This window comes from Saimiri boliviensis, chromosome 9 (genome assembly GCF_048565385.1).
Source record: "Saimiri boliviensis isolate mSaiBol1 chromosome 9, mSaiBol1.pri, whole genome shotgun sequence".
Lineage (NCBI taxonomy): Eukaryota > Metazoa > Chordata > Mammalia > Primates > Cebidae > Saimiri > Saimiri boliviensis.
The window spans coordinates 112,588,394-112,717,514 of record NC_133457.1 but is presented as its reverse complement, the minus strand read 5'-3'; the positions used below and the strand labels follow the sequence as shown (position 1 = coordinate 112,717,514).

Sequence of the window (129,121 nt, the reverse complement as noted above, 5' to 3'; positions counted from 1 at the left end):
CACCATGTTGACCAGGATGGTCTCGATCTCTCGACCTCGTGATCCACCCGCCTCGGCCTCCCAAAGTGCTGGGATTACAGGCTTGAGCCACCGCGCCCGGCCTAAATTAAATTTTTTTAATTGGCTTCCTGAAATCCATTCAGTCACCCCGAGTGAAATCCCTTGGTCCAGTAATGGACAACAGAGGCTCTCTGTCCTTCTGTCCACTTGTCTTTGTCTCACTGCTACCAAGTCAAGTTGAGGTCACCATCTTCTCTCAAGTGGATGTGTGCAACAGCCTCCCACTGGTCTGATTCTTCTCTTATATCCTTTCAATTCGTTCTCCATACAACGGAGATGTCCTTTAAAAATCCAAATTAGCCAGGCATGGTGGCTGATGCCTGTAATTCCAGCACTTTGGGAGGCCGAGGCGGGCAGATCACCTGTGGTCGGGAACTTGAGATAAGTCTGACAAACATGGAGAAACCCTGTCTCTACTAAAAATACAAAATTAGCTGGGTGTGGTGGTGCATGCCTATAATCCCAGCTACTTGGGAGGCTAAGGCAGGAGAATCACTTGAACCAGGCAGAGGTTGCAGTGAGCCGAGATCACACCATTGCACTCCAGCCTGGTTAACAAGAGTGAAACCCTGCCTAAAAAAAAAAATCCAAATTAACCAGGTGCTGATCTAGTAATTTTCAGTTTAAAAAGAAAAAGAAAGAAAGAAAAAATAAACAAATTAATCAGGTACGATGGCTCACTCCTGTAAACCCAACATTCTGAGAGGCTGAGGTGGGTGCATCACTTGAGTCCAGGAGTTCAAGACCAGCCTGGGCAACATGGCAAAAACCCATCCTACAAAAAAATACAAAAATTGGCTGAGCATGGTGTTGTGTGCCTGTAGTCCCAGCAACTCAGGAGACTGAGGTCGGAGGATAGCCTGAACCCAGGAGGCTGAGACTGAAGTAAGCCATGTTCCCACCGCTGCACTCCAGCCTGGATGACAGAGCAAGACCCTGTCTCAAAAAAAAAAAGTCCAGATTAGTTGGACATGGTGGTGGACGCCCTGTAGTCCCAGCTCCTCAGGAGGCTGAGGCAGGAGGATACCTTGAGCCCAGGTCAAGGCTGCAGTGAGCTATTGCTGCAGATTGCGCCACTGCCGTCTAACTTGGGTGACAGAGTGAGACCTTGTCTGAAAAGAGAGACAGAGAAAGAAAAAGACTCACTTCAAAAAATAAAGAATGGGCCAGGCGCAGTGGCTCACGCCTGTAATCCTAGCACTTTGGGAGGCCGAGGTGGGTGGATTGCCTGAGCTCAGGCATTCAAGACCAGCCTGGGCAACATGGCAAAACCCCATCTTAAAAAAAAGAAAAAGAAAAAAAAAAAAACAAAGAATGAACGCATGTGTGTTGTTATTGAATAAACGAAGACCTCGCCACCACCCTGACTGCTGTCCTTCCTTTCTCAGTGGGCCACACGGGTCTTCCAGTCTTATCGCCTCCACTTCCTTCTCTTCGAAGCAGCCAGAACAAATTCTTTAAAAGGCAAAGAGTGCAGTGCCTAATGCCAATAATCCTAGCACTTAAGGAGGCCAAGGCAGGCGGATTGTCTGAGCTCAGGAGTTCAAGACCAGGCTGGGCAACATGGTAAAACCCCATCTCTACAAAAATACAAAAAAAAAAAAAAAAGAGAAAGTCAGATAAAACCACTCATGTATTTAAAACCTAGTTTAGGGATTACAGCATCAAAGACCAATGTAGAATCAGGGACATCAAAAAAAACAATTTTAATTCCTTTAAATCAGGAATTTCTCGGTCTTGGCTGGTGGGAGCTGCCCTGTGCACAGTAGGATGGTAAGCAGCATCCCTGGCCTGCACCCACTAAATGCCACGGTCACCCCCTCACCCACTGTGACAACCCAAATTGTCTCCTGATTATCATGGTTGAGAACCTGCTGCTTTAAGTGGACTCCACACTCCCAGCTCATCCTCTCATCCTAGATCGCTCTGCATCCTGGGAGCACCACATTCCTCACGCATTTGTACTGCCTGCGGGCCCTAGAAACATTTTTGTTTGTCTGAGTGGCTTAAACAATAGAACCGTATTTTCTCACAGTTCTGTAGTCAAGAAGTCTGAGATCAAGGTATCGGCAGGGTTGGTTTTCTTAGGCCTCCCTCTCCACTTGGAGATGGCCATCTTCCCTCTAAGTCTTCATGTGCTGTTTTCTCTGTGTGCATACGTCCTCATTTCTTTTCTTTTCTTTTCTTTTCTTTTTTTTTTTTTTTTTTTTTTTTCTTTTTTTTTGGTGACAGGGACTTGCTCTGTCACCTAGGCTGGAGTGCAATGGCACAATCACATCTCACTGCAGCCTTGATCTTCTAGATGGAAGCAACTCTCCCACCTCAGCTGCCCGAGCAGCTGGGATTACAGGTGCGTGACACCATGCCTAGCTAATTTTTGTAAAGTTTTTTGCAGAGATAGGGGTCTCACTATGTTGCTAAGGCTGCTCTCGAACTCCAGGGCTCAAGAGATCCTCCCATCTCAGCCTCTCAAAGTACTGGGATTTATAGCTGTGAGCCACCTCGCCAAACCCTGAGTTCTTCTCCTTTATCAACACACCAGCCATATTGGCTCAGTGCCACACTCATGACCTCATTTCAATTTACTTAACTCTTCAAAGGCTCTATTGCCACATAGTGTGACATTCAGAGGTGCCGGGAGTTAGGACTTCAACAGATGAGTTTTAAGGAGGAACAATTCAGTCCATATCAGCTTGCTACTCCTATGCATCAGACTCGCTGTATACTATTGAAAGGCTTACTTAAAGAGAAAAGCTAGGCCAGGTGCAGTGGCTCACACCTATAATCCCAGCCCTTTGGGAGGCCGAGGCAGACGGATCATGAGGTCAGGCGATCAAGACCATCTTGGCTAACACGATGAAACCCCATTTCTACTAAAAATACAAAAAAAAAAAAATTAGCTGGACGTGGTGGCACACATCTGTAATCTCAGCTACGTGGGAGGCTGAGGCAGGAGAATCGCTTGAACACAGGAGGTGGAGGTTGCAGTGAGCCGAGTTTGTGGCACTGCACTCCAGCCTGGCAACAGAGTGAGACTCCGTCTTAAAAAAAAAAAGAAGCAGGCCGGGCGTGGTGGCTCAAGCCTGTAATCCCAGCACTTTGGGAGGCCGAGGCGGGTGGATCACGAGGTCAAGAGATCAAGACCATCCTGGTCAACATGGTGAAACCCCGTCTCTACTAAAAATACAAAAAATTAGCTGGGCATGGTGGTGTGTGGCTGTAATCCCAGCTACTCAGGAGGCTGAGGCAGGAGAATTGCCTGAACCCGGGAGGCGGAGTTTGCGGTGAGCCGAGATCGCGCCATTGCACTCCAGCCTGGGTAACAAGAGCAAAACTCTGTGTCAAAAAAAAAAAAAAAAAAAAAAAAAAAGAAGCTGGGCGGGGTGGCTCAAGCCTGTAATCCCAGCACTTTGGGAGGCCGAAGCGGGTGGATCACGAGGTCGAGAGATCGAGACCATCCTGGTCAATGTGGTGAAACCCCGTCTCTACTAAAAATACAAAAAATTAGCTGGGCATGGTGGCGCGTGCCTGTAGTCCCAGCTACTCAGGAGGGAGGCAGGAGAATTGCTTGAACCCAGGAGGCAGAGGTTGCGGTGAGCCGAGATTGCGCCATTGCACTCCAGCCTGGGTAACAAGAGGGACACTCTGTCTCAAAAAAAAAAAGAAAAGAAAAGAAAAAAAAAGCTTTAGGCAAGGCATGGTGGCTCACACCTGTAACCCCAGCACTTTGAGAGGCCGAGGTGGGCAGATGACTTCAGGTCAGGAGTTCAAGACCAGCCTGGCCAACATGGTGAAACCCCATCTCTTTAAAAATACAAAAATTAGCCAGGTGTGGTGGCAGGTGCCTATAATCCCAGCTACTCAGGAGGCTGAGGCATGATAATCGCTTGAACCTGAAAAGCAGAGCAGAGGTTGCCATGAGCCAATATCACACCACTGCACTCCAACCTGGTGACATCTCAAATAAATTAAAAAAAAAAAAAAAGCTTTATCCGGATATAATTTATGTATCATACAGTTCACTGATTTAAAGTGGACAATTTCATAGTTTTTAGCATATTCACAGAGTTGTGCAGCCATCATCACAGTATAATTTGAAAACATTTTCATCCTGAGTTGGGAGGATCACTTGAGGCCAGAAGTTTGAGACCAGTCCAAGCAACACAGTCAGACCCCATCTCTTAAAAAGAAAAAAATCAGCCAGACATGGTGGCTCATGCCTGTAGTCCCAGCTACTCCGGAGGCTGAAGGAGGATTGTGTGAGGCTTGAACTCAGGAGTTCAAGATTGCAGTGAGCTATGATCGCGCCATTGCACTCCAGCCTGGGCAACAGAATGAGACCCTGTTTCTAAATAAATAAATCTAATGTCCATTAACAGGAGAGTAGATAAATAAAATGTGGTTAATACTAGAATGTGAACAACAGTTTACATGGTAGAACTGAAACTATAGTTCTACCAGGATCGCTTAAACCTGGGAGGTGAAGGTTATGGTAAGCTGAGATCATGCCATTGCACTCCAGGTTGGGCAACAGAGTGAAACTCCGTCTCAAAACTATATATATATTTTTATCTTGTTTATTTATTTGTTTATTTATTTTTGAGACAGGGTCTCACTCTGTTGCCCAGGTGAGAGTGCAGTGGCATTATCTAGGCTCACTGCAGCCTTCGCCTCCTGGGTTCAAGTGATTCTCCTGCCTCAGCCTCCCAAGTAGCTGGGATTATAGGCATGGGCCACCACACCTGGCTGATTTTTGTATTTTTAGTAGAGATGGGGTTTTGTCATGTTGACCAGGCTGGTCTTGAACTTCTGACCTCAAGCGATCCACCCACCTTAGCCTCCCAAAGTGCTGGGATTACAGGTGTGAGCCACCACGCCTGGCCTAAATATATATATATAATTTTTTTTTTTTAAAGAAAAAAAAAAAGGATGGGCTTTGGAATCACATAGCCTTAGTTCAAATCCTGCTTCTGCTTCTCACTATGTGGCCTTGGGTAACTTCCTAGCTTCTTTCTCTGTGCCAGTTTGCTTATTTATAAGATAAGGACACTGTTAGGAAGGATATACAACACCTTAAAGAAAAAACTGGATACAAAGCATGCAAAATGGTATTGGGGAACACAAGTTTTTGTTCTTTGGTTCTTTGTGTAGTTTCATCTAATAGTTTGCAAATTAATAAGCTGTGCCCGTTATTAAGGTACCATCAGCTTCAAACTAACCCTTCTCTGGCTCATGTGCCTGAGTGGGACAGGACCCCGGTGTCCATCCATGTTTGTACTTTGCCATCAACTTCCTTGTTAGGGTCTGCCAGCAGGGGGCGCCTGTGAGAGACCGGAGCGAGGGAGGAGGAAGCGGGAACTTGGTCTGTTTCACATTCCAGTGTTACTCCAGCAGCACTTCTCCCTGGAAGCAGCAATTCATTCCAGTTGGCAGGGAGGGGTTTGTTTTCTTTCTTTCTTTCTTTCTTTCTTTTTTTTTTTTTTTAACACTCACAGAACCAGTTTTTCTGTGCCCAGTCAGAGCACCAGCAACACCTGAGCAGCGCCTCATTCTCCAGGGTTTGGGTCCCAGCCCCATGGGAACCTCTGGGCTCGGAGACATTAGTACCATTTCTTTGGATATCTGAGCTTCTTCCACATAGGATCCTTTCTCAGAACTACTTAGTTTTTATTTTAATTTAATTTTTCGAGACGTAGTCTCACTCTGTTGCCCAGGCTGGAGCGTAGTGGCGTGATCTTGGTCCACTGCAACCTCCGCCTTTCGGGTTCAAGCGATTCTCCTGCTTCAGCCTCCCAAGTAGCTGGGACTACAGGGGCCCACCACCACACCCGGCTAATTGTTGTTTTTTAGTGGAGATGTGGTTTCACTGTGTTGGCACTCCAGCCCCGGCAACTGAGCCATCAGACAGACACTGTCTCATAAATAAATAAATAAAATAAAGGTAGAGTTTAATTCTCATCTTGAGTATATGTGACTTGCTTCTAAAGATTACGGCAAGAGTTTGAATTCTGTGGGTAGATCATAAAAAAAACTGGCTTTTACTTTGCTCTGTTTCTTGAATCGCCTGTTCTGGGAGAAGTTAGCTGCCGTGTCTTTTCTTTTCTTTTTTTTTTTTTTTGAGACGGAGTTTCGCTCTTGTTACCCAGGCTGGAGTGCAATGGCGCGATCTCGGCTCACCGCAACCTCCGCCTCCTGAGTTCAAGCAATTCTCCTGCCTCAGCCTCCTGAGTAGCTGGGATTACAGGCACGCGCCACCATGCCCAGCTAATGTTTTGTATTTTTAGTAGAGACGGGGTTTCACCATGTTGACCAGGATGGTCTCGATCTCTTGACCTTGTGATCCACCCGCCTCGGCCTCCCAAAGTGCTGGGATTACAGGCTTGAGCCACCGCGCCCGGCCTTCTTTTTTCTTTTTTGAAGACGGGGTATCACTCTGTTACCCAGGCTGCTGGAGTGCAATGGCTTGATCTTGGCTCACTGCAACCTCTACCTCCCAGGTTCAAGCAATTCTCCTGCCTCAGCCTCCTGAGTAGCTGGGATTACAAGCACACACCACCACACCTGGCTAATTTTTGTATTTTTAGTAGAGGCAGGGTTTCCCAATGTTGGTCAGGCTGGTCTCGAACTCCTGACCTTGTGATCTGCCAGCCTCGACCTCCCAAAGTGCTGGGATTACAGGTGTGAGTCATCATGCCCAGACCCAAAGTAATGACATTGTTTTTGTTTTGTTTTTGTTTTTGTTTTGAGATGGAGTCTCACTCTGTCACCCAGGCTGGAGTACAGTGTCCGGATCTCGGCTTGCTGCAACTTCCACCTCCTGAGTTCAGGCTATTCTTCTGCCTCAGCCTCCCAAGTAGCTGAAATTACAGGTGTGCGCCACCACACCCAGCTAATTTTTTTGTATTTTTAACAGAGATGGAGTTCCACAGTGTTAGCCATCTGTCTGCCTTGGCCTCCTAAAGTGCTGCAATTACAGGCGTGAACCACACACCTGGCACTGCTGAGTCTTAAGGACATGCAAACAACATATGACAGGCCTATGTTATGAGGAATTGGGGGCCCCTGCTGACAGCCAGTGGGAAACTCAGGCCTCTGCTAACAGCCTTGTGAGGAAGCCACCTTGAAAGGGAATCCCTCAGCCCCAGTCACACCTTCAGATGACGGCAGCCCATGCCACCCTCTTAGCCACAACCTGATGAGACCCTGAGTAGAACCCTGCATGCAGCTCCACTGTTACTGAATTCCTCACCCACAGAAACAGATGATAAGTATTTGTTTTCTTTTAACATGTTTATTTTACTGGGTGTGGTGGCTCACACCTATAATCCCAACACTCTGGGAGGCCAAGGTGGGTGGATAGTTTGAGCCAAGGCATGTGAGCCTAGCCTAGGCAAGATGGTGAAACCCCATTTCTTTTTTTTTTTTCTTTTTTTTTTTTTTTTTGAGACGGAGTCTCTCTCTTGTTACCCAGGCTGGAGTGCAATGGCGCGATCTCAGCTCACCACAACCTCCGCCTCCTGGGTTCAGGCAATTCTCCTGCCTCAGCCTCCTGAGTAGCTGGGATTATAGGCACGCACCACCATGCCCAGCTACTTTTTTGTATTTTTAGTAGAGACGGGGTTTCATCATGTTGACCAGGTAGGTCTCGATCTCTCGACCTCGTGATCCACCCGCCTCGGCCTCCCAAAGTGCTGGGATTACAGGCTTGAGCCACCGCACCCGGCAGTGAAACCCCATTTCTACACAAAATAAATAAGTAAGTTAGCCAGGTGTGGTGGTCTCCGCCTATGGTCCCAGCTACTTGGGAGGCTAAAGTGTGAAGATCACTTGAGCCCAGGAGGTCAAGGCTGCATTGAACTATGGTAGTGCCGCTGCATTCCAGCCAAGGTGACAGAGTGAGACCCGGTCTCAGTAATAATAATAATAATAAAATGTTTATTTGAAGTCACTAAGCTTTGCATAATTGTTATATAGAAATAAATAGGGCAAATTCACCCGATTAACAATTCTTCACACCTAAAAGGCATTATTGACCTTGTGCAGTGACCCACACCTGTCATCCCAGCGCTTTGGGAGGCCAAGGCAGGAGGATCACTTGAGAGCCTAGGAGTTTGAGACCAGCCTAGGCAACACAGTGAGATCCCATCTCCAGCAAAAATAAAATTTTGAAAAATAGCCAGGCATGGTGGTGCATGCCCGTAGTCCCAGCTACTTGGGAGGCTAAGGTGGGAGAACCACTTGAGCTGAAGAGGTCGAGGCTGCTATGAGCTATGATTGGGCCATTGTACTCCAGCTTGGGTGAAAGAGTGATACCCTGTCTCAGAAAATAAGAATAAAGTAAAAATAAAAAGGCATTGTCACTCCAATTGAGGAGGAAAACACAATGTGAATAAAAGACATAATATTTTTTCTGGGTCTTTTTAGTCAGTTAAAAAAAAAAAATAAAGACATAGGCCGGGCATGGTGGCTCACGCCTGTAATCCAAGCACTTTGGAGTCCAAGGCAGGGTGATCACCTGAGATCGGGAGTTCAAGACCAGCCTGACCAACATGGTGAAACCCTGTCTTTAAAAAAAAAAAAAAAAAAGAACACAATAAAAAGATGTATTGGCTGGGCACACTGGCTCTTGCTTATAATCCCAGCACTTTTGGAGGCCAAGGCAGGTGGATCACCTGAGGTCAGGAGTTCAAGACCAGCCTGGTTAACATGGTGAAACCCCATCTCTACTGAAAATACAAAAATTTGTCCAGGCGCAGTAGCTCATGCCTGTAATCCCTGCACTTTTAGAGGCCTAGGCAGGTGGATCACCTGAGATAGGGAGTTCGAGACCAGCCTGACCAACATGGAGAAACACAGTCTCTACTAAAAATACAAAATTAGCCAGGCATGGTGGCACATGCCTGTAATCCCAGCTACTCAGGAAGCTGATGCAGGTTTCTTGGACCCAGGAGGTGGAGGTTGCAGTGAGCTGAGATCACGCCATTGCTTTCCAGTCTGTGCAACAAGAGCGAAACTCCATCTCAAACACACACACACACACACACACACACATATTAGCGGGGCATGGTGGTGGGCACCTGTAATCCCAGCTATTCGGGAGGCTAAGGCAGGAGAATCACTTCAGCCTAGGAACTGGAAGTTGCAGTGAGCCAAGGTTATGCCACCATACTCCAACCTGAGCAACAAGAGCAAAATTTCATCTCAGAAAAAACCCAAAAAGATGTATCAAAAGCCAAGGTAATTTCTTTTTTTTTTTTTTTTTTTGAGACGGAGTTCCGCTCTTGTTACCCAGGCTGGAGTGCAATGGCGCGATCTCGGCTCACTGCAACCTCCGCCTCCTGGGTTCAGGCAATTCTCCTGCCTCAGCCTCCTGAGTAGCTGGGATTACAGGCACGCGCCACCATGCCCAGCTAATTTTTTGTATTTTTGGTAGAGACGGGGTTTCACCATGTTGACCAGGATGGTCTCGATCTCTCGACCTCGTGATCCACCCGCCTCGGCCTCCCAAAGTGCTGGGATTACAGGCTTGAGCCACCGCGCCCGGCCTAAGCCAAGGTAATTTCTAAACAAAGATATCTGCTCTCGTGGGCCGGGCACGGTGGCTCAAGCCTGTAATCCCAACACTTTGGGAGGCCGAGGCAGGTGGATCACGAGGTCGAGAGATCAAGACCATCCTGGTCAACATGGTGAAACCCTGTCTCTACTAAAAATACAAAAAAAATTAGCTGGGCATGGTGGCACGTGCCTGTAATCCCAGCTACTCAGGAGGCTGAGGCAAGAGAATTGCTTGAACTCAGGAGGTGGAGGTTGCGGTGAGCTGAGATCACGCCATTGCACTCCAGCCTGGGTAACAAGAGCGAAACTCCGTCTCAAAAAAAAAAAAAAAAAAAAAAACAAAGACTTCTGCTCTCATGAGGGTTTTGTGCAATGTTGCTAAGAAAATAAAACTTCCCTGGAGATGCCACTTCCTTAGCAATCCTATCATGGCTCTCTCCACCTGTAGGTGAGATCTCATCCTTCCCAGAATTGCCATGATGACCTGTTTGTATTTGTCATGGCATGAGGCATGTTTTGCATTGACTTAAGTGTACTTGACTCAATGCTGGTGCCACCAGCCTGTGTTCCAGAAACACTGTGCATCTCCCTGCACTACCATGCTGCCTGTGGGTTGCAGCCTCATTACCTATTTATTTGATAGGGCCAAATCCTGGCTGCCTTCACATCCTAATTCCCCAGAATGATTTGTAATGGCTGAGATAGGCAGATGTGAAGATCTTGAAAGTCTTGGCCAAGAATGAGCAAGTCTTCTGAGATCCTTGAAGGTCAAAGATGTTCAGAGCTTCGGAGATCTGCTTGACCTTCCTCTGAAATTGATCTCAACTTTCAGCTCCAGCCTGCTTGCCTGCCACCTCCATGTGATTCTTTTTGTTTTTCTTTCAAACCCAAGTCTAAAAGGAACAGATTGGGAAAAAGAAAAAAAGGCCGGGAGTGGTGGCTCACGCCTGTAATCCAAGCACTTTGGAGGCCAAGGCGGGCGGATCACCTGAGGTCGAGGGTTCAAGACCAGCCTGACCAACATGGTGAAACCCTGTCTTAAAAAAAAAAAAAGAAAAAAAAAGATTTCTTATTTTTCTCTTTGGGGGTTTTATATCAGTTCCAGAACATTAACTATGCTCAGGAGAACTAAGTTTTCTCCCCTCAATTCATTTTTTTTGAGGGCTTAAAATTTTAATTAATTTATTTAGAGATGGAATTTCGCTCTTATTGCCCAGGCTGGAGTGCAATGGCATGATCTCAGCTCACTGAAACCTCTGCCTCCCAGGTTCAAGTGATTCTCCTGCCTCAGCCTCCTGAGTAGCTGGGTTACAGGTGCCTGCCACCACACCTGGCAAATTTTTGTATTTTTAGTAGAGACGGTGTTTCACTATGTGGGCTAGGCTGGTCTTGAACTCCTGACCTCGTAATCTGCCTGCCTCGGCCTCCCAAAGTGGTAGGATTACAGGTGTGAGCCACCACACCTGGCCTCCTTTACTTTCTTAATAAACTTGCCTTCATTAAAAAAAAAAAAAAAGAGGCCATGTGTGGTGGCTCACACGTGTAATCCTAGCACTTTTTGAGAGGCCGAGGTGGGTGGATCATGAGGTCAGGAAATCAAGACCATCCTGGCCAACATGGTGAAACCCCGTCTCTACTAAAAATACAAAAAATTAGCTGGATGTGGTGGCGCAGCCTACAGTCCCAGGTATTCAGGAGGCTGAGGCATGAGAATTGCTTGAACCCAGGAGGTGGAGGTTTTAGTGAGCTGAGATCATGCCACTGCACTCCAGCCTGGTAACACAGTGAGATTTCATCTAAAAAAAAAAAAAAGAAAGAAAGAAAGACTAGATACAGCCAGGCCCCGTGGCTTACACCTGTAATCCCAGGACTTTGGGAGGTCGAGGCGGGCAGATCAGAAGGTCAAGAGATTGAGACCATCCTGGCCAACATGGTGAAACCCTGTCTCTACTAAAAATACAAAAATTAGGGCCGGGCGCAGTGGCTCACGCCTGTAATCCCAGCACTTTGGGAGGCCGAGGCAGGGGGATCACAAGGTCAAGAGATAGAGACCACCCTGGTCAACATGGTGAAACCCCGTCTCTACTAAAAAAAATTTAAAAATTAGCTGGGCATGGTGGCTTGTGCCTGTAATCCCAGCTACTCAAGAGTCTGAGGCAGGAGAATTGCCTGAACTCAGGAGGCGGAGGTTTCGGTGAGCCAAGATCACGCCATTGCACTCCAGCCTGGGTAACAAGAGCGAAACTCCGTCTCAAAAAAAAAAAAATTAAAAGCAGCCAGGCATGTAGGTTACACCTATAATCCCAGCACTTTGGGAGGCAGAGGTGGGTGGACCACTTGAGGTCAGGAATTTGAGGACCAGCTTGGCCAACATGGTGAAACCCCGTCTCTACTAAAAATACAAAAAATTAGCTGGGTGTGGTGGCAGGCACCTGTAATCCCAGCTACTCAGTGAGCTGAGATTGAGCCATTGCACTCCAACCTGGGCAACAAAAGTAAAAATCCATCTCAAAAAAAAAATTTTTAAGGAAAGTTTAAAAGAAAAACCCGCTGGGTGTGGTGGCTTATGCCTGTAATCCAAGCATTTTGGAGGCCAAGGCGGGCGGATCACCTGAGGTCGGGAGTTCAAGACCAGCCTGACCAACATGGTGAAACCCAGTCTTTTAAAACAAACAAACAAACAAACAAACAAACAAACAAACAAACAAACAAATAAATAAAAACTCTGTAGCTCCTTTTCTTTCCTTTGTCTTCTGTTTTGCATCTCACTTTGCTTCCCTTCTTGTACAACCACCTGTAAAGCAAGACGTGGGCAGGGAAAGGCAGGTGTTGATGTCAGTGGACACTGATGGCCCAGGGAGGGAGCAGGGTGAGGAGAGCATCCCCATGGGGAAGGCTTATGCCTGGAGAGAGAGAGCCTGAGCAGGGGCAGAGGTGTCCACATAGCCAGTGGCCTGGAATAAGTGTTGGAGTGTGTTAAACCAAGTTTAACCTAAAGCTGCCTCCTTACGTATTTAAGTTCGGCCTAAAGGTTTTTCTGTACATCGTGAACATAACAAGGAGAGGTGTAAACTGATGGTAGCCCACACCTGTGCCAATCACTGAGTTTTGACCAATCAAATGTAGCCAACTGTTCAAGCTGTGTTCAAATAAGGCAAACGCCAAGCCATAACCAATGGAGTTGTTTCTGTATCTCACTTCTGTTTTCTGTACATCACTTTCCTTTTGCTGTCCGTAAATCTTCCACCACGTGGCTGTGATGGAGTCTCTGAATCTGCTGTGATTCTAGAGTTTGCCTGATTTTCGACTTGTGAATTGCTCAATTAATCTCCCCTAAATTTAATTCAACTGAAGAAGTTTTTCTTTTCTTTTGAGACACAGTCTCGCTTTGTCATCCAATCTAGAGTGCAATGGTGTGATCTCGGCTCACTGAAACCTCCCCCTCTCAGGCTCAAGTGATTCTTCTGCCTCAGCCTCCTGAGTAGCTGGGATTATAGGCATGTGCCACCACACCTGGCTAATTTCTGTCTTTTTAGTAGAGATAGGGTTTCACCATGTTAGCCAGGCTGGTCTTGAACTCCTGACCTCAAGTGATCCACCTGCCTTGACCTCCCGAAATGTTGAAATTACAGGTGTGAGCCACTGTGCCCAGCCAGTTTTTCTTTTAAGAAGTGTAAACAGTGTGAGGACATCTGCATGGGTTGGGGGTGGTAGAGTCTGGCAAAGGGTGTGGGAGCCCAAGCAGAGTGAGGAAGTGCCCAGATGGTGGGGCAGCCAATGCAAGATGTCGAAACTTGGAGGTGGACTGAAGAGGCACCCAGCATGGCACTAGATCAGTTCACATGGAGGATTGGTCAAATAGGTATGTATTTTAAGGATAATGGAAAGTATCTCACTGTCAGAGAAGAGAGTTAAAGATATGAAAAAGGCCGGGCACGGTGGCTCAAGCCTGTAATCCCAGCACTTTGGGAGGCTGAGGCGGGTGGATCACGAGGTCAAGAGATCGAGACCATCCTGGTCAACATGGTGAAACCCCGTCTCTACTAAAAATACAAAACATTAGCTGGGCATGGTGGCGCGTGCCTGTAATCCCAGCTACTCAGGAGGCTGAGGCAGGAGAATTGCCTGCACCCAGGAGGCAGAGGTTGTGGTGAGCCGAGATCGCGCCATTGCACTCCAGCCTGGGTAATGAGCAAAACTCCATCTCAAAAAAAAAAAAGATATGAAAAAGAAGCCAGGCGCAGTGGCTCACGCCTATAATCCCAGCACTTGGGGGCCAAGGTCGGCGAATCACGAGGTCAGGAGTTCGAGATCAGCCTGGCCAACATAGTGAAACCCCCGTCTCTACTAAAAATACAAAAATTAGCTGGATGTGATGGTACGCACCTGTGGTTCCAGCTACTCGGGAGGCTGAGGCAGGAGAATCGCTTGAACTCAGGAGGTGGAGATTACAGTGAACCAAGATCACTCCATTGCACTCCAACCTGGGAGACAGTGTGAGACTCCATCTCAGAAAAAAGAAAAAAAAAAGATATGAAAAGGCTACTTTATTATCAGCCAGGGGCACCCCTATGAAAGATTATTTACTAATCTAAAATATCAAATTTAGCCCGGGCACAGTAGCTCATGCCTGTAATCCTAGCACTTACTTTGGGAGGCTGAGTTGGGCAGATCACTTGAGGTCAGGAGTGGAAGACAAGCCTGGCCAACATGGTAAAACCTGGTGTCTACTAAAAATACAAAAGTTAGCTGGGCGTTATGGTGGGAGCCTATAGCCCCAGCTACTCGGGAGGCTGAGGCAGGAGAATTGCTTGAACCTGGGCAGTGGAGGTTCCATTGAGCTGAGATCACACCAGTACACTCCAGCCTGGGCAACAGAGCAAGACTCTGTCTCAATAAATAAATAAATCAGTAAAATTTCAAATAAAGATAATAAAAGAAAACATTTTTTAAAATATATGAAAAGGGAGAAAACTAGAACGAATCTTGTGCTGTTGGGTTGGGATTGGGGTATTGCTGCTGACTCATGGCTTTCAGTGTATAGGGAAATAAGTATAGATGCAAATTCGTATGTACGAGCGTGCACGTGTGTGTGTGTGTGTGTGTGTGTGTGTGCGTGTGTGTGTAATACATTCAGTGGTGTGCTGGAATCAGATCGTACTGCTCAAGAGAGTCATTGAGGGAGTGTCTCCCCAATGTCATGTTTAGTGACATCATGCTGGTAGTCTGAACCATAATGCAAGTATTTATACCATAGAAATCAGCAAACATTACCAAACACTAAAAATTCTCCCTGCCCATTTCCCTGATAAATCACATTTATCAGCACATCACTGCCTCACTTCCCTAGCTCTGGGTCTACATAGAGGATCTGGAAATAGTGACTCACAGTAGCAATGAAGCTGTCTGGTGTCTAGATCTTGGCTTTTAAAATACCACTGTACACTAACAGGAACCAGAGTTACTTGGAGAAATGACTAATTCCAGGGTTGGGACAGGAAAAGTGCATGATTATTCCGGAACATCTTCTTGGGCCAGAATGCAAGGAAGTGCTCAAAGTATGATGGGATATGCAAAACAAAACTAAACTAGAACCTCTGTCTCGTTCCTGATCTTAGATTTCCTCCGAGAAATCTAAGATCCTTAGGGGAACTTTTTAGAGGAAATCTGAGATCCATAGAGGACATTTTTAGAGGAAACCCTTAGAGGAAATCTAAGATCAGGAATAAGACAAAGATGTTTGCTTTTGCTACTTCTCTTCAATGCAGTACTGGAAGTCCTAGCCAGAGCAATTAGGCATGAAAGAGAAATAAGGCCAGGCACGCATGGTGGCTCACTCATGTAATCTCAGCACTTTGGGAGGCTGAGGTGGGCAGATCATATGAGGCCAGTAGTTCGAGACCAGCCTGGCCAATATGGTGAAACCTGGTCTTTACTAAAAATAAAAGCAACTGGCTGGGCACAGTATCTCACACCTATAATCCCAACACTTTGGGAGGCTGAAGCAGGCAGATCATGAGTTCAGGAGTTCAAGACCAGCCTGCCAAAATGGTGAAACCCTGTCTCTACTAAAAATACAAAAAAATTAGCTGAGCATGGTGGCGCACACCTGTACTCCCAGCTACTCGAGAGGCTGAGGCAGAAAAATTGCTTGAACTGGAACCCAGGAGGCAGAGGTTGCAGTGAGCTAAGATCATGCCCCTGCACTCCAGCCTGGGCTACAGAGCGAGACTCTGTCTCAAAATAAATAAATTAATTAATTAATTAAATTAATTAGCCAGGCATGGTAGTATACATCTGTAATCCCAGCTACTTGGGAGGCTGAGGCACAAGACTCACTTGAACCCAGGAAGTAGAAGTTGCAGTGAGCCAAGATCGTGCCACTGCACTCCAGCAAAATAAAAAAGAAAGAGAAAGAATAGAAAAGGCATTAAAATTGGAAAGAAAGAAGTATAACTAGGCCAGGCACAGTTGCTCATGCCTGTAATCTTAGCAATTTGGGAGGCCTAGGTAGGAGGATCAGTTGAGCTCAGGAGTTTGAGACCAGCCTGGGGAACATATGAGACCCCATCTCCACAAAAAATTAAAAATTATCTGGGTGTGGTGGTGAGTGCCTGTACTTCCAGCTACTCAGGAGGCTGAGGTGGAGGATTGCTTGAGCCCAGGAGGTTGAGGCTGCAGTGAGCCATGATTGTGCCACTGCACTCCAGCCTAGGGAACAGAGTGAAGACCTTTCTCAAAAGAAAAGAAAAAAAAGCTGGGCGTGGTGGCTCACACCTGTAATCCCAGCACTTTGGGAGGCTGAGGTGGGTGGATCACGAGGTCAAGAGATCGAGACCAACCTGGTCAACATGGTGAAACCCCGTCTCTACTAAAAATACAAAAAATTGGCCGGGCGCGGTGGCTCAAGCCTGTAATCCCAGCACTTTGGGAGGCCGAGGCGGGTGGATCACGAGGTCGAGAGATCGAGACCATCCTGGTCAACATGGTGAAACCCCGTCTCTACTAAGGATACGGAAAACTGGCTGGGCGTGGTGGCGCGTGCCTGTAATCCCAGCTGCTTAGGAGGCTGAGGCAGGAGAATTGCCTGAACCCAGAAGGCGGAGGTTGCGGTGAGCCGAGGTCGCGCCATTGCACTCCAGCCTGGGTAACAAGAGCGAAACTCCGTCTCAAAAAAAAAAAAAAAAAAAAAAAAAAAAAAAAAAAATACAAAAAATTAGCTGGGCATGGTGGCACGTGTGTGTAATCCCAGCTACTCAGGAGGCTGAGGCAGGAGAATTGCCTGAACCCAGGAGGCGGAGGTTGCGGTGAGCCGAGATCGTGCCATTGCACTGCAGTCTGGGTAACAAGAGCGAAACTCCGTCTCAGAAAAAAAAAAAAAAAGAGAGAAAGAAAAAAAAAAAAAAAAACAGAAGTAAAATTATCTCTCTTCACAGATTACATGATTAGATATGTAGAAAACCCTAAGATTCCACGAAAAAACAAACAAACAAACAAACAACACCCTGTTAGGGAGGTGGGAGGGGGGAACACCCTGTCAGAACTAATAAATGAATTTAGTAAAGTTGCAGGATACCAGATAAACTCACATATATCAGCTGCATTTTTGTACACTGACAAGGAACAACCTGCAAAGGGAATTCCATTTATTTGTTTTGTTTTGCTTTTTTGAGACGGAGTCTCACTCTGTCACCCAGCTGGAGTGCATCAGTGCAGTCTTGGCTCACTGCAACCTCTGTCTCCTGGGTTCAAGCAATTCTCCTGCCTCAGCCTCCTGAGGAGCTGGGACTACAGGTTGCTGCCACCACACCTGGATAATTTTTGTATTTTTAGAAGAGACAAGGTTTCACCATCTTGGCCAGGCTGGTCTCGAACTCATGACCTCAGGAGATCCACTCTCTTCAGCCTCCTAAAGTGCTGGGATTATAGGCATGAGGCACTGAAGCCAGCTGGGAATTCCATTTACAATAGCATCAACAAAACAAAAAAAACCTTAGGACTAAATGTTACCAAGGAAGAAAGAGAGTTGTACAATTAAAATTACAAAATGTTCTTGAAAGAATTTTTTTTTTGGTGGGGGACAGAGTCTCTTTCTGTTGCTCAGGCTGGAGTGCAGTGGTGTGATCTTGGCTCACTGCGACCTCCACCTCTTGGTTCAGGGGAGTACATCCTATTAATTTTTGTATTTTTAGTAGAGATGGGGTTTCACTATGTTGGCCAGGCTGGCTCGAACTCCTAAACTCAAGTGATCTGTCCCACTTGGCCTCCCAAAGTGCTAGGATTACAGGCATGAGCCACCATGCCCACTCCCCAGCCTTGAAAGAAATTTTGAAAGACATAAATAAACAGAAAAACATTTCATGTTCATGGATTGGAACAATTAATATTGTTAAGATGTCTATATTACCGTCTCCTTGAAGTCTGGGTATTTCGGGAGGAAAAAAAGATATCTTTACTACCAAAAGAGATTTACAGATTCAATGCAATTTCTCTCAAAATTCCAGTGATATTTTTTCCTAGAAAAAAAAAATCCTAAAATTCAAGGAAACCCCAAACAAACAAAATAATCTTGGAAAAAAAGAAGGAACAAAATCGGAGGTCTCATACTTCCTGATTTCAAAACATACAACAATGATAATCGTGATTCAAACTGTGTGGGACTGGCGTACAAACAGACATGTAGACCAATGAAACAGAATAGAGAGTGCAGACGTTAACCTTCATGTATATATACGGTCAACTGATTTTCAACAAGGGTTCTAAGACCATTCAACAGGGAAAGAGCAGTCTTCTCAACAAATGGTGTTGGGAAAACTGGATATCCACATGCAAAAAAAAAAAAAAAATTGAAGTTGGATGCCTACTTTATTTATATTTTATTTTATTTTGTTTTCTTTTATTTTTGAGACAGAGTCTCCCTCTGTCTCCCAGGCTGGAGTACAGTGGCATGATCTCGACTCACTGCAATCCCTGCTCCAGGGTTCAAGTGATTCTCCTGCCTCAACCTCTTGAGTAGCTGGCACTACAGGAGTGTGCCTCCATGCCCAGCTGATTTTTGTGTTTTTTTTTTTTTTTTTTTTTGAGATGGAGTTTCGCTCTTGTTACCCAGGCTGGAGTGCAATGGCGCAATCTCGGCTCACCGCAACCTCCGCCTCCTGGGTTTTCAGGCAATTCTCCTGCCTCAGTCTCCTGAGTAGCTGGGATTGCAGGCACGCGCCACCATGCCCAGCTAATGTTTTGTATTTTTAGTAGAGACGGGGTTTCACCATGTTGACCAGGATGGTCTCGATCTCTTGACCTCATGATCCACCCGCCTCGGCCTCCCAAAGTGCTGGGATTACAGGCTTGAGCCACCGCCCCCGGCCTAGTCATGTTTTTAAATTTTTTTCGGCGCAAGACGCAGCAACTCATTTCTCTAATCTCACACTTTGGGAGGCCGAGCAGGGAGTATCATTTGAGGTCAGGAGTTCAAGACTAGCCTGGACAACATAGTGAAAACTCACCTGTACAAAAAAAATTTTTTAATGAGCTGGGCGTGGTGGTGCATGCCTGCAGTCCTAACTACTTGGGAAGCAGAAGCAATAGGATCACTTGAGCTCAGAAGTTGGAGGCTGTAGTGAGCCAAGATCATACCACTGCACTCTAGCCTGGATAACAGTATGAAACCTTATCTCAAAAAAAAAAAAAAAAAAAAAAAAAAATCTGTTTTTATGATGTTTTGCCATCCCCAAGTTAACCGCAGTAAGAGTGGCTCAGGCTTTCCCCCTTACTCCAAAACAATTTTAGGCTGGGCATGGTGGCTCATGCCTGTAACTCTAGCACTTTGGGATGCCAAGGCAGGTGGATCATTTGAAGTCAAGAGTTCAAAACTAGCCTGGCCAACATGGTGAAACCCTGTCTCTACTAAAAAAAAAAAAAAAAAAAAAAAAAAAAAAGAATGCAAAAATTACACAGGCATGGTGATGGATGCCTGTAGTCCCAGCTATTCAGGAGGCTGAAGCTATCACTTGAACCCAAGAGATTGCAGTGAGCTGAAATCATGCCTCTGCACTCCAGCCTGGGCGACAGTAGGAGACTCTGTCTAAAAAAAAAGGTTTTTTTTTTGTTTTTTTTTTTTGAAGCAGAGTCTCCTACTGTTGCCCAGGCTGGAGTGCAGAGGTACGATCTTGGCTCACTGCAACCTCTGCCTCCTGGGTTCAAGCAATTCTCTTGTCTCAGCTTCCTGAGTAGCTGGGATTACAGGAGACCACCACCATGCCCAGATAATTTTTTGTATTTTTAGTAGAGACAGGGTTTCACTATGTTGGCCAGACTGGTCTCGATCTCCTGACCTCGTGATCCACCTGTCTTGGCCTCCCAAAGTGCTGGGATTATAGGCATGAGCAGCCTTACCTGGCCAAAATTTTTTTTTTAATTAAAAAAAAAAAAAAGAACAGGTGTTACGAATTGATTTTTTTCTTTTTCTCTCCTTTTTTTTTGAGGGGGTGGGTTTGAGACAAGGTCTTGCTCTGTTGTCCAGGGTGGTTTCAAACTCGTACTCCTGGGCTCAAGCTATCCTCCTCCCACCTCAGCCTCCCAAATAGCTGGGATTTCAGGCATCAGCCACTGTACCTGGCCCAGATTAGAAACCTGACTGGAGTTCTAATGGGCTAGAAGAAGGGTCTTAGTGAGTCATAGAATGTGGAAGGATTGGGCCTACAACTGAATGGTCGGGTCTTGAATTGGTTGTCGGTGTGAATGTTGAGGTCACCAGGATGATGGGTAGAGGGGAATTATGTGAGCCAGATGCCAAAATCCATGAAGGCAGTGGGGAGAGGACAGCAGGGACAGAGCGGAATGGTGCCTCTCCTGAACTCCTGTCATCTCACATTTCCAGCTGTCTAAGCACTATCTGTCCACTTGGATGTCTAGCAGATATAATCAACTTACCAATGTGGCTAACTCTGCAAGCAGAGGGGCTAGAAATGTAGCTTTTTGCCAGTTGCAGTGGCTCACACCTGTAATCCCAGCACTTTGGGATGCCAAGGCAGGTGGATCACTTAAGATCAGGAGTTTGAGACCAGCCTGGTCAATATGGTGAAACCCCGTCTCTACTAAAAATACAAAAATTAGCCGAGCATTGTGGCGGGCACCTGTAATCCCAGCTACTCAAGTGGATGAGGCAGGAGAATCGCTTGAACCTGGGAGGCTGAGGTTGCAGTGAACTGAGATCGTGCCACTGCACTCCAGCCTGGGCAACAGAGGTAGACTCTGTCTCAAAAAAAAAAAAAAAAAAGAAAGAAAAGAAACGAAATGTAGCTTTTTTTCTGAACACATAATTTTAAGTTTTTAAAAAATTATTATTATTTGTATATATTTATTTTGTTTTATTTCATTTCATTTAGGTTTTTAGTTTCGCTCTTGTTACGCAGGCTGGAGTGCAATGGCGCGATCTCGGCTCACCACAACCTCTGTCTCCTGGGTTCAGGCAATTCTCCTGCCTCAGCCTCCTGAGTAGCTGGGATTACAGGCACACGCCACCATGCCCAGCTAATTTTTTGTATTTTTAGTAGAGACGGGGTTTCACCATGTTGACCAGGATGGTCTTGATCTCTTGACCTCATGATCCACCCGCTTCGGCCTCCCAAAGTGCTGGGATTACAGGCTTGACCCACCGCGCCTGGCTTCATTTAGGTTTTTGAGATGGAATCTCACTCTGTCATCCAGGCTGGAGTGGAATGGTGAAATCCTGGTTCACTGCAACCTCTGCCTCCCGGGTTCAAGTGATTCTTCTGCTTCAGCCTCCCAAGAAGCTAGGATTATAGGAGCCCACCACCACGCCTGCCTAATTTTTTTTTTTTTTTTTTTTTTTTTTTTTTTTTTTTTGAGACGGAGTTTCGCTCTTGTTACCCAGGCTGGAGTGCAATGGCGCGATCTCGGCTCACCACAACCTCCGCCTCCTGGGTTCAGGCAATTCTCCTGCCTCAGCCTCCTGAGTAGCTGGGATTACAGGCACACGCCACCATGGCCAGCTAATTTTTTTTTTGTAATTTTAGTAGAGACGGGGTTTCACCAAGTTGACCAGAATGGTCTCGATCTCTTGACCTCGTGATCCACCCGCCTCGGCCTCCCAAAGTGCTGGGATTACAGGCTTGAGCCACCGCGCCCAGCTTCATTTAGGTTTTTGAGATGGAATCTCACTCTGTCATCCAGGCTGGAGTGGAATGGTGAAATCTTGGTTCACTGCAACCTCTGCCTCCCGGGTTCAAGTGATTCTTCTGCTTCAGCCTCCCAAGAAGCTAGGATTATAGGAGCCCACCACCACGCCTGCCAAATTTTTGTATTTTTAGTAGAGATGAGGTTTCACCATGTTGACCAGGCTGGTTTTGAACCCCAGACCTCAGGTGATCCACCCATCTTGACCTCCCTAAGTGCTGGGATTACAGGTGTGAGCCACCGCACCAGCCTGATTTTATTTTTATTATTTTTTTAATTTAAAATTTTTAATTTTTTATGTTTTTAAGATGGAGTCTTGCTCTGTCTCCAGGCTGGAATACAGTGGCATGATCTCATCTCAGCTCACTGCAACCTCTGCCTCCCGGGTTCAAGCGATTCCCCTGCTTCAGCCTCCCAAATAGCTGGGACTACAGGAATGTTTTGTATTTGAGTAGAGACGGGGTTTCACCATGGCTAGGATGGTCTTGATCTCCGGACCTCGTGATTCACCCGCCTTGGCCTCCCAAAGTGCTGGGATTACAGGCATGAGCCACCTCACCAGATCTATTTTATTTATTTTAATTTAATTTAATTTTCTTTTTGAGATGAAGTTTTGCTCGTTTCCCAGGCTGGGGTGCAATGGCGAGGTCTCAGCTCACTGTAGCCTCCAACTCCTAGGTTCAAGCGATTCTCCTTCATCCTCTCTAGCAGCTGGGATTACAGACACCTGCCACCTTGCCTGGCTACATTTTTTGTGTTTTTAGTAGAGATAGGGTTTCACCATGTTGGCCAAGCTGGTCTTGAACTCCTGACCTCAGGTGATCCGCCCGTCTCAGCCTCCCAAAGTGCTGGGATTAGAGATGTGAGCCACCATGCCTGGCTATTTTTATTTCTTTTATGGACACATAATTTTCAAAAAACAAAGGAGCCTATTACAATTTAAAAATTGAGGCCGGGCGCGGTGGCTCAAGCCTGTAATCCCAGCACTTTGGGAGGCCGAGGCGGGTGGATCACGAGGTCAAGAGATCGAGACCATCCTGGTCAACATGGTGAAACCCCGTCTCTACTAAGAATACAAAAAAAAAATTAGCTGGGCGTGGTGGCGCGTGCCTGTAATCCCAGCTACTTAGGAGGCTGAGGCAGGAGAATTGCCTGAACCCGGGAGGCGGAGGTTGCAGTGAGCCGAGATCGCGCCATTGCACTCCAGCCTGGGTAACAAGAGCGAAACTCCGTCTCAAAAAAAAAAAAAAAAAAAAAAAAAAAATTGAGAAATGAGCCTGGGCAACATAGTGAAACCCCCATTTCTACAAAAAATACAAATATTAGCCAAACATGGTAGGGTGTGCCTATTTTCCCAGCTACTCAGGAGGCTGAGGTGGGAGGACTGCTGAGCTCAGGAGGTGGAGGATGCAGTGAGCCACTATCGTGTCACTGCACTCTAGCCTGGGTGACAGAGTAAGACTCTGTCTCAAAAAAATTCGAGAAATGGCTATTGTTAAGCAACAATGGCTGCGCTCACATTGGGTAACATATATTGCCTGATATTACAACAGTAGAAATTCCAGTAGCTTCAGTTTTTAAAGGGAATATCCAGAAAATATAAACAACTTTAGCAACTCAACACCAAAAAAACCAAACAACTCAATGAAAAAATAGGAAAAGACCTTGAATAAGCCTTTATCCAAAAGATGGTAACTATGTGTGGTGATGGGTATGTTAATTTGATTGTGGCAATCATTTCCCAATGTACATGTATATTCAATCGTGACATTGTATACCTTGAATTATGCACAATTTGTTAATTATACCTCAATGAAGCTGGAAAAATAAACAATTTCTCCAAAGAAGATACACAAGTGGCCAAAAAGCACACGAAAAGATGCTCAGCTGGGCTGGTGACTCATGCCTGTAATCCCAGAACTTTGGGAGGCCGAGGAAAGGGCATCACTTGAGCTCAGGAGTTGGAGGCCAGCCTGGACAACATGGCAAAACTCTGTCTCTTCAAAAAGTACAAAATTAGCAAGGCATGGTGGTATGTACTTGCAGTCCCAGCTACTCAGGAGACTGAGGTGGGAGGATCACCTGAGTCTGAAGAGGTTGAGGCTGCACCAAGCCATGATTGCGCCACTGCACTCCAGACTGGATGACAGAGTAAGACCCTGTCTCAAAACAAAACAAAACCAAAAATAACAACTGTTCATGAATATGTGAACATTGAACCCTTGTACGTTGCCAGTGGGGATATAAAATGGTTAGCTTGCTGTGGAAAACAGTTTGGTAGTTTTTCAAAAAAGTGAACACAGAATGAGCATATCTCGAGAGCCAGCCTGGCCAAGATGGTAAAATCCCATCTCTACTGAAAATATAAAAATCAGTAGGGCATGGTGGCATGTACCTGTAATTCCAGCTATGTGGGAGACTGAGGAATGAGAATCACTTGAACCCGAGAGGTGGAGGCGGCAGTGAGCCAATATCACACCGTTGCACTCCAGACTGGGCAACAAAACTAGACTATGTTTCCAAAAGAAAAAGGAAAAGGAAAAAAGGAGACTGAGGCAGAAGCCCAAGACTGCATTGTGCTATGATTGTGCCTATGAATAGCCACTGCACTCCAGCCTGGAGAACATAGAGAGACCCTGTCTCTATTTAAAAAAAAAAAAAGAAAGAAAGAAAAGGCCGCCGGGCGCGGTGGCTCAAGCCTGTAATCCCAGCACTTTGGGAGGCCAAGGCGGGTGGATCACGAGGTCGAGAGATCGAGACCATCCTGGTCAACATGGTGAAACCCTGTCTCTACTAAAAATACAAAAAAATTAGCTGAAGCCGGGCGCGGTGGCTCAAGCCTTAATCCTAGCACTTTGGGAGGCCGAGGCGGGTGGATCACGAGGTCAAGAGATCGAGACCATCCTGGTCAACATGGTGAAACCCCGTCTCTACTAAAAAAATACAAAAAATTAGCTGGGCATGGCGGCACATGCCTGTAATCCCAGCTACACAGGAGGCTGAGGCAGGAGAATTGCCTGAGCCCAGGAGGCGGAGGTTGCGGTGAGCCGAGATCGCGCCATTGCACTCCAGCCTGGGTAATAAGAGCAAAACTCCGTCTCAAAAAAAAAAAAAAAAAAAATTAGCTGGGCATGGTGGTGCGTGCCTGTAATCCCAGCTAGTCAGGAGGCTGAGGCAGGAGAATTGCCTGAACCCAGGAGGCGGAGGTTGCGGTGAGCCGAGATCGCGCCATTGCACTCCAGCCTGGGTAACAAGAGCGAAAACTCCACCTCAAAAAAAAAAAAAAAAAAGAAAAAGAAAGAAAAGTCCAGGTGAGGTGGCTCATGTCTGTAATCCCAGCACTTTGGGAGACCGAGATGGGCGGATTACCTGAGGTTGGGAGTTTGAGACCAGCCTTATCAACATGGAGAAACCCTGTCTCTACTAAAAATAAATTAGCCAGGCGTGGTGGTGCATGCCTGTCATGCCAGCTACTTGGGGGGCTGAGGCAGAATTGCTTGAACCTGGGAGGCAGATGTTGTGGTAAGCTGAGTTCGTGCCATTGCACTCCAACCTGGGCAACAAGAGCAAAACTCTATCTCCAGAAAAAAAAAAAAAAAAAAAAAGAATGAAATGAGATACATGCTACATTGTAGATGAACCTCAGAAACATTATGCTAAGTAGTAGAAGCCAGACACCAAAGGTTGCATATTATTTGATTCCATTCATATTGATTATCTAGAATAGGTAACTTCTTTAGGTAAACAGGAAGCAGATTGGTAGTTGCCAGAGATTTTGGGAATCAGATAATTGGGGGGTAGGGATTAACTGCTTAATGAATGCCAGGTTTCCTTTTGGAGTGATTAAAACATTTTGGAACCAGATAGAGATTGTGGTTGCATAACATTGTGAATGTACCAAATGTCACTGAATTGTTCACTGTGAAATGGCTAATTTTATATTACATGAATTCACCTCAATATATAATTTCTAAAAAGAAAAAATTAAAAGGAAGAGTTGCAGTATTGAGGATAATAGAAAAGTCATTTTACCATTTACGAAAATACGAGCACAAATTTTTCAACCAAGAAAAGCCAGACATGATTACATAACCCTGCTCTCCCTGTTAACAGTAATTCAAACAATATGCAAAGTGTAAGTGCCAAGTCCGTTTTCTGCTATGTAAATACAAGTCTGTGTTTGGAAAACAGCTGTGTGCTTTTTGACAGCTCTAGAGTTTGAAAACCTAGTGATGTAGAATTTTCCCCTGCCACTACCAAACACAAGGAGGAGAAGGAGGAAAAAAAGGAGAGAGAGAACAGGAGGAAGAAAAAAGTTGGTTTCCTATCCATGTGTAAAGTCGCTAAGAAGCATATTTGCCCCCTGGAATAAGAAAAAATTTCATTCCTGAAGGACAATGATTTCTAACCTAGCATTGTATACCCAGCTAAATTATCCATGAAGTGTGAGAACGGAAAAACATTTCCAGATGTGTAGTGTCCAGATTTTCTCTTCTCTGACCCTTTGTTGGGAAATGAGTGGAGCATGAGTTAGAAAACTATGCAAAAGGAACTCATGGAATTCAGGAAACGGGAGATCCAGCCCAGGAAAGAGGCTAAAGCAAGACATAATGCCATAGCTGCCCAACTGGTCTGGAGGGGAATCCATGCCAATCAGAGATAAATACACAGAAAACTAAGCATAGCCAATTTATTTATTTTATTTTATTTTATTTTGAGACGGAGTTTCGCTCTTGTTACCCAGGCTGGAGTGCAATGGCGCGATCTCGGCTCACCGCAACCTCCGCCTCCTGGGTTCAGGCAATTCTCCTGCCTCAGCCTCCTGAGTAGCTGGGATTACAGGCACATGCCACCATGCCCAGCTAATTTTTATTTTTAGTAGAGACGGGGTTTCACCATGTTGACCAGGATGGTCTCGATCTCTTGACCTCGTGATCCACCCGCCTCGGCCTCCCAAAGTGCTGGGATTACAGGCTTGAGCCACCGTGCCCAGCCTATTTTTTTAAATTATTATATATATTTTCTGAGATGGAATTTTGTTGTTGTTGCCCAGGCTGTAGTGCAATGGTGTGATCTCAATACACTGTGACCTCTGCCTCCCAGGTTCAAGTTATCCTTCTGCCTCAACCTCCAAGTAGCTGGGTTTATCAGGCATCTACCACCTTGTCTGGCTAAATTTTCTATTTTTAGTAGTACTGTAATGGGGTTTCACCATGTTAGCCAGGGTGGTCTCGAACTCCTGACCTCATGTGATCCACCTGCCTTGGCCTCAGAAAAAAAAAAGTGTGAGATTACAGGTGGGAAGCACCATGCCTGGCCTTCCTTTTTTTTTTTTTTTTTTTTTAACTATAGAGATGGGGTTTCACTATGTTGTCCAGCCAATTTATTGATCAGGTGGGACCCATGCATAGGGTGTAGGCAGAAAACAAGTTGTTTTTGTTTTTATTTCTAAGACAGAGTCTCGCTCTGTTACCCAGGCTGGAGTGCAGTGGCATGATCTTATCTCACTGCAGCCTCCACCTCCCAGGTTCAAGAGATTCTCCTGCCTCAACCTCCCTAGTAGCTGGGACTACAGGCGTGCACCACCACACACAGCTAATTTCTGTATTTTTAGTAGAGACCAGGTTTCACCATATTGGCCAGGCTGGTCTCGAACTCCTGACCTTGTGATCTGCCCACCTCAGCCTCCTAAAGAGCTGGGATTACAGGTGTGAGCCACTGTGCCCGTCTGAAAACAAGATTATTCTTTGCATGTTCAGTTTGTCTCTGGGAATGCAGTTCTTTCATATACCTTGAATGAAATGAAATCTACGGTAAGTCCCATGGCTTTTTTTTTTTTTTTTTTTTTTAGATAGAGACAGGGTCAGGTGCAGTGGTTCACACCTGTAACCATAGCACTTTGGGAGGTCGAGGTGGGCAGATCACTTGAGCCAAGTTTGAGACCAACCTGGCCAACTTGGTGAAACCACGTCTCTACTAAAAATACAAAAATTAGCTGGGTGTGGTGGTGTATGCCTGTAATCTCAGCTTCTCAGTAGGCTGAGGTGGGAGAATTGCTTGAACCTGGGAGGCAGAAGTTGCAGTGAGGCGAGATTGCACCACTGCACTCCAGCATGGGTGACAGAGTAAGACACTGTCAATAAATAAATAAATAAGAGACAATCTCACTATGTTACCCAGGCTTGTTTTGAACTCCTAGCCTCAAGCAATGCTCCTGCCTCGGCCTCCCCAGACCATTGCTTTCTTAGTGACTCTCAGATCATAAAATTCTCTTGGGCCAGATGTGGTGGCTCATGCCTGTAATACCAGCACTTTGAGAGGCCAAGGCAGGCAGATCACTTGAGGTCAGGAATTTGAGACCAGCCTGGCCAACATGGTGAAACCCCATCTCAACTAAAAATACAAAAAAAAAAAAAAAAAAAAAAAAACCAATTAGCTGGGCCTGTAATTCCAGCTACTCAGGAGGCTGCGATGGGAGACTCACTTGAATCTGGGAGGCAGAGGTTACGGTGAGCCGAGATCATGCCACTGCACTCCAGCCTGGGTGACAGAGCGACACTCCATCTTAAACAACAACAAAAAATTCTCTTGGTCACTTACAACCCCAAACAGACTTAGTTCAGTAATTTAAAAACCCATTTGCAGGCTGGGTGTGGTGGCTCACGCCTGTAACCCAGCACTTTGGGAGGTCGAGGCAGGTGGATCACGAGGTCAAGAGATCAAGACCATCTTGGTCAACATGGTGAAACCCCGTCTCTACTAAAAATACAGAAAATTAGCTGGGCATGGTGGCACATGCCTGTAATCCCAGCTACTCAGGAGGCTGAGGCAGGAGAATTGCCTGAACCCAGGAGGCGGAGGTTGCGGTGAGCCGAGATCGTGCCATTGCACTCCAGCCTGGGCAGCAAGAGCGAAACTCCGTCTCAAAAAAAAAAAAAAATTATTTTTTTGGCTGGGCACTGTGGCTCACATCTGTCATCATAGCACTTTGGGAGGCTGAAGCAGGCGGATCATGAGGTTTGGAGATCAAGACCATCCTGGCCAACATGGTAAAACCCTGTCTCTACTAAAAATACAAAAATTAGCTGGGTGTGGTGGCTCGTGCCTATAAACCCAGCTACTTGGGAGGCTGAGGCAGGAGAATCGCTTAAACCTGGGAGGCAGAGATTGCAGTGAGCCAAGATCTTGCTACTGCACTCCAGCCTAGTGACAGAGTGAGACTCTATCTCCAAACAAAAAAATTTTGGCCAGGTGTGGTGGCTCATCCCTGGAATCCCAGCACTTTGGGAGGCTAAGGCAGGCAGATCATGAGGTCAGGAGTTGAAGACCAGCCTGGCCAACATAGTGAAACCCCATCTGTACTAAAAAATACAAACATATTAGCTGGGCATGGTGTCGCATGCCTGTAGTCCTAGCTACTCGGGAGGCTGAGGCACCTCCTGTGGGAGGTAGAGGTTGCAGTAAGCCAAGATCATGCCACTGCAGTCCAGCTTGGGTAACACAGTGAGACTCTGTCTCAAAAAAAATTATTTTATTTTAAATCTATCTGCCTATCTATCTATCTATCTATCTATCTATCTATCTCTCTATATTTGAGACAGAGTTTTGCTGTTGTTACCCAGGCTGGAGTGCAATGGTGCAATCTTGACTCACTGCAACCTCTGCATCCTGGAGTCAAGTGATTCTCCTGCCTTAGCCTCCCAAGTAGCTGGGATTACAGGTGCCTGCCACCATGCCCAGCTAATTTTTTGTATTTTTTTTTTTTTTAGAGAAGGGGTTTCACCATGTTGGCCAGGCTGGTCTGGAACTCCTGACCTCAGGTGATCCACCTGCCTTGGCCTCCCAGAGTGCTGCGATTATAGGCATGAGCCACTGCGCCTGGCCAGTATTTATTCATTTATTTATTTTTAATAGAGGCAGGGTCTTGCTATGTTGGCCAGGCATGGTGGCTCACTCCTATAATCCCAGCATTTTGGGCAGATCACTTGAGTTCAGGAGGTTGAGGCTACAGTGAACCATGACCACGCCACTGCACTCTATCTAGCCTGGGTGACAGAGCAAGACAGAAAAAAACAGAAGCAAGATGCCAAGAGGACGAGTTGAGTAGACATTGTTTTTCATGATAAGCTTTTTAAAATTATTTTATTCTCTCTCTCTTCTTTTTGAGATGGAGTTTCACTCTTGTTACCCAGGCTGGAGCGCAATGGCACAATCTTGGCTCACCGCAACCTTCGTCTCCAGGGTTCAGGCAATTCTCCTGCCTCAGCCTCCTAAGTAGCTGGGATAACAGGCACGCGCCACCACGCCCAGCTAATTTTTTGTATTTTTAGTAGAGACGGGGTTTCACCATGTTGACCAGGATGATCTCAATCTCGATCTCTTGACCTCGTGATCCACCTGCCTTGGCCTCCCAAAGTGCTGGGATTACAGGCTTGAGCCACCGCGCCCAGCCTCTATCTTTTTTTTAAAGACAGGGTTTCACCACGTTGGTCAGGCTGGTCTTGATTGAACACCCGACCTCAGGTGGTCCACCCATCTTGGCCTCCAAAGTGCTTGGATTACAGGCCTGAGCCACCACGCCCGGCCTATTTGATTCTCTAAACTAGGAACACTTATTACTTTGATTAAGAAAATTAATTTTGGCCAGGTACGGTGGCCTATGCCTGTAATCCCAGCACTTTGGGAGGCCGGTGTGGGCAGATCACTAGGTCAGGAGATTGAGACTATCCTGGCCAACATGGTGAAATCCCATCTGTACTAAAAATACAAAAATTAGTATTTTGGGGATTACAAGTATGTGTGGCAGCATGTGCTTGTAATCCCAGCTACTTGGGAGGCTGAGGCAAGAGAATCACTTGAACCCGGGAGGCAGAGGTTGCAATGAGCCAAGATTGCGCCACTGCACTCCATCCTGTCAACAGATCTAGACTCCATCTCAAAAAAAATTAATTTTAAAATTGTCATAAAGCATAGAAATTATCTAGAGACCAAGCAATATTTGGATATAACAAGAGCACTTGTGTGCGTAATGAGAAGTAACTTGCACAAAGCCAAAAGCTATTTTGCGTGACCAAAATGCTCACCAACATTATGAAGAGAATAACTCCCTTTAGCCTTCTGCCTCCAGTATAATATGAAAATACGTTTTAAACTTATATAGCGAAGGATTTGCTTTTCCCATTGGGTTACTTGGTATTAAATTTAAGAAATAACCAGGTCAGCTAAGCCAACAGGGGCTATCTTGTTGACCTAGAATGAACTCATGATTACTGCTTCTCTCCTCAATTACCCTTGAGCCCATAATATTTTTTATTTTTTGAGATGGAGTCTCTCTCTGTCACCCAGGCTGCGGTTCAGTAGCATGATCTCGGCTCACTGCAACCTCAGCCTCCCAAGTAGCTGGGACTACAGGCTCATGCCACGACGCCTGGCTAATTTTTGTACATTTTTAGTTGACATGGGGTTTCACCGTATTGGGCAGACTGGTCTTGACCTCCTGACCTTGTGATCCACCCACCTGAGGTTCCCAAAGTGCTGGGATTACAGGCATGAGCCACCACGCCTGACAAAGCCCATAATATTTCTGTACAAAATCTTGTGAAGAGTTTTTTTTATGACAGTGGGTGGAGAAAAAGACCAAGACTGGGGTGGGCATGGTGGCTCACACCTGTAATCCCAGCACTTTGAAAGACCGAGGTGGGTGGATCATATGAGGTCAGGAGTTTGAGACTAGCCAGGCCAACATGGCAAAACCGTGTTTCTACTAAAAATACAAAAAATTAGCTGTACGTGGTGGCAGGTGCCTGTAATCCCAGCTACTCGGGAGTTCCGAGGCAGGAGAATCACTTCAACCTGGGAGTCGGAGGTTGCAGTGAGCCAAGATTGTGCTACTGCGCTCCAGCCTTGGTGATAGAGTGAGACTCTGTCTCAAAAAAAAAAAAAAAAAAAAAGAAAAGAAAAGAAAAGAAAGAAAAAGAAAAAGATCAGGAGTAAAAAGAGACAGGCTCTTAATGTAACCTTTTGAGAGTAGGGTCCTTTTTGTGTTGTTCATCTCAGTATTCTAGTGCCTGACATAATTAAGGCTCAGTAACATCTATCTGTTGAGTGATTAAGTGAGTGACGGTAATGCCTCACTTTCCCAAGGTCTATAAGGACGTGAATAAAGTTATTATAAGTTATATCTACAAGTAGTAGATCTATGAAAAGTCAACAGGTAAGATAGCCCTTAGTAAAAGGTACATCATGGTTACCTTGGGAAGAAGCCAATAAAAAATATTAAAATATGTGTCGGACAAGCCGGGCGCGGTGGCTCAAGCCTGTAATCCCAGCACTTTGGGAGGCTGAGGTGGGTAGATCACAAGGTCAAGAGATCGAGACCATCCTGGTCAACATGGTGAAACCCCGTCTCTTCTAAAAATAAAAATAAAAAAAATTAGCTGGGCATGGTGGCAATGCCTGTAATCCCAGCTACTCAGGAGGCTGAGGCAGGAGAATTGCCTGAACCCAGGAGGCGGAGATTGCGGTGAGCCGAGATCGCGCCATCGCGCTCCAGCCTGGGTAACAAGTGCGAAACTCCATCTCAAAAAAAAAAAAAAAAAAAGTGTCAGGCACAGTGGCTCACTCCTGTAATCCCAGCACTTTGGGAGGCTGAGAAAGGTGGATCACCTGAGGTCAGGAGTGTGGCCAACCTGGGGAGACCCTGTCTCTAATAAAAAATACAAAAGTCAGGCTGAGCGCGGTGGCTCATGCCTGTAATCCTAGCACTTTGGGAGGCTGAGGTGGGTGGATCACCTGAGGTCAGGAGTTCAAGACCAGCCTGACCATCATGGTGAAACCCCATTTAAAAAAAAAAAAAAAAGAAAGAAAGAAAGATTAGCCAGGTGTGGTGGCAGGCATCTGAATTCCAGCTACTTGGGAGGCTGAGGCAGAAGAATCACTTGAACCTGGGAGGCAGAGGTTGCAGTGAGCCGAGATGGCACCACTACACTCCAGCCTGGACGACAGAGTGAGACTCCATATCAAAAGAAAAAAATATATATAAATATATATATGTGTATATATATAAACATATATATGTATATATACATACTATATATAATATATAATGTAAAATCCACCAATTGCATGAGGAGATATGCAAGGATGTTGACAGCAGCATTGTTTACTATAGCAACAAAGGACACCAACGTAAATGAGGTAAATATAAAACGGCGTATCTATTTGTTGGCGTACTGTACAGCATTGAAAATCAACAAAATAGAACTACATGTATAAATATGGATGAACCATTCAGAGTGTAATGTTCAAGGGAAAAAAGCAAGTCATAGAATAATTCAAATAACATGATCCCATTTCTATAAAATTTTAAAGTACACAACAAAAAATACAAAAATTAGCCTGGCATGCACAAGTATGGCCCCAGCTACTCAGGAGGCTGAAGTGAGAGGAGGATTGCTTGAGCCTGCGAGGTGAAGTTTGCAGTGAGCAGAGATCATGCCACCACACTCCATCCTGAGGGACAGAGTAAAGGAGTGAGACTCTGTCTAAAAAAAAAAAAAAGTAGGCCAGGTGTGGTGGCTCACACCTGTAATCACAGCACTTTGGGAGGCTGAGGCAGGTAGATCACCTGAGGTCAGGAGTTTGAGATCAGCCTGGCCAACATGCTGAAACCCCGTCTCTACCAAAAATACAAATATTAGCTGGGTGTGGTGGCACGTGCCTGTAATCCCAGCTACTCAGGAGGCTGAGGCAGGAAAATCGCTTGGACCCAGGAGGTGGAGTTTGCAGTGAGCCAAAATCATGCCATTGCACTCCAGCCTGGTTGACAAGATTTTCTTCAAATCGCGGCTTGCTTTTTTATTCTCTTTACAGTGTCTTTCCTTGTTTTAATTTAGTTTTTCTTTTTTTTTTTTTGAGACAGAGTTTCGCTCTTGTTACCCAGGCTGGAGTGCAATGGAGCAATCTCGGCTCACTGCAACCTCTGCCTCCTGGGTTCAGGCAATTCTCCTGCCTCAGCCTCGTGAGTAGCTGGGATTAGAGGCACGCGCCACCATGCCCGGCTAATTTTTTGTATTTTTAGTAGAGACTGGGTTTCACCGTGTTGACCAGGATGGTCTCGATCTCCTGACCTCGTGATCCACCCGCCTCAGCCTCCCAAAGTGCTGGGATTACAGGCTTGAGCCACCACGCCCGGCAATTTACTTTTTCTTAACCACTGATCATTATTCCATTGTAACACTGTGTCATGACTTATTTAGCCAGTCTTAGGTTAATGGATATTGATGTTATTTCTAAACTTCTGCTATTACAAACTGTGCTTCTGTTAATATCCTTGAATTCACGTTGTTGCTTCTTTTTTTTTTCTTTTTTGAGACAGAATCTCGCTGTCACCCAGGCTGGGGTACTGTCACACCATCACTGCTCACTGCAACCTTTGGCTGCTGGGTTCAAACAATGAGCTGGGATTACAGGCATGTGCCACCATACCTCACACCTGGCTATTTTTTTTGTTTGTTTTTTGAGATGGAGTCTTGCTCTGTGTGGCACTGGCTGGAGTGCAGTGGCGCAATCTCAGGCAACCTCGGCCTCCCAGGTTCAAGCGATTCTCCTGCCTCAGCCTCCTGAGTAGCTAGGATTATAGGTGCACGCCACCACGACTGGCTAATTTGTGTATTTTTAGTTGAGACAGGGTTTAACCATGTTGGCTAGGATGGTCTTGATCTCCTGACCTCTTGATCTGCCCGCCTCAGCCTTCCAAAGTGCTGGGATTACAGGCACGTGCCACCACACCCAGCCTAACTTTTTTTTTTTTTTGAGATGGAGTCTTGCTCTGTAGTCTAGGCTGGAGTGCAGTGGTATGATCTCAGCTCACTGCAACCTCCACTTTCCAGGTTCAAGTGATTCTCTTGCCTCAGCCTTCCCAGTAGCTGGGATTATAGGTGTGCACCACCACATCCAGCTAACTTTTGTATTTTTAGTAGAGATGGGGTTTCACCATGTTGCCCAGGCTGGTCTTGAACTCTTGACCTCAAGTGATCTGCCCACTTCGGCCTTCCAAAGTGCTGATTTTACAGGCGTAAGTCACTGCGCCTGGCCTTGAAATACCACTTTTACTGAGTATTAAATTCATACATGTGTTTGTGTCTATCTGGAAAGAGCTCTTTGATTGTGGAACTAACCAGGCACTAACGTCTAATTATTTTAATTAGTAATTCTTTATAGTATGTTTGCTATTTGGTCAGGAGTTTTCAGAAAGTGCAGACACTTCTTAGCTATATTTTATTTATTTATTTATTTATTTATTTATTTTGAGACAGAGTCTTGCTTTGTCACCCAGGGTGGAGTACAGTGGTGCCATCTCAGCTCACTGCAACCTCCACCTCCTGGATTCAAGCTATTCGCCTGCCTCAGCCTCCTGAGTAGCTGGGACTATAGGCGCTTACCACCACACTCAGCTAAGTTTTGTATTTTTAGAAGAGATGGGGTTTCACCATATTGGCCAGGTTGGTCTCGAACTCCTGACCTTGTGATTTGCCCGCCTTGGCCTCCCAAAGTGCTGGGATTACAGGCATGTGCCACTACGCTCGGCTGGCTATATTTTCTTACTAATTTTTCCATAAGACTTTAGACATGGCCTGTATAGTTCCAAAACAAAATCCTGATTGTATTTTTCTTTTCTTGGGATCTCACTCAATATCTTTTAAAATGTTAATGTATTTTTTCAGTCAGGGTCTCACTCCAAGTCTGGAGTGCAGTGGTACAATCACAGCTCATTGCCACCTTGACCTCCTGGGCTCAAGCAATCCTCCCACTTCATTCCCCAAGTAGCTGGGACCACAGGCACATGCCACCACACTTGGCTAATTTTTTCTGTACTTTATTTGTAGAGTTGGGATTTTGTCATGTTGCCCAGGCGGTCCTTCAATGTCTTGATCAACTGGTATCTTCTTCTTCCTTTTTTTTTGAGATGGAGTTTCCTTCTTGTTTCCCAGGCTGGAGTACAATGGTGCAATCTTAGCTCATGGCAACCTCCCTCTTCTGGGTTCAAGCAATTCTCCTGCCTCAGCCTCCTGAGTAGCTGGGATTATAGGCATGCGCTACCATGCCCAGCTAATTTTGTATTTTTAGTAGAGACGGGGTTTCTCCCTGTTGATCAACTGACATCTTACTGATGCAGATGGAGCCTTCCTAGCCAAGAACATAGCCTATATTTCTCTTTGTTCAAGTCTTTTTCCGTATCCTTTTGCAGGATTAAAATTTTTTTCTTCACACAGATAATGCATATTTCTGGCAAAGTTTATTTCTATGTATTTTTCTTTTTCCACTGCTTTGTAAATGGGGTCTTCCATCATCTTTTTTGCCTTGTTTTGTTGAGATGGAATCTCGCTGTCACCCAGGCTGGAGGGCAGTGGTGTGCTCCCAGCTCACTGAAATCTCTGCCTCTCAGGTTCAAGGGATTTGCCTGCCTCAGACTCCCGAGTAGCGGGGACTACAGGTGTGTACCACCTGTAGTCCCAGCTGTTTGTTTAGTAGAGATGGGGTTTCACCTTGTTGGTCAGGCTGGTCTCAAATGCCCAACCTCAAGCGATCCACCCACCTCTGCCTCCCGAAGTGCTGGGATTGCAGGCATGAGCCACCACACCAGCCCTATTATATTTTTATGTCTTGTAATTTTTGCTCTAAGATTTTGATATATCCTTAGGGGATCAGGCTACATCAAACAAGCTTGATAATTGCTTCTTTACGCTAGCAAGTAGTTCTCAATCTGTCTTTCTGTGCTACACATATGACAGGTGACCCTGACATAAACCAATCAATCTTGCAGGTGTTCCCTGTTTCTTAGGGGCTTTAGCAGAGATAAGCAAGGCTGTGATTTTTTTTTTTTAGCAGTCTATGGTAATTTATCATATACCTATTGTCTCCCAACACTGTGTTAGGGGTCAGGGACCATCATGGTGACTAAGACAGGCTGAGTCTCTGCTGTCATGGAAGTTGATCACTTATTCCTAGCCTAATAAATATATTCAACTGATAACTGAAAAATTATAAGGGTACAAAGTTCTACTAAGAGGCTATGAGAGTGGAACACAGATAATTTGTCAAAGGTTAACATTCACGCTTGTAATCCCAATGTTTGGGAGGCTGAGGCGGGTGGATCACCTGAGATCAGGAGTTCAAGAGCAGCCTGGCCAACATGGTGAAACCCGGTCTGTACTTAACATACAGAAATTAGCCAGGTGTGGTAGTGTATGCCTGTATTCCCAGCTACTGGGGAGGCTGAGGTAGGAGAATCACTTGAACCCAGGAGGCAGAGGTTGCAGTGAGCCGAGATCGCACCACTGCACTCCAGCCTGGGTGACAGAGCAAGACTCCCAAGTAGCTGGTATTACAGGTGTGAGCCACCTCACCCATCCAAGAAAAGTATAATCTTTAGATAAAAATCAACTTATCAGGCCAGGTATGGTGGCTTACGCCTATCATCCCAGAATTTTGGGAGGTTGAGGTGGGTGGATCATCTGAGGTCAGGAGTTTGAGATCAGCCTGGCCAATAAACAGGAGCATTGCTTGAACCTGGGAGGCAGAGGTTACAATGGGCTGAGTTCACACCACTGCACTCCAGTCTGGCCCACAGAGCAAGACTCTGTCTCAAAAAGTAAAACACAAAAATAAAAAAATTAGCCGGTGGCTGGGTGCGGTGGCTCAAGCCTGTAATCCCAGCACTTTGGGATGCCGAGGCAGGTGGATCACGAGGTCAAGAGATCGAGACCATCCTGGTCAACATGGTGAAACCCCATCTCTACTAAAAATACAAAAAATTAGCTGGGCATGGTAGCGTGTGCCTGTAATCCCAGCTACTCAGGAGGCTGAGGCAGGAGAATTGCTTGAACCCAGGAGGCGGAGGTTGCGGTGAGCTGAGATCGTGCCATTGCACTCCAGCTTGGGTAAGAAAAGCAAAAACTCCGTCTCAAAAAAAAAAAAAAAAAATTAGCCGGGTATGGTAGCACATGCCTGTAATCCCAGCTACTTGGGAGGCTGAGGCACGAAAATCGCTTGAACCTGGGAGGTGGAGGTTGGAGTGAGCTGAGATTGCACCATTGCACTCTAGCCTGGGCAACAGAGTGAGACTGTCTCAAAAAAAAAAAAAAAAAAAAAAAAAAAAAAAAAAAATCAATGTCTCAAAGCACTTTTACGAGCTTTGCATGTCCCCATTCCTTAACACAAATGCATATAATTTATCTTGTGAGAAGGAATACACAGAATTTATCATGAGGTACTTAATGCTCACAGTTTCTTGTGAACCAGGAACACACAGCTTCCATCTTTTTCCCAAGATAAGTAAAAATTATTCCTTAATTCTTGGCAAGAGTCAAGTGGTCTTTAGGACCTTGGAAGAGAACTTGACTGAGTTTCTAGGTACAAATAGAAGAAAACAAATCGAAGTGACCCACTCCTGGTCAGGAACAGTGTCCCATGCCAGGAATAATCCCCCCACTACTTTGGGAGGTCGAGGCAAGAGGATTGCTTGAGCCCAGAAGTTTGAGACCAGCCTGGACAACTTACTAACACCCTGTCTCTATAAAAAATTTTAAAATTGGCCGGGTGTGGTGGCTCATGACTGTAATCCCAGCACTTTGGGAGGCCGAGGTGGGTGGATCACGAGGTCAAGAGATGGAGACCATCCTGGTCACATGGTGAAACCCCGTCTCTACTAAAAATACAAAACATTAGCTGGGCATGGTGGTGCGTGCCTGTAATCCCAGCAACTCAGGAGGCTGAGGCAGGAGAATTGCCTGAACCCAGGCGGCGGAGGTTGCGGTGAGCCAAGATCCCGCCATTGCCATTGCACTCCAGCCTGGGTAACAAGAGTGAAACTCCGTCTCAAAAAAAAAAAAAAAAAAAATTAAATTAGCTGGGTGTGGTGGTGCATGCCTGTGATCCCAGTTATTCAGGAGACTGAGGTAGGAGGATTTCTTGAGCCCAGGAGGTTAAGGCTGCAGTGAACTGTATTCATGCCGCTGCACTCTAGTTAGGTGATAGAGCGAGACCCTGTCTCAACAATAACAAAAAAGAGATGTAGGAGGGAAGAAAATTGAGACTGGAAGTCATAGACCCACCACTTTCGTCCCCATGGGTGACAGCAAAACCTCCTTTGATGAGATGTCTGATTGTGCCCATGACCCCAGCTTTGGGTTTAGGGAGATCTCTCTGCATCTGCTCCTTTACCCAAGGAGCTATGAGATCCACACTGCTTGGAAGTTACAAAGAAAAAAAAGAGGCCAGGTGCGGTGGCTCATGCCTGTAATCCCAGCACTTCGGGAGGCTGAGGCGGGCGGATCAAGAGGTCAAAGGATGGAGACCATCCTGGCCAACATGGTGAAACCCTGTCTCTATCAAAATAAATAAATAAATAGAAAGAAAAAAAAAGATCACTTTCAGCGGAAGGCTGGACAATATCTGAATGTTCCTTAGTACTGTCTTGGATGGGCACTAAAGGAACGGTGAAAGTCCTTTGACTATTTTCGGTGTTCTGAAATTCAGTCTCATTGCACTTCAGAAAAAGCAAGGTAAGGAGGTCTTGTCTAGAGAAAGGTGTCCTCCCAGGCTTGGATAAGGCGCCAAATCCTCGTTTGGAGGGGCCTCTTCAGACACAGCCGCTCATATTCTGAATTTATATTCCCTTGGCAAGAGAGATTGAGCAATCTTTAAATTGAGAGATATCTGAGAGAGAGAGAGAGAGAGAGAGAGAGAGACAGAGACAGAGAGACAGAGAGAGACAGAGGGAGAGACAGAGAGAGAGAGAGAGAAGTATTTTAAATAGCGGGGAAGCAGTTCGAGTGAGCAGGAGAGAGGAGCCCTGTGCACCTGCAGTTCCTTCACTCACTCTGTTTCCTAGACCTCTCACAACGCGAGCATAATTTTCGCTGAGTGTGACCCCAAAAGTTCAAGATTCTCTACTGGCCACCCTGTTCTCCCTCCAACCTCGCATATAACATGGCTGCTAAAACCCACGTCGTTTATCTAGTTGTAGATGAAAGAAATAGCCATCTGGCACTTTTATCTCACTATAAATTTTCTTTTTTCTTTGAGACGGAGTCTTGCTCTGTCGCCTAGGCCGGAGTGCAGTGGCGCGATCTCGGCTCACTGAAACCTCCGATTCCCTGCTTCGAGCGATTCTCCTGTCTCAGCCTCTCGAGTAGCTGAGATATCTGGCGCCCGCCACCACGTCCGCCTAATTTTTGTATTTTTAGTAGAGACAGGGTTTCACCATATTGGCCATGATGGTCTCAGTTTCCAGACCTCGTGATCCGCCAGTCTCGGCCTTCCAAAGTGCTGGGGTTACAAGCGTGAGTCGCCGAGCCCAGCCAAATTTTCTAAATTTATTTATTGTGTGTTTTACTCACACAAGAACGTACGCTCCACGAGGGCAGGGATTTTTGTCTGTTCACCACTACATCCCTAGCTCTTGGAGGAATGCCTTGCATACAGCAAGCATTTAATGAACACTTACAGATGAAGGAAGAAACACTGCGGGAAGGAGAGAAACGAGGGCCAGAGGCAGGAGAAGAGGAAGGAACGAGAGAAGGAAGGAAAAAGGAAGTGGAGGAGGAAAGAAGGCAGGCCGGTTTTCCCAGCCCCGCTGCGAGTCCAGCAGGCAGCGCGAAACTCCCACCAGAACTACAATTCCCGGCAGGCCCCGGGGCCCCCAGGGCTGGCCGCCGCGGCTCAGGCGGTACATGGCTCCACGCCCGCTGGGCTACCGGCGTGCCTTGCGAGCGCAGGTTGCGCCGCAGCGCCCGCCGGAACTTGTGGTCCTGGCGGCGGGTGGGGGTGGGGCCGGGCCTGGAGGCGGGCGGGGGCCGGGGGCGGGCACCGGCCCCTCCCCCGTCACTTCCTGCCGTGCTGCGGGCGCCGGAGCGGCTCTTCAGCGTTTGCGCCGGCGGCCGCCGCGTCTTACTCGGCTCCCCCTTCCTTTGACCCCCCCCACCCCCCGGCCCGGCGGCGCCCGCCTCCTTCGTGGCCACTCCGCCTCTTCCCTCCCTTCGTCCCTTCCTCCTCTCCCTTTTTCCTTCTTCCTTCCCCTTCTCGCCGCCGCCGCCCAGGACCGCCGGCCGGGGGACGAGCTCGGGGCAGCAGCCAGGTGAGACGGCCGGGCCGGGCCGGGCCTGGCGGGGCCCGCGCTGGCGCCGCGGCGGTAGGGAGTGGGCGGCGGGTGGGGCCTAGGCCTCCGCGGGCCCGCGCACCCCGCCGCCTTCCCCCGGGCCTCTCTCCAGCCCGCGGGGCCTTCCTGGAGGAGGCGGGTCCTCCTGCGCCCCCCGCCTCGGGGCGCCCCGAGGCCTGGCCCCCGGGCGCCCCCATCCGCTCCAGCCCTCGCCGGGGACACAAACAGGTGCCGCGGCCGCCTTTCCTCGTCCCGCGTGGCGCGCGCTGGGATGCCGAAGTTATTCCCGGGGCTGGAGCTGGGGGTGGGGGGGGTCCCCGTTTCAGGTCCCCGAGAGCTGGAGTCTCTCAGTCTCGCCTGCCCAGGTCTGTAGCTTAGTGGTTAAGAGCAAGCACGGCCCAGGTGTCCAAAACGGGTGCCAATCCCGGCTCTGCCCCATTAGGCAAGACACTTAAACTCTTTGTGTCTTGGTTGGAAAAGGGGCTGCTAACACCGTCCCTGCCTCTTAAGGCTGTTAGGGTTCAGTGAAATGGGGCGTGTAAAGCGCTTATCAGAGTGCCAGACCCACAGCGTGTCCCAATAAACCGTCTGCATAATTTATTAGCGTGATATGAAGGGATAATTTAGTGGGTAGAGTGGATAGAAGTTGACCTACCTATCCGTTTGGGTTTCTTAGAGGCTGCAGTGTTCCGCGTGCCCATGTCTAGGCATTGTTTTGAGTTGTTAACATCTGAAAGAGGCGTACACTTAATTGGAACACTGTAGTTGGCAGTCTGTAAACGATAGATGCTATTTCTTCCCATTTCCTCGGCTTAGCCGACTGCAGGATATTCACCAGCTCCCGCAGGATGAGCAACCTGTCCATTTCCCCCCGCCCCGCCATCATCCAGCTTCTTCTTGTCATTCCATTTCTGGGAAAGTTGCTGGCAGAAGCTTCGCTTGAGTTAAGCAGACCTATCAGGAGCACTTGCTGTGTGTCAGGCTTTGAAGGGGGGTGTACGAAGGTGGAAAGATTTGTCTGTCTTTTCTTGCTCTACGTCTCTTTTAAGTTTTTTTTCACCGAAGCTTTGCTTTTGTTCCCCCCTCCCTGATGGCTGACTTTCCTTTTAAGCCCTTGCCCCGCCTCCTTGTTGCAGTATTGCTTGTGTGGAAGTTTTCTTCGGTTCCGCGAAGATACGCGCCTCAGTCCGTTCTGTCACTGTTCTTTGGCCGTGTGGACCTTTTTAAGGTCATACTTCTCTTCTGCTTGTAGCTTTCATTGTTCAGAGCGTGGCGGAAAGAGTTAAATCAGGTTCCTTGTTGATTTTGGCCTTTCAGGAATCCGTGCTTACCAAATGTAAATTACGTTGCTACTTGTTGAGGTAAAAACTAAAAATACAGTTGGAGTGTAGAGCGAGCAGTTTCGGTTATCCTGGTGACAGGTGGGATTTTTAGAACATCAACTTTATTAAAGGATACTGGGTTTAAAAAATTTTTGTACTTAGTTTTATAGGTGTACTCTAAGGAAATGCAACTTATGGATGTTAAATTTTATACGAGTAAGGAGTGTGTTTACTTGAGTGATACTCCTGTATCGTTGTAGGCATTGAATTTCCTTAGTGAACTGAAAATATTTTGATTTATACCCATCTCTTAACACACATGCGGCAAAGTGGCCTCCTTGTTTCTTGACATTTTCCTAGAATTTTCTGACAGTCTTTTTTTTTTTTCTCCCCTCCGGAGCTGGAGTCTCACTGTTGTCTCCCAGGCTGGAGTGCAGTCGGCTCACTGCAACCCCTGCCTCCCGGGTTCAAACGATTCTCCTGCCTCGACCTCCTGAGTAGCTGGGATTACAGGTGCCTGCCATCGCGCCTGGCCTGAATTGCTCTTTTAAAACATGTAAGCAGGCAGGGCTCAGTGGCTCACACCTGTAATCCCAGCACTTTGGGAGGTGGAGGCGGGTGGATCACGAGGTCAGGAGATCGAGACCATCCTGGCCAACATGGTGAAACCTCATCTCTACTAAAAATACAAAAATTAGCCAGGTGTGATGGCGGGTGCCTGTAGTCCCAGCTACTCGGGAGGCTGAGGCAGGAGAATCGCTTGAACCCGGGAAGCGGAGGTTGCAGTGAGCAGAGATAGCGCCACTGCTCTCCAGCCTGGGCGACAGAGCGAGACTCCGTCTCAAAACAAAACAACACAACACCTCGTAACCAAACAACTAGTATACAAGCAGTATAAAGCATGTCCTCTATTGCTGCATCACAATGGCATATTGCAATAGGGAAATGGTATTTTGAATACCATTTTTTAAAAGTTTTTTATTCTGGGCCGGGCGCGGTGGCTCAAGCCTGTAATCCCAGCACTTTGGGAGGCCGAGGCGGGTGGATCACGAGGTCGAGAGATCAAGACCATCCTGGTCAACATGGTGAAACCCCGTCTCTACTAAAAATACAAAAAATTAGCTGGGCGTGGTGGCGCGTGCCTATAATCCCAGCTACTCAGGAGGCTGAGGCAGGAGAATTGCCTGAGCCCAGGAGGCGGAGGTTGCGGTGAGCCGAGATCGCGCCATTGCACTCCAGCCTGGGTAACAAGAGCGAAACTCTGTCTCAAAAAAAAAAAAAAAAAAAAAAAAAAAAAAAAAGTTTTTTATTCTGGAAAATATGCAAAAATTGAATAGTATGGAGAACCCCATGTATTAGTCACTCAGCTCTGACAATTATTAACTCATAGCCAAGGTCTGTCTTGTTTCATGTTGCATCCCCCTCACAAACTAGATTATTTTCAAAGAAATTTTGAACATCGTATCAAAACATTAGCGATTTTGACTTTTACCAGATTGCCCCAGATTATTAATGTCACAGAATCTACTTTTAGTAGAACCATAGTTTTCATTTTATTTGTTGGGCTTCACTGCTCTGTTTATAGATGATTTCTGTACAGCAGAAAAGAAAAATATAGCTCTTGCTCCAATGCTCTGCCCTCCTCAAAATCAAAATACAGCCTTGCTTCTTTGTTGTGTACAAAAGCAAAAATTCTTGAGCTATTAATGACTATAATTGAAAAGCTATCAGAAATACAGATTTCCCCGATCCTGTTTTGGCAGAGATCTGACTGTTAACCCACTTTTATAGAGATAACTTTGTGTCAAAGTTAAACTACAGTTAATAATTTGTAATGCAAACTTACTTTCTTTACAGTAGTGTAAATATACTGCTGTTACCCTAGGTTAAGAATTAAGCAAAATATAATCTTTTGTTGTAGAATTGTTTTTCGAAGAGCCCCCATCTGCTCTATTTGCAAATAACGAATTTAGCAAATATGAATGAAATCTTAATTTTTTGGAATGGTATGAAATCACAACATAAGTGTTCACATTTTTCTTTGTTGCCTAAAAGATCTCTTACTATGGAAGGTGACAGGAATATTATAAATGTTTGTCGTTGTTGCTTAACTTTTCAGATTTCTAGTCATGAATAGTTTTCCAGATTTTAGATGTATAACATTATCATTTCAGTTTTGTACGTTTACTTTTGAGCTTGGTCAAGTACAGTGGAAATGTTACATGTTGTGTTTTAGTTATTACTACCTAGAAAATGGGGAAGGATACACCTCTTAAATTAATAATTTAGGAAAAAAACACCAATTTAGTATCTGGGAAAGGACCCAACACATTTAACAAAATGTGTAGTGCTTCCCATTAAGCTTAAAGTAAAACTTTTAAGCATTGAGAATTGTTACCATGAATATAGTTTCTTCAGAATAAGTTGCTCTCTCTGGGCGTGGTGGCTCACACCTGTAATCACAACACTTTAGGAGGCCGAGGCAGGTGGATCACCTGAGGTCAAGAAATGAAGACCATGCTTGCCTACATAGTGAAACCCCGTTTCTGCTGAAAATACAAAAATTAGCCGGTGTGGTTGCAGGCGCTTGTAATCCCAGCTATTCTGGAGGCAGAGGCAGGAGAATCACTTGAACCTGGGAGGCAGAGGTTGCAGTGAGCCGAGATCGTGCCATTGCACTCTAGCCTGGGCAACAAGATCGAAACTCCATCTCAGAAAAAAAAAAAGTATATATACTTGACATTTATTTCGGTGTTTAATATTAGAAGTGTTTTGGTCTTTATTTAAAAGTTTGGTGATGTTTTTCTGACGAGAAATATGCCCTAGGAACCTAACTCTTGTTTGTGTCAATTAGCCTATGTTAGTCTGAAGTCTTAGTTTCCAAGAACATATCCATTACATTAAGAGGATTTACTGTATTTTTTTTGTTGTTGTTGGATTCTAAACATTTTAAGTTTAGAAATGGGCATGACTCATGGAACTCTCCCCTAAAGTCCAAATCATTAATGTCATTCTGGGTGTTATCAAATATGGATGCTGCTTCATCTAGTCTCTTTCGCCAATACCACAAGGCAGTCTCAGTTTGTAGGGCAACTTTGTTTGAGCCTTTTTATTGGATTGAGTAAGAGTGTAATTCAGTATAAAGATGAAACTTTCGGCCGGGCGTGGTGGCTCAAGCCTGTAATCCCAGCACTTTGGGAGGCCAAGGCGGCTGGATCACGAGGTTGAGAGATCGAGACCAACCTGGTCAACATGGTGAAACCCCGTCTCTACTAAAAATACAAAAAATTAGCTGGGCATGGTGGTGCGTGCCTATAATCGCAGCTACTCAGGAGGCTGAGGCAGGAGAATTGCCTGAACCCAGGAGGCGGAGGTTGCGGTGAGCCGAGATCGTGCCATTGCACTCTAGCCTGGGTAACAAGAGCGAAACTCCATCTCAAAAAAAAAAAAAAAAAAAAAAAAAAGATGAAACTTTCATGAAAAAGTTTTCTTTTTGTGGAATTCTATAAGCCAGTCTGTAGTTTGGTGCCCAGGCTGGTCTTGAACTCCTGAGATCAAGTAATCCTCCCACCTCAGCCTCCCTAGTAGCTGGGATTATAGGCAGAGGCCTTGTTTTCAGGAGCCTCTAAATTGGATCATCTTATTTGATGTCATGCCTAGTGATGCAGAATTGTTCAGTTTGAGGAAAGGTGAATTCCTCCCCTCTCAAGTAAGAGCTTTGGGGTTGCTTTCTTCTCAGAATGGGATATTAGAGCTTTCAAAACTGTTTAGAGAATTCTTTGACAGATTTTTTTCACATGACTTAACAGGTGGTTTTACATTGACTTCTGGTGATGGAGACATTTGTGATTGAAATGCTTCTGGTGTAATTTTCTACATGAGCTCTTTAATACTTCACCAGAATCAAGGCTATACCATTTGTGTTGTTCCAGAAAATATAAATTGCCAGTTAATTGTTGAACTGAGAGGACATGTTAGTTGCTATGGTTATTTCCCCCCAACATTTTGTTATGAAAAAATTTCAATTATATAATATAACAAAGTTTATGAAGTTTTATTGTACATCTCTTTAGATACCACGTAAATTTTAGGCAGAATTTGTTAAAGAAGTAGACTCAGGGAGCTCCCTCAAAGTATTATTTTTTTGAGATGGAGTTTCACTCTTGTTGCTCAGGCAACAATGGTGTGATCTTGGCTCACTGCAAACTCCTTGGTTCAGGTGATTCTCCTGCCTCAGTCTCCCAAGTAGCTGGGAGTACAGGCATGCACCACCATGTCCGGCAAATTTTGTATTTTTAGTAGAGATAGGGTTTCTCCATGTTGGTCAGGCAGGTCTTAGACTCCTGAGGTCAGGTGATCCGCCCGCTTAGGCCTCCCAAAGTGCTGGGATTACAGGCGTGAACCACCACAACCTGCCCTGTTTGTTTATTTCTGCCCTGTTTTATGGTGCTGAATACCATCTACTCTTTATCATTACCATTTTACCATACAGTATTATGAAGCTTGAATACTGTTGGCGAAATCCATTGTTCTCACCTGCTAGGGAGATAATAGGATTATAAATGTATAGCTATGTTGATCTTATCAAATGCCACCAGATAGATGGCTTGGATATCTGTCTTGTTGACAGCTTAATGCTCTGAACTAGAAAACCTTACTGCAAAGGAAAGTAATATTTTTAAAATGGTAAAATGAGAATTGCTGCAAATAGCTTTATTTTTTAAGTGTTTACATTCCCATACTAGTAAATAAGGTTGATGTTAACAGTGATTTATGTCACCAGATAAAAGGAAGTAGAGAAAAGTCTCTGCAGGCTGTTAATTGCTGTGGATTTTCTGGGATTACATATGTTTATTTGTTAAAGAAGTAGACTCAGGGAGCTCCCTCAAAGTACATTTACTGAAAGCAAAAGTGGAAAAATATATTTGAGAAAGTGTTTGCTTTCTATTAAAAATTAGTCTTCTAAATACCAAATCTGTAACCCATCTGGCTTCTGTTTAATCTGGAATCTAATTTGGGAAAGAAGTGTGAAGACCGTGGGTTTGTAACAGTAATGGAAGCAAGACTGGCCATTTTATTATGATAGAAATTTTGTGTCATGTCTCCAAGACAATAAAGCCTAAGAAAATCTATTTAAATACACTGGAGTCTTTTCCCCAAATGAAAATTATTGCTGAGAGTCAAATCTTCATTAGATCGCCTCTGTATTTTTTGGGGGGGGTTGGGGGCAGAATCTCTCTCTGTTGCCCAGGCTGGAGTGCAGTGGCGTGATCTTGGCTCACTGCACGCTCCACTTGCTGGGTTCAAGTGATTCCCGTGTCTCAGCCTCCCGAGTAGCTGGGACTACAAGTGTGCATCAGCACACCCAACTAATTTTTTGTATTTTTAGTAGAGATGGGATTTCTCCATGTTGCCCAGGCTGGTCTCGAACTCCTAAGCTCAGGCAGTCCGCCTACTTTGGCCTCCCAAAGTGCCAGGATTACAGGCTTGAGCCACTGTGCTAGACCTTGCCACTGTATATGATGTAGCAGTAGAACTGGTTGTTCAGTGAGTGGGTTGGTTTTAGTCAGCATGTTCTCTGATCCCATTTTAAAAAATTTTTTTTTTTTTTTTTTTTTTTTTTTTTTTTTTTTTGAGATGGAGTCTTGCTTTTTTGCCCAGGTTGGAGAGCAGTGGCTCAGTCTCAGCTTACTGCAACCTCTGCCTCCCAGGTTCAAGCAATTCTCCTGCCTCAGCCTCCTGAGTAGCTGGGACTACAGGCACACACCACCATGCCTGGCTAAATTTTTGTATTTTTTTTTTTTTTTTTTTTTGAGACAGAGTTTCGCTCTTGTTACCCAGGCTGGAGTGCAATGGCACGATCTCGGCTCACCGCAACCTCCGCCTCCTGGGTTCAGGCAATTCTCCTGCCTCAGCCTCCTGAGTAGCTGGGATTACAGGCATGTGCCACCATGCCCAGCTAATTTTTTGTATTTTTAGTAGAGACGGGGTTTCACCATGTTGACCAGGACGGTCTCGATCTCTCAACCTCGTGATCCACCCGCTTCGGCCTCCCAAAGTGCTAGGATTACAGGCTTGAGCCACCGCGCCCGGCAAATTTTTGTATTTTTAGTAGAGACGGGGTTTCACCGTGTTAGCCAAGATGGTCTCGATCTCCTGGCTCGTGATCCACCCACCTCGGCCTCCCAAAGTGCTGGAATTACAGGAGTGAGCCACCATGCGCAGCCCCATTATAAATTTTTTTACAAGTGGTGTGTCACTGTAAGTTTATAGATGTTTATGTGTAAGGACAGGTGTAGTGAATTTGCTGGATATTTTTTGCTGTTGAGCTCTTACCATGTGCCAGGTTAGAATTACAGGGTGAAGGTTATTTTATGCAGAAAAGGAAATCTAAAAGGTCAGGTTGAATTTACCTAATAATATAAAAGTTGTAGTTTATTTAGCTCTTGCCTTGAACCAAAGAAAAGAGTTTCTTAGATACTTTATGTTGTATTTCTAATACTCACAAACATCTTTGCAGAGGAAGGGTCATTATAGCTGAGAATACAGAAGCCCTTCTGAGAGGCGAGATAACTGGCTCAGGACTGTGAGCCACCAAGTATTAGTTTTAGAGCACAGGCTGGTCTGGCTTCAAAGTCAGTGCTCTTTTTTTACTGAACCATGCTTTGGCTCTAAATTATGCTTAGGTGCTTTTTGTTTAGGATAATTGATTCTGTTTGTGACTAGTGCCCCTACCACCCCCACTTTCCCCACCACAGCAGCTAGGATGAATTGTGCTCATTAGAACCTTAGATACATTTGAAAGAAAGTCTGGTTAAGTAATAGTCTTTTAAATGGACCCTTGAAATAGCTTTCCAGTTTACTTTTATTTGTTGTGTCAAATTAAGCTAAAACTTAAAGTTGATCCACAGGTTTGTGTCTGGGGAGGGGCTGTCTTACTAACCTTTGTATTGAAGAAGGCCAGCTCCTAAATTACTATTATGATGTGTCATGAAATTTGTTAAAAAACTGCCGGCCCATTCCGTCACTTTGGGAGGCCAGGGCAGGTGGATCACCTGAGGTCAGGAGTTCGAGACCAGCCTGGCTAACATGGTGAAACCCTCGTCTCTACTAAAAATACAAAAATTAGCTGGGCATGGTGGCGCATGCTTGTAATCACAGCTACTTGGGAGACTGAGGCAGGAGAAAGACTTGAACTCAGGAGGCGGAGGTTGCAGTGACCCAACATTGCTCTTGACTCAAAAAAAAAAAAAAAAAAAAAACCCAAAAATCAAAAAACTATAGTCCACATTGTTGCTGAAGAATTAATTTCTTGGCCGGGCGCGGTGGCTCAAGCCTGTAATCCCAGCACTTTGGGAGGCCGAGGCGGGTGGATCACGAGGTCAAGAGATCGAGACCATCCTGGTCAACATGGTGAAACCCCGTCTCTACTGAAAATACAAAAATTAGCTGGGCATGGTGGCGCGTGCCTGTAATCCCAGCTACTCAGGAGGCTGAGGCAGGAGAATTGCCTGAACTCAGGAGGCGGAGGTTGCGGTGAGCCGAGATCGTGCCATTGCACTCCAGCCTGGGTAACGAGAGCGAAACTCCTCCTCCTCAAAAAAAAAAAAAAAAAAAAAAAAAAAATTAATTTCTTCTGAATTCTAACGTTCTGCTTTATTGTAAATGAGTTAACTAAGCTTCCAGTTAACTTTATAAGGTAGGTGCTGGTTGCCCTCTTTGCCTTCTGGCCGTTTCTAACATCCCTTTTGTGGCTAATATTGTTAGGAGTATTTAATGCAGCTTTCTGTTTGGAATCGAACTACCTCTTCAACAGTTTTTTTGTACTTTCTTTGAGTTGGTGATCTGAATCAGAAGCTTTTTTGATATTCTACCCGGACAGTAGTCTTCTCTTATAGCTAATCTTAAAAGACCGGATCAATGAAATTAAATCTGCCTTTGGATTTGAGCTTTTAGTAAGATGGTGTCTGAAGTTCCATTTTGTGTTTAACCTCAGCTGAGGCTACCATGTAGTCTATAATGACATAACATGTCTCACTAATCACTAAAACGTGTTGGAAATACGCCTTGGGATGAAGTGAGCAGATAATGCTGCTTACATTGTTACTATATTGGCTCCCTTCAGAGATGAGCTTTAGGATCTAACTAGATCTTGTCTGATTCTCTCATGTCTTGGCTTATTTGAAGTCCATGCCTTCTGTAGATTAAAATTAACTGAGGCATGAATTTTCTACCCTTGCAGATTCCACCCTGACACAAATAGGGCCATTGTCTGCTGAAGCCTTTGTGACTTTATGCAGAATGCTGGGCAGTCCTTTCCTCTGTCAGAAAGAACAATTTATATATGATAGGTCTAATTATGCTTGGAAGCTTATATTCTTTGTTGCTCAATTGAACCTGCTCATTTAGGCTCCATGACTCTTTACCTAGATGACAGTCAAATATAGTTTGGCAAATAAGTTTCCTTTTCGTTTGTCATTGAGTAAACTTTTGCAACCTGTAATGTTTAGCAAGTGACTATTTCTAGATAGTAATTTTCCCTTTTAGTTGAGAATTTATTGAAGCACCAAACATAAAAAAGAATAAAATGAGGGCCGGGCGCGGTGGCTCAAGCCTGTAATCCCAGCACTTTGGGAGGCCGAGGCGGGTGGATCACGAGGTCAAGAGATCGAGACCAGCCTGGTCAATATGGTGAAACCCCGTCTCTACTAAAAATACAGAAAAATTAGCTGGGCATGGTGGCACGTGCCTGTAATCCCAGCTACTCAGGAGGCTGAGGCAGGAGAATTGCCTGAACCCAGGAGGCGGAGGTTGCGGTGAGCCGAGATGGTGCCATTGCACTCCAGCCTGGGTTAACAAGAGCGAAACTCCGTCTCAAAAAAAAAAAAAAAAAAAAAAAAAAAAAGAATAAAATGAAATAAGCTTTTTTTTACATGAAGACTTTCTAAAATTTGCTATTTTTTATATTCTTAATAGTGTGGTTTGAATGTGACTTTTTATAATGTCAGTGTGGTCTACTCTTTTTTTTTTTTTTTTTTTTTGAGGTGGGGTTTCGCTCTTGTTACCCAGGCTGGAGTGCAATGGTGCGATCTCGGCTCACCGCAACCTCCGCCTCCTGGGTTCAGGCAATTCTCCTGCCTCAGCCTCCTGAGTAGCTGGGACTACAGGCACGCGCCACCATGCCCAGCTAATTTTTTTTTTTTTGTATTTTTAGTAGAGATGGGGTTTCACCACGTTGACCAGGATGGTCTCGATCTCTTGACCTCGTGATCCACCCGCCTCAGCCTCCCAAAGTGCTGGGATTACAGGCTTGAGCCACCGCGCCCGGCTGGTCTACTCTAATAATATTAAACAGCTGACTTTGGCATGGCATGTCATACTTTTTTTTTTCTTGAGATGGAGTCTCGCTCTGTTGCCCAGGCTAGAGTACATTGGTACATTGTTGTCTTATTGCAACTTCCATCTCCTGGGTTCAAGCCATTCTCCTACGTCAGCCTCCTGAGTAGCTGGGATTACAGGCGCCTGCCACCATGACCAGCTAATTTTTTATGTTTTTAGTAGAGACAGGGTTTCACCATGTTGGCCAGGCTGTTCTCGAACTCCTGACCTTGTGATCTACCTGCCTTGGCCTCCAAAGTGTGGGGTTATAGGCGTGAGCCACCTCCCTGGCCAGCATGTCATAGTTTACAAGCATTTCACCTACATTACCAGTTAATCCACCCAAGAATCATATGATTATTGTTTTATTAAACATATCAAATTGTGGTAGGCTGGGTGTGGTGGCTCATGCCTGTAATCCCAGCACTTTGGGAGGTTGACACAGGTGGATTACTTGAGGTCAGGAGGTGGAGACTAGCCTGGCCAACATGGTGAAACCCCGACTTTACTAAAAATACAAAAATCAGCCAGGTGTGGTGGTGGGCGATTGTAATCCCACGGGAGGCTGAAGCAGGAGAATTGCTGGAACCCAGGAGGCGGAGGTTGCAGTGAGTGGATATCGTGCCACTTCACTCCAGCCTGGGTGACAGAGTGAGACTCTGTTTCAAAAAAAAAAAGAAAAGAAAAAGAAAGAAATTATGATTGTATCCCATTTTTTTTTTTCTGTCACCCAGGCTAGAGTGTGGTGGTACGATCATAGCTCACTGCAGCCTCAACCTCATGGACTCAAGCAATCCTCTCACATCAGCCTCCCGAGTATCTGGGACTGCAGGCACATACCACCACATCTGGTTAATTTTTAAATTATTGTGGAGACAGGGGTCTCACTGTGTTGCCCAGGCTGGTCTGGAAATCCTGGCCTCAAGTGATCCTTCTGCCTTAGCCTCCTGAAGTGCTGGGATTACAGGCATAACCCTTGGTGTTGTGTTTTGTTTTGTTTTGTTTTGTTTTGTTTTGAGGCAGAATCTTTCTCCATTGCCAGGCTGGAGTGCAGTGGTGGGATCTCGGCTCACTGCAACCTCCGCCTCCCGGTTTCAAGTGATTCTCCTGCTTCAGCCTTCTGGATTGCTTTAGGACTACAGGTGTACGCCACCACTCCTAGCTAAGTTTTACATTTTTAGTAGAGAGATGGGGTTTCACCCCATCTCTCTAGTAAAAATAGAGATGTTGGCCAGGATGGTCTCGGTCTCCTGACCTCGTGATCCACCCACCTCGGCCTCGCAAAGTGCTGGGATTATAGGAGTGAGCCACCATGCCAAGCCAGCATAACCCCATTTTATATATTAAAAAGGTGAAGCCTACAGATGTAACTTGCTTTGGGTTATTCAGCTGAGAAGCAGAGTTACAACCCAAACTCAGATCCCCAGTTGAGAGGTTTTTTTACATCATACCCAACGCTGGTTTGCCCTTATTCTGAATCAGTGTACAGTCAAAGGATCTTTTACCTATTTTGTTGTTTGTTTGTTTGATTTTGAGACAGGGTCTCATTCTGTCATCTAGGCTGCAGTGCAGTGGCACAATCACAGTTCATTGCAGCTTCCACCTCCTGGGTTCAGGCATTCCTCCCAGTGCAGCCTCCCAAGTAGCTGGGACCAAGGTGTATGTGCCACCACATCTGGCTACTTTAAAACATTTTTTTGTACAGGCAGAGTCTCACATTGTTGCCCAGCCTGATCTCAAATTCCTGGGCTTAGTCCTCCCACCTTGGCCTCCCAAAGTGCTGGGATTATAGGCGTGAGCGATCATACCCAGCCACCTTTTACATTTTTATGTGTCTTTTCCAGTTATGAGGTGCCATATATTATAAATGACTTGTTACTAGTAAAATGCTACTGTGAATTATTTATTTAAAAATTGGTATTGGGTGTAGGAATGTGAATTCCGTGGGCACAGTGGCTGTATCTTATTGTGCATATCTTTCTCCCCAGTGCCTAGAATAATGCCTACAAATAGTAGGTGTTGAATGAATAAAGCAGTGGATTTAATTCATGCTTTTTCATTCTAGTATGCTTTTTTCTTCTTTGAGACAGAGTCTTGCTCTGTCACCCAGGCTGGAGTGCAGTGGCGTGGTCTTGGCTTACTGCAACCTTCACCTCCCAGGTTCAAGCGATGCTCCCACCTCAGCCTTCCGAGAAGCTGAGATTACAGGCCTGCGCCACCATGTCCAACTAATATATATATTTTTTGAGACAAAGTCCCACTGTTCCCTAGGCTAGAGTGCCGTAGCACGATCTCGGCTCGCTGCAATCTCCACCTCCCAGGCTCTAGCAATTCTCGTGCCTTAGCCTCCCCAGTAGCCAGGATTATAGGCACCCGCCACCATGCCCAGCTAATTTTTTGTATTTTGCCATGTTGGCCACGCTGGTCTCAAACTCACGACCTCAGGTGATCCATCTGCCTTGGCCTCCCAAAGTGCCTGCTACTTTTTATATTTTTATTTAATTTTTGAGACAGTGTCTCACTTTGTTGTACAGGCGGGAGTGTAGTGGTCCTATCTCAGCTCACTGCAACCTCTGCCTCCGAGTTCAAGTGATTCTCCTGCCTCAGACTCCCAAGTAGCTGGGATTACAGGCATGCACCACTATGCCAGGCTAATTTTTGTATTTTTAGTGGAGGCGGGGTTTCACCATGTTGCCAGGCTGGTCTCGAACTCCTGGCCTCAGGTGATCCATCAGCCTTGGCCTCCCTAAGTTTTGGGATTACAAATGTGAGCCACTCCTCCCAGCCTAATTTTTGTATTTTTAGTAGAGAGAGAGTTTCACCATGTTGTCCAGGCTAGTCTTGAACTTCTGACCCCAGGTGTTCTACTCGCCTTGCCTTCCCCAAGTGCTGGGATTACAGGCATGAGCCGCCGTGCCCGGCTTAGTATGCATTCTTGACTGGGGGAAAAGTGAATTGGGTTTAACTTACAGTCTTTGTTATCTCTGCCATTGCAGAGGTGATTGTGTACTATATGAACATATTGGTAATAATCACCATGGCTTTGGATTATCTTTTGAAATTAGAGGATTTCAGAAAATAGATTTGCATATGGAAATGTGAATTTTTGTTTTTTTTTTTTGTGATGGAGTCTCACTTTGTCACCTATGCTGGAGTGTAGTGGTACAGTCAGGCAGAGCTCACTGCAGCTTCAACCTTCTCGTCCCAAGCAGTCCTCCCATCTCAGCCTTCCAAGTAGCTGAGACTACAGGTGCATGTCACCATGCCTGGCTAGTTTTAAAATTTTTTGTAGAGATGGGGTCTTTCTCTGTTGCCTAGGCTGGTCTCAAACTCCTGGGCTCTCTGTCTTGGCCTCCCAAAATGTTGGGATTACAGGCATGAGCCACCACACGTGGCCAAAATGTGAATGTTTGTATGAATCTCAGTTATCACTGTGTAAAAGTATTTGAGATCCAAATGGGTGCAGACTGCTCTATTTCTCATCTCTCTCCTCTTTTTGCAAAGTTGATGGTGGTGGTTTTTTAGTATCGTCATTATGTCTGACTCTAACAGCTCCTTTTTCCATTTTTATTTTTAACTTTTTCTGTGTTTTAATTTTTTAAATTTTATTTTAATAGAGACAGGTTCTCACCATATTGCCCAGGCTGGTCTCGAACGCCTGAGCTCAAGCGATTCGTCTGCCTTGGCCTTCCAAAGTGCTGGAGTTATAGGCATGAGCCATTGCACCTGTCCTTTATTTTTCACGTCTGCTTTGGGTTAGAAAACTGGACACCCTGCTTCTCAGAATAGGGGATTTGAAAACAAAACAAAAACTAGACACTCAAACTTACAGTTGTTTAACATAGATAGCTTGGCTTGAATGAGGCCCCTATTGGTAAAAAACATAGGCTGTGTTAGAAGGTCTTAGATATTTGTTTGGGCTGCTCAGAGGCCTTTTTCAGTTCCCATTCATGCCAGTCTTTGAATAGATGAGGTATTAGAACAACTGGGCTCTAGACTGGTTGTTCATATAATATACTGTCTACAAAAAGAACCTGAGCTGTTAAAATACCAAAGATAAACCAGAGCTCATGATTTATTTCTGGAATCAATTAGACAGACAACAACAATTTTTTTTTATTGCCTGTTAAGCCATAGTAGCAGTGAGAAACTGAAACAATAAAAAACACTTAGTGTTGTAAGAATGTGTAAAGGCATTTCAAGGTAAGAAATTCTGTTACTACTGATGACTACCGTTTAAATCAGGGGACCTCTAGGTAAATCAGACGGAAGAATTTGAGAATTAAACTCAAATTTTGTCACCTAAAGTTCATTTCTAAAAATGATTACGATTTGAACTTATAATGTGCTTTTTTCATATTTTGCAATTTATACCACTGTTTATATACGCAGTGCCTTTTGGTAAAATTTTCCATGAAATTGTATTTGCGTCACCAAGCATATGCTCACGACGTTTATGAATAAAATACTTAGCTAGTAGGTATAAAGGGAAAGAAAACACAGGTTCGAAAGTCAGTCTTATGTGATTGGACAATATGTAATGTACAGTTTCTTTTAAAAAGCAATATGAGACTGGGTGTGGTGGCTGACACTTATAATCCCAGCACTTTGGGAGGCTGAGGTGGGTGGATCACTTGAGGTCAGGTGTTCAAGACCAGCCTGGCCAACTTGGCGAAACCCCGCTGTCTCTACTAAAATAAAAATACAAAAACTAGCCAGGCATGGTGAAGGATTCTTGTAATCCTAGCTACTTGGAAGTCTGAGGCAGGAGAATTGCTTGAACCCAGGAGGCAGAGGTTGCAGTGAGCCAGCATCATGCAACTGTACTCTAGACTGGGTGACAGGGTGAGACCCCATCTCAAAAAAAAATCAACAAAGAAACCGCACAAAACCTTAACAGTTACAAGGTGTTCACATTACTCTCATCAGGAAATAATTGGGACTGGAAAAGGAAAGTTGTGCTCTCTCTTATAAATGTGTCTCTGCAAAATATTCCTCACCTGGTTTCCAGGCAATTGTGTCTTTTTGTTGTTGTTGTTTGAGACAGTCTCGCTCCATCGCCAGGTGCCTGCAACCTCCGCCTCCTGGGTTCAAGCAATTCTTCCTCAGCCTCCTGAGTAGCTGGGACTACACGTGCGCAACACCACGCCCAGCTAGTTTTTGTATTTTTAGCAGAGACAGGGTTTCACCATGTTGGCCAGGGTGGTCTTGATCTCTTGACTTAGTGATCTGCCTGCCTCGGCTTCCCAAAGTGCTGGGATTACAGGCATAAGCCACCACGCCTGGCCTCAGTGATATTCGTGAATTCTTTAATGAGTTGTGCGGAGAATGATTTTTACTTCTGACTGTACTGTTAGAGAAGCAAAATTAATTTTATGCAGTTTGAATTTATGCATACTTGATTTAATTAAAAAGTAGGTAGAGGAAACGTTATTGACAAGAATATAAAGCCTATGTTCTTTAAATATAGAGACATGAGAATTGATGACTGAAGCTGTCATTGAACGTGACTGGCTCAATAAGCTTGTTGGTCATAGTATCTTTTGTAGTTTGCTTTCTTTTTTTTTTTTTTTTTTTTTTTGAGACGGAGTTTTGCTCTTGTTACCCAGGCTGGAGTGCAATGGCGCGATCTCGGCTCACCGCAACCTCCGCCTCCTGGGCTCAGGCAGTTCTCCTGCCTCAGCCTCCTGAGTAGCTGGGATTACAGGCACGTGCCACCACGCCCAGCTAGTTTTTTTTTGTATTTTTAGTAGAGACGGGGTTTCACCATGTTGACCAGGATGGTCTCAATCTCTTGACCTCGTGATCCACCCGCCTCGGCCTCCCAAAGTGCTGGGATTACAGGCTTGAGCCACCGCGCCCGGCCGTGTAGTTTGCTTTCTTTTAAAAACCCTTTGATTTTTCAGATTGATGTTAAACATGGTGTTCAGACTTGTAGAATGAATTTAGCATTGTTTTCTGTTGTGCGACAGGGTTATGAATCAAGCTTCGTTTACCACTAGCAGCTTGTGAACATTCAGATAAAAAAGGAGTTTTCGCCGGGCGAGATGACTCAAGCCTGTAATTTCAGCATTTTCGGAGGCCGAGGCGGGTGGATCACCTGGGGTCAGGAGTTCAAGACCAGCCTGACCAACATGATGAAATCTCATATCTACTAAAAAATACAAAAATTAGCTGGGCATGGTGGTGGGCGCCTGTAATCCCAGCTACTCAGGAGGCTGAGGCATGAGAATCATGTGAACCAGGGAGGTGGAGGTTGCGGTGAGCCAAGATCGCATCATTGCACTCCTACCTGGGCAACAGAGCAAGACTCCATCTCAGACAAACAAAAGCAACAACAACAAAAGTTGTTTTATGCAGCCAACAAACATGAAAGAAGGCTCATCATCATTGGTCATTAGAGAAATGCAAATCAAAACCACGTTGAGATATCACCTCATACCAATTAGAATGGTGATCATTAAAAAATCAGGAGACAGCAGATGCTGGAGAGGATGTGGAGAAATAGAAATGCTTTTACACTGTTGGTGGGAGAGAAAATTAGTTCAGCTATTGTGGAAGACAATGTGACGATTCCTCAAGGGTCTAGAAATAGAAATAACATTTGACTGAGCAATCCCATTACTGGGTGTATACCCAAAGGATTATAAATCATTCTGTTATAGAGACACATGCACACGAAAGTTTATTGTGGCACTGTTCACAATAGCAAAGACGTGGAACCAACCCAAATACCCATCAATGATAGACTGAATAATGAAAATGTGACATATACACTGTGGAATACTATGCAGCCATAAAACGGATGAGTTCATGTCCTTTGCAGGGACATGGATGAAACTGGAAACCATCATTCTCAGCAAACTGACACAAGAACAGAAAACCAAACACTGCACGTTCTCACTCATAAGTGGATGTTGAACAATGAGAACACAGGGACACAGGGAGGGGAACATCATACCATCACACATCGGGGCCTGGGGGATGGGCGGCTAGGGGAGGAATAGCAGGGGGTGGGGGATTGGGGAGGGATAGCATTAGGAGAAATACCTAATGTAGATGATAGGGCGATGGATGCCACAAACCACCACCATGGCACGTGTATACCTATGTAACAAACCTGATGATCTACACGTGTACCCCAGAACTAAAAGTATTTTTTAATATATATATATATGTGTATATATATATATATATAACAACAAAAAAGTTGTTTTTTTTTTTTTTTTTTTTGAGACAGAGTCTTACTCTGTCACCAGTGCTGGAGTGCAGTGGTGTGATCTCAGCTCACTGCAACCTCTGCCTCATGGGTTGAAGTGATTCTCCCGCCTCAGCCTTGAGTAGCTAGGATTACAGGTGCCAAACACTACACCTAGCTAATTTTTTGTATGTTTAGTAGAAACAGGGTTTCACCATGTTGGCCACACTGGTCTCGAACTCCTGACCTTGTGATCTGCCCGCCTCAGCCTCCCAAGGTGCTGGGATTATAGGCGTGAGCCACCATGCCCAGCCCAAAAAATGAGTTTTCTAAGAGTGTTCAAGATTTTCTGGTCTTTTGTCAGGGCAATGCAAAATACACTATGTGGATTAACACTGCTTCATGTTTTTAACACTTTCCCTCTAAAAGCTGAAAGCACATTGCCATACCATATCACTGAGGTAGTAATTAGTAGACAAGTTAACCTACTTTCTTTGAGAATGAGGAAATGGAAGCATAAGGAAATTACTGAAGTTGTACAAAGCTCAGTAAGTGCATTTAAATTCATCATATTGGATTTGTGTAATGCTTTTCTTTTTAAAGAATTATATTGCTGGCGCTGTGGCTCACGCCTGTAATCCCAGCACTTTGGGAGGCTGAGGCTGGCGGATCACGAGGTCATGAGTTTGAGACCAGCATGGCCAATATGGTGAAACCCCGTTTCTACTAAACATACAAAAAATTCGCTGAGTATAGTGGCGGGCACATGTAATTCCAGCTACTCGAGAGGCTGAGGCAGGAGAATTGCTTGAACATGGAAGGCAGAGGTTGCAGTGAGCCGAGATTGCGCCATTGCACTCCAGCCTGGGCAACAAGAGCAAAACTCCATCTCAAAAAAAAAAAAAAAAGAATTGTATTATGCCTGAGGATTCCTTTAGTGTTTTGACTCTCTGACTGCTACAACTGAGCAACTGAGGCTTTGTCAAATCTCCTATTATAAAGTGTTTTGGGAAAAGTGAGGCACAGGGAAATGGATTGCCAAGAGTTGGGAGTGGAATTGAAAGTCACAACTCAAGTTTGATCTGATTTAATGTTGTTGGTTGCTACTTAACAGCAAGGCTGATTTCTTAGAAACTGAGTCTTTCCCATGATAGGCTGTCTGCAAGTTGGAAAAAAAAAAAAAAGAAAAACTGAGTCTTGGCACTGGTCTGTCAGATTATGAGCAGGTATTCATTTTTGTTGTGTTAAAACAGTTTTTGTTTTTGTTTTTGTTTTTTGGGAGATGGAGTCTTGCTCTGTCACCAGGCTGGAGCACAGTGGCACGGTCTTGGCTCACTGCAACCTCCAACTCCCAGGTTCAAGCGATTCTTCCGCCTTGGCCTCCCAAGTAGCTGGGCCTACAGGTGTGTGCCAAATGCCCAGCTAATTTTTGTATTTTTTTTTTTTTTTTATTACAGATGGGGTTTCACCATGTTGGCCAGGATGGTCTCAGTCTATTGACTTGGTGATCCACCCGCCTCGGCCTCCCAAAGTGCTGGGATTACAGGCGTTGGCCACTGTGCCTGGCCTTTGTTAAAACAGTTTTCTATGTTTGTATAAGTTTAGATTAAAAACTGTTTACAAATATATGTCCTTGAATTTTGTCATTTTTGAGAATGTCTCCTAGAGAAGGAGACACGGAAGCTTGATGAAGTTTTAAAACTAGAAAAGATAATAAGGATTATAGTTTTTAGGCTGTAGAGGTAAATTGTTTTTCACTTTATCATGGTATGATGAGTTTTCTAGGATGATAATTAATAATGAAAATCTCTTTTAGGAAATATTTCTTTAAGCAGACCATCTGACCTCCCAACTGTTACATTTGTGTGGAAAGTCCTCTGTTGCCCATGGCCTTGGGCCAAGTGTGAGACAGGGACTACATTCAGTCTCACTTGTATTGCAAGTGCAAACATCTTGAATGGCCTGGGTTGTTTTCAGGCATTATTTTTGGCTAATTTTATCCTCTTGCAAGTGAGTGTGCCTCCTCAGGGCTAATTCTCCTGCGTCTCTGTCTTGAGCATCAGGTACAGAGTGGCTTCGTTTCTTTCCCTTCCTCCCCTCCTTTCCCTTCCTTCTCTTCCTCCCTTCCTTTCCCTTCCTCCCACTCTCTCCCTTCCTTTTCCTTCCCCTCCTTCCTTTTCTTTTTCCCTTCCTCCTCCTTTCCCTTCCTTTCTCCTTCCATGGAGTTTATTCTTGTTGCTCAGGCTGCAGTGCAGTGGTGCAGTCTTGGCTTACCTCTGCCTCCACCTCCCAGGTTAAAGTGATTCTCCTGCCTCAGCCTCCCGAGTAGCTGGGATTACAGGCATGTGCTACCAGGCCCAGCTAATTTTGTATTTTTGGTAGAGAGGGGGTTTCTCCATTTTGGTAAGGCTGGTCTTGAACTCCTGATCTCAGGTGATCTGCCTGCCTCTGCCTCTCAAAGTGCTGGGATTACAGGGGTGAGCCACCAAATCTGGGCTTCCCCTCCCCCCCCTTTTTTGACAGTTTGGTCATATTTCTTTTAAAAAACCTTTTATTATTGGGTGATTTAGTATATATAGGCCTGCTGTTGAACATTATTTGCTTGACATTGACCTTAAAGCAGTTGTGTTTGAAATGATTGTATAGGATGGTAGTGATTAACATGCTTCTCTACTAGTGTCTGCCCTGTCTACAGGTATTTGGATAATGTTTGGAGTCAGTGAATTACTGTTTTGGGAGACTGGGAGGGGGAAGTAATGGTGGAGACTTGAGTTTACTTTCAGAAGACATACAACCACATTGCAACTAAAAGATATGTCAGAAAAGAATATTAGAAATAACTTGTAAAAGGTATGATGTGGGTATTTAGGTGTATTTCAAGGCTGTTGAAAAGGACTTTATATTGTAGAAAAAGTGGTTTATTCCTTAAGGTATTTTAATTGACCAAGTTTTTCTGGGAGTGGAGCCTCTCAAAAAACTAAAGAGAACATAGTAATGTATTTACACATGATTACTTAAAGATGTCACCTTGTGTCTTTGAGGAACAGTCTAACACATAGATCCTTTGCAGCATTTAAGGTTGTGCAATCTGCCATTTATGGGTTCACATGTAATAGATGGTTAATAAATTTTGGTTGAATATTGAGTGAATATATTTTAGAATTGTTAATTGCTTTATCACAGTGAGGCACTGGAGTGTTCCTTTGTATCTGTGTATCTATGTTACATCAGATTTACTGAAAGACATGCAAGGGGAGATGTTTAGTGAAATGTTATTTGGAGATACCACTTACTATGAAGGAGAATGATATGTTGATAACACAAAAGTGTAGCTACTACATTATAAGTTGTATTAATCCAGTTTAAAAACTGACTATTAAAAATGTTTTTTGGCTGGGTGCGGTGGCTAACACCTTTAATCCACCACTTTTGGAGGCTGACGTGGACGGATCACTTGAGGCCAGGAGTTCAAGACCAGCCTGACCAACTTGGTGAAACCCTACCTCTACTAAAAATACAAAAAAAATTAGCCAGGCATGTGGTACACGTCTGTAGTCCCCACTACTCGGGAGGCTAACACAGGAGAATCACTTGAACCTGGGAGGCAGAGGTTATGGTGAGCCAAGATTGTGCCATTGCACTCTAGCCTGGGTGACAGAGTGAAACTGTCTCAGAAAAATAAATAAATAAATGAATAATGTTTTCCCATAATTGCTTGAGTATTTCATAGGGCTAAGATTTTACAATCTGTAAGTTGAAAGTGGGTAAGACTGAGCATGTATTAGCAATAGCACAAGATAATTAAAAAAAGACTAAGTATGATTACAGATCATTCTGTAAACCGTTTCTAGAAGGATCGGCCTTCTTGTATTAAACAGATCACTTGGACTAGGTATTCAGTATGGTCTAGTCAGCAGTAGGTTCACTGCTGAGTGCCGAATATACATTTTGTGACCACTTTTTAGTACATTATGTATAATTAAAAAAACAGCTTTCATAGATCTCGTGCTCAGATTCTCCTTCCCTACAACCCATAAAAAGTATTTGACACTTGTAAAATGGTAGCTGCCAGCCAAGGCAAGATTCTATTTTTATGATAAGATTTTTGTGTTACCAAGCCAATCTTAAGACCCGAGAGGACTTGGAATTAAGGAATCTTTTAAAAGCAACATCTGTAACTTCATCATTTAGCACCCTTTGTTATTATGGTGCTTATGTATGCTATGTAAAATTAGGACTTGAGTATAAGATGAGTATGTTTTCCTGACCTGGTTGGTGTCTAAAGCCCTTCAAATAGAGAAAGAACCAGAAGATGAAAGGCCCTCATCTGTGTGGGAGGCAGGGAGGCAGGGAAATGGCAGCATGACACAATTCACAGTAAGAGTTGTTTACAGCACCAGTGAGATCTGAAGAATCTTTCAAACTTTTCAACCTAATTTTACTATGTATAAAATAGTGTTTGTCGCTAAGAAGGCTAACAAAGGATTTGCTCTCTCGAGTCCTTAATTTACCTGGTGGAAAACAATCCTTAAATATAGATTTAAAGGAAAAGACTCATTTGCATTTAAGGACTTAGTCTTCAGGACAGTACTGTTGAGCAGCAGGTTCAGAATTTACACAGAAGTCATATTTCCAATTTCCACAGTGCCTTGAAGGCTGCTATGAACTATATCAGTATCAGTAGCGAAAAGCTTGATTTGTTCTTTGAGTTATGTGGGCAAATGATAGGTTTTCCCCCATGCATAACTGTGATGTCTGTCCTGGCTTCTCCTTGGGAGAGGAGCATCTGTTTGGGTGCTGAAATATTAGTATCAGGCCGGGCACAATGGCTCACACCTGTAATCCCAGCACTTTGGGAGGCCAAGACGGGAGGATCACTTTAGATCAGGTGTTCGAGACCAGCCTGGCCAACATGGTGAAACGCCGTCTCTACTAAAAATACAAAAATTAGCCAGGCGTTGTGGTGCACGCCTGTAATGCCAACTGCTTGGGAGGCTGAGGCAGGAAAATTGCTTCAACCCAGGAGTCGGAGGTTACAGTGAGCAGAGGTTGTGCCACTGCACTTCAGCCTCAGCAACAGACTGAGACTTTGTCTCAAAAAAAAAATAATAAAATAAAATATTAGCATCTATTTTTTTAGAGCCTTTGAGATGGAAAGGGGATTTTCTTTTCCCTAAGAATATAAGCTACTTGTTAAATTAGTAAGATTGTATTTTGTGGGTTAGTACATGTGTGCTTGAAACAATCCCTGGCCCCACTACTAGATACCAGTAGGTCCTCCATTCTGCACACTGGTTGTGACAACCAAAAAAATGTCTCTACCCCTTCTTGAGAATTACTGCCTTAGATGCTCTGTTCAGGCTTAAATACGACACATAAAAGTGTTCAATTAGCAGGTGACTAATAATTTATGAGCATTGTTTGTTGAATTTTTGTATTTATCATGTTGGAAATTTAAATTTCCCTAGTCTTATTTGGAGAGTTTAACTTTTGTTTTGAACTACATATTTCAACCAACTGTTAGACATAATTCCTTCAGGTAAATTTAAGGGTAACATTTTTGAGGCAGTCTTAATTTAAAATGCCTGTTCCTTTTCTCAGCTTCTAGAAAACTTACGTATTTATGACTGACTTGAGCCAAGTGCAGTGGCTCATGCCTGTGATCCCAGCACTTTGGGAGGCTGAAGTGGGCATGTCTCTTGAAGTCAGGAGTTTGAGACCAGCCTGGCCAACGTGGCGAAACCCTGTCTCTGCTAAAAATCCAAAAATTAGCTGGACATGGTGGTGCATGCCTGTAATCCCAGCTACTTGGGAGGCTGAGGCAGGAGAATCGCTTGAACCCAGGAGGCAGAGGTTGCAGTGAGCCAAGCTTGCACCACTGCACTCCAGCCTGGTTGACAGATCAAGACACTGTCTCAAAAAAAAAAAAAAAAAAAATTTATGACTGACTTGAAATGCTGGCAGTCAGCCTGCTTTAGACAGCATTAACAAAAAATCCCTTGGTCCACACCCTTTCTAAATTTAGGCATTCATTCAGAGTCTCAAAACTCTTGCCACTCAGGACAGAGTTGGGTTGCTCTTTCTGGGATGGGAGTAGATTCTGGAGTGGATACTTTACCCCGGCTTGTTTTTTGACCTTGAGACCTGGGGTTGGTGTTGTGAAGTTGTACATACATCACTACAAGTAATTTTTTTGTTGTAAAAAGTGGTCTCAAGACAGAGTTGACAAAAAGCAGGAAACGGAGAAAGGGAGTGAGTGAGTAATGAATAGAAAGGGAGGGAGGAGGAAAAAAATGTTTCTGTTTTAGCAGCTGAATGGGAAAAAGAACCCCACTGAAATAAGGTCATAGCTGACTTCTGAATGCTTCTGGACTTGTTTCTTGACATTGGCGACTTGTCTTCTAAGACCATTATGTGGATCTTCAATGGAACTCCTCTGTTACTTTGTTCTGATTCCAAAAGTAAAAAGGAACAACTGCACTCTTGGGGGATTTTGTTGAATAAGGTAATACTTAAGCCTGTGCTATCCAGAGTCACATTTTGGCTGAGTTTCTTTTGAGTTTTGCAGTCCTTTTTGCTCTCAGAATGTGCCAGGACTCCTCAAGTAGCTTAATTGCTGTAGTCATTCATCTTTTCCTTGAGGACCAGCTTTAAAAATCATTTCAATACTTAAAAAAATTTAAAGTGTAAAACTGTTTCGTTATAATAGAACTTTTAATTAGTAGGTTTGCTGGTTTCTGAATTGGTTGGCTATTTCCTGAGAGACCTGTCATTTCTGTTTTTCATTGCCACTGGTTATTATTTAAAAAAAAAATTTTAAGCCAGTCAAATTTAGCAGTGGGGGGTTGTATACCAACTTTAGTGACACTAATGTTAAGCCACATTTAAGTACTTTGACTCTTTGAAAACATTTTCAGCTTTTTTTTTTTTTTTTTTTTTTGAGACGGAGTTTCACTCTTGTTACCTTACCCAGGCTGGAGTGCAATGGCGCGATCTCTGCTCACCGCAACCTCCACCTCCTGGGTTCAGGCAATTCTCCTGCCTCAGCCTCCTGAATAGCTGGGATTACAGGCACGTGCCACCATGCCCAGCTAATTTTTTGTATTTTTAGTAGAGACGGGGTTTCACCATGTTGACCAGGATGGTCTCGATCTCTTGACCTCATGATCCACCTGCCTCAGCCTCCCAAAGTGCTGGGATTACAGGCGTGAGCCACCGCGCCCGGCCCCATTTTCAGCTTTTTAAGAATGGCCATGAAAATGAGCACAACTGTCCTTATTTTTGACTCGTGAAGAAATGTAATGTATTTAGAAGTAACGCCTTCATTATTCTCTTAATTTACAAGATGAAGTAAACAAGTTCCAGTGCTCCCCACCTCACCACCACGCCAGTAAAATTGCCAGTTGAAAATCCATTCCTGTCTTCTTCTTCTCCACTTTTGCTTTTAGTAGTATAAATACTCTAGTATGGTCTTTGTTACTCACATCACTTCTCAGGATCTGTGAGCCTCGGTGGGGGTGCCATTGTCTTGTTTGGGGTCTGTATTTAAATAAGACCTCAAACAAACCTTTTAGGAAAACAATACATCTGTCATCAGCAAAGGGAAAAAGAAACAGAAGTATCCTGCCTGCCTTCAGTCAACTTAAAGCCCTAAGGTTGTCAATCTGAGCCTTGGTTCTTAAGAGGAAGAAGCAGTGTTCACATATACCTGTTCCTGGTGTTATAAACCTAGTTTGCTTTCAATTTCTCATAATTTTTGAGAACAGAAAGAAGCCTTTACCATACCCCAAATACTATAGAAACCTTTCCATACTTGTAAATTTGCATTTTTCAAAGTAAGCTATAGTTTGCAATTCTTTTTTCTTTTTTCTTTTTTTTCTTTTTAGTCCACACAGACCATTCTTCAGGAAGTTTGCAGTTCTTAACATTCACCAATAAATATTATTATACCCTACTGATTCACTTTGTATAATGAATGTGCAGAACACATGGATATTGTAAATCATTTAAAAAACACTGGGAAAGTCACAAGGCCAAGAAACTTACTGTATACTAAGGAGAAACATTTTGAATAAATCAACATAGCTACATGCTAAATGGGGCTATTTTCCAGAGCAGGCAACACCATTTTGACCGACTATTGGCAATTACATATCTCCTCTATAATTTACCTTTTTATTTTCTTTCCCTTACAACTTTTAGGTAGAACTTTAGACTTCATAGCACTGAATTAACCTGCACTGAAAGCTGTTTACCTGCATTTGTTCACTTTTGTTGAAAGTGACCATGTCTCAAGTTCAAGTGCAAGTTCAGAACCCATCTGCTGCTCTCTCAGGGAGCCAAATACTGAACAAGAACCAGTCTCTTCTCTCACAGCCTTTGATGAGTATTCCTTCTACTACTAGCTCTCTGCCCTCTGAAAATGCAGGTAGACCCATTCAAAACTCTGCTTTACCCTCTGCATCTATTACTTCCACCAGTGCAGCTGCAGGTAAGCATATGAATCCAAGTGTCTTCTATTTCAAATGTTTTCTTACCCTGTTTTCTGATCTGATAAGTAGGTTGCAGATTTAGGGAGCTCTCACATTTACCTTTAGAAAGCAAAAGAAAGGCCAAAGAAGGTATCACCACCCACACTTCTTTATCCCAGATATAGAACACTGGTTGTGTAGGGAGTTGACAGAGGCCTCAGTTGACAGACCATTGTAGGTTGTGAGAACGAGAATTGGAAGCTGAACACTACTCAAAATGTAAAGCCTCATCTGTTAAAGAGTGGTGGCTGGCAGAAAGAATTGAGCAATAAATACCACCTTGGATATTCATCATTGCATGGAATAATTCTGCATTTAAAATTATTTTTCAGAACAAGTTAGGCACAGTGGTTCACACCTGTAATCCCAGTGCTTTGGGAGACCAAGGCATGTGGATCACTTGAGGTCAGGAGTTTGAGAACAGCCTTGCCAACATGGTGAAACTCCACCTCTACAAAAAAAAATATAAAAATTAGCTGGGCTTGGTGCTACATGCTAATAATCCCAGCTACTCAGGAGGCTGAGGCAGGAGAATTGAACCCGAGAGGTAGAGGTTGCAGTGAGCCGAGATCGTGCCAGTGCACTCCAGCCTGGGCAACAGGGGAGACTCCATCTCAAAAAAATAAAAATAAAACAGTTTCCTACAACTGACAAAGAACTCTTGTATCTGCATAAGCCTCCTTTATGAATGTCTTAAGATTTTATCCCAAGTTAGGTTAGGGGGAAGCCATATTTACTAGAAAGCAAACAACTACGCTGAGATTTATTTGTTTCTTTTTTTTTTTTTTTGAGACTGAGTTTCGCCCTTGTTACCCAGGCTGGAGTGCAATGGCACGATCTTGGCTCACCGCAACCTCCGCCTCCTGGGCTCAGGCAATTCTCCTGCCTCAGCCTCCTGAGTAGCTGGGATTACAGGCACGTGCCACCATGCCCAGCTAATTTTTTGCACTTTTAGTAGAGACGGGGTTTCACCATGTTGACCAGGATGGTCTCGATCTCTCGACCTCGTGATCCACCCGCCTCGGCCTCCCAAAGTGCTGGGATTATAGGCTTGAGCCACCGCGCCCGGCGATTTATTTGTTTCTATTTTGAACAAGTAAGTTTAAGTCTGGGAGGTTCCAGAAGTAGTTTAGAAATCATAATGAGGGCCAATTAGAAATGAAATAAAGAAGCAGAGTTTTTTCTCTTCTCCTCTCTTGTTTCCTTTTCTCTAGTTTGTTTCACAGGGTCTCCACTCTGTTGCCCAGGCTGGAGTACAGTAGTATGATTACGGTTCAATGCAGTATCAATCTCCTGGGCTCAGGTGGATCCTCTTGCCGCAGCCTCCTGAGTAGCTGGGATTATAGGTGTGAGCTACTGTGCCCAGATTTATTTTCTTGTTAAAATTCTCTGCATCATGGCCAGGCATGGTGGCTCACATCTGTAATCACAGTACTTTGGGAGGCTGAGGAGGGAGATTGCTTGAGCTCAGGAGTTGGAGACCAGCTTGGACAATGTGGTGAAACCCCATCTATACAAAAAAATAGAAAAATTGGCTGAGCATGGTGGTACATGTCTGTGGTCCCAGCTACTCCAGAGGTTGAGGCAGGAGGGTCACTTGAGCCTAGGAAATCGAGTCTGCTGTGAGCTGTAATTACATCACTGTACTTCAGCCTGGGAGACAGAGTGAGATTCTGTCTCAGAAATAAAAAAACAAAAAAAAACTTCTTTGCTGGCAAGGTGGCTCACACTTGTAATTTCAGTGTTTTGGGTAGCCTATTTATTTATTTATTGAGGCAGAGTCTCACTTTGTTGTTTAGGCTGGAGTGCAGGGTGTGATCTCAGCTCACTGCACCCTCTGCCTCTTGTGTTCAAGGGATTCTCCTGCCTCAGCCTCCTGAGTAGCTGGAATTACAGGTGCCTGCAACTATACTTGGCTGTTTTGTATTTTTAGTAGAGACAGGGTTTCGCCATCCACGCTGGTCTTCCAACTCCTGGCCTCAAGTGATCAGCTTGCCTTGGCCTCCCAAATTGTTGGAATTACAGGTTTGAGTTACTGTGCCTGACTGGGAGGCTAATTTAAAAATTAACTGGGCTTGATGGTGTACCTGCAGTCTCAGCTACTTGGGAGGCTGAGGCAGGAGGATTGCTTGAGTCCAGGAGTTCGAGGCTGCAATAAACTGTGATCGTGCTACCTTACTCCAGCCTGGGCAACAGACTGAGACTGACTCAAAGCTTAGAAGCATTTAAATCTGATTATTAGGAAAATGAAAATGAACTAAAGGTACTCTGCCAGATGCAGTGGTTCACGTCTGTAATCCCAGCACTTTGGGAGGCCAAGGTGGGCAGATCACCTGAGGTCAGGAGTGTGAGACCAGCCTCACAACATGGTGAAACCCTGTCTCTACTAAAAATACAGAGTTAGCTGGGCATGGTGGCATATACCTATAAGCCCAGCTACTCAGGAGGCTGAGGCTGGAGAGTCACTTGAACCCAGGAGGCAGAGGCTGCAGTGAGCTGAGATCATGTCACTGCACTCCAGCTTGGGCTACAGAGCAAGGATCTGTCTCAAAAAAAAGTAAAAGATTTAAAACACTTGAGGAGAAAAATACCTACAAATATTATAAATAAGAAACTAGGCTGGGTGCAGTGGCTCACGCCTGTAATCCTTGCACTTTGGGAGTCTGGGGAAGGTGGAACACGAGGTCAGGAGTTCAAGATGAGCCTGGACAAGATGGTGAAACCCTGTCTCTACTAAAATAGAAAAAAATTAGCTGGATGTCATGGTGGGCGCCTGTACTCCCAGCTACTCCGGAGGTTGAGGCAGAGAATTGCTTGAACCTGGGAGGCGGAGGTTGCAATGAGGTAAGATTGTGCCACTGCACTCCAGCCTAGGTGACAGAGTGAGACTCCATCAAAAACAAAACAAACAAAAAAACCCAGTATTGTTACGAATAGGAGACAGGGTCTGATTAAAAAAGAAAGCGGGGGTGGGGAGATGCACCTGCCGTGTCCATGGAGAGAGGCTGAGGTGGCTGAGCTTCGGCCTGAGGCACCAGGGTGCCAGGATGGCGAAGATGTCAGTTTCCTTAGTCCAGGCAACTGTCCAGGCTGTGAGCAAGAGGAAGCTGCAGCCCACCTGGGCCGCTCTCACCCTGACACCTTCAGCAGTAAACTAGATAAAACAACTTCTTAAAGATAAGGCTGAGCATGTAGGTGTAAAAGTTGGTGTCTGAACCAGGGGCTGTAATGGCCTTTCGTATACGCTAGAATATACAAAGACAAAAGGAGATTCTGATGAAGAAGTTATTCAAGATGGAGTCAGAGTATTCATTGAAAAGAAAGCACAGCTAACACTTTTAGGAACAAAAATGGACTTTGTTGAAGACAAATTATCCAGTGGGTTTGTGTTCAGTAACCCAAACAGCAAAGGAACTTGTGGCTGTGGAGAAAGCTTTTTAAATATTTGAAATCTGTGGACTCTTCTGGCCATAGGCTCCAGGAAAGCTCATGGAAGCCTTGGGGCTCACTGCAGAAATCATGTGACTGTCACATGCTTAATGTATGACTGCCTTGTAGGGGAAATAAAGTGATGGATTTTGAAAATGAAAACGAAAAAGCAGGGAGGATAATAAATTTAAACAATATTCTGCTTCCCAACACCCTCCCCGCAAGATGGCAGGACCAGTGAAATAAATGGGTTGTCAGTCTGAGTATTTCTATACCATAGTCACCTTATAACAATAGTCTTTTCATCCTCTTCCTTATGCCTGTTTGCTTTCAGTTTCCTCCTTTGTCTTCTCATTTCCTTTACTTTGTAAATCTGTTGTTAGAGTGTTTGCTTCTCCCACTCAGCTGCATGACATCTTCCACGCTACCTCCACAATTCCTTGGACTGGTTCACCAGATAGCATTCTTGATTTGTCATAGCCCTGTAGAGATGCTGTTTTCCCCATATTTGCCATGTGAGGCTCTCTTAAAAGACACAGACTGTTTGAGTCCTCTAGGATTTATTGCTTTTTCTTCTAATGGGTTCAGGTGTCCAAATCCTATTGACTTTGTAAACTCCTGCCCACCAAGGTCATTTTATTTTACTTATATAATTGTTAGTAATAGATAAGGTCTGAGGATAGCAGCCTTTGGAGAAAAGACTAGAGGATGCCCCAGGAATGAGAGTTTCACTGTAAGGAAAATGACAACCGTTGTTTGAGAGATGGTGATGGCATGTTGAGTTTAGTAAAATAATGGTCAGGGTACAGCTGGTAGCTGTTTTGGTAACCACTCTCTGTTCAGAAGACCTTGTATTCCCTTAGTTGGTTTTAATAGCAGTGCTTCATCTGATTTCGAATCTTGCTTGCCTACCATGGGTTAGTTACTACCCTGACTTCTCTCGTTTGAAGACACCCAGTCCTAGGTTACCTGGCTTCAGCTGGTTCAGAAAAGACCTCAGTTGCGTCTTCTCTGGGAGTGTACTCCTGGAATGATTTGCAGTTTTGCATGACTGCGGCCTATATTTGTGGACCTTTTGTTTTGTTTTTCCTCTATTTTCATATCCCTAGGAGAGTAGTAGTCTTATATACTGCTAGTTGACTTCAGAGCTCTTACATTATTTTTCAGTTCCTTCTAATGTGGCAAACACCATAGAGAGAAATCACAGTTGGTGTCTTGTGAATGAGTTAGTTTCAGCAAGGTCCAGCTTGAGTATAAGCTTTTGTGTGAGCAAGGTCCAGCACATTGTAAGGTAAATATTGTCCATATTGCTTGTGCGAAATGTTTTCTGTATTTTTTATACTCTTGAAACTGGTGCTGTGATTCAAAATACATATTTTCAAACTGATGAGATTATCTTAAACAAAAACTATACTTAGATAAGATTATACACACACACACACACATATATATGTGTGTGTGTATATATATATATATATATACACATATACACTTTTTTTTTTTTTGTTTTTTTTTTAGATGGAGTCTTGCTGTGTCACCCAGGCTGGAGAGCAATGGTGCTGTCTTGGCTCACTGCAACCTCCGCCCCCTGGGTTCAAGTGATTCTCCTGCTTCAGCCTCCTGAGTAGCTGGGACTACAAGTGCATGCCACCATGCCTGACTCATTTTTTTGTACTTTTAGTAGAGACTGGATTTCATCATGTTAGTCAGGATGGTCTCTACCTCCTGACCTCGTGATTCACCTGCTTCAGCCTCCCAAAGTGCTGGGATTACAGATGTGAGCCGCTGGCCAATTAACAGATTTTTGAAGTTGCTTCTTTTTTCATTTTTGCCAATAGGTCAAAGAAATATGCTTCTTTTTTGGAATAATTGGCTTTTTACTGTATTTCTTCTTTTGGAATAATTGGCTTTTTACTGTATTATTTTATTTTTGAGATGGAGTCTCGCTTTGTAACCCAGGCTGGAGTGCAGTGGCGTCATCTCAGCTCACTGCAACCTCTGCCTCCCAGGTCCCAATTCAAGCAATTCTCCTATCTCAGCCTCCCAAGGAGCTGGGATTACAGGCACAAGCCACCATACCTAGCTAAGTTCTGTATCTTTTAGTAAAAGAGACAGGGTTTCACCATGTTGGCCAGTCTGGTCTTGAACTCCTGACCTCGTGATCCGCCTGCCTTGGCCTCCTAAAGTGCTGGGATTACAGGCGTGAGCCAACAAGCCTGGCCTACTTTATTTTTTTTAAGTCTTTATCTGCCGCCTAGGCTGGAGTGCAGTGGTGCCATCATGTCTCACTGCAGCCTCTACCTCTCAGACTCAAGTAATCCTCCCACTTTGGCCTCCTGAGTAGCTGGGACCACAGGTGCGTGCCCTCACGCCCAGCTAATTGTTTTTTATTCTTTGTAGAGATGAAGTCTTGCTATATTGCCCAGGCTTGTCTCGAATTGCTGGGCTCAAGCGATCCACTCACCTTGGCCTCCCAAAATGCTGGGATTACAGGTGTGAGCCACCCCGCCTGGCCATATTTTGCTTTTTTTTTTTTTTTTTTTTTTTGAGACGGACTTTCGCTCTTGTTACCCAGGCTGGAGTGCAATGGCGCGATCTCGGCTTACTGCAACCTCCGCCTCCTGGGTTCAGGCAATTCTCCTGCCTCAGCCTCCTGAGTAGCTGGGATTACAGGCACGCGCCGCCACCATGCCCAGCTAATTTTTTGTATTTTAGTAGAGACAGGGTTTCACCATGTTGACCAGGATGGTCTCGATCTCTTGACCTCGTGATCCACCCGCCTCGACCTTCCAAAGTGCTGGGATTACAGGCTTGAGCCACTGCGCCCGGCTCATATTTTGCTTTTAAAACTCCAAGTAGTGTTTAGCTATTTGGGATTCTGAACAGAGACAATTCTCAAGCACCTGTGATTGATTCCTGTAAGTTTTTCAGCTCTGGACCGCCTCCTGTCTGCAGGTTGCTTCTGACTCCTCTCCTGCTTGTTCCACACAGACCTTAGGGCAGGGAGAAGATGTGATGGGAAATCAGTTTTTTCACTTGTTAGCAATCCAAAGATTTGAAGATGTGAAGTAGAAATTAGTCTCAAAGTGAGTATTTTGTATTGTCTCTGGTTTCAGTTATCCTTGTCATTCCCCTTATCAGAGAATGAAAGTCTGACTATAATTTTAAATTTTGCTAATCATTATTTAAGAATTCAGTCTTTTTAGAACATGTGGAAAAAAGAATTCATTGTTTGAAACTTGTTTGGTATCTGTAATAACAGCACATTTTGGAACTTAATTCTTGCATATCGGGAGTTAAGTTAACCTTTTTTCCCCAACCATCTAGGATACAGAGATACGGGGTTGTCTTTTGCAGCTGCAGTGTAAGATGATACAGTATGAGAGATAAGGAATTGAGCCCTCTGTTTCTGATTCTAACCTTGCAGCAAAGATAATATAATTAAGGATGAGCGATTTATCTCATACCTCATTTTCTTTCACATGTAAACCTCAAGCCTTGAATAAATCAAATGTTTCTTTTCATGTGACTAAAAGTAACATCAGGCACAATCATGAATAGTCACCATAGCATAACACAGTTGAGTTGCCTTTCAAGTCAGATAGATCTGGGTTTGAATCTCAGCTTGTGTAATCTTGGGCCGGTTGCTACTTTTTTTTCAGTATCCTCATCTGTAATATGGGGAAAATAATACCCACCAAATAGATTTATTACAAGAGTTTAATGAGAGCATATGTTAACGTGTGGAGCACAATGCCTGGCACCTAGTAAATGCTTGAGAAATGGTAGCTGTTATTATTAAGCAATTAAGCATTTAGGAAAAAATATTTCCCACTCACACAAAACTAGCTTAAAAATGTTGTTATAAAGCATAATTCTATTTGAAATGTGTCTTTATATTTAGAAGGCAATTGGGGCCAGGAGCAGTGGCTTATGACTGTATTCACAGCACTTTGGTAGACTGAGGCCAGCAGAGCACTTGAGGTCAGAAGTTCAAGACCAGCTTGGCTAACCTGGTGAAACCCTGTATGTACCAAAAAATACAAAAATTAGCTGGACATGGTGGTGCGTACCTGTAGTCCCAGCTACGCAGGAGGCTGAGGCAGGAGAATGACCTGAACCTGGGAGGCAGGGGTTGTAATGAGCTGAAATGGCACCCTGCATTCCAGCCTGGGCAACAGAGTGAGACCCTGTATCAAAAAATAAATTAATTAAAATTAAAAGAGGCAATTAGTCATTTAAAAATAATTGCTGTAGGTTCCCTACAGGATTTTTTTTCCACATACCTTAGCTTTGGGATTCCCTTTATTAATTGTTTTTATTGTATTTTGGCTCATGTACTTTCTCACTTGAACTATTAGTGATTTAGTTAGTTTGGCTGTGTGTACATCTGTAACCTCATATTTTCCTTTTACCCACAAGTTGTTCAAAGAGGAGAAGTTGTTCTCTCTCTCAAATACTTAGATATTTGAAAAATCAGAGATATGGTGTACTTTTAATTTTATCAAAACCAAGTTTCTAAACTTGCTACCAACAGAATGCAGCAGGGTGGCAAGTAGCGCCAGATGGAGAAAGTCCTAGAGAAAGGCAAGACTGTTCATGAGAATAACTTGGTCTTTTTTTGTTTTGTTTTGTTTTCTTTTTTTTGTTTTTTAAGCATTTTCCCCTTCAACATTTGTCCATGAGACAATCACCAAGATGACCCAGGAATTATACTGTGTTGCAGCTTTTACCATTTGACTTTACTGCCTGCCAGGGTTTTGAGGTCATGTTGTTTGTACTTAAATGAGTAGCCTGGTGAACCGCAGAACATATACAGGAGATCCTTGATATCCTGATGTGTCAAGTGTCAAGGGGGGTAAAAAGGATTCTTTCTTTTCTTTTTCTTTCTTTTTTTTTTTTTTTTTGAGATGGAGTCTTCCTCTGTGGCCCAGGCTGGAGTGCAGTGGTATGATCCGAGGTCACTACAACCTCTGCCTCCCCGGTTTAAGCAGTTCTCCTACTCAGCCTCCTGAATAGCTGGGACAGGCGTGTACCACCATGCCGGGCCAATTTTTGTAGTTTTAGTAGAGATAGGGTTTTACTCTATTGACCAGGCTGGTCTTGAACTCCTGACCTCAGGTGATTCACCTGCCTCTGCCTCTCAAAGTGCTGGGATTACAGGCATGAGCCACTTTGCCCAGCATTTTTTTTTTTTTTTTTTTGAGATAGAGTCTCCCTCTATTGCCTAGACTGGGATGCAGTGGTGCAATCTTGGCTCCCTGCAACCTCTGCCTCCTGGGTTCAAGTGATTCTCCTGCCTCAGCTACTCAAATAGCTAGAATTACAGGCAAGTGCCACCACGCCTGGCTAATGTTGATATTTTTAGTAGAGACAGGGTTTTACCCTGTAGGCCAGGCTGGTCTCAAACTCCTGACCTCAAGTAATCTGTCTGCCTCGGCCTCCCAAAGTGCTAGGATTACAGGATGAGCCACCACACCTGGCCAATACAGGATTCTTGTGCTTTTTTTTTTTCTTTCTTTCTTTTTCTTTTAGAGACAGGATCTCGCTGTGTTGCTCAGGCTGGAGTGCAGTGGCTGTTCACAGGCACAGTCCCACTACTGATCAGCACGGGAGTTTTGACCTGCTCTGTTCTAACCTGGGCTGTTTCACCACTTCTTAGTCAACCTAGTGGTCCCCCACTCCTGGGAGGTCACCACATTGATGCCGAACTTAGTGCAGACACCAGGTCAGCATAGCACACTACAGCCCAGAACTCCTGGGTTCAAGCGATCCTCCAACCCCAGCCTCCCAAGTAGCTGGGACTACAGGCATGTCCCACCGCGCCTAGCCAATACAGGATTCTTTTTTTTTTTTTTTCTTTAGTGGAAGCTATGTGCTGAGGGAGTCCTAAAATTAAGACCTACAAGAAAAATTAGCAAGTTGCCCCACCCCTTAGGCATCAAATTTAAATGATCTAGACATACTCAAATCTAGGTTTCCCTTGTAAATAATGTGTAAGTGAGATAAAGTGATATTCCGTGATAAAATCAGAAAGATAAAAGGTTTCAATTGTTTTTTTTTGTTTTGTTTTGTTTTTGAGACTGAGTCTCAAAAACCTGTCATCCACACTGGAGTGCAGTGGTGTGTTCTCGGTTCACTGCAACTTCCACTTCCCAGGTTTATGCCTCAGCCTCCCCAGTAGCTGGGATTACAGACATGTGCTAGCAAACCTGGCTAACTTTTGTATTTTTTTTTTTTTTTTTTTTTTTTTTTGAGTAGGAGTTTCACTCTTGTTACCCAGGCTGGAGTGCAATGGCACTATCTCGGCTCACCGCAACCTCCGCCTCCTGGGTTCAGGCAATTCTCCTGCCTCAGCCTCCTGAGTAGCTGGGATTACAGGCACGCACCACCATGCCCAGCTAATTTTTTTGTATTTTTAGTAGAGATGGGGTTTCACCATGTTGACCGGGATGGTCTCGATCTCTTGACCTCGTGATCCACCCACCTCGGCCTCCCAAAGTGCTGGGATTACAGGCTTGAGCCACCGCGCCCGGCCCAACTTTTGTATTTTTAGTAGAGATGGGGTCTTACCATGTTGGCCAGGCTGGTCTTGATCCTGACCTCAGGTGATCCACCCACCTCGGCCTCCCAAAGTGCTGGGTTTATAGGCATAAGCCACCACACCTGACTGCTTCAATTGATTTGTTAAATTCCAAAGTAGTGAATTTCAGATCTTTGAGGTGCATCAGGATTACTTTGGGAACTTATTAAAATGCACATGCCTTAAATCCTATCACTTTAGAAGGCTGAGACGAGAGGATCACTGGAGCCCAGGAGTTTAAGACCAGCCTAAGCAACATAGGGAGACCCTGCCTCTGCAAAAATTAAAAAATTAGCCAGGTATGGTGGCATGTGCCTGTATTCCCAGATACTCAGGAGGCTGAGGTGGGAGGATTGTTTCAACCCAGGAGGCTGCAGGGAGCTATGATTGTGCCACTGCGCCCCAGCCTGGACAGCAGAGCAAGACCCCATCTCAAAAATTGAAAAAAAGGGTGGTTATGTTTTCAAACAAGAGCCCACAAACACAGCATCAAAACAAATACTGTCTTAATTTGTGTGAAGTACTGCTATGTGTTTAAATCAAGTTTGCAAAATCTCTTTCATGACAAGTTATTGGAAGAGTATTTCAAGGCTGGACTTGGTGGGTCATGCCTGTAATCCTAGACTTTGGCAGGCTGAGGCAGGTGGATCACTTGAGGTCAGTTCAAGACCAGCCTGGCCAATGTGGTGAAACCCCGTCTATACTGAAAATACAAAAATTAGCCGGGCATGGTGGCAGGTGCCTGTAATCCCAGCTACTCAGTTGGCTGAGGCAGGAGAATTACTTGAACCCAGGAGGTGGAGTTTGCATTGAGCTGAGATTGAGCCACTACAGTCCAGCCTGGGGACAGAGTGAGACTGTAACTCAAAATAAATAAATAAATAAATAAAAGTGTCAGTGTATATACACACTATCTTTTTTTTTTGTTTATGAAAATGACAAGGATAAGAAGGCGATGACAGGATAAATTGTCAAGATAAGACCAGGCCTCTGGAACATGTTTCATGAACATTAAAAGTGTTCAGTGTTCAAGAGACATATTACAGTCTATATCAGGTTTCATGAATTGAGAGCTCACACTCTTCATTTCTAGGAATTTAGGGTCCAGTTGACAGTTGGAGATCAGCACTGGGGAGCTGAGTGAACTAGTATTAAGAAGGTTAAACCAGGCATCCCCAAACTACAGCCCGCAGGCCGCATGCGGCCCTCTGAGTCCATTTATCCGGCCCCCAGCCACACTTCAGGAAGGGGCACCTCTTTCATTGGTGGTCGGTGAGAGGAGCACAGTATGTGGCGGCCCTCCGACGGTCTGAGGGACAGTGAACTGGCCCCCTGTGTAAAAAGTTTGGGGACGCCTGGGTTAAACACACAGCTGCTGCCAAAGCTTTGGAGGGAACAAAATTTTCTAAGCCCACAGTCTGCCCTTTTGGTAGTGAAGGAAGGAATCCAGGTCTTATGTGTGGGCCAAACAGTTTCAAAAGGGTGTCTAGAGGTACTGTTTAGTATGTATATGAATGATTTCTTAACAAACTTGTTGATTTTGAAAGCACAGATTCTACACTACCAGTGACAAATGCTTATATTTTTGGGGAATCATTAACCTCATTCTAAAACAGTGGTTTCCAATCTGTGGTCCTTCAACTCCTGACAATCTGGAAAGGCGGTCATAGGAAGGATGGCAGGTGACCATATGATTTCAAAGATTTCTGAAAAGTTTAATGAAAATAGGTTTTTTTTTGTTTTTTTTTTTGAGACGGAGTTTCGCTCTTGTTACCCCAGGCTGGAGTGCAATGGCGTGATCTCGGCTCACCGCAACCTCCGCCTCCTGGGCTCAGGCAATTCTCCTGCCTCCTGAGTAGCTGGGATTACAGGCACGTGCCACCATGCCCAGCTAATTTTTTTGTATTTTTAGTAGAGACGGGGTTTCACCGTGTTGACCGGGATGGTCTCGATCTCTTGACCTCGTGATCCACCCGCCTCGGCCTCCCAAAGTGCTGGGATTACAGGCTGAGCCACCGCGCCCGGCAGAAAATACATTTTTTGATAAGATTGTATAGATTACCAAGAATACAAGTTTTATCTATAGAGTCACATCAAGTCGGTGTGGTAGTACTGTTTGGAATTTTGTTGGTCAGAAGTGCTGATTGTCAATTGTATGTCTCTTAATTATTAAAAAAGAATGAGAAAATGTAAATACTACTTAAATACAAGGCAGCAGGTAGTATCTCTTCAAACAAGGGACCCACGCAGGGAGAATACTAATCCAGAAGGCGTGGCTGGTGAAGAGTTGGGGATCAGTGACCTGGAGGCTGTGTCAGGAATGGCTGTTTTAGCAGAGACTCCGTCACATGCATGAAGTAATTCCAGGTCTTGGTACGTAGGAAGGAATCTGGGAAGTTCTCAGACACATCTTTCTTGTTAATTTTTATTTCTTTGTGTTATACATTTTTCATATTTATTCTCTACTGCAGACACATTCTGTGGATCAGAGCTGCTCTTAAAATGATTCAGGCTATACTTAAAATGCAATTATATGAATTTTATAAAAAATATTCTAATGTAAGGGAGAGAGAGATCAGTAATTCATGTGGTCCTCTGTGCAGACCACAAAGATACTCTTATAAATTTGATTCAAGCATTAAATTTAGTTGAACCAATTATAGTACAGAATCAGGTCATTTTTATTTCTCTGGTATACATCCTAAAGAGGCATTTTAAAGTGGATTTTTGTGTGCATTTAGATTTTGTCATTGCCAGTGTTCTGTTTTTGATATGAAAGTGTTGTGTTTAAATATGATTGTGCACTGACACTGATCTTTCCAGACTGGTTTTCTTTTTAAATGGTTTGTAAAGGCCTATGCATTGGATAAACTGAGAGAAAAAAATTGGAAAATGAATAACGTGTATTTTCTGAAGTTGATAAGTTTGAGATAACCTGTTGTATATGAAAATGGAACTCACTTTCCTAACAAGCCGCCACAGGTTAGATTCCTAACAAGTTACCACAGGTCAAATTGTATTAGAAATGTCAAGAATGGAAATACCTGAATATTTTGTGGGCCTTGTGTGACTTCTCCAAGGAGAATTGGGTTGCCGCTTCCTCAGTGATTTTCACGTTTCCTTAAGGTGCACGTCATGTTGTATTGTAGCTCTTTGAGTGTACTTTGTGTTCTTTGAACTCCTCTGGGGCAGGAATTGTGTTTCTTAAGCTTAGCACAGTGCTTTGCATTCTAGTAATAAATGCATCATTCAGTAGTGTGTAGAGACATACTTCTGAGTGTAGCCAATAACCTTGTCAATTAGTACAACGAAGGTTATATTGATTAAGTATTCTCAAACAGTAAAACAATTTGGAGAGTTACGTAGGGTTTTTTAATCATGAAATTTGATGTGTTTTGGAACTTCTGAAAACTACCGTATAGCTTTAACTGATAATGTCATGGGGTTAAATTGTGGCTCCTCTTATCGCCCTCAGAGTAGATTTTGTGCTGTTGGCTGTGTATTAACATGGAGAAATCACAGCATATTCTTGGATTTCCTTGTCTGATGCCTAGCAGTGAGCCACCCAGGTCCTTTTGTGTAATGTATCATGAATCCAATTAGTAGAAAGCATGCTGTTACTTTTTATTTGAGTATCATTCTCATATCAGAAAAAAAACAGTTCTTTGTTGATTCTTTTTTGCAGAAAGCATAACCCCTACTGTAGAACTAAATGCACTGTGCATGAAACTTGGAAAAAAACCAATGTATAAGCCTGTTGACCCTTACTCTCGGATGCAATCCACCTATAACTACAACATGAGAGGAGGTGCTTATCCCCCGAGGTATGTGTGAGGTTTTTCTTTTTTTGTTTTGTTTTGTTGTTTTTGGTAAAACACAGGTAAAAATATGTCTGATCTCTTACATAAACTAGTAACCTCTAGATTGTGGCGGGAGTAATGATTTGGTTTGGCCCTGCCAAGTGTTGAAGTGAGTCTTTTTTTTTTTTTGAGACGGAGTTTCACTCTTGTTACCCAGGCTGGAGTGCAGTGGCACGATCTCGGCTCACTGCAACCTCTGCCTCCTGGGTTCAGGCAATTCTCCTGCCCCAGCCTCCCGAGTAGCTGGGATTACAGGCACGCGCCACCATGCCCAGCTAATTTTTTGTATTTTTAGTAGAGACGGGGTTTCACCATGTTGACCAGGATGGTCTCGATCTCTTGACCTCGTGATCCACCCGCCTCGGCCTCCCACAGTGCTGGGATTACAGGCTTGAGCCACCGCGCCCGGCTGAAGTGAGTCTTAGTTACGTTTGTGCCTTTGGAACTGTGTCTTTGTGCCCCTCCTTTTTTTTTTTTCCTGAGGAGGTTTTGCTCTGTCGCCCAGGCTACAGAGTACAGTGGCGCAATCTCAGCTCACTGCAACCTCCACCTCCCAGGTTCAAGTGATTCTCCCTGCCTTAGCCTCCTGAGTAGCTGGGATTATAGGTGCCCACCACCATGCTCGGGTAATTTTTTTTTTTTTTTTTTTTTCTTCTCCGATGCTCGGGTAATTTTTATTTTATTTTATTTTTTATTTTTTAGTAGAGATGGGGTGTTGCCAAGTTGGCCAGGCTGGTCTTGAACTCCTGACCTCAGATGATCTGCCTGTCTTGGCCTCTCAGAATGATGGGATTACAGGCGTGAGCCACTGTGCCCAGCTGCCCATCTTTTTTTTTTCTTTTTTTTTTTTTAAATTAATTAATTGAGACAGGGTTTCCCTATGTTGCCCAGACTGGTCTTGAACAGGGTTCAACGGGTTCTCCTGCATCAGCCTCCTAAAGTGCTAGGATTAGAGGCGTGAGCCACTACACCTAGCCCTGTGTGTTTCTGTAACTACTGCTCTTGGAAAGGGCCTGAGCATATTCCTCACTGGCAGTGTGGCTTGTGCCCTCAAGCAGTCTGGTTAAAGATCACCGTTGTAACTGCTTTGTGTAAATGAATTCTATTTGGACATGATTCCCATAGCATCATGATTCCTGCAATACAATGATTCCCAGCATTTGTAGATACCTTATTGTTGGGTACTTTTAGATTTTTGAACTTGTGAGCTTTGTAAATAGCTTTGGTGCAATAAAATATTAATTGAAACCTGCAAATGCCGTGCATTGAAAATCTTTTGCTCATGGTAATAAGACATTATTGGAAAGATGATGAGCAAAATGGTATTCTTCATTTCCCTGCTTTCTGTTTGGGGGTAAAGCCATTTAAAAAATATACGCTATGAGGCCGGGCGCGGTGGCTCAAGCCTGTAATCCCAGCACTTTGGGAGGCCCAGGCGGGTGGATCACGAGGTCAAGAGATCGAGACCATCCTGGTCAACATGGTGAAACCCCGTCTCTACTAAAAATACAAAAAATTAGCTGGGCATCGTTGTGCGTGCCTGTAATCCCAGCTACTCAGGAGGCTGAGGCAGGAGAATTGCCTGAACCCAGGAGGAGGAGGTTGCGGTGAGCCGAGATCGCGCCATTGCACTCCAGCCTGGGTAACAAGAGCGAAACTCTGTGTCAAAAAATAAAAAATAAAAAAAATAAAAATAAAAAATATACGCTATGAGATGGATAAGAAACTGGGTTCTGCTAGGTAGGCTACAGCTTGTTGGGATTTTTCGAAATGAGGGTCCTTCCTAAAAGACTTGTGCATTAAAATTCCCAGCCTCCTATTGGAGACATGCAAGTGTAAAGGTAAGGTTTGAGAAGGCATAGCGAGCTACGTTTCTGTCTCAGCCAAAGCCTAATTTATTTTAGATTTTGTCACTACAGGTTAGCATGATACATTGAATTCATAATTTATAAGCCATTGCATTTCATGAAACATGAGTTTGGATTGCTAAACACTCTTTGCTTATACTATGTAGAAATTCTAATTCAGTTTAAGCTTTTATGAAATCTGGATATACTGATGAAGAGTGATTAGCATCAAACACTAATGTGAGTAGGATCGTGATGAAGGGAAGATTTGCATTTGCTAGAGGATGTATGGGTGACTTACCAACTTGAGACTATAATTTGCCTAACCCCCTTTTATTTCTAGGTACTTTTACCCATTTCCAGTTCCACCTTTACTGTATCAAGTGGAGCTTTCTGTAGGAGGACAGCAATTTAATGGGAAAGGAAAGACAAGACAGGCTGCGAAACATGATGCTGCTGCCAAAGCATTGAGGATCCTGCAGAATGAGCCCCCGCCTGAGAGGCTGGAGGTGAGGAGCAGAGCCCAGGTTCTCTGACACTTTGGCAGGGTAGAAGGGTCATGGGGAGATGTCACTGTACGTTATCTTTTCTAAGAAGGCACATTGACAGCTGTCCATAATTTTTCTTTGAATGCCTCCAAAATTTTGTGCTCCGTAGCTTTCTTGCTTTTTACCCCTTTTTTCTTTTAAAATTAAGAAAATCAGTTGCCTTCTTTTTTACTTTATGGCATGGTTTTGAATGACATAATATGGTGTGAACATGTTAGAAAGTTTATGATTCAATTGAGTTGTGAAGAACACGTATGGATGAAGTCTTCAGTGCTGAAGATTAAGCTTGCCAGAATGTACTGTGATTTATTTATTTTTTATTTTTTATTTTATTATTTTTTTTTTGAGACGGAGTTTTGCTCTTGTTGCCCAGGCTGGCGTGCAATGGCGCGATCTCGGCTCACTGCAACCTCCGCCTCCTGGGTTCAGGCAATTCTCCTACCTCAGCCTCCTGAGTAGCTGGGATTAGAGGCACGTGCCACCATGCCCAGCTAATTTTTTGTATTTTTAGTAGAGATGGGGTTTCACCATGTTGACCAGGATTGTCTCGATCTCCTGACCTCATGATCCACCCACCTCGGCCTCCCAAAGTGCTGGGATTACAGGCTTGAGCCACCGCGCCCGGCCTATTTTTTATTTTTTTGAGACGGAGTTTCGTTTTTGTTACCCAGGCTGGAGTGCAATGGCGTGATCTCGGTTCACCACAACCTCTGCCGCCCGGATTCAAGCATTTCTGCCTCTGCCTCCCGAGTAGCTGGGACTACAGGCATGCGCCATCATGCCCAGCTAATTTTTGTACTTTTAGTAGAGATGTGGTTTCACCTTGTTGACCAGGATGGTCTTGATCTCTTGACCTTGTGATCGACCTGCCTCGGCCTCCCAAATGCTGGGATTATAGGCGTGAGCCACTGCGCCCGGCCCTACTGTGATTTATGATACTAGATTAGAGAATTTTCTGAAGCTGTTCTTGATCAGCCACTCTTGATTAATTAGAAGTGCCTGTTACCTATTGCCGCATAATGGACCATCACAACATTTAATGATGGTTTAAACATCTCCAGGCATTTATTTTGCTCATGAGTCTGCAGTTGAGGCAGGGCTTAGGCAAGGGTTGTTCCACACAGCTTTAGTTGAGGTGGCTCTGCAGGGGGATGAAGGATCTGCTTTTTAAGATGGCTCACTCATGTGGCTGGTAAGTTAGTGCTTGCTGTCAGCTAGGAGCTCAGCTGAGGCTCTGGCCCCAGGACCTCATTTCATCCCTGGGTGACCTATGGAAAAATTGCTTACACTTCCTCTTGGTATGGTGTCTGGTTGCCAAGGGTAAGCATCCTAGAAGATAGGAAATGGAAGCAGCTGCCAGTTTCTTAAGGCTTAGGCCCAGAAATCACAGCATTGAGTCTGCCATACTCTACTGGTCAAGTGGGCACGGAGCCCAGATTCAAAGGAAGGAGATAGAGAAACGTCACTTTTTAAAAAATTGAGGTAAAAATTATATAGCCTAAATTTACCACTTTAGGTGTACAATTCAGTGGATTTTAGTACATTCACAATATGGAGAATCCTACTTTCAAATGAAAGGATTGTCAAAGAATTAGGGGACATGTTTTAAAACCACCATGATAGGAAAAAACATTTTTGTCACTAAACAGCAATATAATTCTTAGGGAATCAGTAACTCCATGCCATTAAGGGGTCAGAGCATTAGTGAATATCTTTGGCCAGGTAGAATCTTAGCACAGATAAAGTCACAAAGTCCAGAAGAAGCCCAGTGAATTGAAAACATTGAGATGTCATAATTCTGTTTAATCACAGCAGGAAATGCCACCTGAAAATATCTCTGGGTAGCATTTGACTTTTCTTCCCCAGGAAACATGTTCACAAAGAACAAGAAGAACTTCAGAGAACAGTGGGCTAAGTGTGTGATGAGAGGTGTAGACCCGAGTGGTCCTTGGGCAGGGTGCCTGCTGAGGTCTGTTGTATCCAGTTGCCACCCAGGGCGACCCAGCTCAGGCTTCATGGCTGGCCACACAGAAGTGATTTGTTTTTCTTTTGTTATGTTGGGTTTCCATTTTCCACTGTAATCACCTATTCTAACAGATGATCTGTTTCCAGGGCCCACTGAGGACCAGATAAAAGAAAATGAGGCTGTAGCTAAAAGAGGAGGATTTAGTGACGTTAAAAGGATGAGCTTTTCAGTGGCAAGATTTGTTAAAACATCAAAAATGTAGTAGTATAATATGAATTATTTTGGAGGCTTTTCAAGTTTTTTACTTGACTGGTGCTAATTTAATTGGAGTCAGATGGAGTAGGTATTTCTAGTACCTTCCAGCCAACAGTCGATAAACAATTGCTGGGCACTGATACAGGGATTTTCTGCATCACAATCACTTGAGAAGTTAAAAAAAGAAAAATTCTAGGCCCAACCCGAGGATTCTAACGCAGTAGGTCTAGGGTAAGACCCAGGAATCTGAATCTGGCTTTTGCATTTTTTTTTTTTTTTTTTTTGAGACGGAGTTTCGCTCTTGTTACCCAGGCTGGAGTGCAATGGCGCGATCTCGGCTCACCGCAACCTCCGCCTCCTGGGTTCAGGCAATTCTCCTGCCTCAGCCTCCTGAGTAGCTGGGATTACAGGCACGCGCCACCATGCCCAGCTAATTTTTTGTATTTTTAGTAGAGACGGGGTTTCACCACGTTGACCAGGATGGTCTCGATCTCTTGACCTTGTGATCCACCTGCCTCGGCCTCCCAAAGTGCTGGGATTACAGGCTTGAGCCACCACGCCCGGCCTTTTTTTTTTTTTTTTTTTTTTTAAAGGCAGTCTCCCTCTGTCACCCAGGCTGGAGTATAGTGGAAGTGGAACGATCTTGGCTCACTGCAACCTCCATCTCTTGGGTTCAAACGATTCTTGTGCCTCAGCTTCCCGAGTAGTTGGGACTACAGGCTCTCACCATGATGCCCAGCTAATTTTTGTATTTTTAGTAGAGATTTAGTTTTCAGCATGTTGCCCAGGCAGGTCTCAAGCTCCTGAGCTCAGGTGATCTGACCCCTTTGGCCTTCCAAAGTTCTGGGATTATGGGTGTGAGCCACTCAGCCATGTTGTTGTTAATGAGCTCTTGGAGTGATTCTGAGGTATGGTCAAGGTTGGAGAACCACAGATCTAAATGCTGTCAGCACTTCCCCAGGAGTCAGTCCTCCATGAGAGTGATCACAGTATTGCTACAAAGGATGAGCTCCTTTTAGAGTTTCTGAGTCTTGCGCTCTCACTCACTAGAGCAGCATTGGTTGACACAGTCCTGCGGGCAGTGGCTGTTATAGATGTGTTTTCCTGAGCTGAGTTTTCACTGGCTTCTGTGAAATCTCAGAGGAGCTTTGCTGGGAGCGGTGTTTAAATCTGCTTGTGCCCCTTGACTTTTCTCCTCCGTGGCCCTTTTCTAGCTATATAGAGTTTGAAGTAGAGACCATGCCTTTCAGAAATGGCTTAAAGTCTGGCCTTGGCCAGTGAAATGAAGAGTCATTAACTCAGAGAAGACAAACTTGAAGAACTAGATGAGTATCCCTTATCCTAAATGCATGGGACCAGAAGTGTTTTAGATTTCAGAGCTTTTTTTGATTTTGGAATATTTTTCCATTATACATAATGAGATATCTTGGGGATGGGACCCAAGTCTAAACATAAAATTTGTGTTTCATATACATCTTATACACAAAGCCTAAATGTAATTTTATTTTTTTCTTGGGGATATTGAATAAACTGTTTTGACTGTATTGCGTTGCAGAAGGTCATGTATGGAATTTTCCACTGGTGGCGTCATTTTGGTGTTCAGAAGTTTGATTTTTGGAGCATTTTAGATTTTGTATTTTTGAATTAGGAATGATTAGCCTATAGTAAGTGAAATACTTGGCCTCTTTCGTAAATATGTTGCCCTTCATTTTATCAGGCACTGTGATAGTGGGCAGTAGGGGAATAAAGAGAGACAGCTTTTAAAGATAACTTTTTTTTCCCCTTAAAAATAGCACATAGGGGCTATAAAAAATACTAAATTAAAAAACAAGGAAAAATAAATGATTTATAAAGTTACCACTTACAGATAATCACATATAGACCATTTGGTGTATATTCACTGACAAGCACATATGCAGGTAAATACAGGTGCCTATCTATTTCATAAAAGTGGCATGACAGTGTACAGTAACCACCTTTTTTTCACTGATGGATATATCTTGAATATGTTACGTCATTTACTTATAATTCTTTGGAGGACTCATTCATTGCACACATAAGCACTTTTTTTTTTTTTTTTTTTTGAGACGGAGTTTCACTCTTGTTACCCAGGCTGGAGTGCAATGGCGCGATCTCGGCTCACCGCAACCTCCGCCTCCTGGGTTCAGGCAATTCTCCTGCCTCAACCTCCTGAGTAGCTGGGATTACAGGCACACGCCACCATGCCCAGCTAATTTTTTGTATTTTTTTAGTAGAGACGGGGTTTCACCATGTTGACCAGGATGGTCTCGATCTCTTGACCTCGTGATCCACCCGCCTCGGCCTCCCAAAGTGCTGGGATTACAGGCTTGAGCCACCGTGCCCGGCACATAAGCACTTTTTAATGGCTGCAGAATATTCTGTGTGAATGCACTGCTTTATTTTCCAACAGGGACTTGATTTTTAGGTTGTTTGCAGTTTTCCCTCTTATAAAATTGGTCAGGAAGAACATTGTTGCAGTAAAGTCTTTGTCTACAGTCCTAGAAGTGGAATTGCTGAACCAGAGGGCATACATGGTGGTACATACGGCCAAGTTCCCTACAGAAAGAGGGTGCCATTTTAGAACCTGTGGACAGTCCATAAGCAGCCTGTGTGTCCAGAGCCTGGCAACATTGGAAGTGATCATTTTAAACAAATTGTCAGTGTTGCTGTGGAAAATTTGTGGAGCATGTGATTGTGTGGTGGATCAGTGCATCTTCTCTAGAAAATATGCAGTAAAGCCAGCACTTGCTGTCTACAGGGCAGGTATAGTCTGGACCTTCCGTACCAGCGCTGTGCTAGACCCTGAGTTGAAAACAGCCAGTGCTGTCCCTTTTCCTGTGAACTTAGTCAAATGGAGCTGCCAGATATTAACATTAATGTCAGCAAAAAGTGCAGTTAGTGCAGGGTTGTACAAGTGACAAGGATTAGAAGAACGTAAAGTATCTCATTTAGGTCGGAGTAATGGTGGTGAGTTCCGAGCCCTCTTTTCAGAGGAAGGGACGTTTCGGCTGAGACTAAAGATCAGCAAAGAGCGGGGACAGTGTATGCCCAGAGAGGGAGCGGCAGTTGCAAAGGCTCCAAGTTAAGAAAAAGTGCGTGGGTTACTTATTTATTTACTTATTTAATCTAAGGTTTGTGCTAATAAAGGATGAGTTTTACTCAGTGTCTGAGCTATTAGGAGCAGCATGGTCATAGCTGCAGTGTCTGTAATAGAGAAAAATGGGCTAGCTTAAATGTCCATTACTAGGGAAGTGGTTAAAAACATGGCTGCGTTTATCCCATGAATACCAGTGTGGTATCTAATATACACAGGCAAGAAAGGGGATCAAGATGCAGAGCTGTTACTGTGTGTACAGTGTGATCCTGTTGGTAAACAGAAAAGCCAACTGTTCAGTAAACAGCAAAGCCAACTGTTTAAGTGTGGGTATGTGTTTTTCTTTCTTCCCCCCCACCCCTTTTTTTTTTTTGTTTTTGAGACAGTCTTGCTCTGTTGCCCAGGCTGGAGTGCAGAGGTATGATTGTGGCTCACTGCAGCCTTGACCTCCCTGGGTTCAGGTGATCCTCCCATCCCTGCCTTCTGAGTAGCTGGGACTGTAGATGCATGCCACCATGCCCTGCTAATTTTTTTTTTTTTTTTTTTTTAATAGATTTGGGGTTTCTCCATGTTGCCCTGGCTGGTCTTAAACTCCTAGGCTTAAGTGATCTGCCCACCTTGTCTCCCAAAATGCTGGGATTACAGGCATGAGGCACCTTAAATAGCCTGAAGTTTTAAAAATACTCTGTTTTACTTTTGTAAAAATGAATAAATGCAGCTCTTTCTGGTTTGAGTCCTTATCTTCACTTGGGACAGTTGCATACTTAAGTAGGTGTAAAGTTATAATCAAAGACCCATTTATTTATTTTCTTGAGATGGGGTCTTACTCTGTCACTTGGGCTGAATTGCAATGGCATGATTTTTGGCTCACTGCAACTGCCTCCTGACTCAAGCTATCCTTCCACCTTAGCCTCCAGAGTAGCTGGGACCACAGGCGTGTGCCACTACATCTGGCTAATTTTTGTGTATTTGGTAGAGACGAGGTTTCACCGTGTTTCCCAGGCTGGTCTTGAACTCCTGAGCTCTAGTGACCCACATGCTTTGGCCTCCCAAAATGCTGGGATTACAGGCATGAGCCACAGCACCTGGCCTAAAATTGGAGACCTTAACAATCTCCTTGTTTTCCTTAGTGTTCATTGGACCTTAGTTTTCTTTTTATTCTTTTATTTTTTTTCTAACAGAGACGAGTCTCGCTATTGTTGCCCAGGCAGTGGCTTTACACAGATGTGATCGTAGTACCCTGATCAAGCCATAGCCTTGAAGTCCTGGCTTCAAGAGTTCTTTTCACCTTTTGAGTATCTGGGACTACAGGCATGCTTATGCTTGGCTCAGGTTTTCATTTTTAAATTGTTTTTTGAGACAGAGTCTTGCTCTGTCACCCAGGCTGGAGTGCAGTGGCGTGATCTCGGCTGACTGTAACCTCTGCCTCCTGGGTTCAAGTGATTCTCCTGCCTCAGCCTCCCGAGTAGCTGGGATTGCAGGTGCACACCATCACGCCCAGCTGATTATTTTTAGTAGAGGTGGGGTTTCACCATATTGGCGAAGCTGGTCTTGAACTCCTGAACTCGTGATCTGCCTGCCTGGGTCTTGCAGAGTGCTGGGATTACAGGTATGAGCCACTGTGCCCAGGTAGGAGGTAGGTTTCCTTTTTTTTTTTTTTTTTTTTTTTTTTTGGTGACACGAGTCTCGGTCTGTCACCCAGGCTGGAGTGCAGTGGTGCGATCTTGGCTGACTGCAACTTCCATACCTCCCAGGTTCAAGCGATTCTCCTGCCTCAGCCTCCCGAGTAGCTAGGACTATAGGCACATGCCACCACCAGCTAATTTTTGTATTTTTAGTAGAGACGGGATTTTGCTGTATTGGTCAGGCTGGTCTTGAACTCCTGAACTTATGATCCGCCTGCCTCAGCTTCCCAGAGTGCTGGGATTACAGGAGTGACCCACCATGCCCAGCCCAGGTTTCCATTTTTTAAGCTGCTTTTTCAAGCTCTTTAAGGAATGATATTGCATGAGTTTTATTCTTTTTTAGAGGTATTACAAAAAACTGAAAGTATACTTATTTTTTAAAATAGTGCAAAACTCATTTTTTCTTACAATTATCATAGTGGTCTTTTGGATATTTATAAATCTTTACATGATGGGATCTTAGGGTTCTTAATTTTCCTGTGTTTTGAAACATTTCGATATTTGTTATTCTGCATAATTATTTCAGTACTAGTCATCATCTATTCCCAAATATGCCAGATAAGATGAAAATCATAAGAAAATGGAAGGATGATAAAGTCTCTGGGTGGATATACAATAATGAAGTAATTGTCATGATTGCACCGTCTTTTATTATTCTTATGGCCTTGCCCAGGCTATTGCACTGTCTTTCAAGAGGTTAAAAAAGAAGACTGGAGGCCAGGCGTGGTGGCTCAAGCCTGTAATTCCAGCACTTTGGGAGACTGAGGCGGGTGGATCACGAGGTCAAGAGATCGAGACCATCCTGGTCAACATGGTGAAACCCCGTCTCTACTAAAAATACAAAAATTAGCTGGGCATGGTGGCGTGTGCCTGTAATCCCAGCTACTCAGGAGGCTGAGGCAGGAGAATTGCCTGAACCCAGGAGGCGGAGGTTGTGGTGAGCCGAGATTGCGCCATTGCACTCCAGCCTGGCTAACAAGAGCGAAACTCCTCCTCAAAAAAAAAAAAAAAAAGAAGACTGGAGACACCATCTTTTGAGTCTCCTTTTTGCTTTCATTGAACCCAGGTGAGAATCCAGAATTTTTCTATTTTTCACCTGTACCATCAAGGAGAAGAGAATTGACAGAGGAAGACATTGCCAATGATTAGACAAATGACAAGATGAATGCAAAAAGACAGATAGATGGCAGCACTCCATACTGTAATGATGATGGTGAGATTGTCTAAGCAAAATCTTAGACACTGAGTCTTAATATGATAGCATAGATCAGGCATCCCCAAACTTTTTACACAGGGGGCCAGTTCACTGTCCCTCAGACCGTTGGAGGGCCGCCACATACTGTGGTCCTCTCACTGACCACCAGTGAAAGAGGTGCCCCTTCCTGAAGTGCGGCAGGGGACCGAATAAATGGCCTCGGGGCCGCATGCGGCCTGCGGGCCATAGTTTGGGGACACCTGGCATAGATGAATTGCCCCAAATTCAAGAATCAGCTAGTGATCAATGTATTTCTATAATGTACAGAAAGGAAACGTCTATTCTCATCTAGTCATTCAACAGAAAGGGCTTCATCACGCAACATTTTTCAACAAGAAGCTGCCCCATTCTGTTTGGATTAAAAAAAAAAAAAGAAGTAGGTGTGACAGCATTCTTTTATGTTTGGCTGCCAATGTTTATTTCTTACCACTTACTGTCAACAAAGTAAGTGGACAAATGCACAAGAAGGTGTGTGTCCAAAGGTGATTAGAAGAAAATACAAATAAAAAATGACCAAAATCACTGGATTGATTCTTCTGTTGGTTTTGATAAATCCAAAAATGAAAATGTTTTGTACTTAAGGAGCAAAGAAGATGGCTTTCTCTTCAACAGAATTATGAGTCTGTTTCAAAGTAGTGTGTTTTGACAGTGCCAGTACATGAAGAATCTGAGGTCCTGATCAGTTAGAACCTATTGGAGATGGACTTGGAATCTGGCATCGCCACAGGTGGGCTGTGCCGTAGATTCAGGTCCATCAGGTGATGAGCAGTTAGTTGCATATAGAGGACTTTGCTTTTTTTCAGGTATATAGACCTTCCAAACTAGAAACATTGGGATAAGAAGTTGGGTTTGCTGTGTTTAAGTTCTTATTAAAATGTCTAATAAAATGGCTTTTGTTATCCTTTTATTTGGTAAATTGTTTGTAAAATGGCATTACATATAGAAAAATAAAAGAGTCTGTTGGAGCCAGATAATAAATGGTGATGGCTGATTTTCCTAGCATACTGTGAAGGTTAAGTATGGTTCAGAGCATTTCTTTCTTTTCTGTTTTTTTTGTTTTGTTTTGTTTTGAAATACAGTCTTGCTCTGTCACCCTAGCTGGAGTGCAGTGGCAAGATTGCGGCTCACTGCAGCCTTGACTGCTTGGCCTCAAGCGATCCTCCCGTCTCAGCCTCCTTTGTAGCTGGGACTACAGGCATGCACCACCACACCTGGCTAATTTTTGTATTTTTTGTAGAGATGTGGGTTTTGCCATGGTGCCCAGGCGGGTTTTGAACTCCTGAGTTCAAGTGATCTGCCCACCATGGCCTCTCAAAGTGCTGAGATTACAGAGATTAACTATCATACCTGGCCTCTTTCTTAATGTTGCCTAGATTTTATTGCTGAATTATACACTGTGGAATCAGCGTTAACAGTTATTACTTCATTGTGAAGATAAGATTGATCAGGCCCACTAAACCTTCCTCATTTTACTGGGAATGGTTTTTGTGGACTAGTTTTGAACTGTTTGCTGCCTCCCTACTTGGAACATTTTGTCAGACTAGATAATATGAAATTTTTTAATGAGCCAGGCATGGTGACTCATTCCTGTAATCGCAGCACTTTGGAAGGCTGAGGCGGGAGGATCAGTTGAGCCCAGGAGTTCGAGACCAGCCTGGACAAGATGGTGAGACCTCATCTCTACCAGAAATATTTGGAAAAATAAAAAATAAAAAAAAATAACGGTGGCATGTACCTGTAGTCCTAGTTAATGTAAAGGTTGAGGCGGGAGAATTGCTTGAGCCTGGGAGATCAAGGCTGCATTAAGCTCTGATTATTCCATTGCACTGTAGCCTGGGTGGCAGAGCTGAGGCCCTGTGTCAAAAAAAAAAAAAAGATTTAAAAGAGCAATACAATTTCATTTTCAGAGGTTTGTTTTTGTTTCATATTTTGGATTTTTATTTTTCTGGCTGCTTTGTCCCTATTGATACTCCTCTGGAAGCAGTACCTTAGAGCAGTGAATCTCAACTCTAGTCACCTGGGGACTTACTTAAAAAATAAATACTATAAAGGGGCCGGGCGCGGTGGCTCACGCCTATAATCCCAGCACTTTGGGAGGCCGAGGTGGGTGGATCAAGGTCAAGAGATCGAGACCATCCTGGTCAACATGGTGAAACCCTGTCTCTACTAAAAATACAAAAAATTAGCTGGGCATGGTGGCGCGTGCCTGTAATCCCAGCTACTCAGGAGGCTGAGGCAGGAGAATTGCCTGAACCCAGGAGGCGGAGGTTGCGGTGAGCCGAGATCGCGCCATTGCACTCCAGCCTGGGTAACAAGAGTGAAACTCCGTCTCAAAAATAAATAAATAAATAAATACATACTATAAATAAAACTGCTATCGAGGCTATGCCCTCAAAAATTTGAGTTCAGTTGTCTGGAGCAGGATTCAGAATCTGAACTTGGGAAGCTCCCAAGTGATTCTAGTGCTGTCTGGTTGAGAAACACTGGCTTAGGGTGTAGTACTGAGCAGTAGAACCCATTGTTTTCTGTCAGTCTTATGTGGAACCTTGATATATGTATATAAAATAGAAAAGGAGCATTTCATTAGTATGAATCATTATTTAAAAAATTTTTTTGGCTAGGCGCAGTAGCTCATGCCTGTGATCCTAGCACTTTGGGAGACCAAGCCAGGCGGATCATCTGAAGTCAGAAGTTCAAGACCAGCCTGGCCAACATGACGAAACCACATCTCCACAAAAAATACAAAACATTAGCCAGGTGTAGTTGCTTGTACCTGTAGTCCCAGCTCCTTGGGAGGCTGAGGCAGGAGAATCACTAGAACCCAGGAGGTGGAGGTTGCAGTGAGCAGAGATCGTGCCACTGCACGTCAGCCTGGGCAACAGAGTGAGACTTCATCTCAAATAAGTAAGTAAGTAAGTAAATAAATAAATAAATAAATAAATAAATTTTTTTGTAGAGGTGGGTCTTTTTTTTTTTTTTTTTTTTTTTGAGACGGAGTTTCGCTCTTGTTACCCAGGCTGGAGTGCAATGGCACGATCTCGGCTCACCGCAACCTCCGCCTCCTGGGTTCAAGCAATTCTCCTGCCTCAGCCTCCTGAGGAGCTGGGATTACAGGCATCCGCCACCATGCCCAGCTAAGTTTTGTATTTTTAGTAGAGACGGGGTTTCACTATGTTGACCAGGATGGTCTCGATCTCTTGACCTTGTGATCCACCCGCCTCGGCCTCCCAAAGTGCTGGGATTACAGGCTTGAGCCACCGCGCCCGGCGAGGTGGGTCTTGTTACATTGCCCAGGATAGTCTCAAACTCCTGGGTTCGAGTGACCCTCCCACATTGGCCTCCCAAAGTGCTGGGATTACAGTCATTATATAAACTTAGAAGTTTGGATTTATAATAATAAAGGTAATTTCTGAGAATGAGGTAATGTGAGTTTTCAAAACAATTATATTCATTTAAAAACATGGCTGGAAAAGGTACAGTAGTGCAGTCTCAGCTCACTGCAGTCTGTGCCTCCAGGCTCCAGTGATTCTCCTGCGTCAGCCTCGGGACTACAGGCATGGGCCACCGCACGCAGCTAATTTATGTATTTTCAGTAGAGACGGTTTCACTCTGTTGGCCAGGCTGGTCTCAAACTCCTGACCTCAAGTGAGCCGCCTGCCTTGGCCTCCCAGAGTGCTGGGATTATTGGTGTGAGCTACCTCACCCACCCATTGCCTTGTTTTTTAGGAGATGGAGTCTTACTCTGCCACCCAGGCTGGAGTGCAGTGGCAAAGATCATAGCTTACTGCAGCCTTAAACTCCTGGGCAATCAAGTGATCTTTTTGCCTCAGCCACCTCAGTCGCTGGGACTTAGGCACATTCTACTGCGCTTCAGTAATGTTTAAACTTTTTTTGTAGAGGTGAAAGTCTCACTTTGTTGTGTAGACAGATCTCCTTTTGCCTAGGCTGGTCTCCTTGCTTCAAGAAGACCACCCATCTCAGCCTCCAAAAGTGTTGGGATTACAGGCCTGAGCCACCGTGTATGGCTCATTGTTTTTCTTAAAAACAGAAAAAAATATATCCCTACTACTTAACTGTTGACATTTGTTAAATCCAAGACAATTGCCTGTTACAGTGTCATCTGTATGTTTGAAATAGGTTATAAATAAAAATAAAAGTTAAAACCTCATTGGGCTGATAGTATGAACAAAACATTTGAAAACTGGGGCATGTGCGTGGTGTTCGAAGTCTTGTCAGTCTCAGCACCTGGTTTATTTCCAAATTGTGTTCTGGCTGCACATAAGGAGAGCGTTCTCATTGGCACAGCTACTTAGCATGTGGACCTTTATTTTTATTTTTTATTTATTTATTTATTTTTATTTTATTTTGTTTTTTTTGAGATGGAGTTTCACTCTTGTTCCTTAGCTGAGTGGCAGTGCCAGTGCCATGAAAGTGCCTGCAGTTTAGTCAGCTAGGGAAGGAGATGTCAAAAATAGCTCTTGTGGTGGGCCTGATGTTGTCAGGTAGGCCCGCAGACATTCGGGGGCTTAACTGTCTCTGTGTGATGATGTGATTCAGTGGTCACGTTCCATGTCCACTCTCATGTTCCACTTCTGGTTCCTTTTTTCTTAGAAGAGATAATCAGTAAAAGTAATATAAATCTTACGATCTTTATTCTTATTTTATTTTGTTTTTTTTGAGATGGAGTTTCACTCTTGTTCCTTAGCTGAGTGGCAGTGCTATTTTTATTTTTATTTTTTTTTTCGAGACGGAGTTTCACTCTTGTTACCCAGGCTGGAGTGCAATGGCGCGATCTCGGCTCCGCCTCCTGGGTTCAAGCAATTCTCCTGCCTCAGCCTCCTGAGTAGCTGGGATTACAGGCACGTGCCACCATGCCCAGCTAATTTTTTGTATTTTTAGTAGAGACGGGATTTCACCATGTTCACCAGGATGGTCTCGATCTCTCGACCTTGTGATCCACCCGCCTCGTCCTCCCAAAGTGCTGGGATTACAGGCTTGAGCCACCGCGCCCAGCCAAGGACTTTTTTTTTTTTTAAACAGATCATCTATTTTTTTTAAAAAAAGTCTCTTCAAGGAAACAGCTCTCAAAAAGCTTTATTCTGTTGTGCACAAAAATGAGTTAATCTGGGGTTAGCAGTATCTTAATATTTGGTGTGAAACGTTTTCGTTGTTACTTTTTTAAAAATTCAGGCAAAATATACATCTAGGCCGGGCGCGGTGGCTCATGCCTGTCATCCCAGCACTTTGGGAGGCTGAGGTGGGCGGATCATGAGGTGAAGAGATCGAGACCATCCTGGCCAATATGGTGAAATCCCGTCTCAAAAAAAAAAAAAAAAGAAAAAAGAAAAAAAAATACATCTAAAAGTATTAAACATTTTTAAATGTACCAGTGGCATTAAAGTATATTCTCAGTTTTGCACAACTATCACCACTACTCATTTTCAGAACCTTTTCATTATTCCAAATAGAAATTCTGGACTCATTCAAGAGTTACTCCTCACTCTCTTGCTCCCAGCCCCTGGTAACCTCTATTTTACTTTCTGTTTCTATATATTTGCCTGGTCTAGTCACTTCATAAAAATGGATATTCTTTTATGTCTGGCTTGTGTCACTTCCTGTAATGTTTTCAGGGTTCATCTCTGTTATAGCATGTTTCAGAATTTCATTTCTTTTTTAAGGGTGAATGTTTTATGGTATGAATAATCAGTATTTTCTTTTTCTTGTCATGTGTTAATGGACATTTGGGTGGTTTTTACCTTTTGGCTGTTGTGAATGCTGCTATGAACCCTGGTTTATACAAATTTGTTCCAAGTTCCTACTTTCAGGTCTTTTGGGTTTATATCTAGAAGTGGAATGCCTGGATCATATAATTATTATATGTTTAATTTTTTGAGACACTACGAAATTGTTTTCCACAACAGTTGTACCATTTTACATTTTCTATTTATTTATTTATTTATTTATTTATTGAGATGGACTCTCACTCTGTTGCCCGGACTAGAATGCAGTGGCGCAGTCTTGGCTCACTGCAACCTCTGCCTCCTGGGTCCAGGAGATTCTCCTGCCTCAGCCTACGGAGTAACTGGGACTACAGGTGTGTGCCACCACGCCTGGCTAATTATTTGTATTTTTAGTAGAGACGGAGTTTCACCATGTTAGCCAGGATGGTCTGGATTTCCTGACCTCGTGGTCTATCCACCTCAGCCTCCCAAAGTGCTGGGATTATAGGGATGAGCAACCGTGCTGGCCTTTTTTTTTGAGACAAGAGTCTCACTCTGTCACCAGGCGCCAGGCTGGAGTGCAGTGGTGCAATCTCAGCTCACTGCAACCTCCGCCTCCCAGGTTCAAGCAATTCTCCTGCCTCAGCCTCCCGAGTAGCTGGGACTACAGGCACGTGCCACCACACCCAGCTAATTTTTGTATTTTCAAGTAGAGACGGGGTTTCACCATGTTGGCCAGGATGGTCTTGATCTCTTGACCTCGTGATCCACCCGCCTCGGCCTCTCAAAATGCTGGGATTACAGGCGTGAGCCACTGCACCAAGCCTTTTTTTCTTTTGAGACAGAATCTTGCTCTGTTGCCCAGGCTGGAGTGGTGTGGCTCGACCTTGGCTCGCTGCAACCTCCGCCTCCTGGGTTGAAGCAGTTCTCCTGCCTCAGCCTCCAGAATAGCTGGGATGACAGGCACTTGCCACCACACACAGCTAATTTTTTTTTTTGTATTTTTAGTAGATACGGGGTTTCACCATGTTGTCCAGGCTGGTTATGAACTTCTGACTTCAAGTGATCACCTGCTTCAGCCTCCCAAAGTGCTAGGATTACAAGTGTGAGCCATAGTGCCTGGCATTTTTTTTTTAAGGCAGGATTTCCCCTCTTGTTGCCCAAGCTGGAGTGCAGTGGCACCATCTCGGCTCACTGCAACCTCTGCCTCTCAGGTTCAAGTGATGTTCCTGTGTGAGCGTCCGGAGTAGCTTGGATTACAGTCATGAGCCCCTGTGCCTGGCCCTTACTGTGGTTTTGATTTGCCTAGTGATAGTAGTGTTGAGCAGTTTTTCATTTGCTTGTTGATTGTATTTTTTCTTTTTCTTTTTTTTCTTGAGTAATGGTCTCACTGTGTCCCCCAGGCTGGAGTGCAGTGGTGTGATCTCGGCTCACTGCAGCCTCTACCTCCCAAGTTCAAGCCATTCTCCTGCCTCAGCCTCCTGAGTAGCTAGAATAACAGGTGCCTGCCACCACTGTGGGCCTAATTTTTTGTTTTTTACATGTTGACCAGAAGCTGGTCTTGATCTCCTAACATCAGGTGATCCTCTTCCCTTGGTATTCCAAAGTGCTGGGATTATAGGCGTGAGCCACCACGCCCAGCCTGGGTTGTTTTATTGTTGAGTTGTAGTTCTTTATATATTCTGGATGTATTAATCCCTTATCAGATAAACGATTTACAAATCCCCTTTTCTGGGTTGCCTTCACTCTCTTAATAGTGTCCTTTGATATATGACTGTTTTAAATTTTGATGAATTCTAATATAATTAATCTGTTTCTTTTGTTGTCTGTGGTTTTCCTGTCATATCTAAGAAATCATCACCAAATACAGTGTCATGACACTGCTCCTGTGTTTTTATCTAAGAGCTTTACTGTTTTAGCCCTTATGTTTAAGTATTTGATCCATTCTGAGTTTCTTGTGGTGTGGGGTAAGGGTCCTACCTTACTAGTTTTGCATGTGGGTATCTAGTTTTCCCAGTACCATCTGTTGAACAAGCTTACAGTATTATTATTATTATTATTATTACTATTTTAGCTTAAAATGTATTTAACTATTAGATTGTTAAATTTCAAGCCAAAACTCTGTAGAACCTCAGCCTTTAAGGCACCTTGCTTGAAAATTTTTGGTTTTAAGGATTCAGTCATAAAAAAGCAGACCCTTTTTCTGCTTAGAATTTAAACAACAAAAATACAAGTGTTGTTTGGGTATGGTGGCTCACACCTATAATCCCAACACTTTGGGAGGTTGAGGTGGGAAGGTCACTTGAGTCTAGGAGTTCAAGACCAGCCTGGACAACATAGTGAGACCCCATCTCTACAAAACATTAAAAAAAAACAAAAACAGCTGGAGACCAGGCGGAGTGGCTCACACCTTTAATCTCAGCACTTTAGGAGGCCGAGGTAGGTGGATCGCCTGAGGTCAGGAGTTCAAGACCAGCCTGGCCAACATGTTGAAACTCTGTCTTTGGCTGGGCGCAGTGGCTCACGCCTGTAATCCTAGCATTTTGGGAGGCCATGGTGGGCGGATCACAAGGTCAGGAGTTTGAGACCAGCCTGACTAACATGGTAAAACCCCATCTCTATTAAAAATACAAAAATTAGTCGGGAGCCCAGCTACTCGGGAGGCTGTGACAGGAGAATCACTTGAACCCGGGAGGTGGAGGCTGCAGTGAGCCGAAATTGTGCCACTGCACTCCAGTCTGGGAGACAAAGGAAGACTCTGTCTCTACTAAAAATGCAAAATAATTGGGCATGCATGGTGGCAGGCGCCTGTTATCCTAGCTACTCAGAAGGCTGAGGCAGGAGAATCACTTGAACCTGGAAGGCCGAGGTTGCAGTGAGTAGAGATCACACCATTGCACTCCAGTTTGGGCAACAAGAGAGAGACTTTGTCCCAAAAAAAAAAAAAAAAAAAAAGAAAAAGCTGAGAGTCATGGCTCATGCCAGTAATCCCGGTTACTTGGGAGGGTGAGATGGGAAGATTGCTTGAGGTCAGGAGTTCGAGGCTGCAGTAAGCTATGATGGCACTACTGCACTTCAGACTGGGCAACAGTGAGACACTGTCTCAAAAATATATATATACAAGTGTGCGTTATGTTAACCACCGGAAGTGCTATGAAAATAGTTTTGACTAAGATGAGATACATTGAAACCAGATTGGAAAGAAAAGATTATGGAAGGATAGAAGGAATTACTAATAGCATCTGGAATAAATTTATTTGTCCAGGATTATACCCTTGGTTATATTGTTGTTGTTGTTGTTTTTTTAACCTGGATAATAGCTTCTCTCTCTCTTTCTCTCTCTCTCTTTCTCTGTGTGTGTGTGTGGACACGTGTGTGTGTCCAGTCTCACTCTGTCACTGAGGCTAGAATGCAGTGGCGTGATCACAGCTCACCTCAGCCTCAACACCCTAGGCTCAGGTGATCCTCCCACCTCAACCCTCCTGAGTTGCTGGAACCACAGACGTGCAACACCACACCTGGCTAATGGTTTTTTATGGTGACAGGGATTCGCCATGTTGCCCAGGCTAGTCTTGAACTCTCCTGGGCTTAAGCAGTCTGCCCACCTTGTCCTCCAGAAGTTTTGGGATCACAGGTGCGAGCCAACCTGCCCCACCAATTACAACTTTTAATATTAGTTCGGTGGCCAGAACTGGTGGCTCATGCCTGTAATCTCAGCACTTTGGGAGGCCAAGGTGGACAGATCACCTGAAGTCAGAAGTTTGAGACCAGCCTGGCCAAGATGGTGAAACCCTGTCTCTACTAAAAATAGAAATAAAAATTTTAAAAAATTTAGCCAGATGTGGTGGTGGGTGCCTGTAATCCCAGCTAAACCCAGGAGGTGGAGGTTGTAGTGATCAAAATTGTGCCATTGCACTCCAGCCTGGGTGACACAAGAGCGAAACTCCATCTCAAAAAAAAAAAAAAAAATTGAGTGTAGATGGAATATACCTGATAAACACAAGGAAATGCACAACAGATAAAATCTTGGATAGTCCTACACCTTGCCTATTTAGTAGTTTTAGCCATGGGTTCCTGTTCAGATAATTCTAATCTTAGAAGCAGGACTTTATAAATTCTTTGACAAAGTAAGCAAAAATGTGAAGAAAGCTCTTTTGCTGTGTTTTGGGGGGCTTTGCTAGATAAGCTTTGAGCTTATCTAGTTCCTCTTATTATCACTACAACACAGTATAAAATCCATGTTATCAGCACACAGAAGTAAGATCCCTGCTCCTCTTTAATCCCATCCCTGATTAGAAGACTCTAAGAGAAACTTCTTTCAAAGATAGAATCTCTGCCTTTGTTGAGGAGACTTTATTAGTTTGTGCATTGTATTTATGCCAGCAGTAGTGAGTATGAGATACGTGGCAGTTTTGTAGTTTATTTCACCGCATTCTTATTTATTTATTCATTTTTAATTATAAGAGTCTCTTTGTCACCTAGGCTAGAGTTCAGTGGCTGTTTACAGGCATGATCACAGCTCACTGTAGCCTTGAACTACTGTGCTCAGCTGATCCTCACCTGTCAGCTTCCTGAGAAATGGGGCAACAGTCGTGCACTGCCGTGCCTCCTGGCTGCATTCTCTGTTTTTGTTTTTTTGTTTTTTAGACGGGGTCTTGCTCTGTTGCCCAGGCTGGAGTGCAGTAGCGCGATCTAGGCTCACTGCAACCTCCGCCTCCTGGGTTCAAGCAGTTCTCCTGCCTTAGCCTCCTGAGTTGCTGGGATTACAAGCACATGCTGCCATGCCTGACTAATTTTTTGTATTTTAGTAGAGATGGGGTTTCACCGTGTTGCCCACGCAAGTTGTGAACCGCTGAGCTCAGGCAGTTTTGCCCCCTTGGCCTCCCCAAGTGCTGGGAGCTGGGATTACAGGTGCGAGCCACTGCAGCTGGCCTGCATTCTCTAAAAAGTGGATTCCTGCCAGGCACAGTGGCTCACGCCTGTAATCCCAGCACTTTCGGAGGCCAGGTGGGAGGATGATGAGGTCAGGAGTTCGGGACTGGCCTGACCAACATGGTAAAACCCTGTCTCTACTAAAATACAAAAATTAGCCGGTATGCTGGTGCATACCTGCAATCCCAAATACTTGGGAGACTGAGGCAGGAGAATTGCTTATACATGGGAGGTGGAGGTTGCTGTGAGCTGAGATCGCACCACTGCATTCCAGCCTGGGTGACAGAGTGAGACTTGGTCTCAAAAAAAAAAAAAGTAGTGTCCAGGGAATTTATGTTCAGATAAGAAGCCTGCATACTCAGGTGGACAGACTTACATCTGAATTTGCCATGTCCCACACATATCTGTCTGTATTTTGACTTTTCCAAAATGTGGCTTCCTACCACTTGAGGAGGACTTTTGGAAGTCACCGTTCCAAGCAGGAATGACATGTTGCTGAACCACAATTAGGCTGATTCATACCCAAAGGTCTGTTATTTGTGGATTGTTTATGGTGAACTTACGAGGTATGATTTGCTCAAACTTGACAGGAGATATATATATATATATATATATATATATATATATAAAATTTTAACCTGTAAATTCAGTGACACTTGGTATATGTGTGGCCTTGGTGAAATTCATAAAGCCAAGGCTCAGTCATTTTAAGGTTTACCATTGCAGGTTAGGATGTTGATGGGTATTTTTTGGGTGGGGACAAGGTCTCGCTCTGACACCCAGGCCGGTAGTACAGTGGTGTGATCATGGCTTACCGAAGTCTCAGCCTCCTGGGCTCAAGCAATCATCCTGCCTCAATCCTCCAAAAAAAAAAATGCAGATGTGTGCCACCACTACACCCACCTAATTTTTGCTTTTTTGTTTTTGTTTTTGAGACAAGGTTGCTCAGGCTGGTCTCAAACTCCTGTGCTCAAGCTGTCCTGCCTTGGCCTCCTGAAGTGCTGGGACTATAAGTGTGAACCACCTCACCTGGCTATTGATGATTTTAAGAGTTAACTACTAAACAATTATTCTTATAGGTGAATGGAAGAGAATCAGAAGAAGAAAATCTCAATAAATCTGAAATAAGTCAAGTGTTTGAGATTGCACTTAAACGGAACTTGCCTGTGAATTTTGAGGTAAGCTAATTTTACATGTAGGACTTTGTATTATACAGTCCTGTTAGCATTCATCATGAGTGATTTTTTTTTCCTAACATTGGAATAATATTCACGTAATGTGAACCTCCAAATGAAGCAGTGTTTATTCTCTTCTAGGAGTCCCTAACTAAGGGGCATTGGATGTGTAGACAGTTCATAATCACTTTAATTGGTGTGTAGACCTCCAGAAGTGGTCGGAAGGTGGTTGTGTTAGTGTTTACATGTGTGTTCTTCTGGACAGGGAGTGGCTAGTTCATCACTTAGATCAGTCTCAAAAGCATTGTGGCCCCTAAAGATCTCTTCAGAGTAATTTTGGAAAGGACACAGTTTTTGTCATTGTCTAGCGTCTGCCCTCAATTCATGTTTAATAACTTCATTTGTTGTTGAGCCTTGTGTTCTAAAAACAATAATCAATGAGTTGTCTGCTCAAAGTGGGAAATAAGGAACATTTTAATATATGTTGCCTTAAAAGACAATATAGTCCATCCAAATGGTAAGGGAGGATTTTTAAAGTTTCCCTTAGAAATAAGATCTGACCCATGGCAGATTCTTTGCAGATTCTTTTGATTTACGTGCTTGATTATGGCTTATTTCTTTTCTTAAAAAGCCTATCTGAAGCTTATATTCCTGTAAAATAATTTTTTTTTTTTTTTTTTTTTTTTTTTTTTGAGACAGAGTTTTCGCTCTTGTTACCCAGGCTGGAGTGCAATGGTGAGATCTTGGCTCACCGCAACCTCCGCCTCCTGGGTTCAGGCAATTCTCCTGCCTCAGCCTCCTGAGTAGCTGGGATTACAGGCATGCGCCACGATGCCCAGCTAATTTTTTGTAATTTTAGTAGAGACGGGGTTTCACCATGTTGACCAGGATGGTCTCAATCTCTTGACCTCGTGATCCGCCCGCCTCAGCCTCCCAAAGTGCTGGGATTACAGGCTTGAGCCACCGCGCCCGGCAAAATAATTTTTTTTTATTTTTTGTTTTGAGATGGAGTTTCACTCTTGTTACCCAGGCTGGAGTGCAATGGCGCAATCTCGGCTCACCACAACCCCCGCCTCCTGGGTTCAAGCAATTCTCCTGCCTCAGCCTCCTGAGTAGCTGGGATTACAGGCACGCGCCACCATGTCCAGCTAATTTTTTGTATTTTTAGTAGAGACGGGGTTTCACCATGTTGACCAGGATGGTCTCGATCTCTTGACCTCGTGATCCACCCACCTCGGCCTCCCAAAGTGCTGGGATTACAGGCTTGAGCCACCGCGCCCGGCCCCTGTAAAATAATTTTGAAGTATTTTTTTTACAGTTATAGGTGACCCACACATTTCATGCCTATCATAAAATATTAATGTATACCTTCTCCTGCTGTGTGTTAGCACCCTAAACTTACCCAGCTTCAGTCCTCCATCTTTCACCCTGCTGATGCTTCCCTGCCTGCTCTGGGCCAGAGGTGGGATGGGAGTTCCCAGGGCCGCCTCCTGTTGTCCACCTGGGTGGGAGATCTTGTTTATTCCTCTCCCTTCCCTCAACACCTGTTCCCGCTCCTCCACCCTCAGCAGGCAAGAGCGGGTTTACACTGTTCTCCTGGAGTCCAGAGCCCCACATGGATCCAGAGCTAGAATCTTCTCATCGGTCCTACATTCCCTCTCTGGCCTTTCTCCTTCCATCAGGGGAGGCTCGGTTACACTTTTGGAGGGAACAGACGGGACATTCGGAATGGCTGTTAGGGCTTGTTCTTGAGTGGGAACGAGATGGGAACTGCATCCCAAGGAGTAGCGAAGTCTCCCTTGGCACCTGTATCAGAAAAGGGGCGAAGTATTGCTTTTCTTCCTGTTGACGGATTAGTCTGGCTTGAGAGTGGATTTTTTAAAGTTGGGGGAAGGGGTACCAAGATTGGGCAGTGGGAGATAGATGCCTGGCTGGCTTCCCAGGTCACCTCATATTCAGAGGTGATGGCTTGGCCCAGAGTCTTGGATTCCTGACTGCCTGCTCACACTTGCTGCCTCCGAGTCACCGAGATTTTTGGAAGCTTAGAGATTGCTATTTTATGTTTTTGCTCTATGAGATTTGGGATCAGATTGCTTCCTTCCCACCTTCGCTTGTGTTAAGGTTTCAGATTTGGCCCTCAGGAATCTTAGCAGTAGTCACATAAAAGAATTGTAGGAGTGCCCTCTCGTGGTGATCTTTTAAAGTAATTTAAACCATCACAGCTTGCATGTTGTTGGTGGCATGAGTACTTACATTCATTAACTTATGTATCAGGAATTTCTTACTAGCTTCTATTAGTATGTTGACCAAGGTCTGTCTTTTCTCTTGCTGCTGGAAGATTTCCTGGCATGTATTAGATGTTTAGGAAATAGTTATTGAATAATGGCTGTCACATATGAAGCTGGGTTAGGCTTTTTTTATTTTCTTGAGAGGGAGTTTCACTCTTGGTGCCCAGGCTGGAGTGCAATGGCACAATCTTGGCTCACCCTCAGCCTCTTGAGTAGCTGGGATTACAGGCATGTGCCACCACGCCTGGCTAATTTTTTTGTATTCTTAGTAGATACAGGGTTTCTCTACATTGGTCACGCTGGTCTCAAACTCCCAACCTCAGGTGATCTGCCTGCCTTGGCTTCTCAAAGTGCTGAGATTACAGGCATGAGCTACCATGTTCAGCCAGGTTAGATTTTTTTTTTTTTGGTGAGACGGAGTTTTGCTCTTGTTACCCAGGCTGGAGTGCAATGGCGCAATCTCGGCTCACTGCAGCCTCCGCCTCCTGGCTTCAGGCAATTCTCCTGCCTCAGCCTCCTGAGTAGCTGGGATTACAGGCACGTGCCACCATGCCCAGCTAATTTTTTGTATTTTCAGTAGAGACGGGGTTTCACCATGTTGACCAGGATGATCTCATTCTCTTGACCGTGTGATCCACCCGCCTCAGCCTCCCAAAGTGCTGAGATTACAGGCGTGAGCCACCGCACCCGGCCCAGGTTAGATGTTTTAATAGGGGAAGACAGAAGCCATTTGTACAGTTTTTTGGAAAAATATATACAACTTGGCTTTTTGGAAACAGAGTTTCGCTCTTGTTGCCCAGGTTAGAGTGCAGTGGCATGATCTCGGCTCACAGCAACCTCTGCCTCCTGAGTTCAAGCAATTTTCCTACCTCAGCCCCATGAGTAGCTGGGATTACAGGTGTGTAATTAGCCACCATACCTGGCTAATTTTTGTATATTTAGTAGAGACAGGTTTTACCATGTCAGCCAGGCTGTTCTCGAACTCCTGACCTCTGGTGATCTGTTCACCTTGGCCTCCCAGAGTGCTGGGATTACAGGTGTGAGGTACCATCCCTGGCCAGCAATTTTTAATTTTGAGGAATTTATTTCTTTTTTCTTTATGAAGTTTGTATCTTTTGTCTTCAGCTCTTTGCCAGTTCTTACATTCTTGAAGCTTTCTCCTGTTCTAAAACCTTTGTAGTTTTAGTTTAGATCACATTTAGGTGATCTAGATCTAATTAATTTTTGTTTGTCGTGTGAGTTAGAAATCATGGTTTGATTTTTTTTTCTTTTTTCTTTTTCCCCCCACTCCATGCAGGTATCTGGTTGCTCTGGTACTATATTTTTAAGAAAGACTTTTAATTTGAGCCGGGCGCAGTGGCTCAAGCCTGTAATCCCAGCACTTTGGGAGGCCCAGGCGGGTGGATCACGAGGTCAAGAGATCGAGACCATCCTGGTCAACATGGTGAAACCCCTTCTCCACTAAAAATACAAAAAGTTAGCTGGGTATGGTGGCGCGTGCCTGTGATCCCAGCCTACTTAGGCTGAGGCAGGAGAATTGCTTGAACCCAGGAGGTGGAGGTTGTGGTGAGCCAAGATCGCGCCATTGTACTCCAGCCTGGGTAACGAGCGAAACTCCGCCTCAAAAAAAAAAAAAGAAAGACTTTTAATTTGTTTTGGTGTGTTTGCCATAAATTGATTGACCTTATATGTGCAAGTCTGTTTCATACTATTCTGTTGATCTGTTTATCCTTATATAAAATCATACTGTAGTTGTGACTTTATAGGAAGTTTTTAAATCTGGTAATTTAAGTCTTTTAACTTTTTCTTTTTAAGAGTGTCCAGCTTGGGCAACAGAGTGAGACTCTGTCTCCCCCCACCCTCCAAAAAAGAGTGTCTTGGCTAATGTCAGTTAGGTTTTTTTAGGGGTGTGTGTGTGTGTTATTTATTTATTTATTTTTTAACTTTTTCGGATGAGGTGTTGCTCTGTTGCCCAGGCTGGGGTGCAGTGGTGTGATCATAGCTCACTGTAGCCTTGATCTCATGAGCTCAAGTAATCTTCCTGCTTCAGCCTCCCATGTAGCTAGAACTACAGGTGCATACTACTATACCTGGCTAAGTTTTTTAATTTTTATTTTTGTAGAGTCGAGGTCTTGAACTTCTGAACTCAAGTGATCCTCCCACCTTGGCCTCCCAGAGCATTAGGATTACAGGCATGAGCCACCCTGTCCAGCCTGGATTTAATTTTTATTTTCTATCTATGTGATTGTAATCACTTTAATATTCAGCTAGGTTTCTGTTGATGTTTTAGATTCTTTTCTCATCTCTGTTGACTTAGTTTTATTTCTTTAATATGTAAAATAGTAAATGCTTCCAGAAGTCAAAACTATCATTCCCATCTGATCCCTTCTCTCTACCCCAATACCTCATACCTTTTGTAGGTAACTAATTTCATTGCTTGTTTTGTTTTGTTTTGTTTTTGAGATGGAGTCTCACTCTGTTGCCCAGGCTGGAGTGCAGTGTAGTGATCTCAGATCACTACAACCTCTGCCTCCCAGGTTCAAGGGATCCTTGTGTCTCAGCCTCCTGAGTAGCTGGGATCACAGGCATGCACCACCACACCTGGCTAATTTTTGTATTTTTAGTGGGGACCAGGTTTTACCATGTTGGCCAGGCTGGTCTCAAACTCCTGACCTCAAGTGATCCACCCGCTTCAGCCTCCCAAAATGCTGGGATTACAGGTGTGAGCCACCACGCCCGGCCCATTGCTTTCTTTATCCTTCCTCTGTTTTTGTTTGTTTGTTTGTTTGTTTTTGTTTTTTTTCAAATCTGAGCATATAAATACGTATTTATATATGTGTGTTTACATATAGATATTTATATTAAATCCTTTTTTCTTAAAGCCACCATACCATATATACTCTTGTAGTTTGATTTTTTTTTTTCCACTTCATGTTTGCTGAGAATCCCTCTTTATCAGTGCATAGAGATTTGTCTCATTCTCTTTTTGTAGCCACATAGCAGCCAGTAAGTAGTAGGCCTAGTCCTGGCTGTAGGCTCAGAGCACATATTAAACTTGAACTGTTTGTGCTGCATTCATTTCTGGGCTTTGCTGGTCTGGCTTCCTTTTTTTTGCCAGTTGCAATGGACCACACTAAACTCAGGACAGCTTGTAAGCAGCAGGCATGAGAGTAAAAAGGTCTGCCTGACTTTTTGGGACTTTTTCATGCCTGACTGGGACTCACCAGACTCAAGAGTATAAACCAGTTTGAGAAGTAAGAAGAAACGCAAGAAAGCATTTGAAATTATCCCTGCTCCCTTTTGCGGACATGCATGCTCCTTTCATTTAATAGGCCTTGTCCTTGATTCCCCTTTCCTGTGTCTGTGTGAAGTGTGCCAGCCAGTGTGCCTTGCAGCTTTTAATAAGTGTCTGTCCACTTTCACTCAGTCTTTCCCTCTGAAACAGGTGGCCCGGGAGAGTGGCCCACCCCACATGAAGAACTTTGTGACCAAGGTTTCGGTTGGGGAGTTTGTGGGGGAAGGTGAAGGGAAAAGCAAGAAGATTTCAAAGAAAAATGCCGCCATAGCTGTCCTCGAGGAGCTGAAGAAGTTACCGCCCCTGCCTACAGTTGAACGAGTAAAGCCTAGAATCAAAAAGAAAACAAAACCCATAGTTAAGGTAAGAACTTTCCTGAACATAGAAGGTGTTTTCATGACCTATAGATGGTTGAGGGGTTTAGAAGGCTGGTTGCTGTCCCTGAGGTGAAAGGGGATGAGACCAACATGTCACCCCCCAGGCCTGGCAGACCCTTTAGAGGTGCTGCAAGAGCCACCTGTTAGGTAAGATAAGGACACTGTGTCCATTCAGTAGAGGCACCTGCAGCTGAGCACACACATCTGCACAGGAGGCACTCATCACAGCCCCCGTGATCACAGTACGGTATTTGGCCGGAACGCCGTGGGTGTCTGTGGAGCACGTGGTAAAATAACAGTGCCTCTGTCTCAGTGACCATGGTGCTGTTCTGAAGGTGGAAGAGATATATGCCAGGCAGGAAGCCCATGGGGGCAGGATGGGACTGAGACATTTTGCTGTGTGCCTTTTCTTTTGGATTTTTGAGCCACACTAATGCATCAATCAAAGAGTTATATTGACCCCTTCCCCACCCCCAGAAAGACATTATTCCATGGGGGACTTTGTGATTTTTCAGTACACGTAATTTCATGCCGTATCAAGATACAGATTTTTCTTACATAAAAGTTAGCATACTGTATATACCCTTTTGTTTCCTTTTTTTGCTTAATACAGCCTGGAAATCACTTCTGATCAGCAGAGTGGGTGAGGGCTCCTTGGCACAAAAGGTAGTCAAAGGAAGTAACTGGGATTCTGAGATTCTTCTTGCCATATGGCATCAGCTTGAGCTTTTTAAAAAAAATGGTGTCTGGATTTTGAGTTCTTTTCAAGAAAATTGGGAACCCATCATAGCTCAGACTTTCAGGAAGTTGTAGGAATAGTGTTTTATGTTTTTTCTGCCTATTTACTGTCATATATTGAAATTTGTTAAAAAACAGGTGTTGCAGTCATAGTGATGCTTTGTTATAGTGAAATGTTGATGTTGGTTTGCTAAGACCTTAAAATCACCTCATAGCAATTGTAGAAAATCAAAGCATCTTTCCATTTTAAAAATGTTAAATTAAAAAAAAAATTTAATTCTGAGCCATTAGGTCAACCCAAAATTTCTTACCTCCTCTCATATCCTGATCTCTGAGTTGACCAAGTTCATGCTGTGAATAACATGACAGAGTTTCCTCCTTGTTTGCTCCTCAGCCACAGACAACCCCAGAATATGGCCAGGGGATCAATCCGATTAGCAGACTGGCCCAGATCCAGCAGGCAAAAAAGGAGAAGGAGCCGGAGTACATGCTTCTCACAGAGCGAGGCCTTCCGCGCCGCAGGGAGTTCGTGATGCAGGTGGGCCAGTGTGAATTATGGATGCCCCTTTCTCTGACCATATCCAGTCTTGGGGGCTGATGGAGGTTCAAGGCCTGGACAACTTCCTGAGGAGGCTGGGTCCCATGGGCCATGTTTTACCAGCAACTATGATCCTTATTAAGACCCTGTGGCTTTCTATAATTTGACAGCTTACCCATACCACCGAAATCTGTAAAGGCTGCATATGAAAGATTAAGTTGTGTATCTTAAGGCTTAAAATAAACACTTAGTGTATGTGAATGTAATGTCTGCACATCAGCACTACTGCTGTGTGCACTGGGAGGAATGTGGGTATGTTGCACTGAAATTGTGAAGAAAGCGTGCTAGGGTGTTGGGGTGGCAGGTGCTAGGTAAAGTTTTTCTTCATTATGTCTCCTTGAAGGTTTATGACATTGCTCTTTTCCAAAGGTAAATTTTGCAAGTAGTATCAAGAGATCTGTTTCTCTTCCTCCTAATCCTTGTATAGTCTGGAATCCAGGGTTGGCTCGTCCTTAGGTTGCGTGACGCTTCAAATTAGTGTGGAACATTTCTTTTTGTACTTAGCTTATTAAGTTCAAAGCTAAGTGGTTACTTCACATAGGCAGCTTAACTTAATTATGATTTGATTAAGTGCTTCTGATGTAAAACACAATACTTGACTCGCGTAGCAATTTATAACTTATATAAAGTTGAGCTGGTATGTTTTACCTGTGCAGTCAGAAAGTATGAAAAGAATGATCCTTTCATTCCACAAAAGGAAATTGCAGTTTGCTGAGAGGATCAGTAATTTGCCCAAGAAGAAATGGCTGGTAGATGGCCAGATTGGAATTTAGACCCAGGCCAGGGAATGGTTTCCTCGACTCTCTTAGTCTTGTTACCTGGGCTTTTGGTTTTAGCAGCCAGGTGCCTGTGATCATGATCCACTTGGAAGGGGCTTGTAAACAGGGATGTGCTGGAACATGTTTAACGACCACGTCTTTGGGGAGGGTGGTTTGATGGGAGGAGCTGAGTACATGTGTGTTTTACACACACACACACACGTGTGTTATATACATGTGTGTTATAAATTTTACTGACAGGATATATAGCACAATTTATAAATAATACACACTTTATTGTAAATTTTGTACATATTTCAGTGTGACAGTCACCAACAATAGTGTTATAAAATCATACAGCACATAATTTTCTATTACTATCCAGTTCAGCAGATGTGTTGCTCATGTCATTGACAAATCCATACTTTAGGTTTGAGATTTTGGTTCTAGCATGAATATTGGTTGATATTTTTTATTTACGTTAACAGGTAAGATGAAAGTAAAACAGGCTGGGCATGGTGGCTCATGCCCGTAATCCCAGCATTTTGGGAGGCCGAGGCGGGCAGATCATTTGAGGTCAGGGGTTTGAGACCGGCCAGGCCAACATGGTGAAACCTCTTGTCTACTAAAAATACAAAAGTTAGCTAGGAATGGTGGCACACGCCAGTAATCCCAGCTACTTCAGTGGCTGAGGCAGGAGAGTCGCTTGAATCTGGGAAGCTGAGGTTGCAGTGAGCCGAGATCATGTCACTGCACTCTAGCCTGTGTGATGAAGTGAGATTCTATTCCCCACCCCACAAAAAGAAAGTAAAACAATGAAGACATGTAACATCACTCATTTGTAAATTACATGAGTGGCTTCTCTGCTAAATTGGATAATAATTTTCAAAGACTGGAAGATATTTCACTTTTTCGTACTAGTTACAGTGTAGTGGCTGCAAACTTCTCCTGCTTGTAAGTTTAATCTGCTATATTAACCTTTTCTTCATCATTGTAAGTTTAAACTTAGACAATCAATAAACAACTTAATCTTTTCATGCGTAGCATTTGTAGATTTCTGTGGTATAAATAGTCCTACCATGGCTGATTTCAAGCTGTCAAAGTGATACTTCCGATTGTAATGCTGGCAAGAGATGTGCAGTAAGTCACTATCACAGACTGTTTGATCATACAAATGCAAAGCTGGACAGACCTTCAGAACACAGATAATTATAAAATGCAGTCAAAAATTACTTCTGTTAAAATAGTTTAATTATAAGCTTATATAATTAAATGTTTAATACTGGCTATGTTTTAACAGCCAGCTTTCCAAACTCCTATTTAATAATTAGCTCTCACAGACAAGCAGGCCAGGTTCAGGGCACCACTGTTATCTCACTTCTGACCATTGTTGGGGTTATTTTGCAACACACCAATTCCTGCCTGGTTGTTATTCCGAAGGTTTAAGCACTGGTCTGTGTTTTAACTTCTTTGTGCAGGTAAAGGTTGGAAACCACACTGCAGAAGGAACAGGCACCAACAAGAAGGTGGCCAAGCGCAATGCAGCCGAGAACATGCTGGAGATCCTTGGTTTCAAAGTTCCGCAGGCGCAGCCCACCAAGCCAGCACTCAAGTCAGAGGAGAAGGTGACTGCTGTGGTCTCTCTCATTGCAAGGTGGTCTCTTGCCTCACCCTAGGGAACTGGGACGCCTCCAGGGGCAGGCTTCAAGGCAAGGCTTCATCCTCCTGGCAGTTAAAGCAGTCCTGCTGAGCGATGTGTCATCCGTTTGGACCATAATGTGCTCACAGGGGCCTCACATGTCCACTTGGCCCCAGGCGGGTCTGGGTTAGATCATGATCGTGTCGGCATCTTCGTGGTCTGGGGATGCTTTGTGGAGGGCTGCTTGCTCCTCTCCATTTGTAGGATGAGGGGTAATTAGGCTTGAAATTACTAAGTGTGATTTCCACTCTAGAAATAAAGCCTGTGTGAAAGATTTATAACTGTTAGGCTTTTGTTAAAGGCTTTTGTTAATTGCGGAACAGGCTTTGTTTTTTTCTGGGAAAATGACAGTGTGACAGTAGAGACAAGTCAGATCCAAAGTTTAGGTTTGGGATTTCTTTTTTCCTATGTGAGTTGAACATCAGATGAAAATAAACCCCTGTTGAAAAATTCACGGCCAGGTGTGATGGCTCCTACCTGTAATCTCAGCACTTTGGGAGGCCAAGACCTTGAATCCAGGAGTTCAGGACCAGTCTGGGCAACATGATGAAACTCTGTCTTTACAAAAAAATTTAAAAATCAGCCAGGTGTGTTGGCTTGTGCCTGTAGTCCGAGCTACAAGGCTGAGGTAGGAGGATCACTTGAGCCCTGGGAGGTCAAGTTTGCAGTGAGCCATGATCACACCACTGCACTCCAGCTTGGGCAACAGACCCTGTCTCAAAAAAAAGGAAAGTTAAAAAGAATTTGTGTCTGCCAGAAGTGGTAAGCAGGACCTCAGCAAAAGCCTTGGCTGACCTTCTTGTTTCGTGTCACTAAATGGTCCTAATGAGATAAACTTGAGATCATTTATAAAACTGATTCATTCCTGTCTGCCAGTCTTATCGACAGTGAGAAACAGCGTCAGCCATGGCCACGTCGTTAATAACTGATTGGGGCCCCAGATACTGCCAGTGCAGAGCTTAGGCTTAGCTTTTGGGTTTTTCATTTCAGAATTTTGTCAGGACATTCATAATGTCTTCTGTTATTTCTCAGAAAGGTGATGTTTTGAGAAAATTCTTAGGTAATAACATTTTCCCCATAAGGGTGTTAATTTTGGAATGTCACCTTACTTTTGAATTGAATATCAGCTCCAGGAAATAGTCTCGATTTGTTTGTTCAGCTTCAGTCTGAAAGCTGCTTTCCCCACCTTGGGGGGCTCTGCCATCTAGCATCTCTGCTCTTTTTGGTTCAGTGCTTCCCGTCTCCCTGTGGGTGCAGAGCGCAGCTTAGCATTCATGGTTAGTGCACTTTGTGGGCAGGGGTGTGGGCAGGAGGGTGCATTAGGATGAGGCGATGGGCTCTGCCAGGTGTCTGTCAGGGTGCCAGTGGTCAGGTGGGGCAGGATTTTTCTGCTGATTGCCTCAGTTACTGCTGGTTGGGCTTTGTGTAGATGTAGATGGCAGGAGCTAATTTTTCAATGATCTGACTTCTGCTCATGGCTTTTTTTTTTAAGACGCCCATAAAGAAACCAGGAGATGGAAGAAAAGTAACCTTTTTTGAACCTGGCTCTGGGGATGAAAATGGGACTAGTAAGTGTGATCTTAATATTGTCTTTATCTAAATGTGATTCTGGGATTTACATGGATCCTGAATAATAGCAGGAGCCCAGCCAGTGAGTTCCCGCATGCAGAGTGTCCGCATCATTCCCCGATCCCTGTGCGTGCCAACGGGAGGGCCAGCGTGGGGTTTGACGGCATCATCGTGTTTTTCCAGGCTGTGGATGTGGATTCGTGTTTACTATGTGTGTCCCTCCCAGGTAATAAAGAGGATGAGTTCAGGATGCCTTATCTAAGTCACCAGCAGCTGCCTGCTGGAATTCTTCCCATGGTGCCGGAGGTCGCTCAGGCTGTAGGAGTTAGTCAAGGACATCACACCAAAGATTTTACCAGGGCAGCTCCGAATCCTGCCAAGGCCACGGTAACTGCCATGATAGCCCGAGAGTTGTTGTATGGGGGCACATCGCCCACAGCCGAGACCATTTTAAAGAATAACATCTCTTCAGGCCACGTACCCCATGGACCTCTCACGAGACCCTCTGAGCAACTGGACTATCTTTCCAGAGTCCAGGGATTCCAGGTAACTGTCAGGCCTGAGCTGTGATGGCTGTGTCTCAGGACAGTCATCTCTTGGCTTTCCTGAGAAAATGAGCTTTGCACTTTGTTTCTTAAATCAAGTTCTGTCCAGGGATGGGTTGGGGAGCAGTGGTGGAAGGGCAGAAGGGAAGGAGGTATAGATGTATTGTAAGCATATGTGGTAAGAGAAACATCCTTACCCTTTGGTAATAACACTTCAAAATTCAAGCCAACCCTAAAAACAAAACTTCTTATCACTGGCAATGGTTGTAAATTTGGATTTCAAAGAACAGACTCATCGTGCTGATGCCTGAAAAGGATATGGCGTTTCCTAGGCTAGGGCTTCTGAGCAGACACCTAGGTTCCTGGCAGGTTCTGGGCTGACAGGGCAGGTGTTGGTGTGGCCACAGCTAGGCTGAGTTGGGAAGAGCCAGGTATCTCCCTGCCTGTGGGCCGGGCCTGGAGCTGCAGCCCTCCAACCCACTTGTATGCACTGTTCCCTACCCTAGCCTCAGCTCTCTTTTTCCCCTTAGGTTGAATACAAAGACTTCCCCAAAAACAACAAGAACGAATTTGTATCTCTTATCAATTGCTCCTCTCAGCCGCCTCTGATCAGCCATGGTATCGGCAAGGATGTGGAGTCCTGCCATGATATGGTGCGTCACACCCTGGGTGAGGGATTGGGGTGTTAGGTTGTGTGTTTATGTGGAGCCTTCCTTGGTTCAGCTTGCTGCTGGCCTGAGGAAGATAGGAGAAAGATTCTCTTGTAGACCTTGAGAACAGTTGGTTGTTTGATAGTGTTCATATTTTTGAAGACTTTTTGTCATAGCTGATTGGATCAATTTCTTAATCCTGATCAGAACTCGGCAGCTTTAGCTCACTTTCCCTTCCTGTTCCCTGCTGGCCTGAGGGGCAACTGGGATCCTGCAGCTCACCCAGAGACCGCATTCACTTCATCTCTCACCAGAACAAGGAACTGCAGGTCCACATTCTGGCAGCTGTGAAATGCCCTTGCTTTGGTCTTCTGTTCAGATGAAATTATTGTTATCAGAAAACTGAGAGAAAGAATTGATCAGATGAACGAATCTAAGTAAACTGTGGTGTATTCACTTTGTGGGACATCATGTTTGCATCAAATTAATGTCTCTGGGCTGGACATGGTGGCTCACTCTATAATTCCAGCACTGCGGGAGGCTGAGGGGGGTAGATCACCTGAAGTCGGTAGTTCAAGACCAGCCTGGCCAATGTAGTGAAACCCCGTCTCAACTAAAAATACAAAATAAAATCAGCCAGGTGTGGTGGTGGGCACCTGCAATCCTAGCTACTTGGGAGGCAGGCAGGAGAATTTCTTGAACCTGGGAGATGGCGGTTGCAGTGAGCCAAGATCATGCTACTCCACTCCAGCCTGAGCAACAGGGTGAGACTCCATTTCAAAAAAAAAAATGTCTCCAAAGATAATGTAATAAGCAAAATACATGATAGGCTGGGCGTGGAGGCCCACACCTGTAATCCCAGCACTTTGGGAGGCCAAGGCAGAAGGATGCATGAGCCTAGGAGTTTGAGACCAGCCTGGGCAACTTAGTAAGACCCTGTCTCTATAGAAAGAAAAGTACACGGTAGATTTTTGCTGGCAGGATATAACATTTGTGCAGTCTGGTTACCACAAGGTTAAAAATACTGGAAAGAAAAATAAATTTTCATAGGTTATGACTAGTGAGGTAACTGTGAATATTTTAAAAACTTGTATTTTAAATTAAAAATGGAAAGTTTTATTTAGTAGTACCAGAGTTGAAGAAGTTACCACCTGTTTGCTGGGCAGCAGGAACTCTCTTGCCTGCCTGTCCAGTGTACCACATGGCGGTCCCAAGCGATGGCTGTGGCTTTACTCTTCTTTCCATCCCCACTAGGCTGCACTGAACATCTTAAAGTTGCTGTCTGAGTTGGACCAACAGAGTACAGAGATGCCAAGAACAGGAAACGGACCAATGTCTGTGTGAGTGCACTGATGAAGGGGGAGGCGCTGGTGATGGGGAGGCTGCTCTTTGTTTGCACTGAGTTGACACGATCTGCTGACTCAGCGGGAAAACATTTGCCTGAGTTACTTTCTGGCCCTTTTGCCTGAAAGGTTTCCAGGTTCTCTGGGCAGAGCAGCTTTACTTTTAAAAAACATTTTGAGTAGGTCATACCTTCACATGGTCAGAACTCTGAACTCTGCATTATTTTACAAGGTGCAATCTGGCCCTCAGACAGTCCCCATCCCACCCTTCTGTTCCCCCCAGCGCCTCTCCCATCGATCACATTTTCACTGGTTTCTCCTGTGTCTTTCCTGTATGTTTCTTTACACCAGTATAGACATACATTTCTTCCCTCATTTTCTTCCTTTTTCCCGAAGAGGTAACAAATACATAACACCCTCCTTGCTTATTTTACTTACTGGCATATCCTGGGAAAACTTTTGTTATCATAAACTGGGGCTTTTAGTATTGGACTTCCTGATGTTTGCCAGTTTCATTTTTAATGTTACTTTAATTCTCTTACATTTCAAAACAAGTGTCATTTTCATTTTCCTTCCTTAAAGGTGTGGGAGGTGCTGAACCTTTTCTGGCCATGAACCATTATGAAATCCCAACATATATACTGAAAATACTGAAACTGCTTTGAAAATTTGGAATTTCTGATACCTCCAGTGGGCCGAGAGACACGATGGGTAAAGGATGTGGGCAGCAGCAGGGAAGACAACAGAGACACGAGGAGGTGGCTGTGGCCGGGCTGGACTGTGCTGGGGTTTGTTGTGACGGCCACTTGGTGACCTGGTGGTCCCTATGCAATAGCAGCTGCCTGTAGGGAAGAAGGGCTTCTAGCTGCTGGCTCTCCCAGGACACCACCAGATCCATGCCCTGGGCACCTCCATGTTTGATCTTTGTTTTCTCCTGTGTGAAAGAACAGAGAGCACGACCCCTTCTCAAGCTGGCTTACTCAGACACATTGGGACACACCCTGGACAGCCACGCCAGAGAGAGGCTTTTGACCGGCCCCAGAGCTAAAAGCACCAGAGAAAATCAGATGCTTCCTACTCAGCGTGACCTAACTTTTCTAGCGTGCTATGGCCCCACTACCCACACCATCACCACTGCTTTCTCTTCCAACAGTGATCTGTATTCTTAGTTTCATTATTTTCTTTTGATTGATATGACACTATATAAAATTTTCATTTGAGAGTTTCTCAATTGTATCTAGTTATATAGCACAGTTTGGAAACTTGTCTGAGACTGACTTCATCAGTAATCTAACCGACAAAGATCATATCCATGTGTATGTGGTTAGACATTTTTATTTCATTGACTAACCCCAGGACCATTTCAGTCATGCAAATTGTGTGCCCTCTGGTTCAGCTGAAACAGTCCTGGACTTTGAAAAACCTTGAATAAGTGTCCCACAGTTGTATAAATTGGACAATTTAGGAATTTTAAACTTTAGATGATCATTTGGTTCCATTTTTATTTTATTTTTATCTTTGTTAATGCAAACAGGACTTAAATGAGCTTTGATCTCTGTTTTAAAGATAATTTAAAAAATTGTGTATCTATACATACGGCTCTTGAGGACTTAGCTTTCACTACACTACAGGATATGATCTCCGTGTAGTCCATATAAACCTGCAGACTGATTTTCCAGAGTGCTCGATACTGTTCATTACATCTCCATTAGGGCTGAAAAGAATGAGCTACGTTTCTCTAGACAGCTGTGTTGCTTTTGATGATGTTACTGTACACAGAAGTGTGTGCCCTAAGGCTCTGCGTGTGGTCCGTATAGGAAGCCTGGTAGCCCTGCGAGATAAGTACCGCTTCCATTCATTGTTTACGCTGGAATTTTTCTCCCCATGGAATGTAAGTAAAATTTAGTGTTTGTCACCAATAAATGGTAATACTAATTTTTTTTGTTAATTTATTCTCAAATGCCACGACTGCTAGTTTGGTCCCCTCCCAACTTGCCCCTACCCTTTTTTTATTTTTAAGAAAAAACTTTGTAATGCTTGTGATTCTGTCTGGGCAAAAATCTGAAGATCTGAAATAACTTTATATCAAACCATTGATCAATAAACAGCTACTAATGAAGTGTTTGGTCCTGTTGAGCAGTAACTAAAAAAATAAGGGAAGATGTAAGTGGATGGAAGCTCATCGTGGGGGACCAGGCCAGCCCCTGCAGGAAGCGCGGCTGCCCCTGAGAGGCATGTTGGGTACCTGGGTGAAGGGACTTGGCACCTCTTCCATAACTGACATTGCTGCCCAAACAAACAACCCCAAGGAGCTGAGAGAGACTACCAGTCACTTCCCCAGGGCACCCTCATCTCTCACCGTAACTGAGCACTGAGGAGGACATGTGTTCTAGCCTGGTTGAGGGGTGGGCTAGTTGGTTTTCATTTTTTAATTTTAGAAGAAGTGGAAGAAGATTATACAGATTTCACTATAAAGCCAGCTGATGGGTTGGACTGCTGGAATGACTGAAAATGATCAGAAGGTTATGGAAAATGCTAAGGGCCGAAGGAAATGCAACGTTTTGAGGATAAAAGTAGTGAAAGGAGGAAAGGTATCTTTATGTCTTTAAAAACAACAACAAAAGGATTCCTGGACCTGTGGCTCACGTCATGACCTTCCCCCAGCCCGAAGGTTCTTAGAGAAGCTGAGCCCAGGGCCTGACTGTGCACGTTGGTTTGCAGGGAGTGCACTTGGTGGTAGAGATGGCACTGGAAGCCAGCCAGTGCCATCTTCTGTGTTTTTGACTATGAAAACTCATTCTGGGTACTCCATTGAAGAGGTGGCCTGAGGTAACTTTGGTAATACACTCAAATTAATTGAGCATTAAGTTTTAAAAATATTACAGTAAAAAAGTTACAGTTCAAAAACAGAGTAGTAAGTTTTTCTTTTTTTTTGAGAGAGAGGTCTGGCTGTTGCCCAGGCTGGAGTGCAGTGGTGCAATCTCAAATCACTGCAACCTCCGCGTCGTGGGTTCAAGCAGTTCTCCTGCCTCAGCCTCCCGAGTAGCTGGATTTACAGGCATGTGCCACCATGCCCAGCTAAGTTTTGTATTTTTAGTAGAGTCAAGATTTCACCATGTTGGCCAGGCGGGACTCGAACTCCTGACCTCAAGTGATCTGCTTGCCTTGGCCCCCCAAAGTGCTGGGATTACTAGGCCACTGTACTCGGCCTAGTAAATGTTTCACTAGTAGCTTTGCATGGTAAGACTACAGGATCGCCTTTCCCCCGCCCTTTTTGAGAGAGTATCTTGCTGTTGCCCAGGATGGGGTGCAGTGGCCTCAAGTGATCCTCTTGCCTCGACCTCCCCAAGTTAGATTATAGGCCTGAGCCACTGTGTCCAGTAGTATATAGCCATTCTTTACCTTTTTTTTGAGACGGGATCCTACTCTGTCACCCATGCTGGGATGTGGTGCCACAATCACAGCTCACTGCAGCCTTGACCTGGGCTCAGGTGATCCTCCCACCTCAGTCTCCTGAGTAGCTGAGACTGTAGGCACATGCCACCATTCCTGGCTAATTAAAATAAATTTTCTTTTTAAGAGACAGGGTCTCACTACATTGCCCAGACTAGTCCAACTGGGCTCAAGCGACCCTGTCACCTCAGCCTCCCAAAGTGCTGGGATTGCAGGTGTGAGTCACTGCACCTAGCCCTTTCTTTTAAAATTTTATTTTGAGAAATAATTTCATGGAGAAAAGGTGCATTTTACTGAAATGATGTGTACATTTCCTCAGGCGCCCTCACTCCTCAAAATGTAGATGATATTCCTCCAAGTCTGACCGAACACTGCCGTCCGGGCTGTGGACCCCATGCCGGTCTCACCAGCTGCTCCAGCAGTATCTGTCCCTTCCTGGTCCAGGGTCCCTGTGGAGAGGTGTGTGCTGCCTTTAGCTTCTTCTGCTGTTTGCATCAGTCCTCTGGGCTCATGTGCTTCACATCCTAGTGGGGTTGAAGCCCACAGACCTCTGTAGTAGATCCTCAGCCTGGCTGATGGTGACCAGATCTGAGCAGCACTTCCGTGGCAGGAAAGCCATAGAAATCATGCTGCGCTCTTCTCTGTATGTCACGCCAGGGGCACACCGTTTAACCTTGGTGACCCAGGCAGATTGCTCCACTGTTGGGCCACACTGTCTCCTAGTAATCAAGGACTATTGTGTGGGGAGGCATCTTTAAAGCACTTGACCAGCCTGTTTCTCTCTACCCTCCATTCTTGTCCTTTGTGGACAGCTCCCAACTGAATCCACCACCACTACCCATCGATGAGCCTCCATGCCCACTGTTCCTTCTGCCAACACCCCACCCCTGTGTGGAGGAGCCCTCCCTCCCCATGATTCACTAGTGGACTCCTAGTGTGAGTGGGTCTCCATCCATTGCAGCCATTTATTTGATGTTCAAATTGTCTCACATTTGGCTATCAGAAGACATGGCAAAGTGACTCTTGTGTCCTTTTGGTGCGTTTCCATCTTAAAATTTTTAAATGTTGTAAGATACATAGAAAATTTACCATCCTAACCATTAACTACTTTTTTTTTTTGGAAACAGGATCTCGCTCTGTCATCCAGGCTGAAGTGCAGTGGTGTGATCCTGGCTCACCTGCAGCCTTGATTTCCTGGGCTCTCCCCTTCCCGCAGACTCCCGAGTAGCCGGGACTACAGGCGTACACCTCCATGCCCAGCTAATTTTTCATTTTTAGTTTTTGTACAGTTGAGGTCTTGCTATGTTGCCCAGGCTGCTAACCACTTTGAAGTGTAGTTTATTCATGATGTGTAACCACCGCAATCTAACTCTGTAACTCTTCATTTTGTGAAACTTTTATTTTTGAGACAGAATCTCACTCTGTTGTCCAGGCTGGAGTGCAGTGGCCTGATCTTGGTTCACTGCAACTTCTTCCCAGCTTCAAGCGATTCTCCTGTCTCAGCCTCCCCAGTAGCAGGCACCCGCCACCACGCCCAGCTGATTTTTGTATTTTGAGTAGAGATGGGGTTTCACCATGTTGGCCAGGCTGGTTTCAAACTCCTGACCTGATGCGATCCTCCCACCTTGGCCTCCCACAGTGCTGGGATTACAGGAGTGAGCCACCATGCCCAGCCCATTCTGCCAAACTTACAAACTCTCTCCATGAAACACTAACTCCCTGTTCCATGCTCCCTCCAGTCCCTGGAACCCACCACTTGTCTATGATTTTCACTACTCTAGGAACCTCCTAAAAATGAAATCATACAGGATTTGTCTATTACTGATTTATCTTACATAGACTAATGTCCTTAGGTTTATGCATTTTGTAATGTGTCAATTTCCCTCCTTTTTTTTTTTAAGGCTGAGTAATATTCCATTGCGTGTATGTATATTCCACATTTTGCTTATCGATACATCTGTCAATAGGCACTTAGGGCCAGGTGCAGTGGCTCACACCTATAATCCCAGCACTTTGGGAGGCTGAGGCAGGCAGAGCAGCTGAGGTTGAGGTCGAGACCAGCCTGGCCAACATAGTGAAACTCCATCTCTACCAAAAATAAAAAAATTACTGGCTGGGCACGGTGGCTTATGCCTGTGATCCCAGCACTTTGAGCAGCCTAGGCGGGTGGATCACGAGGTCAGAAGTTCAAGACCAGCCTGGCCAAGATAGTGAAACACCCGGTCTCTACTAAAAATGCAAAAATTAGCCGGGTGTGGTGGCAGGCACCTGTAATCCCAGCTACTTGGGAGGCTGAGGCAGGAGAATCACTTGAACCCAGGAGGTGGAGGTTGCAGGGAGCTGAGATCACATCACTGCACTGCAGCCTGGGCAGGAGTGAGTCTAAAAAACACAGGCACTTGGGCTGCTTCCAATGTGAGTATTGGTATACACAATCTTTTAGACCCTGCTTTCAGCTCTTTGGGTTGAAAACACTCTTTGTACCCAGAAGTGGAATCGCTGCAATTTTTTTTTTTTTTTTTTTTTTTTGAGTCTCCCTTTGCTGTCTGGGCTGTAATGCAGTGGTACAATCTCGGCTCACTATAACCTCCACCTCCCAGGGTCAAGTGATTCTCCTGCCTCAGCCTCCCAAGTAGCTGGGATTACAGGGGCCTACCACCACAGCTGGCTGATTTTCATATTTTTAGTAGAGAGGGGTTTTCACCATGTTGGCCAGGCTGGTCTCAAACACCTGACCTCAAGTGATCTGCCCGCCTCGGCTTCCCAAAGTGGTGGGATTACAGGAATGAGCCACGACACCCTACCTATAGTTTTTATTGTGGAACTGCTGTTTCCCAGGAAACTGCAGCCATCACATTCCATTCCCCACAGTGCACAATGGCTCCAGCTCGTCCGCATTGACGCGTGTTTATTTTGTTTTGTTAAATAATAGTAGCTATCACAGTGGATGTGAAGTGGTATCTGATAGTTTCGGGTTGTCTTTTCCTAATGATGTTGAACATGTTTTCATATTTATTAGCCATTTGTCTGTCTTCTTTGGATCAATGTCTCCAAGTCCTGCCCATTTGTTTGAATCATGTTGCTTATTGTTGAATTTTAGGAGTTTTCTATGTATTCTGGGTATTAACCCCTTAACAGATATGATTTGCAATTTTTTTTTCTTCTCATTCTGTGAGTTGCTTTTTTATATTGCAGAACCCTTTTGCAGAAAACCTTTTGATGCAAAAAAGGTTTTTTGATGAAGTCTAGTTTGTCTATTACTTTCTTCTGTTGCCTATTCCTGGTCATACTTAAGAAAACACTGCATTTGCCCCATGTTAGTTTTAGGTCTTTGGTCCATTTTGAGCTAATTTTGTGTATGGTGTTAGGTAAGGGTCCACCTTCATTATTTTGCAAGTTTTATGTTGTTTTCCCAACAGTGTTTGTGAAAAGACTGTCCCTCTCCTATAGAATGGTCGTGGCACCCTTGTCAAAAATTATACAGAAGAGCTTATTTTTGGATTCTATTCCTTCGGGACTGCGGGCGTGTGTCTCCATGCCTAGCTTATTTTGTTTTGTTTTGTTTTGTTTTTTTTGGTAGAGACAGGGTTTTGCCAAGTTGCTCAGGCTGGTCTCGAACACCTGAGTTCAAGCAGTCCTCCCACCTCAGCCTCCCAAAGTGCTGGAATTGCAGGCGTGAGCCACCACATCCAGCCTCCTATATGTCTGTCTTTGTGCTAGTACCACACTGCTTTGATGACTGTAATAAAGTTTGAAATCTCAAAGTATGAGTCCTTTAGCTAAGTTCTTCTCAAGACTGTTTTTGGTTATTCAGGGTCCCTTAAGATTCCTTATAAATTTGAGGATGGGCTTTTTCTATTTCCACAAAAACTCATTTGTCCCCATCATTTTTTGAGCACTAACTTTTGACACATTGAGGTATTTGGGGTTTATCTTCTTTTCCTTCCCTTAGTCCTGATTCAGCCATTTTTCTAAAAGCCCTGGTCCCTTTAGAAGACAGTATTCAGAAACCAAGATCTGGATGCTCTGAGGGCTTATTGCTACAGGGGTGTTATTGTTTCTGGGCCCCCTTAGCAGACAGGAACTCTGTATATAAGCGTGTATGTGCCTGTGCACATGTAGCTGTATGCACATGTATGTCCATCGTTCTCAGTGCATTCTCCAACACTGAGATTGCCTCTCTCTCTCTGATTCTGCAGTCATCGGAGTAGACAAGCTTGGGACTCAGTTGCCTTCCACAGTGGCACCCCCCCCCCCCAAAAGTGGGTGGTGACTGCACTGTCATGACTTTATCCTCAGTTATTAAAGGGAAAATTTAATGGGTAATGGTTATTTCCTCATAGCCGTCTTATCATCCCCATTATTTTTTCCTGAAGTATTTTAATGCTAATCCTAGACATAAACCTTCACCTTTAGGTATTTTCACACACAGCTGGGTTTTTTTCTGTTTTTTAAGACCACCTTAAGCTAGAGGAATGTGTAGCACTTCTGAATCGAGGTTGCCTTCTAGGGCTCTATTGTAAGTGGCTTTGCAGGGTGAATGCTCAGTGACAGACACCCAAGTCTGGATCCCTCCTGTTAGGAGGGCGCCTGAGATTGGTGTGACCAACAGGGAAAGAAACTGGCCAAAAGCATAATGCTGCTGCTTGCTTTATGGGGATCAGTGGGAGTTCCGTTAGAAGAGGATCAACCCAGGAAGCATCCACCTGCCAGGCGTGGTGGCGCATGCCTGTATTCCCAGCCTTTTGGGAAGCCGCAGTGAGTGGATTGCAAGAGCCCAGGAGTTTGAAACCAGCTTGGGCAATGTAGAGACCCTTGTCTCTAAACAAAAAAAACCTCAAAAATCTAGCTTGGCATAGTAGCATGTGCCTGTAGTCCTGTCCTAGCTACTCAGGAGGCTGATGTGGAAGGATCACCTGAGCCCAAGGTCAAGGCTATAGTGAGCTGAGATCACGATACTGCAACTACAACCTAGGTGTTGGAGACCCAGTCTCAAAAAAAAAAAAAAGCAGCAGTATTCATCACCACTTCTGGTTTAAGGGCTTAAATGTCCATGTGCTCTTAAAAAAAACTGAATTGAAGTTCCAAATCCATAAATACTGGATTTGTCAAGCACTCAGAGCAGGATTGGCAGAGGGAAAAGTGGAAGAGTTAGCCAATGTTCTTAAACAGGGCTTTCAAAGAGGTAGGTTGTTTTAAGAAGCAATGGCTATCTGAAAGATTTCAGGTGGGAGTTTCACTTTATGAGGCAGCACAGCCATTTTCTTGGACTTTTTTTTAAAACTTCTCCTACGGTGCTGAGTTCTTGGAATGTGTTACTTTGTGTATGGTGCTGATGTGATTATATATGCAAAGCAGGTAAGTGCAGCATGTGCAACTAATTTGTAAAACATTGACTTCTTTGTAATTTAAATGTTATGCCAATTTTCGTTAGCAAAAACTGTAGGAAATTTGTACTGCTTTATTATGTGCTTCTCAACCAAAGTTTAATATTTTAAAACATGCATTCATCTGGGACACAGTGGCTCACGCCTGTAATCCCAGCACTTTGGGAAGCCAAAGCGGGTGGCTCACCTGAGGTTAGGAATTTGAGACCAGCCTAGCCAAAATGGTGAGATTCTGTCTCTACTAAAAATACAAAAACCATTTATCTACACATTGTTTCACATTCACTGAAGCCGCCAAACATCCAGCTTGCAATGACAATAGTAAAGCAGTCTACGTATAGCAGCCATTTTGTTTTTTGAGGTGTTGCCCAGGCTGGAGTGCAATGGCATGACCTTGGCTCACTGCAACCTCCGCCTCCCAGGTGCAAGTGATCCCCCAGCCTCCAGAGTAGCTGGGATTACAGGTGCGCACCCTCACGCCAGGCCAATTTTGTATTTTTGACAGAGATGGGTTTTACCATGTTGGTCAGGCTGGTCTCAAACTCCTGACCTTAGGTCATCTGCCTGCCTTGGCCTCCCAAAGTGCTGGATTATAGGTGTGAGCCACTGTGCCTGGCCAGCAATTTTTTAAACTATTTTTTGTTTTGGAGAAGGGTCCCCCTCTGTCACCCAGACTCAGATCAGATCATGGCTCACAGCAGCCCTGACTTCCCAGGCTGAAGCTGATCTTCCTGCCTTAGCCTCCTGAATAGCTGGGACTGCAGGCACGCGTCATTATGCCTGGCTTAATTATACAATTTATTTATTTATTTATTTATTTATTTATTTATTTTTTGGTAGAGATGCGGTCTGTGTACCTCGGGTGGTCTTGAACTCCTGAGGTCAGTCCTCCTACCTTGGCCTCCCAGAGTGCTGGGATTACAGTCATGAGTCACTGCCTGGCCTAAGATGATTTTTAAATTTCAAAGTAGACTATGAAAAATTCAGAAGTTGCCCACAAGCCCTGTATCCAGTAAGTCTCAGTGTCTTCCACCCTTTCCAGGCAGCTCTGCCACGACCTTACCTACAGTGCATGCGCAGTGGTTGCAGAGTTGTCAGACGGGCTTTCAGGTGTGCTTGGAGCTATCATTTTGCTTGGTCCCCAGAACTTGGTGGGGCACATGCAGGATCAGGTGACAGACCCATCTGCCCCTTCAGAGCTGGGTGGCTCCAGTCTGGCTGGTAGTTGTCTCCACTACTTAAACTGCAGTAGTGGCAACACTGGGAGTCTCCCTCTCACCCTGGGTGGATCAGCAGGCAACTGGTGCCCCTTTGGAGTAAGGATCTCTCCCAAGGGTCTATCAGCAGCCTGTGTGTCACTTCTTCAGACTGTGTTCTTTTGTAGTATTTGCCTTGCTATTTGCTATGGCTGCCTAAAGACCTCCCAAGGCTGACGGCCTGAGACTCTCTGTAGTTTGGAAGTCTCCTGGCCCTTTTTCTGTGCAAGCCTCTGTCTGTTTTGTATGTGGAATATATGTGCACCTGGTGAGTGGTTGGAAATGTGCTGGTAACTCTGTAACATGTGCCTGAAAATTCTGAGTCCTAGTAAGTTTTTTCCCTGGCTCCTTGGACTTATGGACAAGACCAATGTCAGCAGGCTGAAGGCTGAATCAAACTTCAGCGAAGCAAACTGGAAACGCCCAGACTTCTGCAGCCCAGGGACCACACGATTCATAGCCCAGTGAGGCCCAGGGCTCCCAAGGTGAGTGCTGATGCCCCATGGGCCCTAATTACCACAGCTGACCTTTTTTTCTGCCACCTCTTGCACAAATGTTAATTTCACATTTTAAAAATGTTTCTGTGATCACAAAGCTTTAGACCAGTTACCCAAACCTGATCTTCACAATTTTTGCTGTCTTTTAAAAATTGGTTCACTTCTACTTAGCCTGATCCTAAGTCATGGCTCACCAAACTGAACATGCATCCCATCACCTGGCTGGGTTGTTAAAAGGTTGCTGGGTCACATTCCCAGAGTTTATGTAGTTTCTAGTAAGCACTTGGGTGCTAAGTGATGCTGATGGTACTTTCCCGGGACTTACCTATTGTGGCTCTTTCTTGACATGAACACCGCTTCTATGTTGCCTGATTTTTATCTCACACCATCCACTGTGTAAGGGAAAAAACCCAGAAATCAGGACATGACCTTCATAGTGAGCTGCTTTAGCCACTACAACCAGACACCTACCAAGAATGGAGGGGCTGGTGGGGGTGGAGGAACTGACCATCAGCCCAAGGCAGTTCCGATTATCAGGGGTTCTTAGCTCATTCAGAGAAGCCAGAGGAAAATGCCTCAATTATTTTCAGAGGGTCCATAAAGCTCCTCTGCCCTGTAAAAGAGCAGTCCTACTAAGAAAACTTCAGGGTAGACCCTAAGGATGAGCTCTGTCTTGCAGTCACATAGCTCAGCCACCATGTTTCTCAGACAAGGAATAAAAGCAAGGACCAACCAGGAGTAGGTTTGCAGAGCAATGTTTAGGGTTTATAAATAGAATAAATGGTCAAGTCCAGCTGGATACAGAATTGTGCCTAGGAACTGGTGTTCGGGGTGCTTGAATGGGGACTCAAGAACTGTCACAACCAAAAAACGCCCATAGTGTATATTTAAAAAACTTAT

General features: G+C 44.4%; 1 protein-coding gene and 1 pseudogene across 5 annotated transcripts; both read left to right on the top strand.

Annotated features, from left to right (window-relative positions):
• Positions 1 to 40,695: 40,695 nt before the first annotated feature.
• On the top strand, positions 40,696 to 119,747 carry STAU1 (staufen double-stranded RNA binding protein 1). 5 transcript variants are annotated; one of them, XM_039479552.2, is made up of 13 exons: positions 40,696 to 40,948; positions 67,070 to 67,358; positions 81,096 to 81,234; positions 83,461 to 83,626; positions 103,673 to 103,771; positions 109,484 to 109,714; positions 110,861 to 111,004; positions 113,301 to 113,447; positions 115,014 to 115,089; positions 115,317 to 115,636; positions 116,166 to 116,288; positions 117,540 to 117,625; positions 118,211 to 119,747. In XM_039479552.2, the coding sequence occupies exons 2-13, from the start codon at positions 67,154 to 67,156 to the stop codon at positions 118,224 to 118,226; spliced, it is 1,752 nt and encodes a 583-aa protein (XP_039335486.1). In that variant the 5' UTR covers positions 40,696 to 40,948; positions 67,070 to 67,153; the 3' UTR covers positions 118,227 to 119,747. The 5 variants fall into 5 exon arrangements, with proteins under 5 accessions (XP_039335486.1, XP_039335487.1, XP_039335488.1 ...); XM_039479553.2 differs by having other exon boundaries at positions 40,698 to 40,948; positions 109,502 to 109,714; XM_039479554.2 differs by lacking the exon at positions 67,070 to 67,358 and having other exon boundaries at positions 40,700 to 40,948.
• Positions 67,365 to 73,812, top strand: LOC141585708 (iron-sulfur cluster assembly 1 homolog, mitochondrial pseudogene; annotated as a pseudogene).
• Positions 119,748 to 129,121: the final 9,374 nt, after the last annotated feature.

What these genes read in the sequence shown, in the direction of transcription:
- STAU1 (XM_039479552.2), top strand. Translation starts at nt 67,154, where the DNA reads ATGTCTCAAGTTCAAGTGCAAGTTCAGAACCCATCTGCTGCTCTCTCA. An exon ending in TTCCACCAGTGCAGCTGCAG is followed by an intron (nt 67,359 to 81,095) that starts GTAAGCATATGA and finishes TCTTTTTTGCAG; the next exon opens with AAAGCATAACCCCTACTGTA. An exon ending in GGAGGTGCTTATCCCCCGAG is followed by an intron (nt 81,235 to 83,460) that starts GTATGTGTGAGG and finishes TTTTATTTCTAG; the next exon opens with GTACTTTTACCCATTTCCAG.